This window comes from Helianthus annuus, chromosome 11, assembly GCF_002127325.2.
Source record: "Helianthus annuus cultivar XRQ/B chromosome 11, HanXRQr2.0-SUNRISE, whole genome shotgun sequence".
NCBI classification, from domain to species: domain Eukaryota; kingdom Viridiplantae; phylum Streptophyta; class Magnoliopsida; order Asterales; family Asteraceae; genus Helianthus; species Helianthus annuus.
In genome coordinates this window covers 189,406,227-189,530,217 of record NC_035443.2, presented here as the reverse complement: position 1 = coordinate 189,530,217, position 123,991 = coordinate 189,406,227, and the positions used below count along the sequence as shown (strand labels likewise).

Below are 123,991 nucleotides of genomic sequence, written 5' to 3'. Positions count from 1 at the left end.
GATTTGGACCCAACAAGTTCAGAGATTTATTTTATATGGGTTTATAGTTCATACTCTGGATTTTGGGGTTCAAATAATATAATTTGACCCATATTGGCTATTGCACGAAAACTAGTTCCGTGGGCCGTACCGTGTGCGCAAATAGGCGAAACGGTTAACCATAAGTGTCGTACGCTTATTTCCTAAGTCAATATGCCTTAAAAGTATTTTGGTATCAGTAGGATACCTCCCGTAATGCCCGTAACGAGTTTAAGTTGTAATTATGCCCCGTAGGGGCTTTTCGGTCATTTTAAAGACTTTAAAAGGGATTTTCGAGTTCTACAGGAAATCTGAGTTTCCCGAACAGTTTATAAAGTTTAAAATACTTTATTTATTATTTAAAATCAGTGGCAACTGAAATCGGGTCAAAAGACCTTGTAGAACTCCCGTTTTGGCCAAAAAGGGCATATTCGGTATTAACCGAACCGTAGCCATAACCGCAGGTTATGAGCAAGGTAAAAATTATTAAAAATCTTTAAAATTCCCAAAATATTATTTTACCTCAGTGGGTAAAAGTTTTGGTGACGAAAACTTGGGTTAGATGGGCGTTATGCTAATTGCGCCGTTAATTACAAAACTTTCTTAAAAGTGCGCCTTTTAGCATAACTCTCATTCTAGGCCTCGGATTGACGTGAAACTTCAGGGACATGCTTATAATTTAACAAGCAAGGTTTTGGTCCGTTCACGTGTTCGAAATACTCGTTTTAATTTTAAAAGGCCGTTACGGTCAACTTTTAGGCGAATGACGGAAATGCGCTAAAGACTCGGATAACTCATGAACCGACCACAGAGGCTTATACCAACATGTGACCTGGTCCTAAGAGAGTCCTAAGGTATATTTATACCTCACTAAAACGGGTCAGAACTGAAGTCAAAGCAAAAGTCAAACTTTTGCGACTTTCGGCTCCGAACCGGTTCTATATGGTAAATGATCGATTCAAACGAGCGCAAACAGGTTTATATACTTATTACCATGATTTATGATTGTCAAAACAGGTTCCATAACATATACATTACAGATTATGCATAAATTGCTAAAATAGCTTTCTGTTGACTTTTTAACCGCACGTTTGACTCGATAATTGACATAGTTAGAGTGGTGATCAGGGGGAACCCTTTTAGAGGTTTAATACCCACATAAATACCAACTCAAAACTACTTTTGATTCGTCATAAGACTGAATCATTTGCAAGACATTGCAATGACAACCGTTAATTACGACGGTTGAGTTTTTAGCTAAGAACTAAGCAAAAACTGAAGTATGAATGATCAAGGTAACTTACAGAAGCTAAGGCTTGAATATATAGCAGAGAAGAAGACTTGTATGCCTTAGAAATAGTCAGATGAGAGTGTTTGTGTTGTGGTGAACTTATGAACATATGCCTTGCTATTTATAGCCAAAGACCAAGCTCAAGATCACTCCACATCACTCTACAACTGTAATGGGATGAATGGCATGTGTCCTAGGGTGTATGGGTCGAGTAGGGGGCACCCATGCTGCCATAATTGATCAAATGATCGTTCAAAAGTGCCAAAAGCCAAGTAGTTACAAGGTTTCTGCATCTGGGCACTTTACGCGGCCCGCATGGGAGTTCCCATGCTCTTTTACGCGGGTCGCCTAAAGGTTAAGAATCAGACGCGTAATAGAGGAGGCTCGCGGCCCGCCTCAACTTATGTTGAAACCTTACGCGGGTCGCCTAAGGTCATATTTTCTGAATTTTTAAATCTTTTTGTAATTATTACAGAATCTGGCCATTAATAACGAAATCTTTTGTAATGATTCGCCTGACCTTTCGGTTTTGAAGGGGTAACTTTGCGGTTTGGCCCTCGGTTATTTACCGATAGGGGCCTCGTGTTAATTACCCGCATTATTAAGTCCCCGGTTTATTTATTATTTATATTGGAAAGCCTTAACTTTCACTGTTGACGCTTTTAACCCTTCTTCTACGAATTCGATCGTATCTTTCTCGTTTCATATCGAAACTTCACGAAATTTATATATATTATTTTAGTGAGGGTATAATACCGTTACAAAGTCTTTGGGACGTTAAAGGGTCACTCAGAGGTATTATTAAACATGTTGACACAGTTAACCCCTGTAGTTTGTAATCTCTCACTTTCTTCCGCGTTTTATATTTGTACGATCTATAATTTATTCGTTTGAAGGTTTAAGCATTATTTAGGGATACTATACAGTATATTTACCCTTGTTGACATTTATAACCCTCGAATTTATATACTTTCAAGGTTTGTCAAAATTAGTCCTTTATTTATTATAGATGCCACGTGTAAACAAATGACACGTGTTAACACATCATTGGATACAAAAATTCGAGGTGTTACATCCTCACCCCCTTAAAATAAATCTCGACCCGAGATTTACTCAAATAAATAGGGGTATTTTTCTTTCATTGTAGCTTCGACTTCCCACGTATATTCAGGACCTCTACGAGCATCCCATTTGACTTTAACAATCGGTACGTGCTTTCTGCGAAGCTTCTTTACCTGTCGATCCTCAATCGACAAAGGTTTTTCTATGAACTTTAAGCTCTCATCTATATGCACATCTGAGTGTGGAATCACCAAAGATTCGTCGGCGAAGCACTTTTTGAGATTGCCGATGTGGAACACATTGTGAATTCCATTGAGCTCTTCAGGCAAGTTTAGTTTATAGGCAACTGATCCGACTCGTTCAATGACCTCAAAAGGTCCTATGTATCTCGGACTCAGCTTGCCCTTCTTGCCGAAGCGCATCACCCCCTTCCAGGGTGACACCTTAAGTAATACCTTTTCACCCACTTCGAAGTGAAAATCCTTACGCTTTGGATTAGCGTAGCTCTTCTGCCTATCGCGGGCAGCCTTGAGACGTTCCCGGATCTGGACAATCTTGTCCGTCGTCTGGAAAACAATCTCTGGTCCCGATAATTGGACCTCTCCTACTTCCGCCCAACAAACAGGCGATCTGCATTTCCTACCATATAATGCCTCAAAAGGCGCAGCCTTTATGCTGGTGTGGTAGCTATTATTGTAGGAGAATTCGATCAGGGGTAGGTTTTTATCCCAGTTACCACCTAAATCGATCGCACATGCACGGAGCATGTCTTCTAGCGTTTGGATAGTACGCTCACTTTGACCGTCCGTCTGTGGATGGTAAGCCGTACTAAAGTTCAAACGCGTGCCCAAAGATTGCTGGAAACTCTTCCAGAAGTGAGATGTGTATCTAGTATCCCTGTCGGAGATAATAGACACAGGTATGCCGTGTAAGGCTACAATCTTATCAACATATAGTTGGGCTAACATATCGGAGCTATACGTCTCCTTGATGGGTAGAAAATGAGCTGATTTAGTCAGCCTATCGACTATGACCCATATTGTATCATTTCCTTTCCTGGTCTTGGGTAACTTGGTTATGAAGTCCATAGTTACACATTCCCACTTCCACTCGGGAAGTTCAGGCTGTTGTAGCAAGCCAGATGGCTTTTGGTGCTCGGCTTTGACTTGAGCACAAGTCAAGCACTTTGCTACATGGGCGGCTACAGACTTTTTCAAGCCTATCCACCAATAATTTGCCTTTAAGTCTTGGTACATTTTATCAGCACCAGGATGGACTGAGTATTTGGAACTATGGGCTTCCTGGAGAACAACATCTCGTAGTCCTCCATAAATCGGAACCCATATACGTCCATTCAGCCTAAGAATTCCATCCTTGCTAAGAGTCAACTGCTCCTCAGTTACTCCCAGCTTTTCATTTGGATAATTAGCTTCCAACACAGCCCCTCGCTGTGCAGCCAAAATCCTTTTAATCAAATTATTTTTAACTTCAATGCTCTTGGCATTGATTCGAATGGGTTTTACCCTTTCTTTCCTGCTCAATGCATCGGCGACTACATTCGCCTTGCCGGGATGGTACCTGATTTCACAGTCATAATCATTCAGGGTTTCCATCCAACGGCGTTGTCTCATGTTCAACTCCTTCTGGTTGAACAGGTGCTGGAGGCTTTTGTGATCAGAATAAATCACAAATTTAATACCATAAAGGTAGTGCCTCCATAACTTCAGTGCAAATACAACGGCACCCAACTCCAAGTCATGGGTGGTGTAATTCTTTTCATGCACCTTTAATTGCCTTGAAGCATAGGCAATCACCTTGCCCTTCTGCATAAGCACACACCCCATGCCCGTGTGTGATGCATCGCAGTAAACTACGAATTCATCTGTACCTTCCGGTAATGTTAACACAGGTGCGTTGCTTAGCTTTTGCTTCAGTATTTCAAAAGGACTCTTGCTGCTTCGGGCCCCAAATGTACTTTTCTTTCTTCTTGGTCAAGGAAGTCAAGGGCGCAGCAATCCTTGAAAAATTTTCAATAAATCTCCGGTAGTATCCTGCTAATCCCAGGAAGCTACGAATTTCGGTAGGCGTCTTTGGCTCTTGCCAGTTCATGACTGCCTCTACCTTAGCGGGATCCACTTGGATACCACGCTCACTCACATCGTGTCCTAAAAATTGAACCTCTCTTAGCCAGAATTCACACTTCGAGAATTTGGCGTAGAGTTTCTCACGTTGTAGTAATTCGAGAATGCAACGAAGGTGCTTCTCGTGGTCATCTTGATTCTTGGAATAGATAAGGATATCGTCGATGAAGACAATGACGAATTTGTCCAAGTATGGCTTGCAAACGCGATTCATGAGATCCATGAATGCAGCCGGTGCATTTGTGAGCCCAAAAGGCATCACTAGGAACTCGTAATGACCATAGCGAGTCCTAAATGCAGTCTTGTGTACATCTTCATCTCTGACCCTTAGTTGATGATAACCCGACCTTAAGTCGATCTTGGAGAAGTAGCTTGCTCCTTGCAGCTGATCGAATAGATCATCGATCCTTGGTAAAGGATATCTATTCTTTATGGTAACTTTATTCAGCTCTCTATAGTCAATGCACAACCGCATTGATCCGTCCTTCTTCTTTACAAATAGACGGATTATTATTAATGCATGAACGCTCAAGGGCAAGGTATTAATGGTGTCACACCCCGATTTCCACGTGTCTCACGGTGGGCCCGGTGGGGATTACCATGACGATGTTGGCAAACAATATAGTCAAACCACACAATTATATAATGCACAGCGGAAGCATAAGATAAAATATAAATTTCAACCTTTGATCGTAATATCAAAATGTATTACAAGGGTTGAATATATCCACAGCGGATCGTAAATAATTATAAAGTATTTGTTCCATCAGATACTGCAATCAAGCTTTGCGAGGCTTACCTGACGCTAGGGAGCTAATACCAGCCAATTACGTTTAGGTACCTGCACTTAATCTTTTTGGGGAAAATACGTCAGTTTACACTGGTAAATACATTCAACTGACACATTTGAAAATGTTTATTAAAATTGATTTGAATGCACAAGGCACAACTCTTTTATAACTTGGGAAAATTCATAATAATCTTGTGAACGTTTACATGTTCTTTTATGCGTTCAGTAGCCCGGGTCGTGCCGGGTTAAAGATTTATAGACACACCACGTTTGCGCAAAACCGTAGTACAGAAACCAACGGCTACGTCTTTTAGTTTTAATGTCGACACTTTATACCGGGTGTACGCCTACACCGGGATGTCGATGGTCGTGGCCATTTCGTTAAAATGATGCGAGGATATCCGGGACAACGGTCATTAAACCCCCCAAAGGCTTATAAGCAACAAAACTGTTTAAATGAGCCAATCATATTATTTAGTTATCCACCTAAGCGGTGGACGAATATAGTGCTCAATCAAGCGGTATTAATATACCGTAACCCAAGCCCATATAGGGGAAATAAGTCAAAAGTATTTACCTTTGCAAGTATTAATCCTTAATTTAGATCAAGTCACCGATAGCTTTTACTGGGCTCCTAATCTGGAACGAAGGTTTTAATTAACCTCTTAGAATCCTAACGGTCCTTATATTAGCCGTAGCTTAAACCGGTTGATTCCGATATATAGATATGGTTAATTCGCACGAAAAGGCGAAAACCGAGAATGGAGTATGATTTGGACCCAACAAGTTCAGAGATTTATTTTATATGGGTTTATAGTTCATACTCTGGATTTTGGGGTTCAAATAATATAATTTGACCCATATTGGCTATTGCACGAAAACTAGTTCCGTGGGCCGTACCGTGTGCGCAAATAGGCGAAACGGTTAACCATAAGTGTCGTACGCTTATTTCCTAAGTCAATATGCCTTAAAAGTATTTTGGTATCAGTAGGATACCTCCCGTAATGCCCGTAACGAGTTTAAGTTGTAATTATGCCCCGTAGGGGCTTTTCGGTCATTTTTAAAGACTTTAAAAGGGATTTTCGAGTTCTACAGGAAATCTGAGTTTCCCGAACAGTTTATAAAGTTTAAAATACTTTATTTATTATTTAAAATCAGTGGCAACTGAAATCGGGTCAAAAGACCTTGTAGAACTCCCGTTTTGGCCAAAAAGGGCATATTCGGTATTAACCGAACCGTAGCCATAACCGCAGGTTATGAGCAAGGTAAAAATTATTAAAAATCTTTAAAATTCCCAAAATATTATTTTACCTCAGTGGGTAAAAGTTTTGGTGACGAAAACTTGGGTTAGATGGGCGTTATGCTAATTGCGCCGTTAATTACAAAACTTTCTTAAAAGTGCGCCTTTTAGCATAACTCTCATTCTAGGCCTCGGATTGACGTGAAACTTCAGGGACATGCTTATAATTTAACAAGCAAGGTTTTGGTCCGTTCACGTGTTCGAAATACTCGTTTTAATTTTAAAAGGCCGTTACGGTCAACTTTTAGGCGAATGACGGAAATGCGCTAAAGACTCGGATAACTCATGAACCGACCACAGAGGCTTATACCAACATGTGACCTGGTCCTAAGAGAGTCCTAAGGTATATTTATACCTCACTAAAACGGGTCAGAACTGAAGTCAAAGCAAAAGTCAAACTTTTGCGACTTTCGGCTCCGAACCGGTTCTATATGGTAAATGATCGATTCAAACGAGCGCAAACAGGTTTATATACTTATTACCATGATTTATGATTGTCAAAACAGGTTCCATAACATATACATTACAGATTATGCATAAATTGCTAAATAGCTTTCTGTTGACTTTTTAACCGCACGTTTGACTCGATAATTGACATAGTTAGAGTGGTGATCAGGGGGAACCCTTTTAGAGGTTTAATACCCACATAAATACCAACTCAAAACTACTTTTGATTCGTCATAAGACTGAATCATTTGCAAGACATTGCAATGACAACCGTTAATTACGACGGTTGAGTTTTTAGCTAAGAACTAAGCAAAAACTGAAGTATGAATGATCAAGGTAACTTACAGAAGCTAAGGCTTGAATATATAGCAGAGAAGAAGACTTGTATGCCTTAGAAATAGTCAGATGAGAGTGTTTGTGTTGTGGTGAACTTATGAACATATGCCTTGCTATTTATAGCCAAAGACCAAGCTCAAGATCACTCCACATCACTCTACAACTGTAATGGGATGAATGGCATGTGTCCTAGGGTGTATGGGTCGAGTAGGGGCACCCATGCTGCCATAATTGATCAAATGATCGTTCAAAAGTGCCAAAAGCCAAGTAGTTACAAGGTTTCTGCATCTGGGCACTTTACGCGGCCCGCATGGGAGTTCCCATGCTCTTTTACGCGGGTCGCCTAAAGGTTAAGAATCAGACGCGTAATAGAGGAGGCTCGCGGCCCGCCTCAACTTATGTTGAAACCTTACGCGGGTCGCCTAAGGTCATATTTTCTGAATTTTTAAATCTTTTTGTAATTATTACAGAATCTGGCCATTAATAACGAAATCTTTTGTAATGATTCGCCTGACCTTTCGGTTTTGAAGGGGTAACTTTGCGGTTTGGCCCTCGGTTATTTACCGATAGGGGCCTCGTGTTAATTACCCGCATTATTAAGTCCCCGGTTTATTTATTATTTATATTGGAAAGCCTTAACTTTCACTGTTGACGCTTTTAACCCTTCTTCTACGAATTCGATCGTATCTTTCTCGTTTCATATCGAAACTTCACGAAATTTATATATATTATTTTAGTGAGGGTATAATACCGTTACAAAGTCTTTGGGACGTTAAAGGGTCACTCAGAGGTATTATTAAACATGTTGACACAGTTAACCCCTGTAGTTTGTAATCTCTCACTTTCTTCCGCGTTTTATATTTGTACGATCTATAATTTATTCGTTTGAAGGTTTAAGCATTATTTAGGGATACTATACAGTATATTTACCCTTGTTGACATTTATAACCCTCGAATTTATATACTTTCAAGGTTTGTCAAAATTAGTCCTTTATTTATTATAGATGCCACGTGTAAACAAATGACACGTGTTAACACATCATTGGATACAAAAATTCGAGGTGTTACATCCTCACCCCCTTAAAATAAATCTCGACCCGAGATTTACTCAAATAAATAGGGGTATTTTTCTTTCATTGTAGCTTCGACTTCCCACGTATATTCAGGACCTCTACGAGCATCCCATTTGACTTTAACAATCGGTACGTGCTTTCTGCGAAGCTTCTTTACCTGTCGATCCTCAATCGACAAAGGTTTTTCTATGAACTTTAAGCTCTCATCTATATGCACATCTGAGTGTGGAATCACCAAAGATTCGTCGGCGAAGCACTTTTTGAGATTGCCGATGTGGAACACATTGTGAATTCCATTGAGCTCTTCAGGCAAGTTTAGTTTATAGGCAACTGATCCGACTCGTTCAATGACCTCAAAAGGTCCTATGTATCTCGGACTCAGCTTGCCCTTCTTGCCGAAGCGCATCACCCCCTTCCAGGGTGACACCTTAAGTAATACCTTTTCACCCACTTCGAAGTGAAAATCCTTACGCTTTGGATTAGCGTAGCTCTTCTGCCTATCGCGGGCAGCCTTGAGACGTTCCCGGATCTGGACAATCTTGTCCGTCGTCTGGAAAACAATCTCTGGTCCCGATAATTGGACCTCTCCTACTTCCGCCCAACAAACAGGCGATCTGCATTTCCTACCATATAATGCCTCAAAAGGCGCAGCCTTTATGCTGGTGTGGTAGCTATTATTGTAGGAGAATTCGATCAGGGGTAGGTTTTTATCCCAGTTACCACCTAAATCGATCGCACATGCACGGAGCATGTCTTCTAGCGTTTGGATAGTACGCTCACTTTGACCGTCCGTCTGTGGATGGTAAGCCGTACTAAAGTTCAAACGCGTGCCCAAAGATTGCTGGAAACTCTTCCAGAAGTGAGATGTGTATCTAGTATCCCTGTCGGAGATAATAGACACAGGTATGCCGTGTAAGGCTACAATCTTATCAACATATAGTTGGGCTAACATATCGGAGCTATACGTCTCCTTGATGGGTAGAAAATGAGCTGATTTAGTCAGCCTATCGACTATGACCCATATTGTATCATTTCCTTTCCTGGTCTTGGGTAACTTGGTTATGAAGTCCATAGTTACACATTCCCACTTCCACTCGGGAAGTTCAGGCTGTTGTAGCAAGCCAGATGGCTTTTGGTGCTCGGCTTTGACTTGAGCACAAGTCAAGCACTTTGCTACATGGGCGGCTACAGACTTTTTCAAGCCTATCCACCAATAATTTGCCTTTAAGTCTTGGTACATTTTATCAGCACCAGGATGGACTGAGTATTTGGAACTATGGGCTTCCTGGAGAACAACATCTCGTAGTCCTCCATAAATCGGAACCCATATACGTCCATTCAGCCTAAGAATTCCATCCTTGCTAAGAGTCAACTGCTCCTCAGTTACTCCCAGCTTTTCATTTGGATAATTAGCTTCCAACACAGCCCCTCGCTGTGCAGCCAAAATCCTTTTAATCAAATTATTTTTAACTTCAATGCTCTTGGCATTGATTCGAATGGGTTTTACCCTTTCTTTCCTGCTCAATGCATCGGCGACTACATTCGCCTTGCCGGGATGGTACCTGATTTCACAGTCATAATCATTCAGGGTTTCCATCCAACGGCGTTGTCTCATGTTCAACTCCTTCTGGTTGAACAGGTGCTGGAGGCTTTTGTGATCAGAATAAATCACAAATTTAATACCATAAAGGTAGTGCCTCCATAACTTCAGTGCAAATACAACGGCACCCAACTCCAAGTCATGGGTGGTGTAATTCTTTTCATGCACCTTTAATTGCCTTGAAGCATAGGCAATCACCTTGCCCTTCTGCATAAGCACACACCCCATGCCCGTGTGTGATGCATCGCAGTAAACTACGAATTCATCTGTACCTTCCGGTAATGTTAACACAGGTGCGTTGCTTAGCTTTTGCTTCAGTATTTCAAAGGACTCTTGCTGCTTCGGGCCCCAAATGTACTTTTCTTTCTTCTTGGTCAAGGAAGTCAAGGGCGCAGCAATCCTTGAAAAATTTTCAATAAATCTCCGGTAGTATCCTGCTAATCCCAGGAAGCTACGAATTTCGGTAGGCGTCTTTGGCTCTTGCCAGTTCATGACTGCCTCTACCTTAGCGGGATCCACTTGGATACCACGCTCACTCACATCGTGTCCTAAAAATTGAACCTCTCTTAGCCAGAATTCACACTTCGAGAATTTGGCGTAGAGTTTCTCACGTTGTAGTAATTCGAGAATGCAACGAAGGTGCTTCTCGTGGTCATCTTGATTCTTGGAATAGATAAGGATATCGTCGATGAAGACAATGACGAATTTGTCCAAGTATGGCTTGCAAACGCGATTCATGAGATCCATGAATGCAGCCGGTGCATTTGTGAGCCCAAAAGGCATCACTAGGAACTCGTAATGACCATAGCGAGTCCTAAATGCAGTCTTGTGTACATCTTCATCTCTGACCCTTAGTTGATGATAACCCGACCTTAAGTCGATCTTGGAGAAGTAGCTTGCTCCTTGCAGCTGATCGAATAGATCATCGATCCTTGGTAAAGGATATCTATTCTTTATGGTAACTTTATTCAGCTCTCTATAGTCAATGCACAACCGCATTGATCCGTCCTTCTTCTTTACAAATAGGACAGGAGCTCCCCAGGGAGATGAACTTGGTCTGATAAAACCTTTCGCCAGCAGTTCATCCAACTGGGTTCTCAGTTCTTTCATTTCCGTTGGCGCTAATCTGTAAGGTGCTCTTGCTATCGGAGCTGCTCCAGGAATGATGTCAATTCTGAACTCCACTTGTCTATCTGGTGGCAAACCAGGTAGTTCTTCAGGAAACACCTCGGGGTATTCAGAAATGACAGGAAGATCCTCGATCTTCGGCTTTGGTTCTTCAATTATCACTTGAGCCATGTAAATTACACAGCCTCTGTTCAAACACCTTGAAGCTTTCAGCATAGACACGTCTTCGGGTAATCCGTAATGCGTATCCCCTCGAATGGTAAGAGATTCACCACTCGGAGTCTTTAAAACTATTTGCCGCTTGCCGCAAATGATTTGGGCCTGGTTATGGGATAACCAGTCCATGCCTAGCACGACGTCAAAACCCGCAAGTTTGAAAGGAAGTAGAGATAAAGGAAAAGAATGGTTCCTAATGGACATTTCACATCCTTCTAGAACGGTAGAGACGGTTTCTATCGTTCCGTCTGCTAACTCTACTTCGTATTTCATGTCTAGGGTTTTGATTGGCATATTTAGTAGTTGGCAAAATTTCTGGTCTACAAAGGACTTGTCAGCGCCAGAATCGAACAGTACTCTTGCAAATATATTATTTACGAGAAAGGTACCTGTAAGCACAGTGTCGTCCTTGACCGCTTCCTTTGCATCCAAACGAAAAATTCTCGCATTTGATTTCTTCGTCTCTTCCGCCTTCTTGGCATACTTCGGGCAATTACTCTTTATGTGCCCCTTTTCATTACAATTAAAGCAGGTTGCGTCCTTTATCTTTTTGCACTCCACTGTCTTATGCTCCTTGGACTTGCATAGCCCACAGGATGGAGTCTTTTGTTGCGACTGCGAACCAGACGCAAACCTACACTTTCCGGAGTGAGGTTTCTTGCAGACCTTGCAGTAAGGTCTTCCATCAGCTTGCCCCTCCTTCCTTGCCTCCGACCCTTTCTTGCCCTCACCGTTTCCACGGTGCTTTTTACCGGACTTTCGTGAGGTATCATCCTCACGCTTTCGCTTCTCAGCCTCCTTGCTCCTTTGTGCCCTCAGACGGACAGCATCAAGTGTAAGAGACAAGGAGAGGTCAGTAACTGACCTGAAGGTCGTTGGCCTAGAGGCCTTTACACTGGCCTTAATCGCCGGTTCTAAGCCCCCAATGAATCGGGCAATTCTTCGTGATTCTGGTGTCACAAGATATGGCACCAGGCGTGACATAGTGTTAAAGCTTGTCAGATAAGCTTGACAATCCAGGTTTGTCATCACCAGTGAGACAAAATCTGCCTCAATCTTCTCAACCTCGTGCTGAGGGCAGTAGTTCTCTTTTATGAGGGTAATAAACTCCCCCCATGTCATCTTGTATAAGGCAGACTTACCTGAAGCCTGCACCAGAGCTCTCCACCACGCCAGGGCCTCGCCCTTGAATGACTGGGACACAAACTTAACCACGTCCCTCTCAGCGCACCCGCTGATGTCCACAATCGTGTCCATCTCGTCCAGCCAGGTTATACAGTCAACCGCACCTTTCTCCCCTGTAAATTCACGGGGCTTGCATGATACAAAGTATTTATAGGTGCAACCCTTAGCACTGGACGCATCAGTATATTCTCTATCGCGGTGAACGCTGTGCTCAGTAGACGAATGCTTGTCGTCATCTTTCTTGGGTTCAGAGGGTGGTTTGGAGTGTGTCTTTGGTTTAGAGGGTGGCTTCGACACAGATCTGCCTTGAGACTCAGTATGTTGACGATCAATCGCTGCCTGGACAGCATTGTTGATCAGAGCCTTCAGTTGTGCGCCTGTCAAATGTACTGACGCATTGTCATAGTCATCTTCATTCGTGTGGCTGTTCTCTCCATTGGGATCCGCCATTTGTAACTTGAATCTGTTACAGAAGATAACAGAATTTTAATTTAGGAGATTATTATAAAATTGTCTTTTACGACAATTTGTCAACCATGGTACAGAGACCATATCTGGTTAACTTATTATTTCATTATATATTAGGATCTGAATATCTCCTATTTTAACTATATAAATAGTATTGGCGGCATAAAGCCTAATCATGATGATGTTTTATAATGTTAGCCGAGATTTCAGAGAATCAAAGGCATAGAGAGTTGAACCGTAGTTCTTTTATCTCTTTCTGACAGAGAGTCATAGACTACTACTGCCTTTTGTCTTATAAGACAATTATTATGGCCCATAGGCACTACACCTCTAATGGATGTCTTAATATGGTTGGCCCGTAGGCACTACATCACTAATGGATGTTTTGATAATATTGGCCCGTAGGCACTACATCACTAATGGATGTTTTAATAATACTGGCCCGTAGGCACTGCATCACTAATGGATGTTTTTATAATATTGGCCCGTAGGCACTGCATCGCTAAATGGATGTCTTTATAATACTGGCCCGTAGGCATTGCATCGCTAAATGGATGTCTTTATAATACTGGCCCGTAGGCATTGCATCGCTAAATGGATGTCTTTATAATACTGGCCCGTAGGCATTGCATCGCTAAATGGATGTCTTTATAATACTGATCACCTTTGTTGGTGATTTAACCCACGATTTATATATCATTTAGTTGGGTTTTGAAATCCTTAAAGGATTATTGTATAGGAATGACGTGCGTGATTATAACGAATCACATCTGCCATGAATGTTAACATGCGTACAGAGGTTAACAGGGAATCAGAATCTTTTCAGCTAGGTCGTACCATCTTGACTGATCTTAAAAGACCCCAAGCTAGGTTTCACCCCCTTAAGATTCTTTATTTAGGCAGATCAATATAAAGGAATGGTTTTGATTTATTTTTTTATATATATTAAAACAAAACTCATAACATACATTCCAAAATCTCGAATACAATTACATATTGCCCTAAACGGGTCTTTCAAATAATACATACCTCCATAGAGGCTTTAAAATAAGTGACAAGTCCACGCAGGGACTAATATAAGATAGGTGTCCATGCAAGGACTAAAGATAAGTCCACGTAGGGACTGAAATACGATAAGTTGTCCGCGCAGGGACTTATTTCAAAATAGAAATTACATTCGTACTACTATTAAGGGCTAGTGGTCACGTTTCTTCTTTTTGCCCTTTAGCAGATTCGCCAAGCCCTTGAGAAATCCTCGGTGGCTTTTCTTTTCTTCCTCGAACTCTCTCTCCACACGATCTAGTCGATGGAGTATTTCTTCCTGTTCAGGAGGAGAAAATCGTGGTTGTGGCGCTTGATGTGGAACTGGAGGTCTGGGAGGTATTGGATACCCATGAGCTGAGTAGTCCGGTGGCCCCATGTTTCCATGTGCTCCGTCAGGGTAGCGCGCATTATATCTAGCCGACACCACATATGGGTCGCGCTCATAGCCGTAGTTGTATTGGGCTTGTGATGGTTCAAACGGGTTGTAAGCCGTCGGCCCCGTATAAGCAGGTATGGGTAGGTCATACCCGAATGGTGGCGAATTTCGTGCAGTAGGTGCGGAGTTCGCTTCTTGTATAGGACTTGAAGGTCCTTCTTCTTGTAGCGGCGGATAGTGGCTGCTACTAGAATGTCGAGGAGTGCTGAAGTGGTTACCCCCTCCTCCTCGTGTAGACATACGAGCATTGGTCCTCCTACGCCTCGGCGGATCAGGTATAACTGGTTGTGCCGGTGGCGGAGGTGGTGGCGTAACTGCCTCAAAGCGTGAATCCTCAGAGGGATCCTGTGGATGTCTCGGTTGCGATGTCTGATGAGATGGTGTGTTGTACCACTCATGTCGGTCAAACAAGGCCATAAAGCTGTCTGGGCCTTGATACTGCGGACCATGATATGAAGATCCATCAGATACTTCTATCGGATGCGTGGGCGTACCACGAGCTGGTTTAGTTGGATCCTCATCTTCCTCCATTGGATCTTCAGAAAAGTGGTCTTGTGGCCCTAGTGGAACAAAACCTGAAGGTTCCTGTATGTAGTCAGCCGGATTAAACTGAGCTACGTAGTATGGACTAGGGTCGTCGTAGTTTCGGTGCGATACCGAACGTTGTAGAGGTATGAAGGAAGGTTGTGGGTTGTTGGGGTTATTTTCTGAATCTGGCCCAAAGGAGTGCCGGTAGGATGGCGTCGAGCTGTGCGAAGTAGAATGCCTCGCTGGTTCGTAAAGATCTCTTCGTCGTTGTGGCTCTTCGCTTCGTGTCATCGAAGGATGTCTTGTACCAGATGGTCCAGCCTCTTGATCGTGATGTGTCACGATTTCTCCTCGGCCTCTTCGTCCCCTTCCTCTTCCTCGGAATATAACAGGTGGCATTTTCCTGCTCCAAAACTTATTAAAAATCAAATCGAAATAAAGACAAAAAGGAGTAATAATCCGAATTTGTCCTAAGTTATTGTCTAGACTCAAGTATGTGCAATTGTGTCACTGAGATTAAACACAATAGGATAGTGTTTAATTCACTCAATGTTGGCTCTGATACCAACCTGTCACACCCCGATTTCCACGTGTCTCACCGGTGGGCCCGGTGGGGGATTACCATGACGATGTTGGCAACAATATAGTCAAACCACACAATTATATAATGCACAGCGGAAGCATAAGATAAAATATAAATTTCAACCTTTGATCGTAATATCAAAATGTATTACAAGGGTTGAATATATCCACAGCGGATCGTAAATAATTATAAAGTATTGTTCCATCAGATACTGCAATCAAGCTTGCGAGGCTTATCCTGACGCTAGGGAGCTAATACCAGCCAATTACGTTTAGGTACCTGCACTTAATCTTTTTGGGGAAAATACGTCAGTTTACACTGGTAAATACATTCAACTGACACATTTGAAAATGTTTATTAAAATTGATTTGAATGCACAAGGCACAAACTCTTTTATAACTTGGGAAAATTCATAATAATCTTGTGAACGTTTTACATGTTCTTTTATGCGTTCAGTAGCCCGGGTCGTGCCGGGTTAAAGATTTATAGACACACCACGTTTGCGCAAAACCGTAGTACAGAAACCAACGGCTACGTCTTTTAGTTTTAATGTCGACACTTTATACCGGGTGTACGCCTACACCGGGATGTCGATGGTCGTGGCCATTTCGTAAAATGATGCCGAGGATATCCGGGACAACGGTCATTAAACCCCCCAAAGGCTTATAAGCAACAAAACTGTTTAAATGAGCCAATCATATTATTTAGTTATCCACCTAAGCGGTGGACGAATATAGTGCTCAATCAAGCGGTATTAATATACCGTAACCCAAGCCCATATAGGGGAAATAAGTCAAAAGTATTTACCTTTGCAAGTATTAATCCTTAATTTAGATCAAGTCACCGATAGCTTTTACTGGGGCTCCTAATCTGGAACGAAGGTTTTAATTAACCTCTTAGAATCCTAACGGTCCTTATATTAGCCGTAGCTTAAACCGGTTGATTCCGATATATAGATATGGTTAATTCGCACGAAAAGGCGAAAACCGAGAATGGAGTATGATTTGGACCCAACAAGTTCAGAGATTTATTTTATATGGGTTTATAGTTCATACTCTGGATTTTGGGGTTCAAATAATATAATTTGACCCATATTGGCTATTGCACGAAAACTAGTTCCGTGGGCCGTACCGTGTGCGCAAATAGGCGAAACGGTTAACCATAAGTGTCGTACGCTTATTTCCTAAGTCAATATGCCTTAAAAGTATTTTGGTATCAGTAGGATACCTCCCGTAATGCCCGTAACGAGTTTAAGTTGTAATTATGCCCCGTAGGGGCTTTTCGGTCATTTTAAAGACTTTAAAAGGGATTTTCGAGTTCTACAGGAAATCTGAGTTTCCCGAACAGTTTATAAAGTTTAAAATACTTTATTTATTATTTAAAATCAGTGGCAACTGAAATCGGGTCAAAAGACCTTGTAGAACTCCCGTTTTGGCCAAAAAGGGCATATTCGGTATTAACCGAACCGTAGCCATAACCGCAGGTTATGAGCAAGGTAAAAATTATTAAAAATCTTTAAAATTCCCAAAATATTATTTTACCTCAGTGGGTAAAAGTTTTGGTGACGAAAACTTGGGTTAGATGGGCGTTATGCTAATTGCGCCGTTAATTACAAAACTTTCTTAAAAGTGCGCCTTTTAGCATAACTCTCATTCTAGGCCTCGGATTGACGTGAAACTTCAGGGACATGCTTATAATTTAACAAGCAAGGTTTTGGTCCGTTCACGTGTTCGAAATACTCGTTTTAATTTTAAAAGGCCGTTACGGTCAACTTTTAGGCGAATGACGGAAATGCGCTAAAGACTCGGATAACTCATGAACCGACCACAGAGGCTTATACCAACATGTGACCTGGTCCTAAGAGAGTCCTAAGGTATATTTATACCTCACTAAAACGGGTCAGAACTGAAGTCAAAGCAAAAGTCAAACTTTTGCGACTTTCGGCTCCGAACCGGTTCTATATGGTAAATGATCGATTCAAACGAGCGCAAACAGGTTTATATACTTATTACCATGATTTATGATTGTCAAAACAGGTTCCATAACATATACATTACAGATTATGCATAAATTGCTAAAATAGCTTTCTGTTGACTTTTTAACCGCACGTTTGACTCGATAATTGACATAGTTAGAGTGGTGATCAGGGGGAACCCTTTTAGAGGTTTAATACCCACATAAATACCAACTCAAAACTACTTTTGATTCGTCATAAGACTGGATCATTTGCAAGACATTGCAATGACAACCGTTAATTACGACGGTTGAGTTTTTAGCTAAGAACTAAGCAAAAACTGAAGTATGAATGATCAAGGTAACTTACAGAAGCTAAGGCTTGAATATATAGCAGAGAAGAAGACTTGTATGCCTTAGAAATAGTCAGATGAGAGTGTTTGTGTTGTGGTGAACTTATGAACATATGCCTTGCTATTTATAGCCAAAGACCAAGCTCAAGATCACTCCACATCACTCTACAACTGTAATGGGATGAATGGCATGTGTCCTAGGGTGTATGGGTCGAGTAGGGGGCACCCATGCTGCCATAATTGATCAAATGATCGTTCAAAAGTGCCAAAAGCCAAGTAGTTACAAGGTTTCTGCATCTGGGCACTTTACGCGGCCCGCATGGGAGTTCCCATGCTCTTTTACGCGGGTCGCCTAAAGGTTAAGAATCAGACGCGTAATAGAGGAGGCTCGCGGCCCGCCTCAACTTATGTTGAAACCTTACGCGGGTCGCCTAAGGTCATATTTTCTGAATTTTTAAATCTTTTTGTAATTATTACAGAATCTGGCCATTAATAACGAAATCTTTTGTAATGATTCGCCTGACCTTTCGGTTTTGAAGGGGTAACTTTGCGGTTTGGCCCTCGGTTATTTACCGATAGGGGCCTCGTGTTAATTACCCGCATTATTAAGTCCCCGGTTTATTTATTATTTATATTGGAAAGCCTTAACTTTCACTGTTGACGCTTTTAACCCTTCTTCTACGAATTCGATCGTATCTTTCTCGTTTCATATCGAAACTTCACGAAATTTATATATATTATTTTAGTGAGGGTATAATACCGTTACAAAGTCTTTGGGACGTTAAAGGGTCACTCAGAGGTATTATTAAACATGTTGACACAGTTAACCCCTGTAGTTTGTAATCTCTCACTTTCTTCCGCGTTTTATATTTGTACGATCTATAATTTATTCGTTTGAAGGTTTAAGCATTATTTAGGGATACTATACAGTATATTTACCCTTGTTGACATTTATAACCCTCGAATTTATATACTTTCAAGGTTTGTCAAAATTAGTCCTTTATTTATTATAGATGCCACGTGTAAACAAATGACACGTGTTAACACATCATTGGATACAAAAATTCGAGGTGTTACATAATGAATGTTACTCGATCTAAAAATCGTCTTTATACGATCAAATTAAAAGTTGGAAAACCCGTTTGTTTGAAAGCTCGGATTGATAACGAAAATTGGCTATGGCACGCGAGACTTAGTCACCTAAATTTCGGGTCCATGAAACAAATGGTGAATAAAGATATGGTCGTGGGGATGCCAAAAATCAATCATGAAAATCAAATATGTGATTCGTGCCTAGTCGGGAAGCATACGAGACAATCTTTTCCGAAGACGGCGTCGTTTCGGGCAACGCGTGCCTTGGAACTTATTCATGGAGACTTATGCGGTCCAATTTCTCCGAGCACAATAGCGGGAAATAGGTATGTATTTGTCTTAGTTGATGATTTTTCACGTTTCATGTGGACTTTTCTTTTGAAGGAAAAAAGTGACGCGTTTGAAACCTTCAAAAAGTTTAAAGTCATGGTGGAAGTGGAAGTTAGTAGAAAAATCAAGACGTTTCGAACCGATCGAGGGGGAGAATTTACATCTCATGAGTTCAATCGGTTCTGTGAAAGTGAAGGGATTATTCGACACTTAACCGCTCCATATTCACCTCAACAAAACGGGGTGGTGGAGAGGCGAAACCATACCTTAATGGAGATGACTCGAAGTATATTAAAAGCGCGACAAGTTCCTAATTTTATGTGGGGGGAGGCGGGAGGCACTCAACCAATTTAATAAATAAAACTCCAACACGAGCGTTACACGAAGACAAAACACCGTACGAGATGTTAAAAGGAAAGAAACCGGATCTTCAATTTCTTAAAGTTTTCGGATGTGCCGCTTATTTGAAAATTGTTGGCGGGCATCTTCCAAAATTAGACGATCGTTCGACTCGTCTAGTTTATCTTGGAAGCGAAAAAGGTTCGGGGGCGTATCGTTTATACAATCCAACGACTCGAAGAATTGTTGTGGGTCGAGACGGGGATACGGAGTTTGATGAAACGCGTGGTTGGAATTGGGGAAAAAATATTGTTTTTAATGACGAAGAGTCTCGCGAACAGGGTATGTTTTGGGTAGACTTTGGTGGCGTAATTGACACCGGAGATGGAACCATAAACACCGAACTTAGTGGGTCCAGTTCTAGAACAAATGGAAGCTCCGATAATATTAATGATGATGGATCGGAGTCTACCGGTTCTTGGACCAGCTGCTCAAATGAAACAAGTTGTAGCAATTCAACAAGTCCATTTAGCCAAAGTCTTAAAGCTACAACACCAGGCCCACTTGGCCCAAATTGCACACGGGAAGGAAATAGCTCAACAAGCCCAATCAAAAGCTCAAACTTGAATGGTGGGTCCCATGGCTCAAATCGTGAAGGCACAGTAGGTGTTATTGGGCATGATTTTGTGAATAATAACAACAATGAATTAGATGAAGTTATTACACCCGAGCCGTATTTACGATGATCCAATCGAAGCACGATTACACCGGTACGTTTTAATGATTACGTATTAAATTCGAGTACGATTGATGAAAATTTTTTATTGCTTACGGACGATAAACCGGTTCGTTTTGACGATGCAAAATCTAAACCGGAGTGGATGAAAGCAATGCGCGCAGAAATTGAATCAATTAATAAAAATAATACTTGGTCGTTAACCGAGTTACCGCACGGTGCAAAAGCGATTGGTTTGAAGTGGGTTTTCAAGGTTAAGCGAAACGCGGATGGCTCACTAAATAAACACAAGGCTAGACTCGTGGCAAAGGGTTATGTTCAGCAACCCGGAATTGATTTTGACGAAGTGTTCGCGCCAGTTGCTCGACTCGAAACAGTTCGGTTACTTTTATCTCTCGCAGCGAATGAAGGTTGGGAATTACATCATCTTGATGTTAAATCCGCGTTCCTACATGGCGAATTAAAAGAAGAAGTTTATGTCGTTCAACCGGAAGGGTTCGTTAAAAAAGGCGAAGAGCATAAAGTTTATAAATTGTCAAAGGCGTTATACGGGTTAAGGCAAGCTCCACGTGCGTGGAATACGAAATTAAATAATATTTTATTAAATATGAAATTCCATAGGTGCTCACAAGAACAAGCCGTATACCGAAGAACCGTTGGACCGGATGTGTTATTAATCGGCGTGTACGTGGACGATTTAATTGTGACGGGTTCAAACTTGAAACTTATTATAGAGTTTAAGCGCGGGATGGCTAAAAACTTTGAAATGTCGGATTTGGGAATGCTTACTTATTATCTTGGAATTGAAGTGTCGCAGAGCAAGGACGGGATAAAAATTAAGCAAGAGGCGTATGCAAAGAAAATACTGACGGAAGCCGGTATGATTAACTGCAATCCTACTAATGTTCCCATAGACCCGAATGTGAAATTTAATAAATTTGAATACGAAGAAGATTTTGATGCAACGAGATATCGAAAGATGGTCGGGTGTCTCCGGTACCTTTTACAGACTCGACCAGATTTGGCGTTTTCGGTCGGAGTAGCCAGTCGATACATGCATTGCCCGAAGCAATCTCATGCAGCTCTCATCAAGCAAATTCTTCGCTATTTACGAGGTACTTTTAGTTATGGCATTACTTATACTCGAGGAGAAAATATATTGGTTGGTTACAGCGATAGTAGTCACAACATAGATCCGGATGATGGAAGAAGTACTATGGGACACGTGTTTTATTTTGGTTCTTCCCCAATTATATATTCTTATGTTCCCATTAAAGTCAATGGGAACAAAAAGAAATTTCAGCCATTAGATCAAGCTGAGATCAAATCTCAGCCCTTTAAAATAGAGAAATGCTTCTAGAAGCAGCAGTTGCTTAACATTAGGATGTTGACTTTCCGGATATCATGTTGCCCACGATCTAACTAAAAAAAAAGAAACCTACACAAATGTGCAGTTATAAACGGTTATTACATCCTTTTTAAAAATTTTCACTTCCCTCTCGACCAGTTTAAAAAACTCCAAAAAAAATGGAAACTGTCAGACAGTTATATCCTTTAAAATCTCCAAAAAAAAAAAATGGAAACTGTCGACAGTTATTACATCCAACGTGGGTCACATGGCAACAATTGCCGCATATAAACATGTATTTAAAGCTGAGTCCCTCATGAATTTTTTTACTTCTGCTGTCACATACACGCAAATAAGGCTACTCCTTTCTGCTATCAAAACTTGCAAACATTGTCATGAAGCTTAACATCAAAAAGAAGCAGCAGCCCAACGTAAGTTTTATAATAGAAACTTTTGCTTGCAACTAATCTGTTTCACTTTCCACCTATGCACTGGTAATTATCATTGAAAAATATGAAATTATGAACCCAATGTTTGGCATAGGAATGGCAGTGACCAAATCGGAGAAGAGAAAGAGGATCAATACAGTGTACCACTTGTAAGTAAACATTTAAATTAGTAAATTCTAAATAAAGATTCATATTTGTAAACTTACTCTCCCCTTTCATTTAAGATGAAATAGATTTAAATGACTGTAAAACATGTTTCGGGAATGAAGATCGAAGAAATTGTGAAGAGCCAATAAACCGCAAGATGGTAAACTTAAATTCACATATCTTTTTTTCCTACAATATTTATTAAACGTAATTATGTTAAAACATTTGCCAAAATGCAGGAAGATGAGGACAATTTTAAAATTAGACCTATTTCGGTGAAGTTTATGAAATGTGCAAAGGTATTTTGAGTCCCTACCATCAAAACTTCTTCATGAAATCAGTGAAGAGGCGATATGTTGTTAGGGCATACTTAGGCATGTTACATACATACTTAGAAATACAATATTTTTATATATTTATTATTTATACATTAACGTAATATCAAATCTGTTTTCATAAATTATCGTAATCCGATATAAATAAACCTTTGTAGCAAAAAAAATCTTCCTATTAATTAGAAAAAAGGCAGGTGAGTTATATAACCGCTATATTGAGTACTTTAGATATAACTTGTGTGCCATACTAGAATCTTTACATTCGCTTCCAACACCTCTTTTGTTTATTGTGTTCAAAGCTATTTTAAATTTAAATAAGATGACGACTTCTAATGCTTGACTTTACATAGAAAATTTACAGGGATTTGAAGATTTGTAAGATTCTCTTTACCTATTGTTCCTTTTTTGTTCGTTTTTGTTTTATCCTTCATAGAGCATTAATTAAGTTAGCAAGCTGTTAGTAGGTATCTTAATGCTTATTTGAATTTGTTTAAAAAAATAGATACTTCTTAAAAGCTTAATAACCATCTTAAAATAATCCTAATCCGTAAACACGTTGATGAAAAATCTTACTTTGTTTAATAATACTTCTTAAGTGCATATGTCTAGCCCACTAAATATTGGGTTTATGCATCTGAAAAAAATAATTCCATCAATACAGAGTAGAATAGTTTAAATAAAGATCTAATAAATAAAAGTAAGGGTTTCTAAAAGATTGATATCTTTAGATTTTAGAAAACCATAGAAGCACACGACACAATAAACACAACTACTGTGCCATAAGATTCCAATGAACTTGCACTATCCCAATCCCTTTACAAGCCCAATCAGTTATCGATAGTGCATGTCCGTCTCTTTAGCCCACTAAAAGATGAGTTTATGCAACAGGAAACTAAACTTAAATTAATTTTGTAAGATACAATAAAATATGTAACTCGAAATTCATAGCTTAATTCAATGTTTGATCCAATAGATACCTCAATGCATAGTTATTAAAAGTCATCGCCTCTTGCGCCTAGACCCATTTTCCAAGCTAGGCGAGGCAATTACGCTTTAATTCTCTAGGTGATGATTCAAACTCAAATTTCAGCGAGATTCCTAGATTCCGAAGAGTTTCCGGCCAAATCCTGTAAATTCCGGCAATATTCCAGCCAGTATTCTACTTTTATTTTAGGAAAACAACTTTTCTACACTAATAAATAGATGATGTTAAATGTTATATAATAGCTTTTGTTTATTTTATTTGAAGAATAGTATTACTTTTCTAATACATAAAATATGTTTAATTTTTTTCATTGTGCGCTCTTTTTTTTTCTCGGGCCCTCTCTTTTTTTGCGTCTTGAGTGCGCCTAACGCCTTTAATAACTATGCCTCAATGTCATATTAACTAGGCAAAAAAATCTCATATAAGACTTGTAAGATATTTTTTATACATGAACTGATAATATATATATATATATATATATATATATATAAACAGAATCAGAAAACCCTTTATAAGGAGTTCCAAATAAAACTCAACACATTGGAAGGTATTCATCAACAATAATCTGGATACTAATTCTAGTCATAGGGTCAAAGTGTCTAACAGTTGCTTCATCTTCTTCAAGATATGATAAAAATCATCACAAAATCAAAGTCTAAATGTACAGATTCTAGGCTAATTATAGTACCTGTATAAAACACTAGCAATTTATAGCTATAAAACCAAAAATTACCAACAACAATATGAGAAAATGTGTAAGAAACTCTCAAAAATCCTATACTAGAAAGTATAAACAATTTGCATTTTCATTTTTCTTAATAGCACTTACAATCACCAAAACGTACTAATGAGGTATATAGAACATCAAACTTTGATCGGACACGAACAAAGAACAAATCTGATCGGACTAGATGAACAATGATTTGATAAAAATGTCTGAAAAGGAGATCATCGGACCGAAGTATCTGGAATATCTAATCATGATCGGAGAAGAACCAAGAACGAATTTGATCGCACTAGATTTACAATCTTGCTTTCATCGAACTAAAATGAGTAAGGGGAGAGGTGGCTGAATTATTATTTAGGGTTAGGTTTTTGAAGTGCTTAATATATGATCAAATTATTAATTTGGGTGGTCCATGTACCGAACGTTTCTTGACCCTTTGTTTTGTTTCTTAGGGGCTTGTTTTGTTTCTTAGGGGCTGTTTGGCTAAGCTTATTGGAATGACTTATTTACTTATTTGAAAAGCAAATAAGTCATAATAGAATGACTTATTTACTTATTCCTCTCACATAATAAGCTAATCCAAACACCTTTTAACTTTTCAAAAAGTAAATAAGTAAATAAGTCACTAAAATAAGCTTAGCCAAACAGCCCCTTAATAAACTAGGTTAAAATTCGGGTCGGATAAATGTAAGTTTATATACGAAGTAATAAAATAGTTAAAAAATCAACTTTGACGCGCTATTTACTTATTATATTAGGTTATATGGTATGGTCATGACCCTCAAGACCACCATGACCCTCCATGTCAGCGCTATGTTACACACACCTCTAATCCACCATCCAAAACCACTACCTTAATGTTATGGCCATGATCCAAACCACTATCCTTATTATTTATTTTAATTTATCTTTGTCTAAATAAAAGAGGAAAAGATTTCTTAGAAAATGGAAATGAGGACCGTGATTGTCATGCTCGAATTGAATAGACATTTGTATTACACCAACATGGCAGTTGAAATAATGTTTAATATTATTATATTTAATAGGAGAGAGAAGTAGAAAAATAAACACAATAAGCACCAGATAGTCACACGTGTCAAAAAATGATGATTTTTATTTATTAGTATACTAGATTATGGCCCCGTGTATTACACGGGTTGATTAATGAAAACAATATAATTTATTATTTGTAAATACTTATTATTTTTAATCTACTCTTGATAGTTTTGATTGAACATTCTTAAGTTGTCACTAATTAATAGCATTGAATTTCATGGGACAAAGCTTTAATAACATTGAATTTCATGGGATAAACCTTTTTTTTTTGAACGGCCAACGAATCCTCCAAATGGGCTACTGGCGAAATTCACCACATCGGGATACACTCGCCTTCCGAACCGGGGAAAACCCTCACCTAGGGCCGAAGCCCGTGAACACTCGCCCGAAGGCACGACAGTGCGGTGAGGTAAAACCCGCTCAGTTCAAGGATCGAACTAGCGATCGCCGCCTACTCGCCTAGTCTCCCATCATCACCAGGTGCCGCAGAAACTAAATGCTAGGGGTAGGAATTGAACTTGGGTCACTTGGAACACAAGGTCTCTCCCTAACCACTCCACCACTAGCTCATTGGCTTCATGGGATAAACCTCCTTATAAAATAAAAAACCAAGTCATCAAAATTCACACCAACAAAACTTGGAAAAAGTTGAATTAAAGAAAGAAATATTGGTTTTTAATAATCTCAACTATTCGTCGTTTCCCGCTAACAGTTTCAATTTCAAAAATAACCACTATCTGTCCCAACTATCAACATATTAGCTTCAAATGAACCCTGACTAACAGAACTCTAATGTTGTTAGTCTCCGATCGTCGGAAAAACGTTTTGAGCCGGAAAAAGGTTCCTAAAGGTCTGATCTAAGGTTACATAAAGGTTGGGGACGAAAATGTTGAGTTTTCCGGCGATGAAAAAATTTACGACGACCTCAATAATTGGGGCTTTTAGTAGAAAAAATGTTCCTAAAGAAAGTAATAAGGTTACAAAGAGGTTTGTGACAAAAAATTGAGTTTTCCGGCCAAAAATAAGTTTTTCGGTCAAAAACTTTTTTCCGGCGACCGGAGACTAACAACGTTAGGGTTCTAAAACATTAGTAGAATCTATGAGTTACCTGTGCTTATTTTATTATAATTCAATTTTGATAATTCCTATTGTAAAGTAAGGACAAGATAAATATAAATGGAAAAAAATAGTAAAAGATATAATATTAAAATAATATATTCTTTATTTGAATTTAATTAACAAATATTATCTATATCTATTTGTTTAGAAGGGTGGAGATACAATAGGAAGTTTATTTGGCTAGGAAGGATAGGAAGTGATCTTGACCATCCATTAAGTTAATCAAGGGCTAAGATTAAATCAGGGAAATTGAAAGGAATAAAAGAGGCGCGTGAGTTTGTTCAAGGGTATTCTAGTCAATCCAAGCCAATAGTTTCTCTCTCCTCCAATTCCCCCCCATTTTTTAAACGTTAATAACTCTTTCATACGACATTATTTTTTTATAAAAATTGCACCAAAAAAACGAGCGTTTTTTTATCTTTAAAACGAGTATACTATTGCTATATTTTAAAAAAAAAAAATTAAAACCCAGTTGCGTAAAACGCAATAGAAAACCACTAGTTACGTAAAACGCAATGAAAAAAAAAACCTAAAAAATGACATTTTTCTAAAACGCAATGCACCAAAAACACAAAGAAATGACTTATTTGTAAAACGCAATGGCCAGAATACACACAGAAATGTCTTATTTGTAAAACGCAATGGCCAGAAAACACATAAAAATGTGTTTTTACCTAAAACGCAATGCACCAAAAACACAAAGAAATGACTTATTTGTAAAACGCAATGGCCTAAAAACACACAGAAATGTCTTATTTGTAAAACGCAATGGCCAGAAAACACATAAAAATGTGTTCTACCTAAAACGCAATGCACAAAAAACACAAAGAAATGTCTTATATGTAAAACGCAATGGCCAGAAAACACACAGAAATGTCTTATTTGTAAAACGCAATGGCCAGAAAACACATAAAAATGTGTTTTACCTAAAACGCAATGCACCAAAAACACAAAGAAATGTCTTATTTGTAAAACGCAATGGCCAGAAAACACATAAAAATGTGTTTTACCTAAAACGCAATGCACCAAAAACACAAAGAAATGTCTTATATGTAAAACGCAATGGCCAGAAAACACTTAAAAATGACTCATTCTAAAACGCAATGGACTGAAAACACCTAAAAAATGTGTCACTGTGAACTGTCTGAATTGTCTACGAATTACTGTCTTCGAAATGAGCCAATTTATGGAAAATTAATTTTTCTGATGCGTTTTTAGTACAGCAATTTAATCGAAAAAAAAAATTTTCCGAGCTGACCCTTGGACCCCGCCAGGGGCTGCCGCCCCTGGGACCCCAGCCAGGGGCTCTGCCCCTTGGACCCCGCCAGGGGCTGCCGCCCCTGGGACCCCGCTACCGGGGACCCCCGCAAAGATTGTAAAACGCAATGACTAAATCAAAAACCCAGATCATGAAAATGAAATTAAAGAATTTCTTACATGGATCGAAGCCGATTTCTTCATCAATTGACAAATTTTGAATGATAGAAACACTTATCAACGCTCGAATCGAACGAATCGAGTGATTATCTCCAAAATCACCGGAAAAAACGAGATTTTTTTATGAAATTAAACTGGGTTTTCTTCAAAAAAAGCTAAAGAACACGTTGATCGGGTTCTGAATCATTGATTGGTGATGAAAATCGCACTATAATGTAGTGATTATTGAGATAGAAAGTGAAGAAATAGTTGAAGATGGTGGGTTTTGAAAATGGTGGGTTTTTGAATTTACTGGGTTTTGAAAAAGGAAGAAGAAGGAGTTGGATTGACTAAAATACCCTTTCTCTTTATTTTAAAATTTGCCACATGTCATAATCCTATGGCTTCCTATCCTTCCTAGCGAAAATTAACTTCCTATTTGATCTTTTCCCTTGTTTAGAATATATTTTTTATTTGAATTTTATTAACAAATATTATCTATATCTATTTGTTTAGGGTAAAAGATAAAAAGATAAAACTTATGGATTAAAATAATATATTTTTTATTTAAATCTTATTAACAAATATTATTTATATTTATTTATTTAGGCGGGAAAAATAGTTGAGATCACCTCATAGAACGCCATGTGTCCTTCATATGATTTACTTTATTATATGTATAGATGAAGATGAAGATTAATTTAAAAGCAAAACATATTTTAAATAGTTTTTTTAATAAATTAATTTAAAAGCATTACATATTTTAAATATCAAGTACTTAGCTTTTATTCAAAAAATAGCTTTTATTGTTTTTTTAATGAGTAACGGCTGTATATAAACGTTATACAAGACTAATATTTCATTTCATTTTGAGGTTTCCCGAACCCACACCCATAAGCCTTATCATATAAAAAGAAATCCCGTGACTAGTATTTCATTTCATTTTGTGGTTTTCCGAACCCACACCCATAAGCCTTATCATATAAAAAAAAAATCCCGTCCACCGGATGGGTATAGAACTAGTTACTTGGTGTTCTCAAAAGCAAAGTACTGTTGCTTTATCATCGTGTGAGGCAGAGTATATGGCGGCTAGTGCAGCCGCGTGTCAGGCGGTTTGGCTAAAAGAATTAATTGGTGAATTACTAGACAAGAAAATTCAAGCGGCGGTGGTACGTGTTGATAATACATCGGCGATAGCTCTCGTGAGGAACCCGGTTTTCCATGGAAGAAGCAAACACATAAAATCCCGGTTTCACTATATTCGGGAATGTGTTGATCGTGAAGATATCGTGGTCGAGCATGTTAGTGGCATTGATCAAAAAGCGGATATTTTGACGAAGGCTCTTGGGAAGATCAAGTTCAAGGAGATGGCCGAAAAGCTTGGAGTCGAAGACTTGTCAGATACGAGTTCGAAATTCCGGGGGTGATTGTTGGAAATTTCGAATAAAAGAGCTTTTTTTGCGTACAAGGCGAGGAAAACATGGAGTGGATAATTATAGAATATTTAAACGTGTTTAGGTTTAATTATTTAGTGATAATTATCATGTCCAATTTAATAGTTTATTAGCAATCCTAGTTATAATCTAATAGGAGTGTTTAGATTATAAATACCATGCTTTGGGTATTAGTGATTGTAATTCAAGTTTTGAGTCAGTTTCTTGAATAATAATAAACATTTTGGTGTTAGCCAAATACTTTGCAATTTCCGATTTACAATTCCGTTCGGTACCGATTCATCTTGATTACGTTCACCGGACACGACTCATATATCTGCTTGTGTCAAAGGCGTCAATGCTAACCCAGACACAAATAGAGTTGTGTTTCGGGTCGACTTGTTTAACTTTTCATAGGCGAATAAGATTTGGTAAAATAGACTTTAAATGACCAATGAATCAATGATTACAACTCAAATGAACTTGGTTTTGTTATTAGTTTCTTTTTAATTACTTTTGTTTGTTATGTGTCATAAATGGGTTCTTAGTACCCTATAAGCATGAACTAGAAGGATAGAGACTAAAGAGAATTAGTTAGCTTACCAACGCGTCAATTTTAAAATAGGTCATGCTCGAGTTAACCCAGACATTAAACAAGCGTGTTCAGGTTGATCCATTTAATGAATGATTTATATTAGCCCTCCAAAACCTAATTATTTTCATGTCATATTTCAAGTTGTGTATGGAATTGTCGTCCCTTAATTGGTGTCAATGATTGGTGCCAATATAATACTGTAATTACAAAACATTAACAAGATGGTGGTATGAGATTGCAACTTAACTATGTCCTGTAGAGAGCTTGGTTTTTCTTGTATAAATGAACCATACAGAAAGTCCATGAGGCTTGCATATGTCACACACCATATTAGCTCAATTTATAGAAAGATTTTGTAACTTTACATATGGTAACACCCATATATGTTTGATTTGTTCCTACAACTGTGGTAAATTTAACAAACTAAAGGCCGGTTACATGAATCAAAATAAAGAATTGATGTGAAGCCATTGTTGATTCGCTCGTTATCATGCGTAGGAATAAAGAATTTTTATACCTAAATGTTAACCTACTACTACTAAATTCAATAAACAAAAGGGTCCCAATTCGAAGCATTGGCTGCAACACTATTAGCAGACTGAACCGTGCCACCACCATCCCACCCGTAGTCATGCTGCACTAGTTGTGGACCCAACGGCCACCCCCCTGTTCCTGTTAACTGGCTAGTCGTTGCTTGATTAGCCTCCGGCCACATGGAATCCAAAAGACCTGTGTCACACAAGCTGCTTGAAGGATTCATGACTTGGTTGTTCGCGTTTGAAGTCTCCAGCCATGGAATTTCCGTAGGCCACGGCTCAGTTGCCGGCGGTAGCGGCTTGTAGCACCACTGCAACTCGTCATAGCGGTTAGGGCAGTTTGCAAGCTCATTGGCATCAGGAACATGATGGTGCTGGACTTGATGAAGTTGATCCTGATCAGCCTGCACGCGCTGAGTACTTATGGGGTCATGAACAATCGCTGGTTGATCACAGGGTGGCGTTTTCCTCTTTTTTATATTGGTTAAACAAACTGGTTGCAACAAGGTGTTAGCCACTTTGGCATGGTTTGAACCATTCTTTGTATACAACTTAGCCTTGAGTGCACCAAGAAGCCCACCCTCATCACCCCCCGAACCACACGCTTCCTCAAACGAAAACGGCTCAGCGTTCTCAGACAAACCACAAACACTATCACTATCCGGAAGTTCAAAGTTGGTACGCGCGTTCGCCCCACGCAACGTTCGTGCAGCTTGGTCATACGCCCGTGCAGCGTCCTCAGCCGTGTCAAAAGTCCCAAGCCATAACCGAACCTTCTGCATCGTGTCCTTGATCTCGGCCACCCAGCGCCCTGAGGGCCGCTGCCTCACCCCAACATACTTTGGATGTCCTCTAGAGTTTGGCATCTTTCTTCTGCCCTTAACACCTGGCGGCACGGTGGGCGTCATGTTAGGTATCGGTTTAGTTAGTTTGTGATGAGCGATTGGTTTGATTCTTATAGTGCAAATTGGAGCCTAAGGTATCTAGGATTTTCGGAAGGGGACAATTATATGAAACAAGTCAAGATGATATTGATGGTTATAATAATTGCAGGCCATGCTTGATTTTACCGACACAGATTGTATATAAAACACAATGAATGACATGTAAAAAGAAAGACCAAACAATGTTGATGTATTGTAGTAGAATATATCTATGAAGCTAAACAAAGTTTAGTATAAAATATTATATAATACTTTAGTATTATATTTGTTATATGGAACAAGAAGTTAAAGAGATGTGTGATTATGATCGATGAGTAATCCTATCCTATCTGTCTGGTTTCATTATCTTTGGATTTATAGTAAGAACCATTGGGATTTGGTGGGAAGAAAACGAGACAACACAATTGCTTCTTTCAATTATCATGTTAAAAAAAAAAAGTTATATTCAATTTGAATTTTAAAAACTTAATTTCTTCATAGTAAAACAATTAGCACCAATCATTTTTTTATAAGTTTATATTCTAAAACTCTTAGAGCAAACACAACCTAATATTTTTATGCAAGTTCTAAGTAGTAAGATCCACAATGTTTTTCTTTGAAATTAAAACCAGCTATAAATTTTCATGTTTTGCTTTACAAGGAAATTATAAAAATATGAATTGTATAAAATAGAACTAAAACGTGAGAACAAAAATGATGTTGATGAATAACATTGATCAGTATTTAAATAACTCTAAGGCCATGTGTAGTCATAAAGCCCTCAAAGGGGCGTTATGCGACATGTGGCATGCCACGTCAGCAAGGGGCTTTATGGGGCGTTATGCAATTTGAGGCCGTAATCATAAAGCCCCTGTGTAATCATTACTCAATTAATTAATTTTCAATTTTTTTAATTAATTTCTAACTTTTTTAAATTAAAAAACCATTACATTAAATAAAAAACATTAAATAAAATAAGTTTTTATAAATGCAGGGACCAATTATGTTAAAAACCAAGTTTTAAAAACAAATTTTAGATATTTGAAAAATGCAGGGACCAAATATGTTAAACCCAAAAAAAATTCAAAATCAAATCGCCTGTGTCTTCTTCTCCAATTCTCCGGCAGGTTTCCGGCCGATTTTCCGGCGGACTTGCAGGGACCAATTGCTGCTTCCTTTCCATTTTGCAGGTACCAAACAAGTCAAAATATTAAACCAAACATCGCACAACCCCGCGAAATTTATAGCGGCGCGAGAATTTTTTGGGCCATAGCGCCCGGGGGGTGGTGTGCCCGGCGCCATAGCGGCGCTAATGTGGGCTATACCGCCCCACTACGTTCAACCTAAGAATTTCTTTACATGTAGAGAGGATACATATATAGAGCTAACAAACTAACGAGAAAAAGCACAATAAGTTAGAGATTGATTAATTTACCACTAAACTATGATAAGAACAAACATATACATACATGGACGGGATCATGACACTCATAATTGTAAAAAACAATAATACTCGTTAACCAATCACATGATCTTTTTTTATTATTTATTTTGTTGTAATGTAATGCATGGGTATTTAGGTAAACTACACTCTCTTAGATAAGATAATTATCTCAATTTATTTGAATCCTTTGGTCCCCCTATCTCTTAAATAATCGTTCCAAATGAGAGAATTATGGACGATCAAGAAACAATAATCAAGGTGCGGGAATGACGTAGGATGAGCAAAAAATTGAAATTGAAGAACAGGATAATTGCCGTGATAACATACAAAATATTTGAGTAAATTACAAATTTTGTCCTTTATGTTTACATCAAATTGCAGGCGCTGTCCTTTTGGCCAAAAGTTTACAGGCGATGTCCTTAACCTTTCAAAATCTTGCACGTTTTGTCCTTCAGGCCAAACCTGGTTATAAATCTCAGTTAAAAACTGTCATGTGCAATGCACATGAGAGTAAAATGGTAATTTCCCTCTCAACCCTTTCAAACTCAACATTCAATCCATCTTCCCCAAATTTCTAGGGTTTAAGCCGCCTGTAACTCCAACCACCAATGGCCGCTTCAAGTAGGGCTGTAAACGAACCGAACGTTCAACGAACAGTTCGTGAACAGTTCGGCGGGAAGTTCGTTTATGTTCGTTCGCTTAATAAATGAACGAACATGAACAAGAAATTCCGTTCGATTAGTTAAATGAACGAACATGAACAAAGGTCTCGTTCGTTCAATTGTGTTCGTGAACGTTCGGTAAGGTGTTCGTAAACATTCGTTCATTTGCGTTCGTTTATGTTCATATGTTCGCGTTTTAATTAAAGATTTTTATACTTTCATATATTTTATCTATAATTTTTATACTATTAAACTTTTATTTATATCATTACCCGTCTTTTACCTTGTTTATGCACCATTTCCCTTTCTTATCTCATTATTTACATCGACGAATATGATCTACCTCCGTTCTACAATAAGGGATTCAAGTTCTAGTGCTATTCTCTGAACCATCCACCTTTACCCTTTCATCGCGTTCGCCAAATTTATTTGTGTTCGCTTGTGTTCGTGAACCATTTGTGAACACGCTCATTTCCTTAATGAACGAACACGAACATAAAATCTTGTTCGGTAAGTGTTCATGAACCGTTCGTGAACACATTTATTTCCTTAACGAACGAACATGAATAAGGCCTCGTTCGTGTTCGTTCGATTCGTTTACAGCCTTCAACCGTCCACATCAATCCCCTTTTAAATTGTCACCGGTAGTATACTTGATGTTTGAAGTTCCCATCGGAAAAAAATGAAAGTTATCTACAGAAAGTAATTAATAAGAATATATTAGAAGAAACATACCAACAATTTTAAGCAGGCATAAGAAAAGAATTTCATGATTCTCTCATAATTTCAGTGTACATATAGGTTAGCACCCTAACAAGAAAACACAAATCATATTCATATAATACAACAAAGACTAAGATTACCATCAAAATTTTCACAACTTCCTCAAATGCAACTCAAGTTCAAATCATCATCATCATCTCAAATGAGATTCAAACCAATTAAACATTTGCTCAGATTTATCCCAAAAGTTAGCAGCCCTACCATTACACCCATGAGCTATAAACAAAATTGATCTTGGAGAATCAGGGATTTGCCAAATTACTTCAGTGCCATTCAAGATTTTGACCGTTGGATCTAAACTGGTATCTTTTTTATTTGCTAACCCTTCAGCACACTTCAACCCTTCAGATGGCTGGGTGGGTTTTCCGGCAGCGACATGAGTGCTGAGAGCACACTCCAAACGCATTTCATCTCCCATAGCCAACGGTTTCAATCATCAAATTAGACTTCCCAACGATGCCCCCACCAACATTGTTTTCCCCCACTGCAAATCTCACTTTCCGGCAAAGCGGTTTTTGGATATGTGGACCATGTAGGTAAATTGAAGCTGGAAAAGATGTGTTCAACTCTCTTGTTTCTGATCTTTGTCCTCAGGTCTCGTTTCCGGGTGCTAGAGAACAAGGGGGTTGGTGGTGATTGTTGTATGCTTGGAGAAGAATGGGGATATTGGTGGTGGTTCTTGGTGGCCAACCATAGAAACAGAGAGAGATTAAGGTGGAGGTTGGACAAAAGGGACTTAGGGTAATAAATGGGGAAATAAAAAGGGTTGATAGGGGAAAAGACTATTGTACCCTCATGTGCATTGCACATGACAAGAATTAACTGAACCAAGTTTGGCCTAAAGGACAAAACGTGCAAGATTTTGAAAGGTTAAGGACACCGCCTGTAAACTTTTGACCAAAAGGACAGCGCATGTAATTTGATGTAAACATAAAGAACAAAACTTATAATTTACTCAAAATATTTTGTTCGTGTGCAATCGATGTCAATATCTTAATTGGGTATTGGATTATGATTTTGTCATCAAAATTGGTTTATTCGTCATGTTCGTTTTTCATCATATCTGCCCATCATGTCCATTTTTATTAGGTTTGGTTCATTCAACATAATGGTTCTTTAGTTTTCATCATTTCGTTCATCATAATGGCGATTTTAGTTCAATAACATGTTCGGTAGGTTCGTTCCTCACAATCAAACACAATGATAATTCTATTATTACACACTTGGTATTTTGGTATTACACAAATAATTTATGCCACTGAAACAATTAATTGTGTTGAAATGTTGTGTTGGATCAGTTATTCATATGGGCTCCGGACCTGTACTATTGGGCTTCTGAGTTGTTATGTTTGGGCCCAGTTTATATGATATGGATTATATTTCGTTTGTTATAGTTTGTGTTAAGTTTATACATAGGTTGATAGTATGGGGACCAAATGTGAATATTTAGAGGGGCTGCGGTCATCTCTCAGCATACTTTTGGACATGAATGTAACATTCTTTGTGCCTGCATATAAAAGCTCTTCATCAGAGAGCTCATTCTCTCTCACACACACTTCTCTGGTTCTCTATGTAGATTGTTATTGTTGATAGTTTGTTCAAGATCATTGTAGTCTCTCAGTTGTATTTGTGAAGAAAATTGACCTTCTAGTATTGATGATCATCTGGATATCGTTTGTACTTTGTATTGCTTGATGATCTTACAATTTGTAAGATCTGTTAGGATTGGGGGGGGGGGGGGTAAATCTTTGGGCTGGTTTAATAAAATTTTGTCACCGTTTTTGTCGTTACTTCTTTGTGTTTGTTTGATTGATCTTTATACCATTGTTCATAACAAATTATATTGTTATAGATGTATATCTATTAACACAAAGAACACGAAGATAATTTTATAATTACATATATAATAGTTTTGTTGTAACATGTCTGTAATTATGTTTTTATGTGTATGAAATTAAATATATATATATATATATATATATATATAAAACCAGGGTAAAGTTATTGTAAAAAAGACCAAAAGTGTGAGAAAGGTAAGAAAAAATCTCAGCCATTAGATCTAAATTAATTGAAAAGGGTAAACAAGTAATTTTATCATTAATTCAATTAATTAAAAACTTCCCATAACCGCCACCTTAATTATAGGAAGTATATAACACCATTCAGCAAGTATATAACACCATTCCGCAAGTATATAACACCATTCAGCAAGTATATAACACCATTCAGCATTCAGCAAGTATATAACACCATTCAATAAGTATACATGGTAAATTACATTTTTCGTCCTTTATGTTTGTATCGTATTGCAACGGATACCCTTTAACTTTAATAATTACAGTCACAGTCCTTTATTTGAAAAACTCGTTACACCCTAGGTCCTTTAACACTAACCAGGTTAAAATTTTAAGTTAAATCTAGTAACATGAGGGTATTATGATCATTTCATGCTTTTTAATAGAGTGAATTGCAAGTTTTGTCCTTTATGTGTATAGGCAATTGCAGGCGGTGTCCTTTATCTTTAAAATTGACGAGTTTTGTACTTATTGTTTCAAAATCTTGCACGATATGTCCTTTAAGCCTAACCCAGTTTATTTTTTTGGTTAAATCTGGTCATGTGCCTTGCACATGAGGGCATTCTTGTCATTTTATCTTTCCAGGGACTAGTGTGTAAATAATTAATATTCAAGGACTATTTTGTAAAAAAATATATAAATAAAAAATATAAAAAACTGAAACTCTCCAGTCTCCCTCCCTCTCTCACCCCCTTATCTCTCTCGATTCCTTGCATTCTTTCATCAATTGATCTGCTGCAAAAGGCACGAACTGTAATCATGTCCCTGTATTATTCACTGTCATCAAATTTCAATAATTCAAATCTAATTTGTTCAATCGATTCTACAGATCTAAAAGCCCTAAAATCAAAATTCCATTTTTTAAAAAAACAATTGATTGTTTAGCAAAATTATCACTAATTAAAATGATAAGGTTCGTTAAGAAAAAGGGGAAGTTACCAGCCAACGTTTGAAAGAAGAGAAATTAACGGAGTCGTCACGAATACTGAGGATGAAAGGGTGTCTGGTGGCGGCTGTGTGGTTCTGGTGGGTTTGGTTGTAGGTGGGTGGGGCGGCGACGAAGGTGTTGCAGGTGGGTGGCAGTTGGGTGGTTGTGGTGGGTTTGGTTGCAGGTGGGTGGGGCGACACAACCAAGCCAGATTGACACACTCCACACTTGGGGATGAGTGATTAATTTCACCAAAAGATATATAGTTGATGTAATAATAATGTTGTCTATAAAATTGTTAACAAAGAAAGAAGGGATAGAATAGAGAATGGTTTTTGCTTTGGAGGTCATAAAAGGGGAGCAATTGCAGCTTCCAAATTGTAAACATCTAGTGTTCTCTGCAAAAGATTAATCTTTGGCCTCCACAGCTTGTAACCTGTATATTTTCGTTTTCGAACAAACAATAACATACAAGCTTTTAATAGCGCCAGCAGAAAACCGGAATAATCTTTGGCCTCCACAGCTTTTAATGGCGCTTGATATTCTCGGTGAAGGGTGGTGGTGGTCGCCGGAAGTTGTCAGGTGATGTGGGTTGGGTTCGGTTGTAGATGGTGGTTATGGAGAGAGGTAGAGGGAGAGAGAGGGTATATATATAGAGAGAGAAAAGTTTTTCTTTATATATAATTAAATTAAATTATTAAAATGGTTTCTTTAATAAACTAGAAGAGTAACCCGTCGCGATGCGGCGGGGGCTGGATTTTCTTTGGAAGCATTTTAGGATCTGTGTAGCCACATTTAGCCACATTTATTTTTGTCATGGATTTCCTTTGGAAGCATTTTAGGATCTGCATTATTTAAAAACTTGTGCATTATTTTTGTCCACATTTATATAAACAGTTGCACTCCCACTACTAATATTGTTAAATAAAACAACTTTTAAACTTAAAAAAATAGTATAATTCTATATATATTAGATTTTACATACAGAAAGAGTTATAATCAAATTTTCAAACACAAAATCTTTGTCTTTGTATGAAGTTTGTTAAAAATGAAAGTGTAGCTCCAAATCTCTTGATTAAATAATATATCTGATCCTAGCTATATACAAGAAAAAGAATGTAATAGATAATCACACGCTAGGGAATAATCATCAGTCATTGACCCATATAGGCGTGCAACGGGTATAAATCATCCGAAATTAACTGCAATTAAGTATTATCACTTTGTTAGTGAAAAGAGGTTTAATCAGTCAAGCCACAGGTAGAGCGAAAATGGAAATTACTGGTCCATCACCTATTGTTCCATTTGTAAGGCAATATGTAGTGGGGCGCGACCAAGGGCCATAGCGCCGCTATGGCGCCGCCCACACCGCCCCCCCCGGCGTTATGACCAAAAAAAAAGAAAGGCGTGAAAAATTTCGCGGCGCGAGGAAGAAGGGATTTGTTCTCCATTTTCCACTTTGGTCCCTGCATTTTACAATTTGGTCCCTGCATTAAAACACTTTGGTCCCTGCATTTTACACTTTGGTCCCTGCATTTTACACTTTGGTCCCTGCATTTTACACTTTGGTTATGATGAGGTAGGGCTTTATGACTACGGCCTCAAGCCCCATAAAGCCCCGGGGTGACGTGGCATGCCACATGGCGCATAACGCCCCTTTGGGGGCTTTATGACTACACATGGCCTAATAGTGAATGTTCTTGCACTAATAATCTTCGTTCTTTAGGTTTGATTATCTAAATAAAATATGATTACTTAATCACTATAGTATTATTATGAGGCTGATGTTTGTGGTTTAATTTACAACTTTCAACCAGGTTTTGCGCGTCAAAACCACCTCTACAACATTGATTATAACCAAAGCCGTCTCTAAACATCCTACATGAAACTCGCTCTTCCAACCAAAATAAAGCACCACAAAAATTGCAAACGTGTCGGCAATCACCATTTTGACCCGTACCGTTTCGACCCGCACCGTTTCGACCCGCACCGTTTCGACCCGCACCGTTTCGACCCGTACCGTTTCGACCCGAACCGTTTCGACACGAACCGTTTCTACCCGTACCGTTTGGACCAGTTCCGTTTCAAACCGAATCGTGCCTCGGGTACGATTCTTTCACCCATGTTTGTGACTTGTGAAGCGCGAATAAACCACGTATATGCACTTTTGCTGATGTGGACACCTTTTTTTTATCTTGTTTTTAGTCTGAAGATGAAAGGGAAATGTGTGCAAGAACTATCTACTGTACTAACATTGATAAGAAGGTAGTTGAAACTTTATGTAATAGATGAATGATGAGTATTTTTCATGAAAGTTGAAAGAGGGTGATGGTGTAATTTGAGATGACACATAACAACGATGAATGGTGAATAAAAAAACTCATTCCCTTATAATAAACTTCTTGGAAAGTCTTTTTGATGCATGTGGATCGCATAAAAGGTGCTCTAACAAATCTTTTTTCATCCAATCTCCTACTATCATATTTATAAAGGCCAATCACTATCACAGTGAACATGAATGAATTTGGAGCTATAAAAACAGGCAAAGATCCCTTCATTTTAGGAATACAAAGTGTGACAAAAGTGATCATGGCATATATATCTTGCAGAAGGACATTTTGAAGGATCCTTAACCAAACTAACTTATGATCAGAACCAAACCAATCACATAACAAATTGACTGTTCATTGCTAAGCATCAGATAATAAAACCAACCATATAACAATGAGTCAAGTAGCAGATAATACTTACCATCTCGATCAAAGGTGACAGTGGTATTCCGACCACCCTCAGTACACCATCTACGCTGAGAACATCACCACTGCTGTTCCATTGAATGGCCTGTCACCACCATCGGATTCCTTAGTCTCGGTTTAGTGTGTTAAGACTTACCACGAACCCGGCCAGTTTCCTGTGGCTTGCCCACTTTCTCTCACCTTCATCTCTCTCTTTCTCTTTGTCTCTCATGTCTGTATTCTTTTTTCTTTTCTTTTGAAATAGATCCGCCACTCTCATCGTTTATGTTACACTCCTTTCACACATGCAACCCGTTGCTGTTTTTGTATATCCAGTTACGGTCCAACTGCCAAATTCACGTTACTATGTCGATAATGTGGCAATGAGTTGCGAGATGCCGCCCTTGGTATTGCTAAATAGTCCCACAAGGTCATCTCAGCTTCAGACCACCGCCATCACCCCAAAAATTTAGGATATAAATCACAATCATCAACTAAAACAACAAAATCAGATATCATCCAAAAAAATTAAGGCTTACATTCAAGAACGCACAACAACATCGAACCAACATAGATCTAAATCAGAAGAGCCAATATTGTCAGTGTTACCTTGTTGGAGGGTTGAAAGCCTGAAAATTGGAGAAGGTAATCAACAGTTGCGTCTATAGCCTCTTGCCATCGTGTGTGTACGCCACCGCACCATCCAGGGTCACTGGAACCCTAGCCGCCACGTCTGCAAACATCACCACCACCATAAGATTCCTTACTCACCAACATAGATCTAAATCTGAAGAGCCAATATTGTCAGTGTTATTACCTTGTTGGAGGGTTGGAAGCCTGAAAATTGGAGAAGGTAATCAACAGTCGCACCTATAGCCTCTTGCCATCGTGTGTGTAAGCCACCGGACCATCTACGGTCACCGGAACCCTAGCCGACACGTCTGCAAACATCACCACCACCATGAGATTCCTTACTCTTTGTTCGGTTAATCAAGGCCTACGACGCTCCGGAGGTCGGCCAATCGTCAGAGAAGCGGCGGCTCTGTTTAGTTTTTTCTCTCTTCCATTGATCTCTACTGTTGTGTGTCTCTCTTTGTTTTGTGATAAGAAGATCAGACAAAAACCAATCATGGTACAAACAACAATCCAACCAGGGTACAAGTATTGCATGCACAAAACACCAACAAAGCATGGTGTACAACCTCTATTGCAACAAAATGTTGCAAAATAGAGTATTATATAATAGATAAAAAGACCAATTTGCCCTCCATCTAACAGAAAAAAGTAACCAGGTTAGGGCTAAAGGACAAAACGTGTATGATTTGAAAACATAAAGTACAAAACTTGTCAATTTTAAACATAAAGGACAGCGCCTGCAAATAGGTATAAAGATAAAGGACAATTCTTGCAATTCACTCCTTTTTAATATACACACACTAACCCTTGGTTCTTTCTGTCAACTATTTCTCCTCTCCATCTCTCTCTCCCTCTCCAACAACCCCCAGCACCACAACCGTTGAATCCAACCCCATTTTCTTAATTCTTTATTATTTAAACTTGGTTGTACAAATTCAAAGGCAAAACCTATCATGAAACTCAAAACCAAATGTGTGGTTAAGTGCAGCCAATACATTATGTGGACACAAAACTGGCACCACCACTCATCATCCTCAACTTCAGATTTCAAACAAATTCAACACAAAAAAAACCTCTTCAACTACCACCACCACAACCACCGAATCAAGTTCTAACATCACCGGATCCACAACCACCGTCGACAGCCGAACCATCAGATCTGTCTTCACAACTCTCTGATCTACCATCAGATCTGAAATCATTTCGCGCTCTCTCCCTCTCTCCCCAGAATGAAAACCCACTAGATTTGGGTCTATGGTTTGAAGAAATCCATTAGATCTGTACATGTATATCTCTTACAACGGTTTGGGGGCTAGGGTTTAATGAGGACATGTGGCGGCAGTGGTGGTGTTTGTAGATCCGGTTGTGGTATTATGAGTTTAGAGAGAAAGGGAGAGAGAGTGTGTGTGGCGGCGGTGGTGTTATGAATGTAGAGAGAGAGAGAGAGAGGCGGTGGTGGTGCCCGATGGTGGTGGTGGTCATGTCACAGGTAGTGGTGATAGAGTGCTTAACAAGAAATCAAAATAAGCTGCACTATGTTTTTTTGGTTTTATCTGTTAAAAAACATTTAAATAAAAGCATGAAATGACCATAATACCCTCTTGTTACTAGATTTAACTTAAAGTTTTAACCTGGTTAGTGCTAAAGAACCTAGGGCGTAACGAGTTTTTCAAATAAAGGACCATGACTGTAATTATTGAAGTTAAAGGGTATCTGTTGCAATCCGATACAAACATAAAGGACGAAAAATATAATTTACCCAAGTATAAACACCATTCAACAAGTATATAACACCATTCAGCAAGTATATAACACCATTCAGTAAGTATATAAACCATTCAGCAAGTATATAACACCATTCAGCAAGTATATAACACCATTCATTGACTAAACATCTGATCAAAACATATTTTTTTCTCTATATAAGTATAGCAATATGGTACTCATAGTAAAGATAAAAAACGCTCGTTATTATGGTGTATTGATCCCTATTGATCTCAACCATTAGATCAAAAAATCTAATGGCTGAAATTCATTCTTACGCTTCTCACACTTTAGGCCTTTTTTACAGGATTCTCTACCTATAAAATCATACATTTTATTAAAAAGTTTACAAACTCTTAAAATTACAATTAATAGTAAGAACGTATACAATCTTTACAAGATATCTAGCTTATTTTATAAAATAATTAAAAAAAGAAAGAAAAACATAAAAAAAAAATACATATTGATTACGAACCCACTCCACTCCTTTTCCGCCCTCCTTCACCTCGGACGCCAGCCCACAGATGTCTCAACTTTGAGGCACCTTAATGCACACATCTATCATAGAAGACCACATCAACCTCGCGTATAATAAAATTGTCGAATTGAGGATTTTCTTACCGATGTAGGTTTTTTTCATCATTTTGTTATTATGTATATCTACTTATTAAATCAATTTAGTCAATAATAAATAATCTTTTTTAATGCACATTATAGGGATTAAACCCATGACTTTCTACTACCCACTTTATCTAACTTAAGCTATAGGGTGTGGTCATAACCCTTATGAACACGATGACCCTTCACGTCATTGTCATGTCACCCACGTCTAATTCACAATCCAAAACCACTACCCTAAGGTTGTGGTCATTACCCAAAGTCCCAAACCACTATCCCCTTATTTATTTTAATATATCTTTGTCTAAACAAAAAAAAATGATTACTTGAAAAATGGAAAGGATGACCATGGTTTAATCCATGCAAACCATGATGGATTAGGGAAGGAGATGGTATAGCGTTCCATTCATGTTCCTACGCGATGAATCATGTCCCAACCACGATCCCCACACCCTTTAGCCTTACCACACTATTGGCTATTCCTAATTGGATTTAAATTTATATTTTTAAAAGTTATAACACTTGGTTGAAATACTAAATAACGGTAAATCATGGTTAATTTAGTTCGTAGTCTATTACCATCCATCGTGATTCTAGTAAGTTCGATCCCTATACGTTTCAAACCATCTCCTCTAATCACGTGAGCAGCACAATCAACGGCCAACTTCAAACGAAGTCGATCCAACGGTAGAGACAACCGCGTGAGATGAAAGCTAACATTGAAGTATAGCTTTATCTTCTATTCAACTTCAAAATTAGGGCACTCTCTCTCACTCAACGACACAACTTTCTCTACTTCCGCCTTCATCCCCTCTTTTACGCACACCTTCACTATGGTACGTCTTCCAGATCTGCAACAATATGTCATTGTTTTCGATCATCTTTTTTGTTCTAGCTTCATTGAATTTGTTGAATGATTGAAATTCCTTCTCATTGTTTTTTTTTATGTTTTTTAGGCGTTGCCGAATCAGCAAACTGTTGATTATCCGAGTTTCAAGCTTGTTATTGTCGGCGATGGTGGAACTGGTAACTGTTTTCTCAATTTCTAATTTTACTTTTGTTAATTTTGGTTATTGATTATGTTTTTATGTGATTTTGATGCAAATTTTATGTTATGTTGAGGTTTAGGGTTTATACTGCATTATGTTTTCTTCTATTTTATGAAAATTTGATATGTATATAAATGAGTGAATTAAGTTAGAACAAAATTTATGATAGCTTAAGGAAGAATGTGAAAGTACATCTGCAATTTGTCACAATCGTTATGTTATGTTGAGGTTTAGGGTTTATACTGCATTTTTGTTTTGTTTTTTGATGATTTATGAAATTGTGATATGTATATAGAAAGGGAATGAAGTTGGGACATTTTTTATGATAGATTAAGAAAGCATGTGAAAATACATGTGTAGTTTGTCACTATTGTTATGTATGTACTAATTAATATGTTGTGTCCAGTTTCTGACTTTCTTGACATCTTAACTATTTTTTTGATGCTTTTAACTGTTCAACATATGCACTTTTTGGTGTTTGGTTAAATATTAGTGTATTTTTGTGATTCAGAACCATGTATGGTTGTTTGTTGATTATTTAAACATGGCTATTAGTTTGATTAAAAGGTGTAGTGGAATTCAGTTATACTTAGAGTTAAGTTTATAGAAGATTAAATCATGCATTGTTTGGTATTTAGTTGAATCTTGGTATTTTTTTGTGCAATTAAGGACCATCTATGGTTGTCTGTTGATTATTATAAGCAAGTCTATCAATTCAATCAGAATGTATAGTGGAATCATTCTATATATGATAAGTGTAGGGAAGATGTTAGATTATTTTTTGTTTTTAGATATGTTGACAAAGATTTAAGTTAGCAAGGATTTAAGATTAAATCATGCATTGTTTGGTATTTAGACTCTTTTTTCAGTTTGGTCAATTTTTTTAACTTGTTGACTTTTACTCTGAAGTCTGAATCTTCTTTAATTTCTGAGCTGTGTAGGAAAAACAACTTTTGTGAAGAGACATTTGACCGGAGAATTTGAGAAGAAATACGAACGTGAGTAATCATAAATTTTCATATGAGTTTTGTTTGATGAATTTTTTGACAGCTTGGATGATTGATATAAGTTTTGTTTTGTTGTCTTTAGCAACTATTGGTGTTGAGGTTCACCCTTTGGATTTCTTCACTAATTGTGGAAAGATCCGGTTTTACTGTTGGGATACAGCTGGCCAGGAGAAATTTGGTGGTCTTCGTGATGGATATTAGTAAGTATTGTTTTAAATTGGGTGTTGGTTAGTTGTTTCATGTAAACTAGGCAAAAAAAAATCCGATATTTGCAAATGCTGCTCAGATATTGTACTTCAAATTATTAGTCGCTGACTTTTAGCATCTTCTATATTGTGTGAATCATACAATTGGAATTTCTTGCAGCATTCACGGTCAATGTGCCATCATTATGTTTGATGTCACTGCAAGGTTGACTTACAAGAATGTTCCCACATGGCATCGTGATCTTTGCCGGTATGTATACAATATCTTTGAAGTATGCATACTTTTGTAAATCCTTTTTTATCTTCTTCTTACATGCTGTTTTTGTTGTCTATATAGTGTTTGTGAAAACATTCCAATTGTACTTTGTGGAAACAAAGTTGATGTTAAGAACCGTCAAGTGAAGGCAAAACAGGTTACTTTTCACAGAAAGAAGAACTTGCAGTATTACGAGATATCTGCTAAGAGTAATTACAACTTTGAGAAGCCGTTTCTTTATCTTGCAAGGAAACTCGCTGGGTAAGTAAACTCTGCTAAGTGTATTGGTGAACTTTCGTTAACTGTCTTAAATGTTGTAAGAGGGCTAGTCTTAATGACATGTTTTGATGCTAATTGTGTTTGTTTAGGGACCCTAACTTGCATTTTGTTGAGTCTCCTGCTCTAGCTCCTCCGGAAGTGCAAATTGACATTGCCGCGCAACAACAGTAAGCCCATTTGTTGCTCTTAATTTCAACAATTTTTTTGAGGTTTTTTAAGGAAACCCATCCAAATATATGGGTTTTGTAAAACCAATCTTAAGAAACAGTTTTTAAACAACTATACCTTCCAACCCAACTAAATCCGCGCAAAAAAAAAAACAGTGCTTCCTGAATTATTGAATGATGTCTTTGAAATATTTGCAGGCATGAAGCTGAGCTTGCTGCAGCTGCCAGCCAGCCTCTTCCAGATGACGACGATGATGCTTTTGAATAGATATAAAATTTGAAAGAGTTTGTGGGATTTGAGAGTTTTTCTGTTTGTGGATTTTTCGATTTTGATTATGATTAAGATGTAACACCCCAACCTGGACAGGCTGACATGTCACTCATAAAGATATCAAAACTAAAACCAATCCATAACGCTTAAAACAAAAGATCCTAATTACATTTTCATTTCATTACCGAAATAAAAATAAATCTTTATCTTCAATACACTCTTCACTTATTCTCCACGTTTCCCCAAATTACCTGTCAAACACATAAGACAAACACAAGAAAGAAACTACGGCTGAGCCAAAAAGTTGCCCAGTAACGGAGAAATCAACAGTAAAAGTAAGGCAGGCATACAGAAGCAAAACAGATCGGTACTGACACTAACAAATACAAAAGATGGCACTGAAACAAATACTTTTATAACTTGAATCCCAAAACTTATACTGAACAGATAACAGATACTGAACATAATCAGATGCATATAATCATATCAAACATATCATAACAGAGACAAGACATACGTGACAACATATAACAATAAAACAAGTCACGTAATATAGAAGCACCCACGAGCCTAAACAGAGGCATACATGGCCATAGTCCATGCGCCGAGATGGTGCGTGTAGGCGCACACACATTATTCCATCTCAACAGGAGTCAGGAGTCAGGAGTCAGAGCTAAGATCGATCTATTCGCCTCTAGGGGCCATGTGCTACACAAGCACAAACTAGAAACGCTGTGAACTTTAGTTACGCACCGTCACGATGAGTGCCATGTCGTTGACGCCCCAACGACAAGTCAGAAGCGCTCGGGTGACAGAGTACAAAGCCGTATCAGAAATAAAATGTATTTTGCCATAAGTTTAAAGGGAACATGCAATAATGAGCACAAGGTCTAAGGTCTATTGCATGCTACAATAAATACTAATCATATAACAATACGAAACAGAGACCAGTAGCGAAAACATCCGTACTACAAAGTAACGGATTTGAATAAAAATACTATGATGTAAACGAAACAGAATCCGTACCTTTATTAGCAAGCAAAGCAAAACCAATTAATCAAGTTGACCCCGAAAATCAAGAACCTATGATCCAGTTACAGCCCGAATTAGTTTTAAAATAATTTAATCCCATTAATAGACCCGTTCCTTTAAATTTCCCGGCGACTAAGAAACTAAATCTGAACATTTATTTTAATGATAAAAACTACTACCTCGGTCATAATAACTAACTGCGTGAACTTTACAAAATAATTAATCACATTTATATTATATTAAAGAATGATATTAAAACTATTAATTATCTTATTTAAAACCTACAAGTATGGTTTAACAAAATCTAAAGATGTAATATCACATAAAAATATGAAGATTTTAACCTTTTAAATTATAGAAGCTTATTTCATAATCAAAATAATTTTGACATCCACTCTACATGTAATACTTAGAGTACATTGGCTATTAAAACAAATTTGGTACAGTGGCTATAAAACCAATTATATCAAAATAGTTCTGACTTTTGACTTGCAGAACTATAAAATCAATCTAGTAATAACATCATCCTCTTTGTAAACCATACTTATATATATATCATATTCAAAATATTTAGTGTGTATACACGTACGTATGAAGAAAACAGTGACTATTAATTCTAACAAGAAATTATATTAGTTGAAGGCTTAAGTTACACACATATACATACTTCCATATTAACTACTACCGGATGATGTGGTTTCATTCGAACAGAAGCAAAGCTAGCAAGACAGAAACCCAGTTCAATCCTAACATACAATTCAGTTTTATTTTAGTCGCCGGAAGACCGTAACAAACCAAATTTAGTATATTTAGTTTGAGTCGGAGAGGGTTCGATCCAGTACCTTATCAGTCGAACGGAGTCAACCAGAGACACACAATAAGAGCTTAGGACGGTCGCGCGGAACGGAACTAAGGTGAGCGGCAGTATGGGGAAATCCGTATCAGAACTAAATTGATAGTCCAAGGGCGGCAGTTGTCACAGCGGAGCGACGGCGAGCTTTCGGTGGTTGTATGACTGATCGGAGTTCGAACCAGCGGCAACTTTCGATGGTGTGCGGAACGGAGTGTTACGGTGGTGTCGCGTCTCTTGGCGGTAAGGTTGTGCGGCGATGCTATTGCGACTGAGTATGGCAGTTGGTTTGGATTGATGGCGTTGGTGAGGTCGACTGTTGCAGATGGTGGGGCAAGGGTGCTCGTAGACGGTGGTGTCGCGGTTGTGGTTCGGGCGGAACAGAAGTGACAAGATGATGCGGAAAAGGGGCGATGGATATGAGAAACATTGCTAGGTTGCAAGGTTGAAATTAGCAGCATGATCCTAAAATTTCGGCTAATTTGTTATGAGTTGAAAAGGATTTGAATTTTGATTGTTATCCTTTTCTTTTTCAATGCAAATAAAAAGGTTAACCCATATTTAACTAAAGAAAAAAAAATATAAATACATTTAATCAATTTTCAAAGTCTAATTATATTATAATTCTTATTTATTTACTATATTATTATTATAATATAAAATTTTATGGATATTACATAAGATGTCTGGATGGTGGTTTGAAAAGCTTTTGGTAGGAAACCATGATACAATCAGGTATGTTGTGGGAAAGATTGTATTTTGGGTGTGAGTTTTAACAGCTCCCAATATCTTTGCTGTGTTAATTGATATCATATATTGGTGCCATTTTGTCATGTCCACCTCTGTATTTTAGATTTCAAGTCATTTCCACTTCACAGTGGTCTCTAGTCTGCCCAAACATAGTTAAAAGTACCAAGTTAGATTATGAGTCCCAGCTTATTGAAAGTACCCTATTAAGCAGCAACAATTGATTGGATTTGTCGCTTCCAATCACAATGGTCTAGGGAGTAGCGGGGTATTAACATAGCTGACTAGGAAATTATGACCCATTCTTGAGTTGAGGAACAAAATTATCATACGGGTCTAATTTCGGTCAGTCAAAACTATACAATGGGTTCACTCGGGTTTGAATCCACCATTCATACAAAATTTGTTGAACTTAAAATGGGTAAAAACCACCCACAACCATTGTTTGTCATCGCAACCTGTGGCCTCTCCTCCTTTGCTGCCTCTGTCTCGGCTGTGGTCGCCATGCTAGCACCACCACCACTACCCACATACATCACCAACGTGTAGAGTCGCTACAAATATGTAGCAAGTTTTGGGGATGCTTCATGTAACATGTAGGAGTTATCAACGCCCAAGAGTTATCAATCGGTAAAAGTGCCTGAATAGCGCCAAGTTAATTCATTTATTATAAACTGTAGGAGTTGTTTTCACACATGCTGCCAATCCCAAGCAATTATGCATAAGGGTAAGGGTACGAGAGGCACATGCCAAGTTACCAAGCTTCCTAAGGATACTCGGTATGGGAGGAGGGTAGTCCTCAAGGGATGCCCTGCCATGTAGGATGGGTGTGAGGATGTGGCAAAGAGGATAGACCTAAGGAAATGGAGGATGAGCCTAATCCATATGTGTATATATGTGTGTGTTGTATGTATATGTGTGTGTGAGAGGAGGCTCGTCATCATCGTCTTGGCCAGGACTATCTCGACGACCACACAGGTGAGGAAATGGTTGTATGGGGTGGCGCCGCCCCACAACGGCCTGGGGACACCCCCCATACCGAGTGACCTAAGCACTTCAATATTCAAACTAACTGAATCGGTGGGGGTGAAAGTCTATGAATTCAAACTACCCGATCTCCATCTTCCTTCATATTACAACACAGTACTTACAAACCAATCTCAAACTTCCTAGTACTTAATGGATCCAAGAAGAGAGTGTTGCAACGGTGTTGCCGTACTACCCGGGCTAGGGATGTGCATGGGTCGGTTTTTACCATTAATCATAACCGCTAATTTCGGTTATAGATTTTATTAATCATAACCTTAACCGAACTTTGGTTATGGTTTAGGTCAGTTAAGGTTCTGTTTCGGTTATTAACCAAAAACTTTAACTAAAACCAAATTTTGGGCTAAAGTTAAAAAATTATTCGCCAAAGACCTACAAAAGAAAAATGAAACCCACATTGTTGGACTTAGCTTGAGCCTTCTTTTATAAGACATCCAATTAAAACTCAATTTTTTGGTTAAAATACCATTGTGAGTTTGCTTTTTAAATTTTAAGTAAGGTAATTCTCAACCAAAAAAAAAAAAAAAACCTTAAGCCTTCGATGTGGGATGGTGGAATTTTCAAGTTTCCCAAGCTTCATTGTATGTTCATATCCAAATGCACTAAAAGTGATTCTCATTGATAAAATTATGTAAAATCACCAACGTAATCTATTAATTATGTACTCAGTGTTATTATACAGAAGATTAATACAATTATAACACCTTAATCCTTTATCAAAATAAATGGCATCTACAGTAAGGTCATTTTGTTATTAACATACTTTTATATTGATTAAAACCTCTACATGGTTACTGTAAAACATAAATCCATTATATAGAATTATAGATTAAACATAATAAGTTCGGTTCAGTTACGTCGGTTAATCAAAGCTTCATAACCGTAACCATAATCGACTGGTCGGTTAAACAAATCTGTATAACCATAACCATCAGTTATGTTGGTTATCGGTTCGGTTATTGGTTATGGCGATTACTCTGCTCACCCCTAACTCGAGTAACCTGACGGGGTCCCCTATACCCTAAAGCCAAATACAAGATATGACTAAAGAGAATTACTTTTTAAAACTTCGAACACCGTCACAATCATCTTTTTGTGGGTTTACCACAACCCACCATGCTAAAAAGAACTAAATTCGTTAAACTTAACTACCATGACGATGTAGCTCTACAATTTTTAATCAGAAGACGTATAGAATTACCAAGAGCATTCACAATAGGTTGTGAGTAGAGATAAGAGAAAATGTTGTTGTATGATTATCAGTATGTTTGAGGGAACAATATTCACTCTCTATAAATTTTTAATATATTTTGAAAGTGGTTATGAGTGAAGAGGAGAGAAAATGTAATGATAAATGAATATAAAATATTTTTTAGTTGAAAGAAGAGAGAATTGTAGTTGTTTTTAGTGTAATTATAGGATAAAAATGATAGAAAAAGATATGAATACTCTAAGGGGTTGTTTGACAACCTCTTAATGGAACCATTAAGATGCTATATATGAATCAATTAGCATCAAGTGTGTTTGTTTTTATCAGAAGGACACTTTTGAATCAGAAATCAAACCTCTTAGGCTAGAGGGTATGGAGAGCCTCATCCCCAAAGGGATGGGCCGCCACGTAGGAGGGGCTTGGAGAGGATGGACCTAGGGGGTGGGGGATGGACCCCTTTATATATATATGCATGTATGTATAGGTATATGTGGAGGGGGGGGGGGGCGTCAACATTGTCGAGTGGGAGCCGAAAGAGACGCGCCGGGCCGAGGGGGGGGGGGGCGGTGTGGGGGACCGGCACCGGGCCAGGCCGGGCCTAAGCCGGCCCCCATACCGTCTGGTCTTACTCATTAAGTTTCAAAATATGATGTTGTCTTGAAATTTTACACCTTTGTCCCTTCATCTGTGTTCATGACCCTTGCTTCACCACTCAACACCATCTCCTAGACTCACCAACAACAACCACCACATTTCGTTGACAAATATATATACTTGAGTTAATTATCATTTTGTCCATGTGGTTTGTCTAATTATGTCAGTTCATGTCAAAGTTTATATTTGTATCATTTTCGACCCTAACATTTTTTAAACATGTCACTTCCGTCCAAAAAACATGAGTTAATGTCATTTTCGTTCTTGTGATTTGTCCAATTATTCTATTCAACCTTAGCTTTTTGGATGAGAATGTTAAAGACGAAAATGATACAAATTTGAAATATGATCTCAATTAGCATAGTTGGACAAATGACAAAGACAGAAATGGCAGTTAACTCTGTATACTTCTAGTTACTAGGAATATAAACGTTCACATAGGTATTCAACGCCAGGGCTAATCTGGTAATTTCAGCGCTGAGCTGGGTTAAGGTTAGGTTTTCACTCATCACACTCATCGTTTTGTGCAGAGCAGTAGCAGCACACTCTAACAACCAATTTGCAGTCTCATCATCAACAGCAGGTACCTACCTATAGATACAATTAAATCTAGGGTTAGCGCTTTTATTATATCACTAATTCATCGCAAACATTGTAACCTTACCTCGATTCACTTTTATTTTCATTCAAATCAAATTACATGGACTCACCGTATTCTTCAATTGAATTTTATAATAGATTCTATGCAATTTCTCTTTTCAAATGCGCCTTTTGTGCTGTTTGATAGCGTATGTTCGATACTTTCACGTTAGGGTTTACTGTATGCGTTTGTTTCTCAGGTTTTCTAGATTTAGTGATGTTTCACCGTAGTTTGATTCATGTGTTTGTCTATGATACACTTTAGTTTCTCAGTTATTCACTGTATTAACCTTGAAATGGATTGTGCTTGTTTATGACTGAAGACAGTGAGGTTTAATAGAATATATGTGTAACTTAAGTGTTGAATTGATGATATATTTGCGCTGGCCATGCGGTTCGGACGGTATAATTGAAGACATTTAAGGTTTAATAGAATGTTTGTGTAACTTAACTGATGATCTATATGTGTTGGTCATGAGGACGTGAGGTTCAGGATGGTGATTGTGATGACGCGTTTGAAACTGTACGGTTGCGAGACAGTGAGGTTTATCGAGTCAGCGTGCGTTGGTTGTTTTTCAAATACATGCTACGATCATAAATACATAAGTTCGTTAGCTTTCCATACCCTGTACTTCATACAAGAAAGTCTATTAGCTACACTTATATGTGTAGAAATATTCTGCAGATTAAATTTATGTACCTCTTTTTCATGTTGGAGTTATAGAGTATTTATAACGAACTTGCAAAATCAGATGTGAAACTCATAAGGGGAAATTAAATGTTTTGAACTTAGCATCTTTGCATGAATGCTTATGGTCTTAACAGTGTTCACATAGACCATAATAGCACTGTATTGTTTTTTCATATTATGATTCAGTTATTTGTTTGTTAATTGTGTTTTCTTTCTGAATATGTTATGTACAGAACGAGTGCTTGAGGAATGCTGGATTGACTGGTTTCCAAACACAAGGAAGATGAGCAATAAGAACCCGCTTGTATACTTTGATGTGTCTATAGATGGAGATCCTGTTGAAAGAATGGTTTTTGAGGTGTTTTTATTGTTCTGTTACTGTTTTTTTTTTTTTTTTTTTCTTATTTTATCCATCTGCTGTAGATGTTCACATCACTTATTATATTGCTGAAAACTTGTATATTTTATATGGTTTTGCAGCTCTTCTCAGATACTGTTCCCAAGACCGCAGAGAATTTTCGGGCACTTTGTACAGGTAAGATATACACCATAATTGGTACTTACGTTTAGAAACTTCAGTGTCATTTCTGCTGCATTAACTTCAGAGATTTACTACAAACTACTAAACTTATTAAATTGCGTTGTACTTTGAAGATTTCTCTAAATAGTCTTAGAAGTTAATGATTTTTCTAAGTACATTGGTTCTACTTTCAACTTAACTGACCCACATACAGTGTAAAATTTGAGGAGTTTCTTGTTTGTCATATTAGTATATTTTGATTTTGGAATTATGTGTTGGGGGACGTGCAGACTATTCTTTATATTTATAAAGTTATAATACTGGATGCTTGTTTAAACTTTAGGAGAAAAAGGGAATAGTCAGAAAACTGGAAGACCACTACACTACAAGGGATCTTTTTTCCATCGCATAATCAAAGGATCTTTGGCTCAGGTATGTTTTCTATTCTATCACTTACTTTAATAAACTATCTGTTGTTAGTTTATTTTCTACCTAGCTCTTTGATTCTTTCTACTCCTACAAGTCTCAGTGGTCTGTCTTTTAGTCGGCTATGCTTGTTTACACTGTTGGATACAGGATTGAGGGTCACTACTGCTTTTCTTGTGATGTAGTTTTAAGGTTGTACTAGATGGGCACTTGGGTTAAATATCCTCACACAATTTTGAAAATTATCATACGCGCCCAGCTTTATGCAATAAATTTCTAATATAGTTGCACTAATTTTTTGTGTTTGTTTTGCAGGGTGGTGATTTTTATAAACGTGATGGTATGTACCCTAAGGGGTTTGTTTATCATGTTCTAATTTTATTACCTTCAGATTGAAAAAGTTGTATAGGAATTAGGATTATCGCATAAGTATGACCACTTTTTACTTACTTTTGCAGGAAGTTATGGAGAGAGCATATATGGTGGGAAATTTCCAGGTGAGAATTAAGTCCGTTTACTGCTTCTTGTATCTGTTTCAGTTTTGATTGTTCTGATTTGTTCGAAATGGTTGGGGAATTTCATTTAATTTTTCCAAAAGAGTATACAAAGAATATTGAAATAAGCTTCAACTAATTTCTACCCTATATTTATTTAATTACACACGATGCTCATGAATTTGAGAGAATATGGATTTCCTTTTTTGCATTGCCTGTGAAGGTGTGGGATGACATTCGTCTTATTCTTGCTGCATGGGAGCTATTCTATAAGAACAAATGGTATTTTTATAGTTTATCACTTTATTCTCATTTTTCTATCTGAAGAATTATGCTGATTCCCAACAAGGGGCCCTATTCTATAAGAAAGCTATACATCTAGCTGTCACTTGTCTATGCAGTTAATGTATTCTTGTAAGCCATTCTTGGTTGCATATAAACACTATTACATGTTTGCAGTTGATCTGCCATGAACTTTCTAGATCAACTTATGGCCCCACCCTAATATGTTCCCCAGATAAGGTTTTGGCTATCCTTTGTGCTATTTATGAATAATAATAATGAACGGTTATAACATTTCAGATGAATCTTCCAAGTTGAAACATGATGCCCCTGGCCTTCTGACAATGGCAATGGCAGATCGTGATTCACGTGGCTCTTTGTTTAACATCACCTTCGCTGCTAACCGTCATCTTGACAGGTTTGTTAACTTTTGAAATTACAACTAGGGCTGTTCTTTTTTATCTGAAACCCGAAACCCGACCCGAATCTGTAGCCACATGAACCCGAATTAGAGAATACCCGAACCCGACCCGAATCTGAAGCCACATGAACCCGAATTAGAGAATACCCGAACCCCGACCAACCCGAACCTCAAATGGGTCGGTTATCGGGTCAATTTTTCCCAACCACAAAACCGAACAGCCCAAAACCCGAACATTTATTGTCTTTTTTTTATAGATGCGTTTTGGTTTGGAGTGTTTGGTATTCGGAAGATTAAGTTTTGGGACTTTTGAACATTATCATACCATATTGTTGAATGATGTTTGAATTTTGATGATATTTTTTAGTAGCTTAATGAATTTTGATGATACTTTTTAGTAGCATGATGAATTTTGATGATACTTTTTAGTAGCATGATGAATTTTGATAATGTTTTATTAAAAAAACATATGTTTTTCATTTTACATCTAAACTTGAGAACCGAATAACCCGACCCAAACTAACCCGAACCCAAATAACCCAAACCCGAACAACCCGAGCTTTAAATGGGTCGGTTATCGGCTAGCCAAAAACCCCAACAACCTGACCCGAAAAAACCCGAAAAAAAAACGAAGAACACCTCTAATTACAATTTTATCTCTAAGTTGCATTTTTTAATTCATATTTACTTACTGCTGCATGCATGCCGATATTCCTTGAACAGGAAGTATGTTGTTTTCGGGAAGCTTGTGCAAGGAGTTGATGTATTGAAAAAGATTGAAAACGTGGGTGATGAAGATGGAAGACCGACTGTGACTGTGAAGATCATTTATTGCGGTGAAGTTAGTGAGTGCGAGAATCAGAGTTCTGGTATGTAATTGTAATTTACATTTTCTTTGTTCTTTTAATTTTTTTACTTTTCTGTTTATTTATAGTTTGTTTACTGCTCATATAGATAAGAAGGCAGCAGGAAAAAAAACAAAGGATGTTTCCTCAGAGGTACACAGCCATGAAGTAAGGCGAAAGGGGAAGCACAAGAAATCTTCAAAGGATAGAAGGAAGAAGAGAAGGCGATATTCCTCTAGTGAATCAGACAGTTCATCAGACATGGATTCAGAGTCATCTGATTCTGATAGCGAGTCTGACTCTGACTCATCCACATCGTCATCATCTGATTTTAGCTCTTCAAGTGATGACAGACGTAAGAGAAAAAAGAGACCTTCTAAAAGGGATCGACACAAGCGTGGTAAAAGGAGGGACAAGAGACATGCGAAGAGGCGCAGGAAGCATGATAAGAAGTCCAAACGCAAATCGAAAAGGTTAAACATTTAAGTTATATAGAGTCAAGGTTTATGACAGTTTTACTTCTATTTATCGCTTTTCTTTTACTTCTAGATTCTTTACGTGTGGAAAACCTTGTATATGGCGCAATGGCATCATTTTATCTCTCGTGTTTTGATTTCAGGGGCTCGGATAGTGTTAGCGAGAGTGCAAGTGAAAATGAACATGGTTCTGAAGACAATGGTGATGCTAGGAAGCTAAATCAGAAGCATAATAACTCGACTAATATCACTGGTATGATCACTGATGTTTTTCTTTTACTTTGCCGCTGGAGTTTCTATTTGGTGGATTTCAATTATTTCTTTTTAATTTCAAACACATCCAGATGGCAATCAGTCTCCTTCAGCTGAAGTTGAAGATGGTTCTAGTCGTCGTAAAACTGGAGACGCATATGAAAGGGTAGAAGGTGAGTATCCCAAGGAAAACGGCAATCGACCTAGCAATGGTGCTGATGTGGTGAAGATTGTTGCTGGGAGACCTGATGTAGTAAATGACCACCCACGCAATTCCAGGTTAATTACATTATTGCCGGTTCTCTCATTACATTATTTGAGATCTTATCTTTTCTAAATTATTGTCAACAGAAGTGTAAGCAAAAGTCCTCAAAAGCCTTTGAGCAAGAGCATGAGTATCAGTCCTAGGAGGAGCCCTAGTGTGAGCCCGAGGCGGAAAAACCGGAGCCCGTATAGAAGTGAGAGCGGCAGCAAGAGTCCAGTTAGAAGCATTAGCAGAAGTCCAGTAAGAGGCAAAAAGGTAAGCCCAAGCCCAAGTCCGGTTAGACCTCATATCCGTAAACCTGTTAACAGGAGTCCTACGCCGTCACCATCACCACCTCGCGGTAGAAAATCCTCACGTAAGTCAGTAAGCAAAAGCCCTGTTAGATCTTCTAGAATAAGTCATAGCCGAAGCCCTGTGAGATCTTCTAAACGAAGCTTGAGCAGAAGCTCGGGTCGGCCCCCCTTAAGGAGAAGCCCAAGCCGGAGCCGGAGCCCGGTCAGGCCACCTGCGAGGAGTAGTCGTCGTAGTTATTCTAGAAGCCCTGTGGGTGGGCGCAGGGGTAGATCACCCTCTAGAAGTGTTTCTCCTGATGGACGTATCAGAAGAGGGAGGGGTTTCAGTAATAGATATTCATATGCACGTAGATATCATTCTCCTGATCGTTCACCACTCAGATCTTATCGTTATGGCAGGACCGACCATGACAGGTAACAAACATTATATTTTGTTGAAAGAAGTTTGAAGAACATATATGAAAGTAGTTTATTCCAATTGACTAATTGTTTGCAGGTATTCAAGCTATAGGCGCCGCAGCCCCCTGAGGGACAGAAGTCCGCTTAGGTACAGAGCTAGAAGAAGCAGGACCCGAAGTCCAAGTGTATCACGAAGCCCAGTCCGCCAACGTCGCCGTTACAGCCGTAGCCGCTCACCTGTCGAGACATCTAGATACCGGCCTTCACCGCCTGTTGAAAGGAGAAGGGCACCACGCAGCCGAACTCCACCTTCTAGAAGCAGGAGTCCATATGAACCAAGGTCTTCACCCTCACCATCTCCAAGAAGGACCAGCAGGTCAAAATCAAAGTCAAAATCGATATCAAGGTCAAGGTCTAGGTCATCTTCTGGAACCCCGCCTGCTAAGAAAGGACTTGTATCCTACGGAGATGGTTCTCCTGATTCTGGTCAGAAGTGAGAAATGAATGTTGATGACGGGTTTTTTTTTCTGTGCTTTTGGTATCTTGCAGCATTGAATGATTTATGAGTAGGGTGTGAATTGAATAATTGACCTTTTTCTGCATATTTGCTTATGTTGCTTAGACTAGTATGGACGATTGGATGTGTTTTCCGAGGTTTAGACTTCTTTGAGGATTATGTTTTTCAAGCTACAGTTATCTACTTATCTTTATCGTGAAAGATTATTGCTACTGAGCATTGCTTCTTCCATTCAACCAGGTGTGTGTTGGGTTGAAACTGGATTGAACCTGAACCCAAAATATCTGAAAAATGATAAACCAAGACCGGACCAACAAAGGTAAGATGGTCTTGGTCTTTACAGGCTGCGTCGTTGGGTTGAGCCACAGGTTAGACCGAACGTGTCTGGGCCCATAGTGTTTTTTATATTTATTTTAAGATGATTTTGTTGCGGACTGCAATAGACCTGAGTCACCCGACTACTTTTAACCGCAGTTATACACTACAATTTACAATGTTAAAGACTTGTATATCATTGAATGCTTCGATTAGTTTTGTAATTCTTTCGTAAACACAACTGGTAAGCTTTATTGTTCTTTCTTCAGTTTGTAAACCAAGTTCACGAGGAATCTGAAACTAATGTGATTCTTTCTAAATGAACACAAACCAATGGACAAAATATTCATGAAAGTTGATGAACCTGGTCAATTCTTAACTGATCCTGACTGAAGTTGTAGGTCAATTTGGATTGCCGGACTTCTTTGTCGATTAGAAATTGAACCACAAACTCGATCTTTTTTGTTGTTTCGGTTAGGATGAAGAAAATGTAGGTACAAAGGTAAAATTAAACTAATTGTATCTTAGCTTACAAGTTAGGTTCTCTCTGGAGGCCTATTCTCGAGTATGAACCAAATAAGACACAAAAACAACATCAATTACGGATTGGATCGGGCCCGGTGCAGGTTCTCAGGTGGTTAGGACCTAATCCTACTCACCCCTACATACGAGTCTCTAAATATATTCATTTAATAACCTATACATAGATTTATGTATTTTCTTTCTTTGATAGCTGAATATAGAAATGTTCAAATCAGAACCAATAGATATTGACATAGAAGTACAAGAACCACATAATACATTTGTACGTAGTAGTGCTTTGAATGTGATACATGAAATTGCTATCTAACCGCTGCTACATTCTCTCTCCCACTACCTTAATTATCCTCAACACATTATTTACAAGTAGATTATGAGGTTCTCAATGTATGATTGGTTTTGAGTCCATCTGAATAATATAAGAACCATGAACATATCACGAAAGTTGAGGGTGCATTTTATAGATCCAAAAGTTGGGGGGTTACCGGCCACATACCAGACACCAAACCCTAGTTTAATAATAAGAAATTCTGTACCATAAACAAGATAACCATTTTCAAGCAATGATCTTGATCGTTATGTACTATGCACATCCAACAAGGCCTGCCACTATATGCTGATTATTGCGAAGCCAACACATTGGTATCATCAAAAAGTATGTTTCTTTCTTCTATTTATTTATATTCAGTTATAGGAATCATCAAAAAGCATGTTTCTTTCTTTCTTGTATATAAATTAAAGTTTGTTAACATTGGTTGCTGCTGTGATTGTAATGGCAAATTATGTTAAGATTAAGAACACTATTTCTGAATGCATTGCCCAAATTCAGTCTACTGATAGTGATTATGAAGTTAAAGAAAAAGCACTTCAAACCCTAGTTTCCATAACAAAAGCAAGCCCATCAAACAGAAACTTAGTTTTACAAAACAATGAATTTATCCCCATTATTCTCCCCCTACTTAAGTCGTCGTCGTCATCGCCTGCTCTCGTAAAACTTTCACTATCCATCCTCTTTAACCTGTCACTAAACCCTAATCTCAAATCAACCCTTGCTGACATGGCAACCATTCAACACCTCAATACGATAATCCTCTCACGCGGGTCCGTCGAGTCTAGTAGATTAGCGGCTTCTCTCATTTGTAGTTTGGCAATGCTAGACAAGAACAAGGCGGTTTTTGGTGTAGCGAATACGATCCAAGCGTTGTTGAAGGCGGTTTCGGGATCTAAAGGTCATGTTACACATCACCTTTTAAGCTCACTTGCTGAGCTGGCACAGTTCCACGGGAATTGCACGTTAGCCGTTAGAGCGGATGTGGTTAACGTTCTGTTAAGAGTAGTGGAGAACAAGGATTGTGAAGACTTGAGTGGGACCGCTCTTGTTGTTCTAGGGCTTCTTGCTCGGTTTGATGAAGGGTTAAAAGCTATAGTCAACACGCCTAATATTGTTGGTAGAATGCTTGATGTATTGAAAGGAAGGTGCATGATGAGTAACGAAGGTGCGGCCGAGATATTGATTCGTGTTTTTGATGAAAGTGAGGAATGCTTGAAAGAAGCAATGGGATTGCCCGATCTTACGTTTGTGTTGGCTGAGGTATCGGTGAGAGGATCAACAAGAGCTCGAGAGAAAGCTTCTTTGTTATTAAAAAAACTTGAGGCTAATGAATCGGATGGAGAGGATAATCTAGTGTTCATGAAATGGTAGGCTAGGATAGCTTTCTTATAAAAAAGTAACATAGTTAGAGGTTTTGTTTGTTTATTGCAATTCGGGTCGTGTGATTTCGGTAGCTGTGTGCCGTAATCACGAAATAGGCTCCTTAATTTTTTAAATGCACGTAAAAAAGTTTGAGTTATGTGAAAACTGTTACAAGTATTTAAAAACCAATGCCATTGTCATACAAGATAGAGTATGTTGAGGCCTTGGTTGAACGGAAACCCATGCGCGCGCAGCGGCAGGGCCATACCCATACTTAAATCCAAAAACTCTCAACTAGGTTCCAAAGTTCCCTCGCGTGCTACTCCCGCGAGCGCGCAATCATGCCATCTCATAAAAGTACAACCAGTACAAGTGGCAATAGCCTGCAACCAATCAGCATGCGCCAGGCTCTGTCCCAGACGATCCCCACGATGATCAATCGTGCAGGGGACAAACATTACAAAGGACAATGACGTGTAGTAGCCAATCAGCATGTGCCATTCCACTGCTCCATGATCTCCACTAACGGCTGATGACACTATGACAAATGAGTCAACAAGTACATCTGGAAAGCGACGTGTAGCCAATCATGGCGCGTGAGCGTACTCTCACCTCTACGCGCACTACCTGTTGTGTCAGAGGGGACCAAGTGGATATTCCTTGATAACATCTGGCCCATGAACCCATCAGCCCATTTACCTTCTCCAACCCTTCAAGCTATGAATATCAAACCCCATCAAAGGTCTAAGGATTTCAACTCTTACTCTCTCACTCTAAACACACACAATTGTTTCCTCTCTTTCTAGAAAGAACGATTACTTACTCTCACGTCGGAGCCTGGTTAAGAGAAGAACCCCTTTCTCCTCTTAACGAGTAACAGTGTTATGTTTGTAGATTACTCACAAGAAGAATACGGCTATATCGATCGAAGAAGAGGTTTAGAAGATTACCCCAATCGAGATACTAACTTAAGGTTCTATCCCCTACGGATTTGAACCGGTGTATCTTCACTAGTAAAGGGTGGTTTTCCTTGGTTGGAGTCATAGTCATAGTCATAGTGAGGGCCTTTCGAAAAAACTTGTAATTACTAATAAAATAAATTTTCTATTAAGTTATTGTAATAATACAATCTAAAAGTACATACAAACAGAAATACAAAAGCCTAACGCTAAGGAGCTAAGCTAACGGGCATGACCCTACTATATTCTAACAGATAGTATGCAATTTTTTTCGATACAGGTATTTGGAGCATTCTAGCGTGATCATGTGTTTCTAATTTATTTTATGATGGTAAATAAGTTTAGATTTGAGATAGTGTTGTGGCAAAATCTTGAGATTTTAAAAATGTGAAACTTGGGATAAATTTAGAAATTATGAAAGTGTTGTGGCAAAATCTTGAGATTTTAAAAATGTGAAACTTGGGATAAATTTAGAAATTATGAAAGTGTTGTGGCAAAATTTGGAGATTTTGAAAATGCGACGGGTTTGAAACATGCGTCATTTACGATTTTTTTTGTGTAAACTCATGTGATTATGAAATAAAGTTCCGGCTGTTATGCAAATCCGAATATCTTTAATAAATTTATAAGTTTTTATTACCAAGGAAAGTGATTTATATCCCCAACCGGTTTGGTTTTCGTTCATTTCTCTTTATACGTTCGACCTTGTGTGTCGGTGATCGTTTCTTTCCGTTGTGCTTTTGCAGTGTGCTATACTGTAATCAAGGTATCATTTTGGATTACGTAACACTTATCTCTCATTTGGATCAAATCGATCATTCGAAATTTCTATCTTGTAATGCTTTAGTGAGGTAAATTATTTTGCGAAAGGAACATTTGTGTTCCGATGCTTGAACTAGGCGTTTATGGTGTTCGAATTATGCGATTGTGATTTCTTTATGTTTTGTTAAAATTTCTGATGACATCGAACTTAATTTGTATATGGAAGGTAATTATTTTGGTTTTAAAAAATTAATTAACAATTTAGGGCTTTTTGTTAAGTTCAATGACCTAATTTGTTAACTACTGTTTAATTAATTACTTAGCATAAATGATTATGGTTTGTGGACCTTTACTGCTATGGCTGATTTCGCTTAGATTATGATGGTTGGTATCAAATCTTATGTGTGATTACTCGTTACCTATCTAGACGAACACGGTAACAAAACCATGCGAAGTGAAAAAAAAACAGGGTCTTAGTTATTTCGGTTTTGTAATCGACAGTGAAAAAAGAACATGCGAGGAGACTGGAACTGCGCGACATGCCAACGTCTAAACTTCCGCCGGAGAACAAAATGCTACAGATGTGGTGAGTCACATGCTGGCTTAAGCAGGGTCCGCAACAACGCTCCTACGCCTCGGGTATGTGAATTTAGGCCTGGAGACTGGTTCTGTGCTGCCGTGGGCTGTCAGGCCCACAACTTTGCCGATCGTTGCGTCTGCATCAAATGTGGCGCACTCAAAAGCATTCCATTTTTTTTCGGTGTTGGACACTACACACCTGTGTTTCCTCCCGTGATTTTCGGTTTTCCTGATCAAGGGTTTGCAAGAATCAGTCGGCGAGGGTGGAGGATTGGAGACTGGTTTTGTGGCCGGTACCTTAACAATATTAATTGTTTATTAGCATTATTCTTTAACAACTGTGCTGATTTTGTTTTGTAGAATAAAGTTTTGACTGATGCTTATGACTTGATTGACGTACAGACGTGACTGCAATGCACACAATTATGGTGACCGAGTGCAATGTTTCAAGTGCGATTCACCAAGGGAATTGGTTGGCAACATATCTAACTAATTTTGTTGCATCTCAGGTAAGGACATATAATATAATAATGTTGTTATGAATGTGTCTTTTTTTTTACATCATGTTTATCAGGTCTGCTGGTTACGGTGTCAATGAACGAGGGGGTGGTTGTTTTGCAGACGTCTATGTTATGTTCTGTTTCTGTTTCTTTTTTTGTTATGTTGAAGTTTGGATGAATTATGAAGGATGTAATTGCAAATGCTTTTGTTTATGTTGAAAGATAATATGTGCTTATTATGTGTGTTAAATATCTTGTTCTTTGCTGCTTTTGTGGAATATAAATGTCTGATGACTGGTTGTATTTGAGAGTCAAGTTTTTATTTTTCGCGCATTATTAAATGAATGCATAAGTGAGAATTTGATCTCGTTAATAGTTGTTTTGACGTAGTTTAATCTTTACCATATGTCGATGTAAACCAGTTATTTAGAGGGTAAAGGGTTAATCTTGCTTCATTAGAAGCTTCAACTTGTTATTTTTTCACTTTGATATTTAAAATCAAAGTTGAAGCTTTTGCCAAAGCCAAACCAACACCATTGTTATAATATTGTCGATTTTGCTCGTTTAAGTTTTCTTTCTTTTGTGGGTCTACATCGACCCATTTGTGACAAATGATAAACTTGATCCGATTATAGGTCAATGTGGTAACGATTGTTAGCTCTAGGGGATATCTGACTTGTAAGCTTGATTTATCTCTCACGTGATAGAATTATTTGCACGTTCATCTTTTTAGTACACCGAAAGAAAAATAGCTAAAGAGGCTTAACAACATAAGTTGTTGAAAGAAAGAATGACACAAGTCATCAAAGCTACAAACTTGCTTAATTTATTTAAAAAAGATATAAAACATTATGGGTCCTGGTGTCATATCATATCCTGAAACAAAATGAAAATTAAAAAATGGTTAAGCTACTGATGAACTAATATAGCAAGGAAAAAAGTTGCAGTTGTGTATACTTACTGGACGTATTCGACATTAATTTTTCCCCTTTGAGATTTGGAGATTGCGGAGAAAGCATCATTGGACAAGACAATAGTCGAAGGACACGGCCTTTTGGAACAATAATCAACCACTCGAACATCAATCGTGCCATCTCTGCATGGTTTCCTACTTCCACTCAGACATTTTAATCTGTAACGCCTACCACACGCAGCCCCGTTATCCCACAATCCTTCGCTGACCGATATAAACAAGTTTCCTGATGGAAACTGATCGGCTTGGTTTCCATTGCACCTTGTAGCTACATTCACATACAAGCAAGCTGCTTGAAACATACATAATGAAAATAACGACATTAATATAAACTTATTTTAAAAATACTTACGTGTGTAAGGAGGGTCATATGACGTGGCAGTGCCAACATCACCCAAAGCATACTTGACACCTAGAAACACAAAAACACCCATGAGTATTACAACCCTTTCCATTACTACACACACTTATGACTGACTCTTGGTCTGTATTAAGATGCAGCCCTTTGATGTCTATTTATACTCTCCCCAACCCAAGCAATTATATGTATAAACACACGTGCCTTATGCTATATAGTATATAGTGATGGCTATTGTTTCTTTTTTTTTTTAATTTTATTTATATATATGTGGGATAAGCTTCATCAGATATATGTATGTTTGTGGAAGGGTTAAAATCTTTACTTTTTTCCTTTTTCAACAAGATAATCAAATTAGGAAAATATGATATGATATTAAAGGCTCATATATCTTTGTGTGTGCTAAAATAATATACAAATAGAAAAATAGAGGCGTATTCGGTACAAAACCAATTCTTAATAAACTGTGAGAACCGCATAATACACTTGTACATAGTTCTTTAGATAGAAGGGATTGGGCAAGTGGTTACATAACCACCTTGTGTATTGTTGTTAAGGTAAAACGTGCAAGTATTTTTTTACGGCAAACTAACCTACTCCTAAACATAGTCCTATACCTGCACCTTGTAGGAATTGAACCCTCCACTCTTGGATAGAGGGGATGCACCTAACCACCATAGCCAGAGGCGTCTCCGAGATTTCATATACCTTGTTCGAGCTCGAAAAAATATGCCTTTCCGTAATGCTTTATTATTAATGTGCCCTTTCGTAATATTTTATTATTAATATTCTTTAAAACTAAATGGGTACTGCCTCACTAAACCTAATGCCAATAGGCTAACTTGGAGTATCTTGGAGTTGGTATGGGTAGACTTTTTAAAAAAAAAATTAACATATACATATCGGATTTAAAAAAACACGTGCCTCTCGGAATCACGGCCCTGTGCGGTGGTCCTCCCCGCACACCCTCATCACCGTCCCTACCACATCATGTCCTTTGGGACGTATGTGCAAGTATATTATTCTCACGATTATCTACTAAAAACTGACTATGTATTATATTGAAAGATCATCTAGAGACGTAAACATTAACCTTATAGCGGATTAGGACAATCTATGTGCCAAGATGATCTATACAACTTTAGTTATTATTATTATTATGCTTAATAGTTTAACATATAAAATATGAAATAATGTGCATACAATTAAATTGTTTGTATTTTAATGTTGTTGTGGGTGTATACGTGTGTTGTGTCAAGTTTTGATCTTATATCTTATGAATTGTGTATCATATTTAGTGGTGTATATGGACTGCTATGTAAATTACAGGATTAGGATTAAATACAAAGGCTTCTAATTGTAAGAAGGGTATAAAGGCTCTTAAAAAAATCCATTACATACAAAAAAAAAAAAAAACCCTAAATACCCACCACCACCCAAAACCTAAACCCCCCACCCACCACACCCCCTCCCCAATCACACACCAATTTTTTTTTTTATTTTTTTTTTTTGCCGCCGGGGGGGGGGGGGGGGGTTGGGGGTTTAGGTTTTTGGGTGGTGGTGGGTGTTTAGGATTTTTTTTAGGTTTTTGGAGGTGAGGGGTTAGGTTTTTTTTAGGTTTTTGCGGGGTGTGTGTGTGTGGGGTGGGGGGGGGGGTGTTGGTGAGGTATAGGTTTTTTTTTTTTTTTTTGCCGGGGTGGGGGGTTTAGATTTTTGAGTGGGGTGGGGGTGGGTGTTTAGGTTTTGGGAGGTGGTGTAGTGGGTTTAGGTTTTAGGTTATTGGACACTTGTCACTCTATAAATCTTTCTTACACTTCTTACAATTAGGAGCCTTTGTAGAATAAGTTAACTGGTAAATTACATTATAACAAAACAATTTGGAAAACTTAGGAACCAAACAGGTAATATTCTTTCAATCATGATCAAAGAGGATAAACTTTAAAACTTGCACCTCATCCAACTTTGCATGAATCCTAGTTTCTATAGGTTTGGCTAACTAAAGTAAAAAAACATGCTTATTATACCTACCACTATATAGTTCTAAAAGGGTGACTTCTTATATATGCATGAAACAACTTTTATCACCCTTTATTAAATAAACAACAATTTACTTTGATAATGGAAGATCTTGACTACTTAATTAGTTCCTGCAGCCACATCCACTAAACTAATCACAGATTTATTATTACTAATTACAAAAACCATATTGTATGATATTTACAATAAGTCAATAACCAAATTAATATAACGACATTGACCTTGGACCGATTTGTTTTTTTTTTTTTTTACCTTCTGTCACGTTTATCTCATCGATACAGGGTAAAGTATTAAGTATTAAAGTCTACGATGGATATGAGACAAAAAATAATAATAATAATAATAATAACATACAAAGTCCTTTGATGTGTGATGTATTTTAGTTGATGTTTATCAACCCAATTGTAGTGGTTAATGTATGAAATTATTAATAATTTTGGCCCATACGTCGGCTAGCCAACCAAAGTGGCTTCCCACTAACCAAAAACTCACGGCCCTAAAAAAAGAAAACTACAAGTGTTTGATTTCATTACGTCAAAGACACACACATGAAAAATGAAAAGGATAAAGAAGAAGGTGATTGACTTCAATTCAACTTAGTGGAGGAATCATAATTAATACTGATCAACCTTCACAAAGTGGTCATCCACATATTTCTTTAATATATTTTACTACCTTTTTCTTACAAAATTAAAATGATATCTTCTTTCACTTCTATTTATTATTTATTTGGCTTCAGTCATCGTTGTTTATTACTCATTAACATCAAATTATGTATTTTGTTTCATTAATCATTTACATTTGTGTGATCACACAAATTTTAAAGATAACACTTACGTTTTATATATGTTTAGCCTAAAATAATACTTTTTGACTGAAAACCAAACTAATAATAGCCTAAAATAATACTTGTTGACTGAAAAACAAACTAATAATAAAGTTAGACTAGCTAAACCACACTTTTATAATGTTTTTTTTTAAGAATCTTGGGTCAAACTAGGTGAAACAAAAATGAACTTTAGAGTTTAGACAAGACATTCTTTGTACTTTGTAACGAAGAATGTAAAAATCAATAAATAAGAAAATCTCATTTTATATTGTGTTCCTCTAACTTCAATTCAAATAGACTAATTTTCGATAAGTGTTTTTTTTTTTTTTTTTTTTTTTTTTTTTTTAATTCTTGCTACGTTATCATATTTTAATAACTTAGGACTATATTAAGAAATTTTAGAAAATAAACTGATGATTAACATAAAAAGGTTTGAAAAATGCGTATTGCAACATTTCATTACCAATTTTAGCAACCAAATTCCAATTTATTAATGATTGTCATTTTAGTGTATGTGTATACCAATTTTTGGATGAACCAAGTGCATGGGTATCTTTGTCATGTAGGACTCTCCAAATGACTTTTGGTTCGAAGCAAGCTCGAAAAAAGTTCACTCGAAACTTCATTGACTTATTAGCCGAGTTGGCTCATTTTATATTCGAGTTGAGTTTGAGCCAAGGTGGGCATATGCAGATTCATCTAGGTGTAAAAGCTTCAGTATGCATGGAATTCATTGATTATCTAGACCATGCCAGCCAAGTGTTCAAGTCAAGGGGCAGTTTTGTATTTTATCAGTTACTAATATATAAAAAAATCAATTTCCTGATCCAGGATGCCTGCCTGCAGGCTGATATTACTGCAACAAAGGAAAAAGAACCAGGCTGATAACTAGGGGTGTGCAAAAAACCGAATTAACCGACAAAACCGAACCGAAAAAACCGAACCAAATAAAAAACCGGTGGGTCGGTTAATGGATTTTTTGAAAACCGAAAGTAGCGGGTCGGTTGTGGTTATCATTTTTTCCATACCCACCATAACCGAACCGAACCGAACCGAACCGACATGTAATAAATCTTTATAGGATTTAGGACTTTTCACCATATTTTTAATATTTGATATCTTTGACTGAAGATTTTTAGTACTTATGGGTTTTTCATATCATTTTGTGCTTTAGGTTGAATGTTTATTTGAATTTATGAAATGTTTCATATCATTTTATTTGAATATTCGATAATAATTGGTATTAATATTATAGATAATATGTATTTTTTAATACTATGTAATATACTAATATATACAAATATGCAATAACAATTTATTCCATGTTAAAAAAATAAAGTTATTCTTAGCTAAGCTAAATACACAGTTAACCACCCATAACCGACCCGCTATAACCATCAAAACCGAATAACCATAACCACCATAACCGATTGGTTATGGTTATCCAATAACCGACATCGCGGTTATGGTTATGGTTTTTGGTCAAAACCGACCTAAACCGACCCATGCACACCCCTAACTGATAACAATGGCAACATTATGCAACCATTGAGTCGCATGAGATATATTTGCTAGGCATTTCATCGAACACCTTGCGACCTACCTACATATTTGGACAAGCTCAAATTCTCAGATTTGTAACTCGACCAGCATCAAATTCTCAGACCCAAAACATGTAATATTGAGCTTGGACATGCTTCTGTACACACCAACACTCTTGCATAGAATTTATTGTTTCTCACTATGGCATTAAAAAGACACCTTTTTAAGGTATTCATAGAACAGTTGGCGGGTGAGTGATGACTGCTATTTGGCAACATTTAAAATTAACTTTCAATAATGTGAGAGCAATATACCGTGCTAAGGCAATATGTCCATACATAATTAACACACAATGTGTCTTTCACAACTGTTCAAAAGTCTTGTTTGATCAACATGACCATTAGGCATGAGAGTTCCTAATCTAAGTTCAAAAGTCAATATGTAAGTTCCTAAAAACACTTAACAACATAACTTTTAGTCTGAACCCCAGATGTGAGAGTTATCCTGTGAATTACCCATCACAGATAACTGAAAACCTTTTCATGTTACATAACTTTATAACTTTACAGAGCATATAACAAGACAATATACGACTCACTTTGAGCGCCGTGAGCTTGATTAGTAATTACTCCTGTTTAATCACTTATCATCTTGAAATAATGCCTTAGAAACCGGATTACTCCTTTCACCTTTATTTTGTTGAGTAGCACGTGAAGGTTTGTTACCCGTCAACGGAGTCTCACAAACAACACTATAACTACCCCTCCTATGTTTCTTGCTTTTGGGCTCGTGTTTGACTTTCTTGGGCTTCAAATGCTTTGGAGCCCAAACACGTTGCAAATCCGGCATTCGACTACTAGACGATACAAACCTTCTAGCCCGTTCTCTCCTCTCACGAGCCTCATTTAATTTCTGTTCATGATCCTCTTGTGTTTCACATTCATGACTCGTGTTGGCCTTTTCAAGTTGATGACAAGATTCATCTTCTATAGATAATGAATCTTGAATCATCTTACTTGCTGACAGGTCAATCTTATCGTGTTTCTCTCTCCATGATTGATTGCTATCCTCACTGTTGAACATGAGAGCTTGATCTTCGTTTTCTTCACCAAATGGCAACAGGTCCATTTGATCATAGATTTTGTCCACCACATCTCCAAGATTCTGCGAATACCTGAAATATCGATACTTTTCATTTACATATAACCACACTTTCACATGTTAACTGTACCATCTTTACTCTATTGAGACCCCAATCAATACAAACGACACAGACAATATGAAGGGTTACGTGGGCTAAAACTATATACGAAAACAGTGCCAAACTGCCAATAAAAGAAGATGCGGATGCGAGTACCTTGTTTTTATGGTTCTCTCGACATAATCGTAAAGGCTCACACCACCATGAAAACCTCCTTCCACAAGAAACTGAACGATCTCCAAAAGTGAGCAAATTTGTTTCACTAGTTTCATCTTCACAGACCCCTTGATACTTCCGGCATATTCTGACTGAAGTATCTCCAGACGGAGGAAAATTTGTAATTCATATCTTTATATTGTTAAAGAAAAGATTAGAGCCTATCAAGATATACAATTTAAGATAAATAACAGAATAAAAAAACAACTGAAGGATACTGTTGGACTAGGTACTTCGAAGAAGAACCTGCATTATTATCCTTGTGTTCTTTCAAATCTTTGGGCTCACGTAGTAGTAACTTAATAATCTCAGCAACTTGTGCGGTACAGGATTCGTCAAGATTTTCCATGGCTTCATGCTTTAGCCGTATCCAATAAATGGACGAAGTTACAAGTCTCTCTGCCAAGATCTTCAAATCCATCCCATCAGATTCAAGACCGTGTTGAATTTTCCTAGGTAAATTACTGAAAAACGATTCTACGGTTTCTGAACATGAAACTATAGCAGCACCATCCTGCATTCTTGACTGATCAGAACACATATGCCTTGACAAAAGTTCGTCATTTTCTCCGTAGCTTCCGGTCAAACCGTCATTGACATTTGTCTCTTTCTGTGTATTTGAATCTGGACCTGTTTGGCAGAGTCCATGTGGCATGTTATTTAACATGTGTTTTTTCACTTCTTTCATCCAGCATTTCAGAAACTTTAACTTCTTCGACTTTTTTAACCCATTGGCAAAGTAAACCTCTGCTAAGTCCACATCCAAAAACTCATACGCCGCCTTGCAGAACGAGCTCCATGTGAGGTCCTGATATGCATGTTTTTTCATCTTTCTTCTCTTTCCATCACCTACATGAACATATTTCCCTGATGGCGAAGCGCACTTTTGAAAATCAGTGTCCCCATGAGAAAACTTCTCGGTCATGAGAAGCTTTGTTCCACCAGAACTTTGAGTAAAAGAATGGTTATTATCCAGAAGGAATAGAGCAGCTGAATGAACTGTAAACGGCTTGAGAATCCCCGTGTAAGAATCTCCGTTACTATTTGATAACGACAGCAAAGCCCAATAACCTTCTCTATAAAGAAAACTAAGAAAAATCTGCCAAGTAGGAACAGTCTTTTTCTCAAATAACCCAGAACTTTCTCCTGCAAGTAGGTCGAGAACCTTTTCTGCAAAAATATTGTCTAACCCATCCTTCCCTTTTTTGCCAGATCCCGCAGACCAAACAACAAAAACTTCAGAATATTCATACTTGGTGTACTTCCCAACTGCTGTGACACGCAATATCAAGCTTCCATCATATAAACTACCCAAAAACTCATTCGCAAAACTGAGTTTTTGACCTTTTGAGCTCCCGGTGTCATCAAATCTAGACTTAGACGATCCTTTCAAATGCATCAATTCAAGATCACAAAACTTGCACTCTAAAGGCTTACCACTAACATCTAAAATTTCAAGATTCAACTGCCCCCGAATCGCCTTATCTAATCCACAACTTCCTACCAACCTAGATGACACTGCAATATTAGGATAAACCAACCCAAACGAAACAAGAGCCGAACCCAAAACAATCGATTCCGCCAAACAATATCCCCAACCAAACTTCCTAACATCATCACCAATAACAGCAATACCATTACTCCCAATTTCCCCTTCCCCTTGACAAACATCAACCCAACAAAAATGAATATCCCTCCCATTAAACACATCATTAACTGCACGAAAACATTCACGAAACCTCGCTCGACAAACGTCTAAACTACAATTCTCATCCACATCAACACACATAAACTCAGCTAGCGAATTCAACGATCTACAACCGGGGGACAACATAATAACCAAATTCGACCTAACATTAATATAATCATTATTCAATTTACCTGAACTAGTATCAACATCAGACTCCCAGTGGTTATCACGAACGAGCTGAAGCAACGAGGCGACCGTATGCGAAGAGTTCGAAGGCGAAAACGTTAATTGAGTGGAGGAAAATGAAGAGGATATGGAAGTGAGGGTTTTAGAGAGAGAAAGTAGGGTTTGAGAAGGGGAATTGAAGGAGAGAGAAGGGGAAGAGTGGTGAGGGAGGAGACGGTGGAGAGTGGAGGCGGAGAGGAGAGGAGAGAGAGAGGAGAAGAAGAATTTGAAGGAGAAGAGTGAGGATTGAAGAGGATTGAAGGATAATAAGATGTTGGAGGTGGTGAGAATGGAGGTAATGTAATTAGGGTTAGGGTTTTGGAGTAAGGGGTTGAGGTCGATGAGAAGGACTATGCGGTGTGTTTTGGAGAAATCAATGGCGTCCGACATTGAATTTAGAGAAAGCAGAGAGAATTAGGGTTTGTGGAGGTTGAAGATGAAGATGAGATCTAACATGCGTTGGGGATAGACAGACAGACAGAAGAAAAGATGGGGGGCGGGAATGTAGAAATGGCGGGAATGTTTATTTCTAAATTATCAGATTCCATCCATCATTTCATGCCCGCCGGTCAAAACTTTTTTTTGGATAAGTCATAAATCCACGTGGTCCGATAGATGACCAAGTTATAATCAATGAAATGTATAAAATAGTTACTTACACCATGCGTACTTAGACGTTTTTCCTTCAAACACGCCCGACCACGTCATCACCTCCACCTCGTGGGCGTGTTTTTGCTCAAAATCAGTTCCGGCGTGCTATATTCCACGCCCAGCCCCTTTTCTTGTGTCAAATCACCTTCATTTTCTTTTTTTGTAAAACCAATCAGATTTTTTGGATATTTTTTTATTTAATTTTATTACAAACATAATGCCCCACAATGCCCACATCCACACTACACCCATTTTAGAAAACGCCCCATAATGCCTCATTGTTGACTGAGCTGCCACGTGCCGCAAAACGCCCAAGGGTGGGGTGTTAACCACTACACATGGTCTTACAAGTTGTCGCTCTGGTTTTGGTTTGGTCCAGATTGCTTAATGACACATTTCTTTTAAATCTTGCCTAATGTCACGCTCAGATTACCAAACTTAACACATTGTCCCCATTCCCGACTGCGTGAAATGGAGGTGATCGTGGTGATGAAGCAATGGTGACGCACGATCCGGCATAGTCTTCAATCACTGGTGTATGTGTGTGTGAAAGTGAAGATGATAGATGAGAGGGTGTCAGAGAGTGAAGAAGATAAGGTAGAAGTGTGAAGAGTGGTTGAGAAGTTTGGGATGTGAACTTACCATTTTATCCTTTTAAGTAATGATTAACGCACACTCAGCTAACAGAATAGGGGCAGTGTGTTAAGTTTGGTAACGTGAGTGTGCCGTTAGACAAGATTTGGAAAGGAGGGTGTCATTAAGGAATATGAGGAAATCCACATAGGGACAAATTATAATTAACTCTATAAAATAACTAAATAAGGAGTTTTTTTTTTTTCTAAAATGGTGTGGGTAGAAAAAGTATTTACCAAAATGGTGTTGTATGAAAAGTATTTACCAAAATAGTGTTTTAAATATATTTTATGTATTTCTCACTCATAATCTTATTAGATAACTTCAATTCCCTTAAATAATATTTGATTTAATCATAAATTATCATATAACTATATTTTTTCATGAATCCTAAATAAAACTTTTTTTTTTTTTTTACAAAACTTACTTTGAAAAAAATACTTATTTTGAAGAATTGTTTTTGAACGTGTGATTAAAATCATTTCAGTTATACCTTTGTGATTTTATAATTAATAAAAAAAAGTCATTTAAAAAAATGAATTAAAAAAGTATGTTATTTTTATTTTTAAAATAGCAACAAATGAGGTAAGAATTAGATTCAAATTCAGTTACAATTTCTTGTGTTTGAACACTAAATACATTAGTTTTCTTGTGGGTTACGGTTACAAAATATTTTTAAAAAAATGTGGCCTTAATATTTTAAATATTTTTTGTAGTAGTTAAACCATAAAATATTGATCGTTGTGTATGTTCGTTCTTGTCATCTTGAAAAGTTGTTATTGATTTGAGTAAATTACCATATTTTGAAAATTCGTTAGCAAAATATTTAGTTTTTTTTTTTTAAATACTATATTTGTTAAATTTAGAGTTAAATGCTTGGTTGGTCCTCGTGGTTTGCAAAAATTTCAGACTTGGTCCTAGTGGTTTACTAATTACACGCGTGGTCCCAAAACTTGTCAAAAATGCACTCGGTTGGTCCCCAACTCTAACCTCAGTTAAATTTCTCAGTTAACTATGTGTGAATTGACTATATCACCCTTAGAACAATTAAAAGAAATAAAAATATATAAAAAACAATATATCTCATGCCTCCTTCTTCTTCTACCCTAAACCACCACCACCATCTCTCCTGCACCACCACCGAACACCCACCACCATCTCACCTTCACCACCGCCGAACACCCACCACAACCACCTTCCCTCCTCCACCACTGAACACTCCTCTCCACCTCCAATACGCCGTCCATCGTAAAGTCTCCGAGCTCACATCCCTCTTTCAAATCGACCCAATCAACCTTTTATCTGCCAACTCAATTGAAATGATGTTTTCAATGAACACGTCTTCTTTACTAAAACTAGATCATAAATTCATAATAATTTTTTTAATACTACAGTTATCATAATGTAACAAAATATCTCATCCTTTCATGGTTCCATATCTAATGACCTAATTATCATACTTATTTTCTAATCACAACAGTAATCATCCACAAAAATGAAGAAAAAATCAAAATATCACTAAACAATCAACCTAAACCTCTAACTGGTTCAGTGAGTCATACTTACCAAATTTGACATCTGTCGGAGCAACCGCACACGGGGCGTTCATCCATAGAGGACGGCTCCAAACATCGTAACTGTTCAAAACGCCCATCCAAAACCTAGATAAAGGTGATAAACATCCAAAACTATTATAATCACAAACACTACTGCAATTCAGATCGATTAACATGACTTTATCATCTCCGTCATCATTTCCGACGAAGAAGAGGAAATTGAGGACAGTAATCGATCATTCTCCTCGGAGAATGAAAACGCTCGGCCGGAATCAGATCCTGAGGTGTAATCGGAGCGAAATTGAAGCAATTGGTGGATCCAGTGGTGTGAATTGGATGAAAGAGGGAGATATCAGAAGAAATTGAGAGGATTCGTGGTGGTAAAATTGTGAATCAGATGAAAAAATTAAACCCTAGGTGGTGGAAGAGACGCACTGAAGCAGAGAGTGGTGGCGGTGGAGAGAGGGTGAGAGATGATGATGGTGATGAAGACATTGTTGAAGTGGAGACATTGTTGAAGTGGAGATTTACAGGTGTGAGGTGTGGGGGTAGGGTTTTTGTGAGGGTGGGAGATGATGATGGTGATGAAGATGATGTAGTGGGTTTTGTTAATAAGTAAGGGTATTTTGGTCATTTAACATGGACTTAACTGAAAAATTTAACTGATGTTAGGGTTGGGGACCAACCGAGTGCATTTTTGACAAGTTTTGGGACCACGCGTGTAATTAGTAAACCATTGGGACCAAGTCTGCAATTTTTGAAAATCATAAGGACCAACCAAGCATTCAACTCTTAAATTTAGTAGGGCATAACTTTTTTTAAAGACCGACATAAAATATTGCATAACTAAAATTACTCGAATAAAGAAAAAAAAGAAAAAAAAGAAAGAAAAAAGAAAAAAGAAAGAAAGATAGGTTTATAAATTATTGAATGAATTGGAGTCACCAATGAGATTAGGAGTGATAAACAATTAAATATTCACAAAACACTATTTTAGTAAATACTTTTCTTAGAGCATTCACATCCAATCCACTAAAAATATACATACATTCCACTAAAAAACAACTCCTATATCAATATATTTCCACTAAAAACAAATACTTTTTCTCTCTCCTTTTCAATATATATTACATTTTCTCTCTCCTCCACTCACAACCACTTTCAATATATATTAAAAAAGTATAGGGGGTGAACAGTGTTCCCCTAAATATACAGATGAACAGTAACATTTTCTCTCTCCTCCACTCACAACCACTTTTTATACTTCTTATATTTTAAAAACCCTCCACACAGATTTTGGTGGTTTGGATGAGAATGCTCTTAGGACACTATTTGGTAAATATTTTTTCCACCAACACTATTTTAGAAAAAAAACTCCTAAATAAGGGCATGTTTGGCTAAGCTTTTTGAAACAACTTTTTGACTTATTGGACTTTTTCAAAAAGTCAATCCATACTGACTTTTCCAAAAAACCAATAAGTTGTTTCAAAAAGCTTAACCAAACATACGCTAAGTAAAATTTGAAAGTTGCTCTTTTATTAAAGGAGAATAAGGGATTAAAATTCGGTAAGTTTTTAGTTTTATAGATATATTATGTTTTATGTTCATGTCGAGATCATCTGGTCATCTTTGATCATGTCTAGAATGAACCGTAGTTGACGTGTTGAGATACGTCAAGAATATTTGATTTAACTCATTGCCTTGTTCTCGAGTTCAACGCATATTTTTTGCTTTATCCCAAGCTTTAAAGCCAAATGGGTAAGTTTTGACTTGAGATTTGGGAATGACCGAAGCTCAGTTGGTTAAGCATATTTCCTTGAAATAAAAGGAAAATTTGTTTCATCGTAGATTTGTATACACACGCACACACATATATTTTAAAAACTCTTCCTATAAATAAAAATTTATAAAAAAAACTTCAGGTTATTCAGAAGTTTTTTTTTTATTTATTTATCAAAACACATTCAATAGTGGTTCATTTTCTCTTGTACATGCCCATATTTTGTCATCTCATCATTTATGAAGTGGGTTTTTGTTTTTCTTTTGACTTTGTTCATGTTGAACCATGACATCGACTGTGGACTTAACGTTTTGTATAGAAACCCGATTCATGTGTCACCATTAGATCCGTGGATGAGTAGATTCTAGGACATAACCGGAACAAATCCTGGTTCTGTTCAGAAAGGTCTCTTTCGTTGATGCAAGGGTTTGAAAGATAAATATATGATGATAATATGATGCAGTAAGTACCTGTCACATATAAAAGAAACCTACTGTAACACTTGAAATTCATTGGGTAATAACATGTTTTCGATTTAAAGCAAGTGTGTATACACTTTTAATGTGTGTTTGCTTCTCTTCTAAGCCGAAAAATTAAATGCACACAATATGGTTGCTGAATTTCATCAAACTCTCACCAGAAGTCATTACATGAACATACCCCATCTCTAAAATGATGAAAGCGGTTTCTATCCCGTACTATAATCTCACGCTCATAAATCTTCGACACAAACTTTGTTGCAGAATGACAATCCCCACAAACCCGTAAGTTCTTCACAATTCGTATGGGAGTCCCGGGTGGCGTCTTTAAAAGGGCAAAAGCAATAGCCAATTTTTCACTATGTTTATTCAAAGCATCTTCTTTATCTTCTTGACCGATATCAAGCAACACTTCTGACGTCGTCGGAACATATCCCGCCATCTTCATCTTTCTATTCATCTCATCAATCATCTCATGAATCTCTTTGTATAACTCATGTGTTCTATCACCCGCAACAAACTCATATATCCTGTTGTCTAGTTCAATCATGGTACTCCCCGGAATCTTTCTTATCCCCTTTTCGCCCATCACGTTTCTAACCGTGTTCTTCTTTTCCCAATTCGACATTTTCCCGTAAATATTGGACAGTAAGACATAATTAGACTCGTGCAACGGTTCCTTTTCAATCAATTGTTTTGTGAGGATTTCACCAAGATTAAGTTCTCCATGGAGCCGACAAGCAGCGGTTAACGTCCTCCAGATGATCGGGTTTGGTTCAATGGGCATTTTGTTAACAAACTCTAGTGCTTGTTTAACTAGTCCAGCCCTGCTAAACAGATCAACCATGCATCCGTAATGCTCGATTTTAGGTGTTATATTAAATTGCATAGTCATGGAGTCGAAGTACTTAAGACCTTCATCGACTAACCCTGCATGACTACAAGCGGAAAGCAACCCGATAAACGTAACATCATCTGGTGCAACCCCGGAATCTATCATCTTCTCAAACAACAAAGCGGCTTCCAAACCATGCCCATGCATCGCCATACCAACAATAACAGACGTCCACGAAACAATAGTTTTCTCATTCAAGCTTCCAAACAATCTCAACGCTTTATCCACATCCCCGCATTTCGCAAACATATCAATAAGAGCATTACAAAGCTCCACACTTTTCGTAATCTTCTCCCTTTCGATATAACTTTCAACCCATCTCCCAACCTCTAACGCACCTAAATCACTACAAGCAGACAAAACCGAAACCATAGTCACCTCATCTGGTCTAACCCCAGCAACCTGCATCTCCCTAAACAACTCAACCGCACTCGTACCCATCCCCATTCTCGCATACCCACCAATCATCGCACTCCACGAAACCGAATCCCACTTAGGCATTTCATCGAACACCACACGTGCGCTCTCCACCCCACCACAACAACAATACATATGAACCATAGTATTCAACACGTGTACATCCCCATCAAACCCATACTTCACAACAGACCCATGAACCGATTCCCCTAACTTCAACCTCCCAACACCAGCACAGGCCTTAAGAACAAATGGGTATGTGAACTTATTAGGAACAACATCATTTCTAACCATGGTTTTGTAAACATCAACGGCAGTGACCCTGTATGTATTTGTTTGTGTGTAAGCTCTAATAACAGTGTTGTAAAGGAACGTGTCATATAAATGGGTTTTGGCATCTGGGTTGAATAAGAATAAGGAAGCGTAGTTGATGACATTGAGATCGGATGATGTTTGTGTGAATTTGGTGAGGACTAGTGGGTTGTTTTGCAGACCTAATTTGAGGATTTGTGCGTGGATTTGGGTGAGGTTAATGAGTGTGTTGCTGGCTTGGAGGAGATGTAAGCATTGTTGTTCTGCAGCTCGTTTGTTGACCAAGATTTTGGAGGGTGAAAAGTTCATTGTGTTTGCTTCAAATCAATTAACTATCAAAAATATTAAAATAGTCAAACGTTAGCTAAGCTTCTGTGGTAATAATCTGATGGTGGCAAACTCGGTGGATTCTATGGGTCGATCCGAGGGTTTGATAGTGGTCTCGGATCCATGCGTTTGTACCGATGGTGGTGGGTAGGGGTGTAAACGAGCCGAGCCGAGTCCGAGCTCGACCAGGCTCGAGCTCGGCTCGTTTGGTTTTTATGAAGCTCGAGCTCGAGCTCGGCTCGGTTCGAGCCTACTTCTTTGAGCTCGAGCTCGGCTCGCGAGTAAAACCCAAAGCTCGAGCTCGGCTCGACTCGGCTCGAACTATTTTGAGAACAACTTTAAACGAGCTAAAAGCTCGGCTCGAGCTCACTTCAACATCGCTAAAACGAGCCAAAGCTCGGCTCGAGCTCGGCTCATCAATGTTATCATCATTATTAATATATTATATATAAAAAAATTTAAATTTTGTATGGGCTCGTTTAGACTCGCGAGCCTAAACAAGCTTTGTATTTTAGGCTCGAGCTCGAGCTCGATAACAAAACGAGCTCTATTTCAGGCTCGAGCTCGGGCTCGGGCTCGTTAAGGCTCGGCTCGTTCGAGCTTTTAACCGAGCCGATCACGAGTAGCTCTCGAGCCTCTGGGCTTGTTTACACCCCTAGTGGTGGGAAGTCGTAAAAGGTCAGTATTTTATTTTGGTGGTGGGGTGATGACTGTAGTAAGGTTCATGCAAAAAACTAATTAAACTAAGTATATAGCGTAGGTAGGGTATCGTATTCTCAAGAAATCGATGGTAAGGGTTCTGTATATTTTATTGATGCAATACAAGACCAAAGCAATGGAATAAATACAAGAATAGGGAAGCAAAAAAAAAAGTTGCTAAATATAAGGGCTAAATAAAAGGAATGATGTGGAGGAAATAATCCCGAGAATATCTCAATTCCAATATTCCCCCTCAAGATGGAGCGTGTAGGTCCTTAACGCCCAGCTTGTCAAGTAATGATCTGAGTTGCTGCGTCCCTAATCCTTTGGTGAGAAGATCGGCTATTTGTAGTTTTGTGTTAATGGCCATCGGTTGAACTTCCTTGGACTCTACCCGTTCTCGAACGAAATAACAATCCATTTCAACGTGTTTCGTTCTTTCGTGGAAAACGGGATTGTTGGCAATGTGCCTGGCCGTCTGATTGTCACAGAAAAGGGGAGTTGGTCCGTTGGATGCGATATCCAATTCACTTAAAAGCCATCTTAACCATAGGACTTCACTGACTGTGGCTGCCATAGAACGGTATTCTGCTTCTGCGGAAGAGCGTGAGACCACGGACTGTTTCTTGGTTTTCCAGGAAATTGGTGCGCCGCCAAGAAGAACTAGGTACCCTGTTCGCGATTTTCTAGTGAACGGACATCCAAGCCAATCTGAGTCACTGTAGGCCGTGAGATTGTATCCTCCTTCACAGGGGAGAAGAATGCCTTGTCCAGGCGTGCCCTTTAAGTACCTCAAGACCCGATATACAGCATCAAGGTGGTTTTGTCTTGGATCAGCAACAAATTGGCTTAGAATATTAACAGAGTAAGCGATATCAGGTCTCGTAGCCTGTAAGTACAATAATCTTCCCACTAGACGACGGTAACGGCTGGCATCCACTTTAGGTTCGGCACCATCCTTTTCCAACTTCAGATTCTGCTCCATAGGAAAAGCGCTCGGTCTGCATCCTTGAAAGCCACAATCTTCCAGTATGTCTAAGGTATATTTTCGTTGACTTAGAACCATACCTTCAGATGTGCGAGCAACTTTAATACCGAGGAAGTATTTTAGATTCCCCAAATCCTTGATGCTGAATTCTTTATTGAGTTTATCTTTGGTATCACTGATCTTTTGAGGGTTATTGCCTGCTACAATAACGTCATCCACATATATCAAGGCGGCCATGAAGCTATTTCCTTCTTTAAAAATGAAGAGGGAGTGATCGGCCTTGGATTGTTGAAAACCGAGAGTAAGAAGAAAGGCGGTGAACTTTTGGTACCAATTACGGGAGGCTTGCTTTAACCCATAGAGGGACTTTCTCAATCTACATACCCTTGTTTCTCCTTCCCTTGAAAAGCCCTGTGGTATCTTCATATAGACCTCCTCATGAAGATCTCCATGAAGAAAGGCGTTATTGACGTCAAGTTGGTGAATCATCCAATTCCTTTTTGACCACAATAGCAAGGAGTGTTCTAACCGTGACAATTTTGGCAACCGGAGCGAAGGTGTCATGGTAGTCCACCCCTTCCATTTGTGTGAAACCCTTGGCCACGAGACGCGCCTTGTATCGTTCCACTTCTCCATTAGGCTTATACTTGACTTTATAAACCCATTTTGAATCAATGGTCCGTTTTCCCTCTGGTAGGTCTTCAAGAGTCCACGTACCATTCTTTTCAAGGGCTTGAATTTCTTTTATCATGGCTTCCTTCCATCTGTCATCCTGAACAGCTTGTCCAAAATTTCTTGGCTCATCATTGGAGTCAATGGCCGCTAGAAAAGCTTTGTGAGTTTTAGAAAATTTTGAATAAGAAACAAAGTTGGACAAAGGATGTACCGTTGAGGATTCTTGAGTGGATGCGGGATTGGCATGGTCTACCGATGGAGGGAGATTGACATTGTAATCATTGGAACGAGCTGGTTGTGAACGGTTCCTCTTGGGCCTAGACGATTCAGGCCTAGACTGATCAGGTGACTGGCCTTCTGCTTGGGCTTCGAAGGGCGGATTGATGTGGGCCTGACTATTCTGATCCGCAACAGTGGCCTCGTTGGGTGAGATTGGGTCTGGTTCATCATGTGGGCTCTCTTCTTCATTTGGCCCAATGTCATTTTTATTTTCTTCATTTGGGCCCTCTTGGTTTTCTTCACAGTAAGGTTTGTATGGCCACTAAAAAACATCTACTTCATCCCTTTCCTTTTCAAGTTCACTAAAAGGGAATTTGTCTTCAAAGAACTTCACGTCTCTAGAGACAATAATTTTTCCAGTTTTGATGTCAAGAACTTTATATCCTTTCGTACCATGTGGATACCCTAGAAGTACGCCGGGCTTCCCCCTTAATTCGAGCTTGTCTCCTTTTGTATCGGTGTTCCAATAGTATGTGAGACAACCAAAAACTCTCATAAGGTCATAGTCGGGTTGTTGATTGTATAGAAACTCATAGGGAGTTTTGTTGTTGGTTACTTTAGAGGGAAGCCGGTTGATGATGTATGCGGCTGTCAACACACACTCACCCCAAAATCTTTTTGGAAGATTGGCTTCGAACCTTAAGGCTCGAGCGATTTCGAGTAAGTGTCTATGCTTCCGCTCCACCACCCCATTTTGTTGAGGGGTGTGGGGGCAAGTGGTTTCAAGTAATATTCCTTGTTCCTTGTAAAACAAGGACATGTCATTCGAAGTGAACTCACCCCCGTTGTCACTCCTAATCCGCTTGATCATTTTCCCAAATTGTGTTTTAACCATATTACAAAAAAAATTTTAAACTATCACTCGCCTGATATTTATGTTTTAAAAGGAACACCCAAACACTTCTACTATAATCATCAACCAAGGTTAAGAAATAACGTGCTCCTGTAAAAGAAGGTGTACGATACCTTCCCCAAATGTCGCAGTGCAATAATTCAAAACATTCATTGGTCTTTGAAATACTAGTTGGAAAAGGACATCTAGTAAGTTTTGCCTTAGAACAAGAGTCACAAAATTTATTAAAGGAAATACGTTCAAGAAAATCAATCCCATTGAGTTTTTCAGTAGAGGCATGACCCAACCTTTTATGCCAAACGTCTCCGGTTGTCATCATAACTCGTCTTTTATTGTCAATCATCTCCATTCGGTATAGACCACCATTCCGCTTAACGCACCAATCAAGTCCCTCGTTTTGAGCTTCTGCATAATACAAAAGTTAGGGAAAAAAGTCACGGAGCACTGAAGGTCGTCAGTTAACCGACCAACCGAAAGAAGATTACAATTAAAATTAGGAACGTAGAGAACATCTTTTATTTTAACCCCATCTTGTAAGATGCAATCACCCCTTCCCTTTACAGGTATGGCCTCCCCATTGGGAATGTAGACAGGTTCCTCTTTTCTATTTACTGTTTTGTTTTCAAGGATTTCAATTTTGTGAGTAATGTGTTCAGTGGCGCCCGAGTCCACTACCCATTTGTCGTTTCGATAAAACTTACCTGCCATATTGGCTACACGAGGGGTGTTGTCTTTAGTGCCATCACAGTCATCAGAAAAATGGTTCAAAAGAATCTGGTACTGGTTGTTTGTCAAACCTGGTATGGGGCTGGAATCGGTCACGACGCATGACGCCTTCGCTTTAGCTTCTTCTCGTTTCCCTTTGTTACCCGGCCACCAATCCGGGTACCCAATCTTCTTGAAACATCCATTCTTGTTGTGCCCATCTTTATTGCAAATGTCACAGTGTTCAACAACTTCTCCATGTTTCGGTTCCTTGGAAGCAGCCTTATCCCTCCGATTTGTGTCACGCCGGTTAGGTGTGTAGGCCTTGAGAGCGATGGCTTCAGGTCCCGTCCTTTTTTCTACGGTTATGGCTCTTTGTCGTTCATCCTCGGCAACCAGATGGTAGGCACTTCCCAGATTTGGTGTGGGTTTTAGAGCAAGGATTTGGGTTTTTATGACAGAAAATTCACTGTCCAAGCCCATCAAGAACTGATAAAGCTTTTCTTTCTCAAAGTGTTCACTCAACTTCTTCCCAACTTCACACGTACAACCGTTGCAGGAGCACCGAGGAATGGGTAACACAGATTGTATTTCATCCCATAGGCTACGGAGTCGTGTGTAGTATGAAGAGACAGAAGAACCATCTTGTTTCACACCAGCAAGCGTCTGTTTCAATTCATATGCCCTAGGGCCACTTTCTTTCCCAAATCTCTCAATGAGATCATTCCAAATCTCAGCACTGGTACTAGCATACTTCACACTGCCTCTGATGTCTTTCTCCATGGCCGCGGTTAACCAGCCCTTTACCATGGCGTCTGCTCGCATCCAGGCCATGTAGTCTGGGGCCGTCTTGTCGGGTTTCTTCAGGGTACCGTCAATGAGTCCTACTTTGTTTTTGGCAAAGAGGAAGTTGAGCATTTCCTGGGACCAGTCGCCGTAGTTGCTGTCAGTGAGGTTCTCATTGACATGGAGTTGTTTCGGGTAGTCAGACGGATGGATGTATAGAGGCGAACTCGCATCCAAACCGACTTCGGTTTTAGGGTTGGTTTCATTCTTGTCTCCTGCCGTGACGAGGAGGTGCTGGTTGGGATAGGTTTAGTACCGCTCTGATACCATCAAGAAATCGATGGTAAGGGTTCTGTATATTTTATTGATGCAATACAAGACCAAAGCAATGGAATAAATACAAGAATAGGGAAGCAAAAAAAAAGTTGCTAAATATAAGGGCTAAATAAAAGGAATGATATGGAGGAAATAATCCCGAGAATATCTCAATTCCAATATATTCACGAGGAATTTGTGCTTAGTGTAAAAGACTTTAACTAAAAACTAAATAATCTAATTTGGGGGTTTGATTAATTGATTTCAAAAACAAGAAAACTAATTAAGAAAGTTGTGACCAATATAAGAAAAAAAACCCCCACCCGGAATCCTGATTGCTCGTTTTAACACAAAAACCCGTTAACAGATTCATAACACCACATAGACATGGACTTGGGATTAATGAATTTGATTAATTATTAGGGATAATCTTTAATCACCATACCATCTAATAACTCGTTTAATTATACCAATTACCCACCAATTTACCAACCCATTAGCAATGCAAGGAAATTGACAATACACTTGATAAATGACAAACAATTCAAATATAGGGTTAACTTTGTAGAATAGTAACCAAATTCTAAAAGTGTTCCAATTAGGTCACTCAAGTTTCAAAAGTGTTCCAATCAGGTCACTCAACATTCATTTTTCATTAAAATTAAGTATTTTTTCATCCATTTCATAGGTAACCGTGGTGATGTGGATTTTTGTTTCTTTTTTCTCTTTTATTTGATGCTAACGTCGAGTGATGACGTGGATTGTAACTTGTTTTTTTAATTTTTAATGTAATTAAATGGTTTTTATTTTTAATAAATATAATTTCATATATTAAAATAATTCGTCCCTAGCATCTTATGCTCCATTTTTTTCTTGACACATGGAAAAAAAAGACATGACTCGATTTGAATGTTAAGTTATCTAATTGGGATAAAAAAAACGACACCAGTGACCTAATTAGAACACTTTTAAAACTTGGTTACTATTCTTTGAAATTTCCTCTTCAAATATAATAAACGTTGCACAAATTCAACACAAGTGGTCAAGATTTACCAGTTAAAAAGAATCTGAAAACAAAGTTTCAATGTAAAACGAAACAATCTCTCATCCGGGCGGAAGTCACAAGCATTTAGCAGCACATGGAAGTCATCACAGCTTCAGTTGTCATCGAGAATTGATCAAACGTGAAGGAACAACTTGAAAGATGGAAGAATACTGAGAAAATCGCCTTTTGGTTCGTGTCTGACGGCTGGGAATAGAATGGGGAAAGTTTCCATGCAAAACTAGGTTTTAAACCCAAAATTCACCGCCATACGCTGTCGCGTCAAGCGCCAGAACCACTTTGCTCCCTCATGTGGCGCGAGGGAGTCAAATTTGACTTTTATTGACTTTGTGCCTATCATGCCACGCGCCAGACCAAGTGTTCTCCCTCGCGTGGCCCGAGGGAGTCAAGTTTCTAGAACTTGTGCTGTAGGTCCCGTGTTGACCCGTCAAACCCATTTTTCAGCTTGGATGTTCATTTTTCCTCATTTAGACCCCGTTAATCCTGAAAAAAAAAACATATGTTTATGATTAATAATAGTTGCTTTGAATTAAATCTTAAAAAAACATATGTTTATGAGTTTTTTATATTATCTTTATAGTGATAATGGTATTTTTGCATATTTTGAATGAAAATATGCAGCAAATTCTATATATATTTGATGAAAACTATTTTATTACTTCATTGACTAACGATATAAAAACAGTTAAGTTTCCTAAGGAACTAGCATCAATCGTTTTAGAAGCGGATTGGGTATTGAATAACTATAAGCAAAAGATTGTAAGATTGTGTAATGATTATTAGGTACACCTACTTGTGTAATAGCTTTGTGCAAACAAACACTTTTCTTAATTGTAACACCCCATGTAAGACTCATATTATTTATTGACATATTTCACCCACATAATTTTTCCTGTCCAACTTTTTTCATGATCCTAAATAAAGAAATATTTTATAAAGTAGCATAAATATAGAGAAGTTATAAAACATAAGAAATAGTAACTTTAAATTTTAATATTATTAATTTCTTTTTTTTTCTCATCAACTTGTGCATTACAAATTTTTTGTATTCAGCCCGTGTAATGCACAGGCTATAATGATTTCAAGTGTTACTGATTAATATAGTCGGTTTTAATGATAAATTTAAGTTAGTTGTATGCACTGTCATATGGTAATAAATAACATCAATTATAAGATTTTTTTTTTTTTACAAATTATATGATTATTTCGTTTTTATGTATTGTAATACACGGGTTTATAATCTATACATATAATAAAAGAAACTATTTTCGGGACACTTGTCATCATATTAGGTCATGTGTTATAGATAATTATTAGTTAGTTTAATTAATCTCTTTTAATTAATTACATCCTATTAAATTATTTAGTTTAATCTCTTATAGATAATTATTATTTAGTTTAATTTTAATTTAATCTCTTCTAGAAAAAAATTCATAATTCTTTATTAACGAAGCATATTTTTTTAATAAATTATCTAACCATAAATTTTAAAATTCGTTTGATGAAAAGGGAACACACTCAAATATCTTATTTATTTATTATGAGGATTTTAATTATTGTCTATTAGTTTATTTTTAGAAATTTATACATAGTTAAGTTCAATATTTGTTTTGTCATATTATTATTATTATTAAATTAAATATATAACTTGATTGTTCGTACTTAGGTCCTTAATCTGTTTGTCATATTATTATTATAACTAATATATTTATTTTTGTATCATTTTCAAAGATTACATGTTTCTTTGATGAATTTTATAATAGTAACACGCATCATCTTTATATTAACTCATTTATGTCAATTTGGTATATAAACGTCTTCATCTTTGGTTTGCATTTACAAGAAATATTTATTATATAGTTTAGATTGTTCAACCCGTGTAACACACGGGAAAATAACCTAGTAGTGTATAATATAATCCTCATCTCAATTATTTATTGGCCAACCTGCAATGGTGTAAAGGTTCAGGAGGGCTTATTCCCTCAGGGGATTGGGAGGCCGATGCTGGGTGTGAAACTCCTGGGGGGTGCCGTTAGTCGTGATGCAGAGTTTATTAGTGGTATGGCTCTTAAAAGAGCGAACTGTGCAGTCGAGCTGATGAGGTGCCTTAAACGCCTACGGGACCCTCAGAGCGAGCTCCTCTTACTTCGTTCTTGTATGAGTGTTGCTAAATTGTTGTTTGGTCTTCGAACGTGTCAACCTTCTTTGGTCAGGGGAGCTGTCTCTGTTTTTGATGAAGGCCTCCGGGGAGCATTAGAGGATATTGTTGTTTGTGGGGGTGCCTTTTTTGGTGATCTCCAGTGGAGGTTGGCTTCTCTCCCGACCCGGTTTGGAGGCTTAGGGATTTGTACGGCCGAGGATGCCTCTTCATATGCTTTCGTGGCTTCAAGGGCCCAATCTTGGGGTTTACAAGACCACATACTCCGAGAATGTGGTGGGGATGTTTTAGACTCCGATTACAAGAGTGCGTTGGACCTTTTGCATAGTTCTCTTCCCGACCTTGATATTGGCGGTTTCTACATTAAAGACACCGCCCCTCCTAAATCCCAGAAAATCCTGGCGAATGCCTTATATGGAGAAATTGTCAAGAGGTTTGAAGAGAAGTTTGTTTTATCCCCTCGGCAAAGAGCTGTGTTTGAATGTCTACGTGCCCCACATGCTCAGGATTTTCTGTCTGTCACACCAATTGAAGGCTTGGGGCAACACATGTCGGCTGTGGAATACCGTGCTATCCTTAGATACCGACTGATGATTCCTTTGTTCCCAGTTGACGAGCCATGTCCGGTATGCCGCAAAGCGTGTTTGGATTCTTTCGGCGAGCACGCGATCCACTGTAAAGAGCTACCAGGGTTTAAATATCGGCATGATTGGGTGAGAGATGTGTTATGTGATGTTCTTAAGCGGGCCGGGATCTCTGCCAAAAATGAGGCTCCAGTAAATTTCCTTACTGACCCCTTAGAGGGGAGGTCCACTTTACGCCCGGCGGACATCCTTGTGTTTGGATGGGAAGGGGGAAACACGCTTGTGTAGATCTAACTGGAGTCTCCCCCCTTGTCGGACTCAAGGACAAGGGCTTTGTCGTAGGGCAAGCGGTGCTCAAGGCAGAGGCGAGCAAAGTGGCAAAACATGACAAAGCTTGCCGGGAGAATCAACATGTGTTTGTCCCGTTTGCGTTTGATACCTTTGGTGGTCTCGCTCCTGACGCTGTACGACTCTTGAATCGGGTTCAAAAAGTCGTTAATAGTAATTCTTCGTCGCTAAAGGTTTCAAACTTTGTATTTAGTAGAATTGGTTTTTCTATTCAAAAGGGGGTGGCGGCGCAACTTGTTGCCCGACTACCTGCCATTGCTTTGTAATTGCCCTTTTTCATGTGGAATGATATGGAGTTAATCAAAAAAAAAAAAAAAAAATTATCATTAAAAACAAATAAATGGTTTTCAAAGAGGAAAACGGTTTAAATTGAACTTTCTTAATAATAACAATAATAATAAAAATTCTTAGGGATATATATTAACAGATAGTTTATCATTAATTGATTATCTAACTACCAATTTTGAAACTACAGATAAGTTAGATCGGTTTAATAACACCTATATCACCGACCATATATTACACATATATATATAGGCTTAATTAACATCTCTTTCAAATCAAATCCAAATAACATACATTACGTAAACTCATTGAGATTGTAAGATCAGAAGCTTGACGGCATAATGGAAGATCAGAAGCTTGACGGCATCAACCTATCGATTGAAGAATGGCCTCTTCTTCAAGTTCAAGTTAAAAGTAAGCGTACGAGATCTTTTGAAAATCAAAGTAAGCCGGTGAATTCGGTTGAAAAACAGGAGTACGAGAAGGTCAATCTAGTCGAAGAATGTGGAATCAAAGAGTCCGCCAAAGGTCGTGACACGGTTTGTGTTGAAAGTGAGCCGGTGATGACGGGACATGGATATGGGAGAGGGCGAGGACGAGGAGAGCACGAACATGTTGTTATGAGCCTTGGAGGGAAAGGCTTTGGAAGAGCTCATGTTATACGCCAGCGACAACTACTTGCTCAACACGGCATGGACCATCACTATGTTGTTCGTGATGTTATACACCACCAACATGTTGTTCCTGGTGTTACCGACGGACATAGTGGATCGTGCCGTGAAGAAGACTAGATGATTTTGACATGAACGGACCCTTGCTAAATCAGTTATATCATCACTTAACTCTTTGTTTCTTATATCATCACTTTACTCTTTGTTTCTTATAGTACTAAATTAGTTATGTCACGACTCTTTTGATTTTATGAATAGTTTCAATATTATTATGTATGATTCTGTGTAGTTTCTTCCCGAGTAAACTTTACCACAAATCTTATTAGAATTTTAAAAATTATGCATGATTCTTCATTGATGTCATTCGGTGTGCGCCATGTATAATAGGGTTACATAAGCATACTTAGAGCATTCACATTCTATCCACCAAATATTGAGAGAGGGGTTTTTAAATTATAAAAAGTGATTTAAGTGGTTGTAAGTGGAGAAGAGAGAAAATGTTACTGTGTATATTTGGGGGACACTGTTCATCCTTATAATTTTTTAATATATTTTGAGAGTAGTTGTGAGTAAAGGAGAGAGAAAAAGTAATAATAAAAGGATGAAATATTATTATTTAATTGAAAGGAGAGAGAATATATAGTTGTTTTTAGTGTATTTATAGGGTATAAAATGATGGATAGGATGTGAATGCTCGTATAATAGGATTATATAAGCATCTATATAAAGAGATGTCAAATAACAAGTGTGAGGCTCTTTTAAAAGAATGAGTTAGAGTTGTTAGTTCTAACCGGTAAAGAAGAATTCTGGTGATGACCCTGACTAAAAAGTTGTTGTTCGGTCACTAACCGGCATAGAATGAACTTGGGAGACATGTTAAATGCACATCAAACAAACATCCTTCATTACTTCAAGAAGAAAGTTATTAACAAAAACAACACCACAAAACAACTAACGATCCGAATTTCACAAGAACCTTGAGAGCTTGTGTAAGATTCAATATAATTGTTTCCTTTACTCATAACTAGAGGTGGAATACTCTGCTCAAAATGAAAGAAATTATGTGGATCAACCATCCCCTTCACCATTGCCAACCTCCTAAAATTGTCCCTAAAATACTTGTTTCCCCACTGCATCGCTTTCAAGTAACTTGTGTTATCCGCATTATCATTCAAACCCAAATCCAAATCCCTGTAGTTCACATAAGCCCCCCTCGGATTCTTCGACACATATGGTGTCATATTCTCATACATCATTCTCATCCAACTTACATGCTTTTGTAATGATTCATTGCTTCCATCATCCCACTTCTCATAATATTGTATGTTATACAAATACCCTTTTCTATGAGGGTAGGGAGTACTCGTTTCTTCGATCTCATCCATCCTTCCACCATGCGGTTCCATTATTAGAATCGGGTTGTCCCCCTCCAAACACCATTTCCATAACTCTCCCAACCTTTCTTTGGGTATCGGTTCTTTCACATAATCCGATTTAGCGTTAAAGTAGCTTCTTGGCTCGGGTTTTCTATCTTTAAGCACATCCATGCTTTCTCCATAATAACCCGAAAAATACATTACCGATTCGATCCAGCTCATTTCTCTACAATCTTTTTCTTGTAAACCCAACTCAGGGAAGCTATGGGTTGCGATTTTTATAAGGCGATCAACCGTACCAAGATACATAGAGTTGAATACAACTTGAATTGTTCTTTTCCCATTCTCAACTAAAACAGGCTGTATCAAGACTCTAATAAACAAATCTTGACTTAAGCTATGTCCTACATACTGCCACTTGTTAAAAAGATTTGAACCACCTTGTTCTAAAGTCTTTGAAAGAGTAAAAACTGTAACTTTATCAGGAACATGCACAAGATTCACCTTCCAAGCTACTACAACACCAAAGCTTCCACCTCCACCACCTCTAATAGCCCAAAACAGATCTTCTCCCATTGATTTTCGATCAAGAACCCACCCGTTCACATCGATAATTCTCGCATCGACAATGTTATCAGCCGCTAGACCGTACTTTCTTATCATAACACCAAACCCACCTCCACTTATGTGTCCACCTATCCCTACAGTTGGACAAACCCCAGCTGGGAATCCAAGATTTTTACTTTGTTTGGACACCCAGTAATACAATTCACCAAGGGTTGCACCGGATTCGACCCATGCAGTGTTGTTATTATTCGACTCGATGGTTATGGACCGCAGTTCTTTAAGGTCTAGAACAACAAAAGGGGATTGATTATGATCATGTGAAGTGTAGGAAAGGCCTGCATAGTCATGTCCACCACTTCGGATTCGGATTCGGAATTTGAAAGTTTTGGAACAAAGTATTGTTGATTGTATGTGGGAATATGTTAAGGGTGTGATGATAGCTAATGGTTTAGGGGTTTTAGAAAATCTAAGGTTTATGGTTGATGACTGAAGAACAGATGAATATTTTGTGTGTTGTTGGGTGAACACAAATTCTGATTTTGTGGCTTTTGAATCTTTAACTAGGCATTGAAGAAATTTATCATCTATATTCTGTGAATATGATGAAGCTAACAAAACCATCACTAGGAGAAATGGTTGAAATTTGGTTGTAGCAAATAGCTCCATATTTTCTTTTAGGTCAGGGAGATTGTTGGTTATCTTCTAAAAGGTGGTGTATAGTATAGTATATATATTGAATGAACTTTGGTTCATTAATAAATAAAAATATAGCATGAAATATTATTATGTTTTACAGTTGGATTCTAAGATCTCACTAATTTTTTTATTTTTTATTTTTTTTCTTCTTCTTCTTCTCCCCATCAATTTCTTTAAGAAAAAACTACCAATCTAGCCAAGAAAAAAGTCAAATTACCAATCTAGCCACCTCATGCGTCCTTGGAAGGCCACTCACATGTATGGGATGAGTCTTTCAAGCATAGGATGAGTCCTTGGGGAGAAACCCAATAAAAAATAGATACGTGGCCACAGACGCATGGGATGAGTCTGCGGACGCATGGCCGCGGACGCATGGGATGAGTCTTTCAAACATGGGATGAGTCTTTCAAGCATGGGATGAGTCCGCGGACGCATGGGATGAGCCGCGGACGCATGGGATGAGTCTTTCATGTGTGGGATGGGATGAGTCTTTCCACGTGTCAGTTGGGGATTGGCGGACACAATACTTGGCCATGCAGACGCATCAGAAGACTTGGGATCTGTGAATGGTCTTCCAAGAACACATGAGATGGCTAGATTGGTAATTTGACTTTTTTCTTGGCTAATTTTGTAATTTTCTCTTTCTTTAATTCTAAGATACATGTAGATAAATATTATTATGTTTTACAGTTGTTATCCTCATCGATAGAGACAAAAAAGGTTTCCTCTGAAAACATTAATACTTAAAAGTTATGGACAGCAGGTTGACATGCAACACGTCCTAAACATATGTATCAACTCCGTACTTGTATGTCCACGTTGTCAACTCTACTTGCCACCAAAGCAATAACATAAATTCAAACGGACACGTTGTTTTCCATGTTTCCTCGATCCTATATATGTAATAATATATTAAGACCTTTTTTTTTTGTAACATGCATTCATGCTTCGGAATTTGGTCAAAACAACTTAAAGATTCCATATCACCACTTTAATACATACTAACCAATTGCCACCCAATACCACTATCGGACCCAGAAAATATTTTCATGAGTATGAACGAAGAGTTTAACAAAATTTTCAAATGGTGTAATCGGGATTTTGCCTTATAAAATTTCAAGGGATGCGCCCATCCGCTCGGACCTCTACCTAAGTCCCCCTGAGAGAGTAGTACTGATGATTAACAAGTGGTGGCAATGTTAGCTCATAACCAAGTGCATCCATGGTGCATGTTAGCTCAGAAACAAGAGAAAATAGTAAAGATTATATGTTTGATTATTGTTCTTATATTTTAACTTGTTAACATATGACTGACTGACTATATTAGCACTTAGTAGGCCAACATACTAAATCTGATTTTTACATCAAACACCTATCAAATTCTATAACTTGCATAACAAGCCTAACATTCGCGTAGTATGTAATACACAAATCAAATGTGTATTAACATCTAGTTCAATAAACAAGATGCAGTAGGACTCGAGAAAGAAGTTGTCCCGTAAGCATTGTTGCAATAGACGGTTGGATCTTCTCCTTTAACACTCGATGTTATGTTTATATGGTCCAACAAAATACCCGAGCATGCTACATTGTTGCTGCAATCAAAATTTATTGCAGTTCGAGACGACGATGTTCCTACGAATCGTTTGTAACTTATGTCGTTAACTTTCACCGCGGATGACTGCATACGAGAAATGTGTAAGATTCATTTCTTGAAATGAATGGTCGTTTTAATTAAAAAATAACGTACCTCTTTAGGACAATTGTAATTGTGGGGACAATAATGTTGATCGATGATAATAGGGTTATTAACATTGTGAAGAAAGATTTTCTCGAATGTGATGTCTCTAGCGTATCCTGAGCCTCCCTGTACGACGACAAGTTTTATTAGTGAAATGTTGTATAGCTTCTTTTAAACAAAACATATTATTAACAACATTTACCTGCCATGTTTTGATTCTCGCTCCATTGGTTGTTCCAGAAAACTGGCATTTTCGTACTTTAACACCTTCCACCGTATTATATTGTCCATTCATTCCCAAACTTCCAATACTACAACATAAAGATTCCAGTAAGCAACCACAATTGTACACAGTGTCACAATATAACTTCTTTAACACTTGTATTTGAGTAAATAAGTATGAATAGTTTTGCAATATCATTAAGGCCACTGGGGGCGGTGAGTTTTCTTCCGTGATGGGACAAAATAACGAGTGATAAAAAAAATTCCCACCGCCACCATACTTCTATCACGCGTGGATGTTGGTTGAAAAGTATAACGCGTGACAAAAATAACGCGTGATGAATTGATTTTGTGTGAGGAATTTTGGTTGGGGGGAATTGTTGGGTGTGGTGGTGAGTGATGACCAGTGCCACTGAAAAAGGTTGTGAGTGATGGAAAAATAGTTGATGACATGGCGGAACTTGATTGGGTGCTTGTGAGTGATGGAATTCTATCACTAGTGACCACCCCCACACCCCTAAGACCATGTGTAGTGGTGGAACAAAATAATGCCCCCACCATGGGGCATTATTCGACACGTATCATCCCAGTCAGCATGGGGCATTATTGCAAAAATGGTGTAGTGGGGCATTATTCCAATAACGCCCATATTATTTTTAATGCAAAAAAAAAAAAATCAGATGGATGTCACGTTGAAAAGTGAAGTGTCGGAATTGAGGCATGTGGGTATCTCAAAAGTCATTGGTGGACAAAAGTGGTTGTCAGAGGCATCTCAAAAGTGATTGGTGGGTCAAAATATATACAAAGTAATTTGGGCGTTTTAAATAAAACGCCAGCAACAAAATTTTTCAAAAATAACGCCGGAAAACGCCGGCCGTAACGGGGGTGGGGGCGTTTCCGGGCATTTTTTTGCGTTTTTTTTTTAAAAACCACGCCCCACTACGGGTGGTCTAAGTGTATAAATATATATTGGTTTAATGGTTTTACCTGCCCATTTTAACCCGACTTATTATAGCCCAACCAATATATGCCCCCGTCAATAAAATTTCTGGATACGCCACTGTCTATTACTATTAACTAATTGTTGTAAATTTGTAATGCAGTCATTTTGTACATTTAGTTACCTTATACCATGTCCCGGGCCACAATATATGCCAGTAATATTGATTTGAGAAGAACCGTTGCTTAGAGCTATACAATCGTCTCCTAAAGTTTAAAAACACATATTAAATAATGGCATCAGTAATAATAACAAAATTTCGCGATGAAAATAAATACATATAAGAGTAAACAAGCAAAAGTTTTACCAGTTCTGATGATTGAATGATGAACTCGTACTTGGGTTGAAAGTGATATATCGATGCCATCGGTGTTGGGACTATCGGCAGGTGCGGCTATGTCTAAATACGAAAGAGTTGAATAACTGCATCGGTTAAGACCAATATGGTTTCTTGGGCTATTCCTATGCTTGAGTTTTGTAAGTCGAAGCCCGTTGCAACTTTCAAAATGTAACGCCTACACACGTCTCAACCCGATTTATTAATATTATTATTATTCACAACAATATATACATGAAAAAAAAAATTGTTTCAAAACTATATATATGTTAAATGTTAATAATGTTCAGTTAACCGTTTCTTACCGTTGGTGGTATGGTACATTTGGATTCTTCTGTTATCTGCATAAAATGTAAAAAATTAGTTTTGGAATTTAAATATGAACATGTTAAATATAATAAAACGATGCTACGTACGTAGGTTGATGATTTGGTCCACCAAGCGTCGCCGCGGCCATTGATGGTACCACCGCCGTCGATAAACAGGCCGTTGACTTTATAAAAAAGTAGCCATGCTCCTGTTTCACAGCCATTCCATGAACTAGGGTTTTGGGGAGCTATGATTGTACCAAGTATCTGTCCAACATTTTTGTATACATTAAACCACACAAATTACTTATGTAGGATTTACTCTATTATTAGAGGAAAGTTTACCTGGATATGGATAAGAGGAGATTTGCATGGGCCTTGAAAGGTAATAGGACCCACTAAGAAGGTATTGGGCATTGGTATGGTCAACCTTGAACTTGGCCCAACATCATTACAAACCTCTTGCCAAGCTCTTTCAAACGCCTTGTTTACAAAAGTGAAAAAAAAAAAAAAAGACCATCATTGATAACAATAAAAAAGAATCAAATTTAGATTATGAACAAAAAAACCCCAAACTATAGCTAAATTAAAGATTCTAGAAAAGAGAAAACAACCCAAATAATTATAATTTGAAATATGGACTTGATGAAAAGAAAAGTTATGATACATACCATTGTATCGTCAGTCACTCCGTCACCCTTGGCACCAAATTGCATTACATTGTAATTAGCGGCTGAACTTAGTCGCAGAAAGCATAACATCAACGAGACGATAAGCAACACTTTCTCTTGATCCTAAAATTGAAATTACATTTAGGATGAAATTTGATCATTATGTTATTGTCGAATTTAGAGATTCGAGATACGAATGAAATAGAACTCACCATCTTTCTTGTGCCTGTGGTAAAAAAAAATGTTACAGGATTATCAATGTGATCACATGTTGTGGGTATATATACACATACATGTATGCATATTGAATGAAGAGGATGAGGAACTCAATATTTTGACTTAAAGTTTAAAGTTTTGAAACTTCCAAACTAGTTAAAAAGTATCCTAAATTAACATATGAGAGAAATTTAAGAATCAAATGGGATTCTCCATTTTGACCATTCTTGTTTTATTACTCTATTTGTCTAAACTATCCATAAAAGTATTAAGAAAATAATAATTATGACACCTATATACCATTTGAAGAACAACATATTTATGAATTTTATTAGAAGAAATTTTGTTTGAAATTAAATTTAGCTAGGAGTAACTTATGCCAATGATTTTACGAATTTTATTAGAAGAAATTTTGTTTGAAATTAAATTTAGCTAGGAGTAACTTATGCCAATGATTTTACGAATTTTATTAGAAGAAATCTTGTTTGAAATTAAATTTAGCTAGGAATAACTTATGCCAATGATTTTACAAGTTGAATACTCTTTGGCAAGTATATATTTTGTCATTTATAAAAAACAAAAAATAATGATCCTTACCTTGTTTTTCTGTGTTATTTGGAAGATAATTTTATTCAGTTACCAACTAATGATAATTAATGTATGAATCCTAATACGTTTCATTTAGGCATCGTTTGTAGTATAACTTGTGTTTTCTTTTTAAGAAAAGGTTAAAACAAACAAAAAACTGACTTGAATAAATTGTTTTGGTTCGAAGAAAGTAAACGTGTACACAAAGTGTTGTAGATGTTTGTTAAAGTTTTGTAGAGATTAAACTTGTTTTGGTAACAATACTTACTTTCATGGTGTTCTTGTTAATAGAAGCAAAGTTATGATTTACGTACCAAACATGAGTAAAAAACAAAGTGAATACCGTGTAAAAAACAAAGCGAATACCGTACAAATTATGACGATACAGTTTCGTAGTACAAAAATGTCAAAACCAGCCGATATTGAAAACAAAAGCCATAAATTAATTACATGCAACACAACCACCCACGCTCTGCAAACACAGACATCGCGGCCCGCCAACCATTCCAAATGAAACCCGCCACTCTAAGGCCTACTGTGGTAAAACCACTCGCCCACTTGGATCAAATTGCACCAAGTAGTACTGAAACCCATAACCTACACATCGGAAGGTCAGAGGTGCCTATCTCAAACCAGTTGTTTTAGAAATTATTGGCATTTGTCAAAACAGTTTTAATACTCATTTCAACAAGCAAGCATATATCAAAAGCATATGTAAAAAAAGATTAACAGGGCCATCCAATGCGTTTTGAACATACACATTGCCAAAAATCCTTCTACATTTAGGACTACATAATGCTCAACATGCTGATGAAATACAACATACTCTAAGAAACATAAAGACTAGAATTAACTGTTGCTAGTAAAACAAGAAATCAGAAAAAACAAACAATCTAAAAGGGTCGCTAAACAGTAAACATTCGAATTGAGATAACAAAACAATGATCTTGAGAGTATCACCACCAATCATTGCTTTAGATAAACCATTGAATCACCCGTCTGTTCCTAAGAAGGCACTGCAAATCGACACAAATAAAAGTCAGTTGACTTTAACGCATCACCCAAAATATTTTCTTAAAGAATTAATAATTAATTACAAATATTTTTATTGGCTTTAAACTTATATCATAGATAAATAAGTAAATAGAGCATACTGTATGTTGAAGTATCAATCTGCTCAGGAAGTTCTTTGATATCCACTTCAAATCTCTCTTGAACCTAAAATTGCACAAAAATATGTTTTTATACATGCAGACACTTGATAGATCGTATACTGTAAACATAATATTGTTATAAATACATATGAATAACTATATATATATATACACCTGATTAAGCACATCTGAGTCAGATGATGACGACACAAATGTGATAGCAAGACCCTTGGTCCCAAACCTACCAGCTCTACCGACCTGTCAAATCGCCAAAAACAAAAAAGAATCAGTGATTTATAATTTTGACCAACAACGTCAATGATAATAAGAATAATAGAACAAGATATTTACACGGTGGAGATAAGTGTCAGCAGAATCTGGCATGTCGTAATTGATGACAATATTGACACGTTCAATATCGATACCTCTACCAACCAAATCAGTTGCAACTAGAATCCTCTTGTGGCCTTCCTTGAAATTCTTATATCTTGTCAACCTGCAAATACAAACACAAAAAAAAAATCACTAAAAAAATGGTAACTGCAGTATCGAATATAATAAACAAGAAACATTTCTTATCCATATTTTCTTATATTGTTTAAAAAAAAATAAACTACAGTATCAAATATAATAAACAAATCCATAGTAGTTCAATAGATATATGGTTTTAAAAAATTGAACTAGGATGTTTTATCTTTTATGCATTAAGTACACTTTGGAATAACTTTTTGACTAGTTTGACCTGTTTTCTTTTAAGCATATACCGTTTATTTAACTATTTGCAAGTAACGGAGTTAAAAATACCTTTCTTCTTGGGACATGCCAGAGTGGATGCAAATAGACGGAAAATTACACTCGACAAGCAATTTATTCAGTTCTGCTGCTCTGCTTACACTTTTAACAAATATCACAACTTGATTAAAATCTAACGCATCAAGCAGGTCATTCAATTTACGGTTTTTCTCCAGCTCACTCAGTTTGATATAATGCTGCAAAACAAACAAAATTAATAAAAGATTCAAACTAAAGGTCACAATCCTGACCCGTTTAAACCATACAAAGACCAGACCATTTATCCCCATCTAATCCAAACTCTTACCTGTACAAGACCGTGCAGAGTCAACTTGGCTTCATCATCCACATAAATTTCCATCGGCTGAAAGAAACAAATATCACAATAAAATATTAAAAATCTAGTGAATTCAGAAACAAAATTCAAGTGTAACTGGGAACAGAATATTACATCTTGCATGAATTTCTTGCACACGGGGCGGATTTCCTTGCTAAGTGTTGCAGAAAACATCATAACTTGTTTATCATGAGGGGTCATTTTGAATATTTCTTGTACATCTCTCCTCATGTCTTTTAAAAAACAACAATTAGTATCAAAAACTAATTTAAAAATTGAAATATGTCGATAAAAAACATACCAAGTGACTCTAGCATCTTGTCACACTCATCAAGTATGAAGTGTCTCACGTTCTTCAACCCGAGATCTTTGTCTCTAGCAAGCGCCAGAACCCTTCCGGGAGTTCCAACAACAATATGAGGGCACTCGTTTTTCAAAAGCTCTTTGTGAATTTTAATGTTAACGCCACCATAAAACACTGCAACCTTAATGTCAGTTAAGTAAGTGCTGAACCGCTCAAACTCATGGCATATCTGTAAATAAAAACTAATAGTTAAGTAATTGAAATATTGAATTTTTTTTTTTTTGTAAAATGGGAAAGAGAAAGGAGATGAAATACGTGCCTGATAAGCTAATTCTCTTGTGTGACACAAAACAAGTGCTGCAACTTGACCAGAAACAGGTTCGATCTGTTGCAATGTTGATAAAACGAAAACCGCTGTTTTGCCCATACCGGATTTTGCTTGACAAATTACATCCATGCCCAGAATAGCTTGAGGAATACATTCGTGTTGCACTGATGAAGAATTAAATTAATTAAACCCTCGTTTAAAATATAAATTAACAAAAACATTGTGCTGCCTCTTCTAATGATGCAAGTAAGAACAGTTATTTACCTGCAAAAATTTAAAATGTATAAGTAACGTATTAAACAAACATGTATCAAAATATTAACCAGTACATACAGAACTTAATCTAAGCATCTTAACTGACATATATAACCCAAAGGATTTGCGCTTCCTAGTGAGAAAAATAATTGTAACTTCATAAAGTCTTGGTATACATTATAATAAGCTCGTTTTGGATTACGCATGTGGTAAAAAATATAGAGAGAGATAATAAGTGCATGTATTCTAAATTTACAAAGTAATCTAAGCCTTTTATGTTTATAACATCTTAATCATAGGGGCAAACATGCAAGAAATAAAAGAAAATTTTATCAATTTAAAAACCAAAGAAGCTAACACCATGATGTTTTTAATGAACTAATGAAGAATACAACCAACTCTAATGAGTAGGTTAAAAAAGCAAAATGCTAACAAAATCATGAATGATACAATAAAGTCTTACTAAAAATGTGGCTTAGATTAAAAACTTAGAAAAGTCTAATAACAAACTTAATTGTAGATTTGTATCTTCACCAATGTGAACACAACAAAAATGGTTGACATTTCTTTCAGAGATGACTAGATGAGAAGTAAACTTTGTAAGTGTGCATAAATAATAAGATAATATAAAGTCATATCCAGTTTAGTGGTGAACATGAAATTTTCAATTTGATAGTTAAATTTATATTTAACTTGGATGAAGCAATGGTTTAATCAAAAAAGACAGCGTACATGCATTAACTACTGATTTAATGAAGTTAATCAATAACAAAAAGAAATCAACTATTTTTGTCAAGCATCAAAAAATATGTATAATGCACTCAACTACTCAAAGTCTTGAGGATTAACTTACAAAAGTATATGTTGTTTTTTGTCCATTAAATCACATGGTTGTTGCATGATAAAATAACATCATACAAAAGGCCAAATACAAACAAAATGTTAAGCTCTTAATCTTGTTCAGGTGAGTGATATTATGACTGCTATTTAAATTCTTTTTAGAGTTTCCAGAGGGTTCCGGTATGTAGCTTTATTATTTCTAGAAAGATATCTCCAGTCATACTAATAATAAGAGTAAATTACTTTTTGAGTCTCTGTGTTTTAGTGGTTTTAACCGCTTGAATCTAAAATCAAAAAGTTTAACGCTCCGAGTCCCTAACCGCTCATTTTATAACATTTTGAGTCCCTGTGTTTTAATTGTTTTAACCTCTTGAGTCCAAAATCAAAGTACAAATGTAAAAAGATTGGACTCAAAACGTTATAAAATGAGCGGTTAGGGAATCAGGGCGTTAAACTTTTTTATTTTGGATTCAAGTGGTTAAAACCACTAAAACATAGGGACTCAAAAAGTAATTTACTCTATAAATAATGAAAGAGCTAAATATCCCTAAAGATGATGACCCATATCTACAAATCTTAGCATTAGCCTTATAGAAATAAATGTACTAAAACAAGATAAACAGCATTGCAATTTTGTTGTATCCAAAATTCTGATGTGTTATATGACAACAAAAACTTGGCCTTCGTTTATTGCCGGTAGAACAAGCATGACTACCAAAAATAACTTTAGGGTGATCTATTTGGAGACTTTTTTAAATTAATATATACCCCATTACAGCTTAAACCATTATTAGATACGTATCCCACCTTGCTGTTCACTAAGAAAGTGTGCCCTGTATAATATTCAACTCAAGTAAACAATTTAAAAAGTTATATAGAACAAACAATCACCAACACCTTCATTTAATCAAATATGCTTTAGTAGTTTGCACCCCTTCATCCTCACCCAATGCAAGCCAAAAAAATGATCAAGCACTAGATCTCCGTTATACACTTACGACTATTATTCGACATCGTTCACTTCCTATCTAACATGAAACAAAAGAAACAATATATACCATCAGGTAGAGGATCCTGTACATTAATCCAGAAGTGTGAGAAGTGTATTATAACACTATATATAACACCATATAAACACCGTATAACAATATGTAACACCATATAACACCATATAACACTATATAACAAATATAACACTGTAGTTTGTCTGATAGCATGTCTATGATAGATGTATAGTGTTATATATTGTTATATAGTGTCATATAGTGTTACATAGTGTTATATGGTGTTATATAGTGTCACACTTCTGAATTAATGTACACTATCCCTACCCTATACCATCATCTGAAAGTTCAAAAAAGCAAAAAACATCATTCATCCGTTGTAAGCAACAAGATTATCTCCAACAAATATTATCACAAACTCATTTTCTATATACAACTAGTTTTACATATCTAATCACATATTAAAAAGTACAGACTGAATAGTAACAACAATTACAGCATCCCAACAAGATTAAAAGATAAACTCAAACACACATAGAAATCATAAAAGCAACCAAAACATATAACATTATAAGAAGTTACCTTCAGAAGGATGTTCAAACCCTGAATCCACAATAGCACGAAGCAACTCCGGCTTCAAAAGAAAATCCCTAAATCCAGAGCTATGAATTCCAACATACCCCCTATATTCAAACACCAATTCCAACAAAAAACCGTATTAGCAACAGAATTACGTATATCTTGAAATATACAAATCCATATATTAACCGCTAACTGTAACGTAACCAGATCTGAGTTAAAAACACTAACTTTTTGACAGATTCGCCGTTAACTTTAACGGCGGTGGAGTCAGGAGCCTTATCTTCATCCTCTTCGTAGTCTAGAAGCTCTTCCTCGTACTCGTTATCCTTAATCTCTGTTTCACCCATTTGTGTTGTCGAGAAGTCAAAATTAGGGTTTGCGGAAAGAAAGGGGGAAGAATCGAAGGGTTTAGGGTTTTTTTGGGTTTTCAAGAGCGGGTAAAGGTCACAACTCAATTGAAAACTATTAAATAACATTTTAGGTAAATTTTAAATACAAAAAAAAAAATCAAGATCAGCCCAATTCTATTTTGGGTGGGTTGAATGGGCTACCAATTCATTACCAATTCATTGCTTATATTTGCAAATTAAAATTGGGTCAACCCGAATACAACATGATTTTAAGTGGGTTTAACACAATATGACACAAATAAATATAGGTCATGTTTAGGTCGAATAATTCAACCCACCAACTCAAAACTTATCAACCCGTTAACATAACCACAATTAACACCTCTAATATGCACATAAAATTGTATATAACTTTTAGTTGATGAAGTTTATAAAGTGTCAAATCTTATAATTTAAATTTGTATATTTATTAAGATATAAAACATTTCAATAGTTTGTGTAAACATGGTGAATATTAGTCATCAAGAACATCCATCGAACTATCGAAGAATCTACTCCTCGACAATAACAATAAAAAACATGGATATTGGATTTAAATAACCCCAACTTTTATCATTTTGTCGATAACACTCTTAACTTACGAATTATACCACGCCACTCCCAACTTTCAACATATTTTCCTCTTGCACTTTCAAACCAACTGAACCCTAACACAATTAGCTGATGTTAGATGTCACGTCACTAAACAAGTGCCACATCAGATGTCACGTCAAATTGCCATGTCAGGAAAATCCAATAATCTTGATTGGAAAACATATGACTCGACTTTGGGCCATGCGATGCAATTATCATAGTCGGGTTGGGCGTCTTATTTTATGGTCCCAATCCTAGAGCTGAATTTGTTGTATGAATTAATGCATTGGATTATTCTCGGTGGGAATTAGGCAATAAAATGTGTTTACCAGATTTGGCTACTAACAAAAGCTTACCCGGCCTATATCCAAATTTGTTTGTTTGGGCTTAGATAGGACATAAGCATATACTCGAAAGATTTATGGAGGATAAGTGCAAATGTTTATCTCATCAATCCTAGTGATATGATTCTTTTGGTCTAGATTGTATATGTTCAATTTAAGAGGGAAATGGTGGTTAGGACAAGTAGAAATGGGGATATTTGGGTTGTTAGGTTGGTGGATAAACATGCCATTGATCATAAGCTTATATGGCAAGATGATTGGATGGTTCATGGTTGTTGTTATGGGTGAAATTCTGAGCTCATATCCTGGATAGTATCTTGAATTATATCTTGATTACATAATATATGTTCACAACCAGGATGTTGAATCAGGATATTGGTAACATCCTGATACTGTATCCTGAGGATTACTAACGAATTGTTTGCAGGAGTACGAGTACAAGTTTACAACGTTCACGAAGACCTCTTTCCCTGAAGACTCGGTCCAAGTTGTTCGAAGAAGAACGTTGAAGCCGCATTACTTGGTCTTCAGCGTTCACTTGGGAATATTCGCTGGCATCCCTCCATTTTAGGAGATTTTGTTTTCTTTTTGTAACTATAAATAGACGGATAAACCAGATCACATAGGACATCACATTCACTACTCTCGAGCTCTCATACTATCTCTCGCAATTCACACACTTTCTGAAAAGTATTGTAACACTTAGAGATGATCTGGTCAATATCCTGCACTGTATCCTGACATTTAAAGTAATAGGAAGAACAAGACAGCTGCGATTGTCAGCTCCCGAGGTTTTGTGCCGGCGATCTAGATTGATCAAGGGCTTTCCTCGTACATCTCGTGTCACCCTTTACTTTTTTGCTCATTGTTTGATTATAGATATAGCTCGATATCATGAGCTATATCCTGAAAACTGTTTTTGCAAACAACCAAACCAGGATATTTTCAATACACATTCTTAGCACACTACATCACAAAACTAATTTGATCGCTAAATTGCTTAGGTAATTTTTGACCAAAGCAATTTGGCGCCCACCGTGGAAGTGGTGTTATTTCTACTAAAAGCTTTCTTAAAATCACTACTTGGTTTTCTATTTTCGAAACTTTTTGCTACACTATTTTCAATGGCCTCAAAATCAAACATGAGCTCTTCTACCAAGTCCGCTACAACCTCTGCAACAGTTGGTTCGGTGCTTCCACCACCTCCAAGGATGCAAGCTCCTTCACAGGCTCAAGCTCCCCCAAGGAGGACTGAAACTCACACAACTCGAGATATTATCCCCACTCAGAATGTTCAAGGATCTGCTACTTTAGGGAGAACCCCTATTATGGCTTCTAATGATGAAATTCTAACTTTGTTTGGTAGTATATAGGATCAGATGAGGAGACCAACCAAATGTTGATAAGAGAAATACAACTCTTGAAATCTAGCTCAAGTAGGCCTGCTGAGGATATTGTCACTCCCTTTGCAGCCCAGAGCATTGAACTTCAGTTCGGCAGTATATACTGAGGATAAGAGGGGCAATATTGTACCTAGTCATTCCCAGAGTGATACTCCTGAGATACCCTCATCGATCAGGGTATCAACCATTAGGGGACCAGGATATGCTCCAGGATATAGCCAGAATCCTCAGGCTGGTAACGTGTCTAACACCCTCAATACTTTTGCTACTAATAGTTTTGGATCTTTGCAGGATACATGTGTGAGCTCAGCACTCTCTAGGGAGCTTCAGAAGTTGAAAGATATGATATCCAGTGTACCTGGGGGAGTCCAGCCGATCCAGAAGTATCCCAGGATAACCACAGGAGCACGTCGGGGGCATATCAACAATGGGATAAGCGGCAAGGGGGCACAGGAGCAGGGATCACCGCGAGTGGCAAATTCCCAACAAGATGGCCATCAGTGGGCTCTGCTACGACTTTAGGCAGCGCAAAGGGCTGAATGTCGTCATTGTCTGTGCCGGTAGTATCGGAAATGTGCACCTCGTGCTCCGATGAAACTATGTCATCTGATACTATGGCCATGGGATTCGTAGTGTCCATCTTTCTAGTACATGATGAAAGCATGACGTTTGTAACACAAACATATATACGTATAATAATCAATCATATATTCATATGAACATGTAAGTCAACAATAAACAATCAAATAATTCTCCTAGTCCCACTAGCCTCCCAGTCTCCTAGACTGACACTCCTAGTCCCACTAGCCAAATTCCTCCCAGTCTCCAAGACTGCTCTATCATCTACCTCGACCTCTTAGATTCGAGCCTCGGCCTCCAAGACCGAGCCTCAGCCTCCAAGACTGAGCCTACTCTTCCTAGTCTCACTAGCCATCTACCTCGATCTCTAAGATCGAGCCTCGGCCTCCAAGACCGAGCCTCAGCCTTCAAGACTGAGCCTATAAATAATAAACATCTACCTCGATCTCTAAGATCGAGCCTCGGCCTCTAAGACCGAGCCTCAGTTTCCAAGACTGAGCCTAATCATAAATAAATAAAAGGTGCTCAACATTTGTTTGTAAAAACGTTTTGGATCTGGACTTAAGTGGTATGCAGTAAAAATGTTTTCGTGAGAGCCCTAGTGATCATAGTCTAGACTTGAGAAGGAATCCTAGTTCGCTATGATGTCACACCCCGATTTCCACGTGTCTCACCGGTGGGCCCGGTGGGGGATTACCGTGACGATGTTGGCAACAATATAGTCAAACCACACAATTATATAATGCACAGCGGAAGCATAAGATAAATATATATATTTCAACCTCTGGTGATAATATCAATGTATTACAGAAGTTGAATATCCACAGTGGATCGTAAATAAAAGTAAAGTATTGTTCCATTAGATACTGCAATCAAGCTTGCGAGGCTTATCCCGACGCTAGGGAGCTAATACCAGCCAATTACGTTTAGGTACCTGCACTTAATCTTTTTTGGGGAAAATACGTCAGTTTACACTGGTAAATACATTCAACTGACACATTTGAAAATGTTTATTAAAATTGATTTGAATGCACAAGGCACAAACTCTTTTATAACTTGGGAAAATTCATAATGATCTTGTGAACGTTTTACATGTTCTTTTATGCGTTCAGTAGCCCGGGTCGTGCCGGGTTAAAGATTTATAGACACACCACGTTTGCGTAAAACCGTAGTACAAAAACCAACGGCTACGTCTTTTAGTTTTAATGTCGACACTTTATACCGGGTGTACGCCTACACCGGGATGTCGATGGTCGTGGCCATTTCGTAAAATGATGCCGAGGATATCCGGGACAACGGTCATTAAACCCCCCAAAGGCTTATAAGCAACAAAACTGTTTAAATGAGCCGATCATATTTAATCAATTAACCACCTAAGCGATGGAATTATATAATGCTCAATCAAGCGGTATTAATATACCGTAACCCAAGCCCATATAGGGGAAATAAGTCAAAAGTATTTACCTTTGCAAGTATTAATCCTTAATTTAGATCAAGTCACCGATAGCTTTTACTGGGGCTCCTAATCTGGAACGAAGGTTTTAATTAACCTCTTAGAATCCTAACGGTCCTTATATTAGCCGTAGCTTAAACCGGTTGATTCCGATATATAGATATGGTTAATTCGCAGGAAAAGGCGAAAACCGAGAATGGAGTATGATTTGGACCCAACAAGTTCAGAGACTTGTTTTATATGGGTTTATAGTTCATACTCTGGATTTTGGGGTTCAAATAATATAATTTGACCCATATCGGCTATTGCACGAAAACTAGTTCCATGAGCCGTACCGTGTGCGCAAATAGGCGAAACGGTTAACCATAAGAGTCGTACGCTTATTTCCTAAGTCAATATGCCTTAAAAGTATTTTGGTATCAGTAGGATACCTTCCGTAATGCCCGTAACGAGTCTAAGTTAATATTATGCCCCGTAGGGGCTTTTCGGTCATTTTAAAGACTTTAAAAAGGACTTTTCGAGTTCTACAGGAAATCTGAGTTTCCGAACAGCTTATAAAGCTTAAAATACTTTATTTATTATTTAAAACCAGTAGCAACTGGAATCGGGTCAAAAGACCTTGTAGAACTCCCGTTTTGGCCAAAAAGGGCATATTCGGTATTTACCGAACCGTAGCCATAACCGCAGGTTATGAGCAAGGTAAAAATTATTAAAAATCTTTAAAATTCCCAAAATATTATTTTAGCACAGTGGGTAAAAGTTTTGGTGACGAAAACTTGGGTTAGATGGGCGTTATGCTAATTGCGCCGTTAATTACAAAACTTTCTTAAAAGTGCGCCTTTTAGCATAACTCTCATTCTAGGCCTCGGATTGACGTGAAACTTTAAGGACATGCTTATAATTCAACAAGCAAGGTTTTGGTCCGTTCACGTGTCCGAAATACTCGTTTTAATTTTAAAAGGCCGTTACGGTCGACTTTTAGGCGAATGACGGAATTGCGCAAAAGACTCGGATAACTCATGAACCGACCACAGAGGCTTATACCAACATGTGACCTGGTCCTAAGAGAGTCCTAAGGTATATTTATACCTCACTAAAACGGGTCAGAACTGAAGTCAAAGCAAAAGTCAAACTTTTGCGACATTCGGCTCCGAACCGGTTCTATATAGTAAATGATCGATTCAAACGAGCGCAAACAGGTTTATATACTTATTATCATGTTTTATGATTGTCAAAACAGGTTCCATAACATATATATTACAGATTATGCATAAATTGCTAAAATAGCTTTCTGTTGACTTTTTAACCGCACGTTTGACTCGATAATTGACATAGTTAGAGTGGTGATCAGGGGGAACCATTTTAGAGGTTTAATACCCACATAAATACCAACTCATAACCATTTTTTGATTCGTCATAAGACTGAATCATTTGCGAGTTATTGTAATGACAACCGTTAGTTACGACGGTTGCGTTTATGAGCTATGACTATGGAAATGTGAAACCAAAATGGTTATGAACGACTTACAGAAGTTGCTTCTTGATTATAGAGCAGAAGAGAATGCTTGGGAGCACTTAGAATGATCAGAGAGGTGTTGTTTGATTTGTGTGAATGTTATGTGCCAAACTTGGCTATTTATAGCCAATGTCAAGCAAGCATGATCATTACAAGCACTACAACAGGTCAAGGGTGATGGGTAGGTGTCCCCTGAAGCTATGGGTCAAGTGTAGGGTGCCCATGCCTCATACATTGGTGTTTGATCATTCAAAAGCTCCAAAAGCCAAGTAGTTACAACCATTCTGCATCTGGGCACTTTACGCGGCCCGCATGGGAGTTCCCATGCATTTTAATGCGGGTCGCCTAAAGGTTAAGAAATCATGCGAATTAGTGAGGAGGCTCGCGGCCCGCCTCAACTAATCCTTAACCTTCACGCGGGTCGCCTAAGGTTAAGATTTCAGGATTTTTAAATCTTTTTGCAATGATTGCAGAATCCGACCATTAATAGCGAGATCTTTCGTAATGATTTACCTGACCCTTCGGGTTTGAAGGGGTAACTTTGCGGTTTGGCCCTCGGTTATTTACCGATAGGGGCCTCGTGTAAATTACCCGCATTATTAAGTCCCCGGTTTATTTATTAATTATATAGTGAAAGCTTTAACTTTCACTGTTGACGCTTTTAGCCCTTCTTCTACGAATTCGATCGTAACTTTCTCGTTTCATATCGAAACTTCGCGAAATGCATATATATTATTTTAGTGAGGGTATAATACCGTTACAAAGTCTTTGGGACGTTAAAGGGTCACTCAGAGGTATTATTAAACATGTTGACACAGTTAACCCCTGTAGTTTGTAATCTCTCACTTTCTTCCGCGTTTTATTTTTTTGTACGATCTATAATTTATTCGTTTGAAGGTTTAAGCATTATTTAGGGATACTATACAGTATATTTACCCTTCTTGACATTTATAACCCTCGAATTTATATACTTTCAAGGTTTGTCAAAATTAGTCCTTTATTTATTATAGATGCCACGTGTAAACAAATGACACGTGTTAACACATCATTGGACACAAAATTTCGAGGTGTTACATATGATCAGAGCTCTGATACCAAGCTGTCACACCCTGGCTTTGCGGAAGCGTGGTTAATTTGGTGTGACTTCTTAATACCTTAGCTTAATCATAACAAAGCTATATGAATTAAAAACATGCAAGATCATCCATTAAGTTTTGAAAACCAAATACAATACCATTGTTTTAACGGGAATACACCCTAACAACCATAGTCTTGTTCAACAAACAAACATAACATAAACACAGTTTAAGGACTGTGACTTGTCCAGGAAAGAGTCACATTCCCTAAACCCCGGATGACCTCAGAAACTAGTGCAGCGGGAAAACGTGCCATACCGTGCCAGATCCTTTAATTCCCTGAAATACATGTAAGTTGAAAAATCAACAATAATGTTGAGCGAGTTCATGCGTTTAGTATGTGCGCGCGAATAAACCTTTATAATCATTGTAAGTGTGAATATTTTGTAAACTCTGGTATGAAAGCGAATAAGGAAACATATCAGTTAATGTGTAACCACATGGTCCAACCTGCGGGCGCATGGGTGGTGTTAAGACATGGTCACCACATGGTCCAACCTGCGGGCGCATGGGTGGTGTTATGACAAGGTCACCACATGGTCCAACCTGCGGGCGCATGGGTGGTGTTAAGACAAGATCACCACATGGTCCAACCTGCGGGCGCATGGGTGGTGTTAAGACATGGTCACCACATGGTCCAACCTTAGGGCTCATGGGTGGGGTTTGTTATGCTCAAATAGGCCTATCACTTGTATCCCTCGATCGTACTACGAGGACTAATGTTCTTAAGGTTTCACCTACCCAAATCACATAACCTAACAGTTCCTTCCTTAGCTGACCATACCATGTAAGAAATATTCGTAATCATAGTAACATGTATTTCACCCCCGCAGTTTAGAAAACTGAAAACAGTTATGAGAAAATGGGGACATGAACTCACAGTCGGTGCGTCTCTACCAAGTACTCCAAATCGGGCAGCTGTGCAACGACCTACATGTGCTAATTCTATTAGACGGACGGCCGTGCCTTAGCTTTATAGTTTAAGTTTTTGGGAAATAGTTAGACAACTATTTCGTGTTTACTTCTCGTATATGCTTGGTAGTTAATCTCCTTCCCAAGGATGGGGGATTTAATACATGTGCGTTCGAATTACACCATTTACACCATTAAGTCTCACTTAATATATTTATTTCCAATTCCAAAATATAAGTATTTTTCTCAAAAATATTATATTTTCACTTCACATAATATTCCCCAAAAATAATACGTTGATAAATATACATTCACAATTATTTCCGCATAATGCGTAAGTTACGTTTTAGCGACCGTGTGGTAATAATAATTACCGTTGTAACTTATATGTTTATCGTGGAAGCGTTCGTAATATTTTGGATTCGTCAACGCTTGTAAATATTATTTTTATTCTAAAAATAATATTTGTGTATTTTCACAAAATAATCATAAACAGTACTGTGAAAATATATTTACTAAATATATATTTATCACGTTTAGTTTTGTGAAAATCCCACCTCCGAATATTTGTAAATAAAGTCGTGGTGAAATATATTTTGAAAACATGTCAAAAATAATTCTAACACTGGTAAATAATTCTAAGTGTTAGGTTTTAGAAAAATTTCGCCAGAGTTTCCCCTGTAACTGGAGGTGGCCACGCTTTCAAGCGTATCATTTTCTTTTACAAAAATCATTCCAACAACTTCTTGATTCAATCAAACAATTTCCGACACATCAAACTAGTCGACAAGTATGTAAATCGCATAAGTACATGAACTTGTAATTTTTCCGAAAACCATAGTGTAGATCCCGTTATATTTTGTGGATCTTTGTATAAAATAGTTTAATCTCGTAAAAACCTTGTTTTTAGAATAAATCCATCTTTACATCTTCCCGTCATCTTTTACAAAGATCGTTATTTTGTCGAAACTTTCATTTCACAGGTGTTTATACACTTGTGGTTTATAAAAATCATGCTTGTTAGTGTGTTATCCGACTTTTAGAAAACATGATTTTCTCGACACTTGGTCCTTTGAAAATACCACTTGCAGATACGTAGATCCGCTAGTTTTAAACACTATTTCACAAGTAAAAATACTTTTACACAAGTTCATGTTTCTCGTGTGGTAGAGTTTCACCTTTTAACCCTTGTACCGATAGAAACAAGCTTATGTCAAGATCTATGATCTTAACAAAACCGGGTTAAATGGTGATCCGAGCTACCGTAACGTAGATCGGGCCTAAATAATCATCACTTTCAAGTACTACAACTTTTACACAAGTATTAAGCTTTTATCCAACAATATTCATGTTTTAGTAGACTTTAAAGATTCAAAATGCAAGTTTCCGAGTTTTAACCGTTACAAATCTTATTAACCACCTTAGAATGATCCGAGTATGAGTTTTAAGTGTTATACCTCTAGCTCGGGGCTAGGGAAGAATCTATGCGAAAATGTGGTGGATAAAAGCAAGATAACGAGGTCCTTCGCATTCCGTTAGCTCCAAGACTCCTTATGCGTGACCCTTATCACTTGTGTGATGTTGGAATGGATGGATCAAAAGCCAAAAATTTGATGGGTGTGAAGGGAGGTTCGGCCGAGAATTTTAGAGAGAGAGAGAGGTGGTTGTTTTGATGAGAAATGTTAAGAATGATATGTTGGTTCTAATCTTGTTCTTATAGACATAACATAAGAGTATTATCCAATAGATCCAATGTAGGCTAGATATTAGACATTGTAGAATATAATAATCAAAGGAGTACAAAAGATGGTCACATTATGACCGAGTTCGGTCAGGGGGGGGGGGTTATCTAGTTCATTTTCAAGTAGATAGTTGGAGTTTAGTTACGTTAAACCAAGTTAGATTAGGGGTTAACTTAGTTAGTCACATGTTGTGCTTTAACGCGGGTGTTAGGGTATTCAGGGACCCTAACTGGCTCAGAAAAAGACCAATAATATTATTGTCAATATTTTTATGTTCCGGGTATAGTCCGGTTGTTCGGTTGGATAGTAATCCGTTAAAGTGCTTAAGTAAGCTTTTAAGTGTCGTAAATAACATTTTTAGTGACACATCTTATTCTACAAAGTGTCAGGAATATTTTCCTCATGTTTTGGCACTTTATTAGTTAGCCAGAAGCTGGTATGTTAATTAAAGTGCTGTGGCTTGTGCTTAGAGTACGTTTTAGGCATATCCAGTCATTATATCTTATTCCTAGAGACGCAGTTCTACAACCCTTGTATCCCTACACTCACTATGGGTGTAGTAAAATATTTCTGGCTCATACAGGCCCTTAGAGGCAGTGTCTGCCTGATGCTGGCTTTATCAGCATGTTCAATAGGTTATCCGTTCAAATGCTACTGTGCTTTTGTGCATCATGTTTGTCACTAAGGTTCAACATGTAAATAGTGTAGTGACAGTATGTAAAGTATGATGCAGGAATATACAAGTACTAGAAATCAAGTAGCAGTTCATCAGCAATTTCAGTTAAGCACAGTAATTAAGCAGCAACTAATTATTAATTAAATCGTACAGATACCTGGTTTAGTGAGGGTTGTCACATTCTCCCCCCGTTAAAGAAATTTCGTCCCGAAATTTTAAGTTCTGCTTGTAGAAGCAGGGTTCTCAGGAAATAGGTGGGGGTATTTCTCTTTCATTCGGTCATCACGCTCCCAGGTGAATTCAGGACCATGTCTAGCATTCCAACGAACTTTGACGAGCTTGACACTGCTCTGGCGGGTCTTGTTTACTTTCCAATCTGTGACCTCAACAGGTTCTTCAACGAAATGGAGCGTGTCGTCAACATGAATTTCGTCGGTGGGAATGGCAACGGTAACTTGTGTTGGACTCTTCTTCAGATTGGATACATGGAATGTATCGTGAACACCATTTAGTTCGGCAGGTAGGTCCAACTTGTATGCTACGGTCCCAATTCTTTCCAGAATTCTGAACGGACCAATATATCGCGGATTCAACTTCCCACGCTTCCCAAAGCGTGCCACACCCCTCCAGGGTGATACCTTCAACAAAACCATTTCACCTACCTCAACTCTAGAGGTTTCCTAGTTCGATCCGCGTAGGCTTTCTGACGGTCACGAGCCGCTCTGATGCGATCTCAGATCTGTGCAATCTTATCAGTGGTTTCCTGGACTACAACAGGACCAACCAACTGTCTATCACCAGCGTCAGACCAACAGAGCGGTGATCTGCACTTGCGCCCATATAAAACTTCGAATGGCGCAGCACCAATACTGGTATGGTAGCTGTTGTTGTATGAAAATTCAACCAGAGGTAAATGCTTATCCCAGCTACCGCCCAAATCCATAACACACGCTCTCCGAATGTCCTTCCACATCTGAATCGTCCGCTCGCTTTGACCATCGGTCTGTGGGTGAAACGCGGTGCTCATATTCAGCTTCGAGCCAAAGGCTTCTTAGAAGGATTGCCAAATCCTTGAGACGAACCTTCCGTCTCTATCGGAGTTGATTGAGAGAGGTACTCCATGGCGTGTAACAATCTCTCTCATGTAAATTTCGACCAATTTACTCGTATTATCCTTCTCTCGGATAGGCAAGAAGTGTGCTGACTTCGTTAATCGGTCCACTATCACCCAAATAGTGTCATGGCCTCTTGGCGTTCTTGGCAATTTCGTAATAAAATCCATGGAGATTTGTTCCCACTTCCACTTAGGAATCTCTGGTTGTTGCAGAAGTCCTGAAGGCTTCTGGTATTCCGCTTTAACCTTAGCGCAAGTTAAACATTTGCTCACATAAACAGCCACATCGCCTTTCATCCTAGGCCACCAATAATAATCTTTAAGATCCTCGTACATCTTATCCGCTCCAGGGTGGATAGAGTACCGCGACTTGTGAGCTTCATCGAAAATAACCTTTCTTAAACCTCCAAACAAAGGAACCCAAATCCTCTTCTCAAGACACAACGTTCCTTCCTTGTTTGGTACCAATAACTTCTCCATCCCCCGGAGATACTCTTCTTCAAGGTTTCTTTCCTTGAGAGCTTCTTTCTGCGCGGCACGAATGCGCAGAGGAGAATCGGTTCGAATAACCATCTCCAAAGCCCTAACCCTTATGGGCTTGATCCTTTCTTTTCGACTTAGGGCATCGGCGACCACATTCGCCTTCCCTGGATGATACTTTATCTCACAGTCGTAGTCGTTCAACAATTCAACCCATCATCTTTGCCTCATATTCAACTCCTTCTGGTTGAATATATGCTGGAGGCTCTTGTGATCTGTGAAGATTGTGCACTCCGTACCATAAAGGTAGTGTCTCCAGATCTTTAAAGCAAAAACCACTGCGCCAAGTTCCAAATCATGTGTGGTATAGTTCTTTTCATGTACCTTCAGCTGGCGTGACGCGTAGGCAATAACCTTTTGGCGTTGCATCAACACACAGCCCAATCCTTGGCGCGATGCGTCACAGTATACCACAAAATCATCTGTACCTTCCGGTAGGGCTAAAATTGGCGCGTTGCAAAGCTTATCATTCAATATCTGGAACGCTTCTTCCGGTTTGATTTCCCAATCAAACTTCTTATCTTTCTGCGTGAGGAGCGTCAATGGTTGAGCGATCTTAGAAAAATCCTCGATGAACCCTTGATAGTAGCCAGCCAAACCCAAGAATTGTCGAATCTTGGTTGGCGTCTTTGGCGTTTCCCAATTCTTAATCGCTTCGATCTTGGTGGGATCCACGTGGATTCCATCTCCATTTACCACGTGCCCAAGGAATTGGACTTCGTGTAGCCAAAACTCGCACTTAGAGGATTTGGCATACAGCTGCTCTTTCTTTAGCAGTTCCAAAATAGCTCTTAGATGCTGTTCGTGCTCAGCCTTTGTTCTTGAATAAATCAAGATGTCGTTGATAACACAATCATGAACTTGTCCGAGTACGGCTTGCAAACTCTATTTATCAAGTCCATAAACACTGCAGGTGCGTTGTCAAACCAAACGGCGTAACAAGGAACTCGTAGTGTCCATAACGAGTTCTGAAGGCTGTCTTCGGGATACTTTCCTCTTGTATCCTTAACTGATGGTATCCAGATCGCAAGTCGATCTTTGAGTAAAAGCTTGGACCTTGCAGTTGATCAAACAGATCATCAATTCTTGGCAGAGGGTATCTATTCTTGATCGCCGGCTTGTTCAGCTCCCGGTAGATGATGTTTATCTGAAAACCATCATTCCTCTTTTTGACGAGTGGTAATGGGGTTACCCCAAAAGGGAATTTTGGTCTGTTATATTCCTTCTCTACCCATTGCTAAAACTTCTCTGTCATTCCTTGCATCTCCGAAAATGTAAGTTGCTACGATGCATTGACTACGGGTGCAGTGCCTGGAATTTATTGTGGAGGAGACGATTCCGGCAAGTCTTCGAGGAAGACTTCGGGATATTCTCCAATCACAGGGATGTCTTCGGGTTTTGGTTCTTCGGCTTCTTTTTCCACGACATGAGCCAAGAATGCAACACATCCCTTGTGCGAAAATTTTTCTGTCTTCTCTGCCTGATAATCCGTAGGAGCGTATCCTGCTCCATGAATCACAATCATTTCTCCGTTCGTCGTCGGGGTGCGGATGACAATCTCCGCCGGGTTGCTCGACAACCAGTCCATCCCAATTATCACATCGAAGCTTCCGTTAGGCTTGTTCTCTCAAGAACTGGGTATCTAGGTTAATTACTACTAAAACAACTATATTTTCTGAAGCTAAAATTTGACAATACTGTCAAATAGAGCGTAACATTGACTATTATGAGACGTACCGATATCCACGCTTGGATTCTATCCCCGCTGTTGAGCTTTCATCCACGTGCCTGAGTGTTCTTAGGGCAATACTTCCTGAAATGCCCCACATCACCGCAATTAAAACATGCTTGGCCACAGCCTTGATTGTCACCATCCCTGCCTTGATAGTTGTCGTCGTCGTTATTTCCTCCGCGATTTCCGTTACCATCTTGACCTCTATTTCCATGTTTAGTACCTTGCCGACACGTTTCCTTGGCATGTCCCACCTTGCCACAGTTACCACATTTTCCATATCTACATCGCCCGTTATGGTGACGTCGACAGTTGTCGCACTTTGGTAGGATACCCGTGTACTCTTTTCTCTTTTTGGCCTTGTCGTCGCTACTCGACTGGGTACCCTGTTTGAAATTCGCCAACTTCCTCTTGTTGTTCCCAGATGACTCTACATGAGTCTCCTTCTTCTCCTCAGAGGTTGAAAATTTGTTCATCCTGATTGCCTCTTCTGTCAGGGCTACACTTAGATTGATGGCCTCAGTGATTGTTGCAGGCTTTGATGCCGTTACCATGCTCATGATTTGGGGTGCCAATCCCCAAATGAAACGCTCAATCCTCTTGAACTCCGGATCTACCATGTAAGGAACGATACGCGATAGAACTTGGAACTTCTCCACATACTCAGCTATTTTTGGACCTTCCATCTTCAAGTTCCAGAACTCAGTTTCTACCTTCTGGCTTTCTGTTCTCGAACAGTACTTTTTATGCATTAGCTCTTTCAGGTCGTCCCACGATAGAGCATACGCAGCAACCTCGCCCATTGTCTGAACCTGAAGTTTCCACCATGACAGAGCCTCATCTCGGAACAGCCCGGAAATGTACGTGACCTGATCTCTTGGGGCGCATTTGCTCGCACGCAAAACAGTGTCCGTATTCTCAATCCAGCGTACGAAGGCTACGGCACCCCCAGTGCCGTCGAAATGTAAGGGCTGGCAGCCTAAGAACTGCTTGTAGGTGCAGCCGTTGGGTGGGTTATTTCCTGAGGTACCTCCGTTGCGCTCGGAGTGATGGGCCTCGTATTGTGCGATGACGGCAGCAATGATTCCCTGAAGTTCCGCCTCGTTGGTGGGTATGCGTACATCCCGTCTTGGAGGCATCTTCCTATGATGATCGTATGGGTCAGGTCATGGTAAGTAAAATGTGCGTAAGTATACAACAATATCAACACATAACATCTCATGTTATAAATAAATCAATCACATAACATCTCATGTTATAGAACATAAACAATAGATCACTTCGATTGCATTGCCACAAATCGAGACCAGGATGTAAGGTTTACAGGTACCCAACTGTATCATACAACATCAATGACTTAGTAGGTGACGACCCTAGGCAGGTCGTGCGATCGCTGGACATGATCAGGAAGCTCTGGTTCGTCCATTTTCAAATTCCAGGACTCCATCTCAAGCTTCTGTTATTCCAGTCTTAGAACCATATTTCTCCTTAATCATTTCCTTGAGCTCGTCCCAGCTCAATGCATAGGCAGCATCTGTACCAAGGGTCTGAATCTGAAGATCCTATCATGAGAGTGTGCCATCTAGAAATGACCCAGAGGTAAAGGTAACACTCTGTTGGGGTGATCAGTTAGTCATCCTTAGAATGGAGTCAATCTTTTCGGACCAACGAACAATTGCAATGGCGCTTACTGTTTCGTCGAAGTTCAAAGGTTTGCAGTTCAGGAACTGCTTATAGGTGCGGTCAGTTTGGGGGGGTTATTCCCAGTAGTGCCATCGCTACGCTTAGTGCGGAGTGCTTCATGTCATGCATTTGCCTGTGAGATGCGTTTTTGCAGCTCGGCTTCTATCCTTGGCAACATACCGGTGTTTGTGTCATGCCTGGGTGGCATTCTCTTCTGCCGAAATGGCATGAAGTGAGTTAGACAACTTCCCAATTGTCTATGAGATACATAGCGCCATAAGCCATCATGTACTCACCTAATTTTATACGTAAATATACTCAATGTATGGGTGGGGAAATAAATTACTGAGCCTTCACATAGGCTTGCCAATTTGGCTTGTTGCTTGAAATAGGATGAACTCGAGGCTTCATCGCCTTGGTCATTCGTGTTCGAGTTATTTCCTGCCACATTAGTTTTCATTAGCTTGACCTGCAGAGTCCACCAGGATTTCTGTGCACTACAAGTCGTTATTACGTGGGCCCCCGTAATAATAAATTGTCTTGCACAGTTACCCCAATTTTTCTCTCGTCCAAGCAGATGATCAATCAAGGAGCAACAGCAGGTGCATTGGCATGAACAGGGTCATGCTCTAATGCGGTGTTAGGAGCGACGCCTGGCTCAGGGGCCACAGCTGGCTCCGGATCAACAAACCCCATCTCAAAATCAGTTGGATCAACCATCACAGGGGGTTACAGGATCCTCCAAGGGCTGGCCTAAGCGTATGAACTCAAGGTCATGGTCTGGATCAAAACCAGATGGAAGAACAGGATCACCCTCTATACTGTGATCAAACTCAAAGCTGTGTGCGGGAAACGGTGCAGCTGATGATGCCGTATCAGGGTCGGCGTCGTGTGAATGGTGCTGCACTCCCTGTATATGCGAAAATGCGGATGTCAGGAACTCAAATGAGTCCGGGACAGGGGAATGGGCATGAGTTTCCCCTGCAGGAGCGTCCGCAAGCAGTAGGCTAATACCAGCAGCAATAGGGCCTCGCCCTCGAATGGATCCTCCTCTAGTAGATCGTTATCGTCGTCAGAGGCCACGTCGGGGGCATATCAACAATGGGATAAGCGGCAAGGGGGCACAGGAGCAGGGATCACCGCGAGTGGCAAATTCCCAACAAGATGGCCATCAGTAGGCTCTGCTACGACTTTAGGCAGCGCAAAGGGCTGAATGTCGTCATTGTCTGTGCCGGTAGTATCGGAAATGTGTACCTCGTGCTCCGATGAAACTATGTCGTCTGATACTATGGCCATGGGATTCGTAGTGTCCATCTTTCTAGTACATGATGAAAGCATGACGTTTGTAACACAAACATATATACGTATAATAATCAATCATATATTCATATGAACATGTAAGTCAACAATAAACAATCAGATAATTCTCCTAGTCCCACTAGCCTCCCAGTCTCCTAGACTGACACTCCTAGTCCCACTAGCCAAATTCCTCCCAGTCTCCAAGACTGCTCTATCATCTACCTCGACCTCTTAGATTCGAGCCTCGGCCTCCAAGACCGAGCCTCAGCCTCCAAGACTGAGCCTACTCTTCCTAGTCTCACTAGCCATCTACCTCGATCTCTAAGATCGAGCCTCGGCCTCCAAGACCGAGCCTCAGCCTTCAAGACTGAGCCTATAAATAATAAACATCTACCTCGATCTCTAAGATCGAGCCTCGGCCTCTAAGACCGAGCCTCAGTTTCCAAGACTGAGCCTAATCATAAATAAATAAAAGGTGCTCAACATTTGTTTGTAAATAATCATCACTTTCAAGTACTACAACTTTTACACAAGTATTAAGCTTTTATCCAACAATATTCATGTTTTAGTAGACTTTAAAGATTCAAAATGCAAGTTTCCGAGTTTTAACCGTTACAAATCTTATTAACCACCTTAGAATGATCCGAGTATGAGTTTTAAGTGTTATACCTCTAGCTCGGGGCTAGGGAAGAATCTATGCGAAAATGTGGTGGATAAAAGCAAGATAACGAGGTCCTTCGCCTTCCGTTAGCTCCAAGACTCCTTATGCGTGACCCTTATCACTTGTGTGATGTTGGAATGGATGGATCAAAAGCCGAAAATTTGATGGGTGTGAAGGGAGGTTCGGCCGAGAATTTTAGAGAGAGAGAGGTGGTTGTTTTGATGAGAAATGTTAAGAATGATATGTTGGTTCTAATCTTGTTCTTATAGACATAACATAAGAGTATTATCCAATAGATCCAATGTAGGCTAGATATTAGACATTGTAGAATATAATAATCAAAGGAGTACAAAAGATGGTCACATTGTGACCGAGTTCGGTCAAGGGGGGGGGGTTATCTAGTTCATTTTCAAGTAGATAGTTGGAGTTTAGTTACGTTAAACCAAGTTAGATTAGGGGTTAACTTAGTTAGTCACATGTTGTGCTTTAACGCGGGTGTTAGGGTATTCAGGGACCCTAACTGGCTCAGAAAAAGACCAATAATATTATTGTCAATATTTTTATGTTCCGGGTATAGTCCGGTTGTTCTGTTGGATAGTAATCCGTTAAAGTGCTTAAGTAAGCTTTTAAGTGTCGTAAATAACATTTTTAGTGACACATCTTATTCTACAAAGTGTCAGGAATATTTTCCTCATGTTTTGGCACTTTATTAGTTAGCCAGAAGCTGGTATGTTAATTAAAGTGCTGTGGCTTGTGCTTAGAGTACGTTTTAGGCACATCCAGTCATTATATCTTATTCCTAGAGACGCAGTTCTACAACCCTTGTATCCCTACACTCACTATGGGTGTAGTAAAATATTTCTGGCTCATACAGGCCCTTAGAGGCAGTGTCTGCCTGATGCTGGCTTTATCGGCATGTTCAATAGGTTATCCGTTCAAATGCTACTGTGCTTTTGTGCATCATGTTTGTCACTAAGGTTCAACATGTAAATAGTGTAGTGACAGTATGTAAAGTATGATGCAGGAATATACAAGTACTAGAAATCAAGTAGCAGTTCATCAGCAATTTCAGTTAAGCACAGTAATTAAGCAGCAACTAATTATTAATTAAATCGTACAGATACCTGGTTTAGTGAGGGTTGTCACACCACGGATCCTAAAGAGCATATTGCTCAATATAGGGAGAGGATGGAGATTAACCCTATTCCTCCGGACCTCAATGAAGCATGCCTCTGCAAGGGTTTTGGCTTGACAGGATCAGCCTTAAAATGGCTCTTAAATGTTCCACCTCATTCAATTACATCGTTTGCTCATTTAGTTAATTTGTTTAATAGTCAATTTTCTTGCAGTAGAAGTTTTGAGAAACTAACCAGTGATCTCTACAGGATAACTCAAGGTCCACAAGAATCCTTAAGGGATTATGTGAACAAGTTTAGCAGGGAGTCCTTAGATATCCCACATCTTGATGTTTCTACAGCTATGCAGGCTTTCAAAATGAGATTGCAAAAGGATTCTCAATTTTATCATGATCTTGTGATGAATCCTTGCAGGAACCTGGATGAAGCTCGAAACAGGGCTTTTAGATACATCAGACTGGAAGACGACAAGAAAATGCAAGAGACTACTCCTCGTTTATTAGTTACACGATATACACAAACCCTAGAGTCTCTTCTTATTTGACGGCAACCTATCTTTTCTGTTCGGAGTATTCATCCCTCGAAGCCTGCCCCTCGTGTCTAACGGCGACCACATAGCGGTTAGTTCGAACTAATGTTTAGTTGTGCATGATTCTTTAGTAGATTAATTTATGTCTGCATAAGCGAATCTGATTGATGAAGTTTTGTGAACTTTTGGAATACATGTTCGTAGATTGAGAATGAGATCTTGTAATAAATATATGAATGATTTCGTTAATTGATTTGAATGGATGTTCGTTGCAATAAGTTAACCGATGTATGTTAGCATGATGATAATGATCTGATAATCTATTATGAGAGGATGATGAATTTGTTAATTGTTAGGGTTGATTTTCTATGGTTAATATGTTGGGCTAGAACTGTTGGTTGTGGTTGAATTAGCTTATGTCCACTACTCCTGTTCTGTTTGATGTTGCATATCTTGAATGATTAAATAAATAAGTGATACATTGAACCTGTCAATGATTTGGCATCATATAGATCGTGGCTAGGATTAATGATTGATAATTAACCGCTGGAATCGTGATTAGGGTTTCTGTGAATGTTTGATTATCTGATAATAATGACGAAACTGAGGAGCCGACGAAACTAGGTAGTTTCGTCACATGCTAACTCGACGAAACCTATAAGGTTTCGTCACATGTCAACTCGACGAAACACTAAGTGTTTCGTCACGCGGGGTTTCGCCGAGCATCCCTTTCGTCGAAGGGTTTCGCATGAACAGTAGGTTAGGAAGATTTCATAGATTGAATGTATTGAAAAGGTTGAATGACATTAATCAAGAACAGGAAATCTGATGTGTTTAGTATGTATGGTAAATCATCTATTATGTGTTTTACAAGCTAAGGTGACTATTACCAGTTAAAC

At 38.1% G+C, this 123,991-nt stretch overlaps 9 protein-coding genes and 3 long non-coding RNA genes across 14 annotated transcripts; 3 read left to right on the top strand and 9 right to left on the bottom strand.

Annotated features, from left to right (window-relative positions):
- Positions 1-30,603: 30,603 nt before the first annotated feature.
- LOC110889028 (dehydration-responsive element-binding protein 2B) lies at positions 30,604-31,503 on the bottom strand. Its single transcript, XM_022136518.2, has one exon. It carries the CDS (start codon positions 31,501-31,503, stop codon positions 30,604-30,606), a length of 900 nt encoding a protein of 299 aa, XP_021992210.2.
- Positions 31,504-39,617: 8,114 nt separating this feature from the next.
- Positions 39,618-41,196, bottom strand: LOC110887513. Its single transcript, XR_002563371.2, has 3 exons — positions 40,963-41,196; positions 40,755-40,878; positions 39,618-40,639 (listed from the first exon to the last, which is right to left on the bottom strand). It is a non-coding gene; the product is annotated as an uncharacterized LOC110887513 (long non-coding RNA).
- Positions 41,197-43,840: 2,644 nt separating this feature from the next.
- Positions 43,841-46,555, top strand: LOC110891518 (GTP-binding nuclear protein Ran-3). Its single transcript, XM_022139220.2, has 8 exons — positions 43,841-43,999; positions 44,120-44,189; positions 45,154-45,210; positions 45,302-45,419; positions 45,586-45,675; positions 45,763-45,942; positions 46,050-46,127; positions 46,326-46,555. Exons 1-8 carry the CDS (start codon positions 43,997-43,999, stop codon positions 46,393-46,395), a joined length of 666 nt encoding a protein of 221 aa, XP_021994912.1. The 5' UTR covers positions 43,841-43,996; the 3' UTR covers positions 46,396-46,555.
- LOC110891519 lies at positions 46,461-48,795 on the bottom strand. Its single transcript, XR_002565384.2, has 3 exons — positions 48,273-48,795; positions 47,425-47,481; positions 46,461-46,649 (listed from the first exon to the last, which is right to left on the bottom strand). It is a non-coding gene; the product is annotated as an uncharacterized LOC110891519 (long non-coding RNA).
- Positions 48,796-52,362: 3,567 nt separating this feature from the next.
- LOC110891517 (peptidyl-prolyl cis-trans isomerase CYP95) lies at positions 52,363-58,659 on the top strand. 2 transcript variants are annotated; one of them, XM_035980405.1, is made up of 15 exons: positions 52,364-52,379; positions 52,469-52,521; positions 53,502-53,626; positions 53,749-53,803; positions 54,132-54,220; positions 54,530-54,554; positions 54,673-54,711; positions 54,932-54,990; positions 55,291-55,408; positions 56,135-56,280; positions 56,366-56,729; positions 56,876-56,985; positions 57,077-57,263; positions 57,336-57,956; positions 58,039-58,659. In XM_035980405.1, the coding sequence occupies exons 8-15, from the start codon at positions 54,939-54,941 to the stop codon at positions 58,436-58,438; spliced, it is 1,998 nt and encodes a 665-aa protein (XP_035836298.1). In that variant the 5' UTR covers positions 52,364-52,379; positions 52,469-52,521; positions 53,502-53,626; positions 53,749-53,803; positions 54,132-54,220; positions 54,530-54,554; positions 54,673-54,711; positions 54,932-54,938; the 3' UTR covers positions 58,439-58,659. The 2 variants fall into 2 exon arrangements, with proteins under 2 accessions (XP_021994910.1, XP_035836298.1); XM_022139218.2 differs by lacking the exon at positions 54,932-54,990 and having other exon boundaries at positions 52,363-52,379.
- Positions 58,660-59,648: 989 nt separating this feature from the next.
- Positions 59,649-64,042, top strand: LOC110891516. Its single transcript, XR_002565383.2, has 4 exons — positions 59,649-59,968; positions 63,229-63,599; positions 63,709-63,815; positions 63,881-64,042. It is a non-coding gene; the product is annotated as an uncharacterized LOC110891516 (long non-coding RNA).
- A 436-nt stretch (positions 64,043-64,478) lies between these two features.
- Positions 64,479-65,279, bottom strand: LOC110887512 (EG45-like domain containing protein 2). Its single transcript, XM_022135099.2, has 3 exons — positions 65,132-65,279; positions 64,768-65,047; positions 64,479-64,682 (listed from the first exon to the last, which is right to left on the bottom strand). Exons 1-3 carry the CDS (start codon positions 65,232-65,234, stop codon positions 64,676-64,678), a joined length of 390 nt encoding a protein of 129 aa, XP_021990791.1. The 5' UTR covers positions 65,235-65,279; the 3' UTR covers positions 64,479-64,675.
- A 4,533-nt stretch (positions 65,280-69,812) lies between these two features.
- LOC110891515 lies at positions 69,813-73,400 on the bottom strand. Its single transcript, XM_022139217.2, has 3 exons — positions 71,181-73,400; positions 70,903-71,094; positions 69,813-70,719 (listed from the first exon to the last, which is right to left on the bottom strand). The coding sequence occupies exons 1-3, from the start codon at positions 73,265-73,267 to the stop codon at positions 70,185-70,187; spliced, it is 2,814 nt and encodes a 937-aa protein (XP_021994909.1). The 5' UTR covers positions 73,268-73,400; the 3' UTR covers positions 69,813-70,184.
- Positions 73,401-77,977: 4,577 nt separating this feature from the next.
- On the bottom strand, positions 77,978-80,014 carry LOC110891514 (pentatricopeptide repeat-containing protein At4g21065). The gene has a single exon (XM_022139216.2). It carries the CDS (start codon positions 79,907-79,909, stop codon positions 78,131-78,133), a length of 1,779 nt encoding a protein of 592 aa, XP_021994908.1. The 5' UTR covers positions 79,910-80,014; the 3' UTR covers positions 77,978-78,130.
- An 11,202-nt stretch (positions 80,015-91,216) lies between these two features.
- LOC110887511 (berberine bridge enzyme-like 22) lies at positions 91,217-92,957 on the bottom strand. Its single transcript, XM_022135097.2, has one exon. It carries the CDS (start codon positions 92,943-92,945, stop codon positions 91,242-91,244), a length of 1,704 nt encoding a protein of 567 aa, XP_021990789.1. The 5' UTR covers positions 92,946-92,957; the 3' UTR covers positions 91,217-91,241.
- A 1,265-nt stretch (positions 92,958-94,222) lies between these two features.
- On the bottom strand, positions 94,223-97,060 carry LOC110889026 (probable polygalacturonase At3g15720). The gene is made up of 8 exons (XM_022136516.2): positions 96,929-97,060; positions 96,692-96,850; positions 96,581-96,616; positions 96,246-96,453; positions 96,063-96,144; positions 94,919-95,027; positions 94,726-94,842; positions 94,223-94,656 (listed from the first exon to the last, which is right to left on the bottom strand). Exons 1-8 carry the CDS (start codon positions 96,998-97,000, stop codon positions 94,426-94,428), a joined length of 1,014 nt encoding a protein of 337 aa, XP_021992208.2. The 5' UTR covers positions 97,001-97,060; the 3' UTR covers positions 94,223-94,425.
- A 1,723-nt stretch (positions 97,061-98,783) lies between these two features.
- On the bottom strand, positions 98,784-104,113 carry LOC110891513 (DEAD-box ATP-dependent RNA helicase 15). Of its 2 annotated transcripts, XM_022139215.2 has the most exons (11): positions 103,883-104,113; positions 103,655-103,755; positions 100,965-101,137; positions 100,643-100,874; positions 100,456-100,574; positions 100,312-100,368; positions 100,017-100,201; positions 99,564-99,708; positions 99,387-99,470; positions 99,213-99,276; positions 98,784-99,074 (listed from the first exon to the last, which is right to left on the bottom strand). In XM_022139215.2, the coding sequence occupies exons 1-11, from the start codon at positions 103,999-104,001 to the stop codon at positions 99,064-99,066; spliced, it is 1,290 nt and encodes a 429-aa protein (XP_021994907.1). In that variant the 5' UTR covers positions 104,002-104,113; the 3' UTR covers positions 98,784-99,063. The 2 variants fall into 2 exon arrangements, with proteins under 2 accessions (XP_021994907.1, XP_021994906.1); XM_022139214.2 differs by having other exon boundaries at positions 100,312-100,574; positions 103,883-104,109.
- Between the last annotated feature and the right edge of the window lie 19,878 nt (positions 104,114-123,991).

Bases quoted from the DNA above. Each gene is read 5' to 3' on its own strand.
- LOC110889028 (XM_022136518.2), bottom strand. From the start codon at position 31,503: ATGACGCCCACCGTGCCGCCAGGTGTTAAGGGCAGAAGAAAGATGCCA.
- LOC110891518 (XM_022139220.2), top strand. The intron at 44,190-45,153 runs GTAACTGTTTTC...TGAGCTGTGTAG, and splicing joins TGTCGGCGATGGTGGAACTG to GAAAAACAACTTTTGTGAAG. The intron at 45,943-46,049 runs GTAAGTAAACTC...GTGTTTGTTTAG, and splicing joins CTTGCAAGGAAACTCGCTGG to GGACCCTAACTTGCATTTTG.
- LOC110891517 (XM_022139218.2), top strand. From the start codon at position 53,552: ATGAGCAATAAGAACCCGCTTGTATACTTTGATGTGTCTATAGATGGA. The intron at 56,730-56,875 runs GTTAAACATTTA...TTTTGATTTCAG, and splicing joins TCCAAACGCAAATCGAAAAG to GGGCTCGGATAGTGTTAGCG. The intron at 57,957-58,038 runs GTAACAAACATT...AATTGTTTGCAG, and splicing joins GGCAGGACCGACCATGACAG to GTATTCAAGCTATAGGCGCC.
- LOC110887512 (XM_022135099.2), bottom strand. From the start codon at position 65,234: ATGGAAAGGGTTGTAATACTCATGGGTGTTTTTGTGTTTCTAGGTGTC. The intron at 65,048-65,131 runs GTAAGTATTTTT...ATGTGAATGTAG, and splicing joins ATATGACCCTCCTTACACAC to CTACAAGGTGCAATGGAAAC.
- LOC110891515 (XM_022139217.2), bottom strand. From the start codon at position 73,267: ATGTCGGACGCCATTGATTTCTCCAAAACACACCGCATAGTCCTTCTC. The intron at 71,095-71,180 runs GTATCCTTCAGT...AACAATATAAAG, and splicing joins TCGAAGTACCTAGTCCAACA to ATATGAATTACAAATTTTCC. The intron at 70,720-70,902 runs GTACTCGCATCC...TCGATATTTCAG, and splicing joins GAGAGAACCATAAAAACAAG to GTATTCGCAGAATCTTGGAG.
- LOC110891514 (XM_022139216.2), bottom strand. From the start codon at position 79,909: ATGAACTTTTCACCCTCCAAAATCTTGGTCAACAAACGAGCTGCAGAA.
- LOC110887511 (XM_022135097.2), bottom strand. From the start codon at position 92,945: ATGGAGCTATTTGCTACAACCAAATTTCAACCATTTCTCCTAGTGATG.
- LOC110889026 (XM_022136516.2), bottom strand. From the start codon at position 97,000: ATGCCCAATACCTTCTTAGTGGGTCCTATTACCTTTCAAGGCCCATGC. The intron at 96,454-96,580 runs GTAAGAAACGGT...AGACGTGTGTAG, and splicing joins AATGTACCATACCACCAACG to GCGTTACATTTTGAAAGTTG. The intron at 96,145-96,245 runs GTAAAACTTTTG...TTTAAACTTTAG, and splicing joins TCATTCAATCATCAGAACTG to GAGACGATTGTATAGCTCTA.
- LOC110891513 (XM_022139214.2), bottom strand. From the start codon at position 104,001: ATGGGTGAAACAGAGATTAAGGATAACGAGTACGAGGAAGAGCTTCTA. The intron at 101,138-103,654 runs GTAACTTCTTAT...ATTCTTCATCAG, and splicing joins GTTTGAACATCCTTCTGAAG to TGCAACACGAATGTATTCCT. The intron at 99,471-99,563 runs GTAAATATCTTG...GCGATTTGACAG, and splicing joins CTGACACTTATCTCCACCGT to GTCGGTAGAGCTGGTAGGTT.